This window comes from Stegodyphus dumicola, chromosome X1 (genome assembly GCF_044657685.1).
Source record: "Stegodyphus dumicola isolate Sdum_Otavi_A_Nest chromosome X1, ASM4465768v1".
In the NCBI taxonomy this organism is placed as follows: Eukaryota; Metazoa; Arthropoda; class Arachnida; order Araneae; family Eresidae; genus Stegodyphus; species Stegodyphus dumicola.
In genome coordinates, this window is record NC_140780.1 from 111,025,343 (window position 1) to 111,169,521 (window position 144,179).

At 33.5% G+C, this 144,179-nt stretch overlaps 2 protein-coding genes across 8 annotated transcripts in view; one reads left to right on the plus strand and one right to left on the minus strand.

The window, feature by feature from the left end:
* Window positions 1-4,657: 4,657 nt before the first annotated feature.
* Window positions 4,658-119,747, minus strand: Gpo1 (glycerophosphate oxidase 1). 6 transcript variants are annotated; one of them, XM_035374914.2, is made up of 17 exons: window positions 119,629-119,747; window positions 118,828-118,926; window positions 109,593-109,755; window positions 89,162-89,286; window positions 88,973-89,070; window positions 79,568-79,731; window positions 77,537-77,698; window positions 72,599-72,743; window positions 61,459-61,544; window positions 52,862-52,969; window positions 52,558-52,692; window positions 43,230-43,408; window positions 43,014-43,145; window positions 36,376-36,534; window positions 27,195-27,380; window positions 18,926-19,024; window positions 4,658-5,629 (listed from the first exon to the last, which is right to left on the minus strand). In XM_035374914.2, exons 2-17 carry the CDS (start codon window positions 118,921-118,923, stop codon window positions 5,516-5,518), a joined length of 2,151 nt encoding a protein of 716 aa, XP_035230805.1. In that variant the 5' UTR covers window positions 118,924-118,926; window positions 119,629-119,747; the 3' UTR covers window positions 4,658-5,515. The 6 variants fall into 6 exon arrangements, with proteins under 6 accessions (XP_035230805.1, XP_085663934.1, XP_035230804.1 ...); XM_085807808.1 differs by having other exon boundaries at window positions 119,482-119,714; XM_035374913.2 differs by having other exon boundaries at window positions 119,498-119,713.
* A 24,266-nt stretch (window positions 119,748-144,013) lies between these two features.
* LOC146993239 (uncharacterized) overlaps window positions 144,014-144,179 on the plus strand; it is a 1,346-nt gene continuing 1,180 nt past the window's right edge. Inside the window, exon 1 of one of the 2 annotated variants that reach the window (XM_085808000.1) lies at window positions 144,014-144,113. Coding sequence is in view for 1 of the 2 variants with exons in the window: in XM_085808001.1 (XP_085664127.1) it covers window positions 144,087-144,113 (27 nt within the window). In the remaining variant the exon portion in view is untranslated. The remainder of the gene's footprint in view (window positions 144,114-144,179) is intronic. The other variant, XM_085808001.1, reaches the window with a different exon arrangement.

Genomic DNA, 144,179 nt, shown 5'->3' on the forward strand with positions numbered 1-144,179 from the left:
CCATTCTATAATTTTTTTTCCCTTAGATCTGTCGTAATGATAAGGCTTCTGCCTAACTGGCTGGGAATCTCAATCTATCTCATGGTTCGCGTATTTCCGAACCCTACCCACTTTTCGAATTTTTGACGTGACGGAAATATATAATTTAACTTGGCAAACAGAAGACGGCGTACCCCACTTTTGACTACTACGGCGCGCTTTTGAAAGAATTGCTTTGCTGATTGTGTGTTTAAGTGCTAATTGCGAGATTTTCGTAATTTAAATTATTATGAGTGGAAATTTACGCAAAATCTTTAGTGAATGGTTATTGTTTATCGGCATACTGTAAGAGGAGAAGAACACTTCATTGCTGATGTGTACATTAATAGTATGAAAAATCTGGAACGTGATACTCAGCAATACATGTGATGCACTCATCGCAAAATTCAGCGACGCCAGTAAAACAAACGAGATTGTTCGAAAAACGTATCCAGATCTCAAGTCACTGTACAACAAATTGTATGTGTGCCAATACAGAAATTTAAATAAAAAAAACACTCATAGAAAACTTCAGATCAAGGAATAAGAATTGTAGGGCATCTGTGTGATTAAAAACTACGAAGCATTCTGCAGATTTTTGAGACAAAATAAAGGTTAACAAACAGATTAATGCATTTTAATGCTACTTTTAGTGATATATTTCAAAATTATTACAATAACTTGTGCAGTTGTTTGATTGCTTAAAAAAGCAATAAAATTCATCTATAAAGATATATAAGGAACTTAATAATTATCGAAATACTTCATTACTTTTATGAAAAATTGAAATGTACTAAATTACTTAACATTAAATATCTTCGTAACTATAGTATTATGTTCCGTTTGATGAAAGCTTAACTTCTTTATTCATTTGTTATATATAAAATATTTTCTGATTTATTTAACATAATTATCAGGATACCTAAATATGTTAAGAATTTTCATACATGCATGTGCAGTGTGATCTCATATTTGTGTAGTGAATTTTGATTTCCATGAACGAAAAAGAAATACAATCTCAAAATAAGTACTTTTGGTTTTCCAATTCCTGTATTTAGCTTTAAAAACAAAATTCATTTCAAGTATGTGCCTGTGCACTTTTGACGATGTAAATATTGAAATGTGTGTACCGTAAAAAATATCCAGATAGCTCTTGAAATTTTGGTTAGTCGAGCATATAAAAAAATTAAATGCTGTAAAAAAAAGTAAGTGAATGGAAGAATAAACTACTAGTCTAAAATCACATAAACAGTTCATCTTATTTGTATCAACTTGCCTATCAAAAGCCAATATTTAATATTATGCAAGATTTTGAAAAAAAAGTGTAGGCTACTTGATCTTTGGAATATGATAACGGGTGATTTTTGCAATGGTTCTTATGTGGATTAAGATTCCAAATTGCGACATTAAATATGAACAATAGTAATCTGAAAATTTGAAGAAGTAATTTTATATCCAACAATCGCTGTCAAATAACTTCCATGTTTTAAGTAATTCAAATACAAGTAACCCTCGTATAACACGGTAGATAGGTTCTGAGAAAATGCCGTGTTGTACGAGACCCAGAAGCAGTATAAAAAGGGGGGTTACGTTTCGAAAACCTATTAAAAACAAATATTTTTTTAATTATACATAAGCAACTTAATTTTTATTAAAAATATATATGTATGTACAACACAAAATAAAAAATATTATATATTTTAATTTAAAGCAACTTAAGTTTAATAAATTTCTTCGTTGTCACTACTCAGTATAATTGACAGACAGAGTTTTTCCCGTGGAATGAGATCACTTTGGATACCCTTTCTATCGAAATCTTTGTCAATTTCTTCTTCCTCTAATAAATCTTGAATGTCTTCAATAGCCATGTTCACAAAACCTTTGCTTCCAACTGATTTAGCAAGTTCTAATATGCCACCAATTTCATTTTCTGACAATTCACGCACGTTTTCTAGTTCAACTGAAGAGGGCCATATGTTCTAACATGCATTTAACATTGATGCTTTCAGTTCTTTCGTCGACAAAGATACGAAGTTGCTTCAGTTCTTAATTGAAAATGTCTTCCAAGCCTCCATTACATTAATTGATTTCGTCTAAAATCTACTGCAATGCTCTTCTTATGTAATATGTTTTAAAGGTATAAATAATATCTTGATCCAATGGTTGGAGTAACGAAGTAGTGTTAGGTGGTAGGAAACAGTATTTTGAGATTGGGATGATTCAAATCTTGTTTGTGACATGGAGCATTATCTAACAGTAATAGAGACTTGAAGCTCAAATTTTTCTGCCTTAAATAACGTTCAGCATCTGGCACAAAATAATTTTAAAACCAATCTTTAAATATATCCCTATCTACCCAAGCTCTCAGATTTGCTTTCCAATACACCGCTAAGGTGTTTTCATTTATGCCTTTAAGTACATGAGGCTTTAAAGATCTATAAACTAACAAGGGTTTTGTCATAAAGTCCAAAGTCATACTGCAGAAAAATACAAAGATAGCGTTAGACAATTTTTAGACACCTTTAAATCAGGATGCAAGTCGTTTTTTTTTTTTTTTTTTTCCGATATAATGGTTCTACTGGGCATTTTTGTTCCATCCAAGCCTAGTTTTGTCGGCATCGAAAATTTGAAATGCAGTGCATCCTTGGTCTTCTGAAATATTCTGAAATTTTTCAGGAAACGTCCTAGCAGCTTCATAATCAGCTGATGCAGATTCTCCTTGAATTCTTATGCTATGAATTGCAAAACGCTTTTTGAAATTTTCGAACCAACTTTTACTTACCAGCAAATCTGGATTGGCAGAGGGTTCTCCATGTTCTTTGAGGTGCTTGAAAATTTTGAGTGCTTTTTGTTTAATGATATTACCAACCGACGAAATTCTTTTTTGATAACTATCATGAATCCAAATGCTGAGTACCTTTTCCATCTTCTCAATTATTGGCGCCCCCTCGGGGGGGGGGGCGAACTGCACGTTTAGCAGATGTCGAAGATCCTTCAGCAACTGCACTTTTTATTTCTTTCCCATTTTTCTTAATAGTCTGGATTGTTTCTTCATTCCAATTAAAACGTTTTACAATGTGAGATATCTTTTCTCCTTTTAAAAGACGGTCCAAGATTTGTATCTGTACTTCTAAAGAAATGAATTTCCTCTTAAACGTTGTTTTTTTTTTATATTTCACAGAAAGGCAGGCCTCAAACCACTATATTTGGTAGCACAAGAATGGGGTACAGTGGCAAATGTCGTACAATTAAGAAAAAATATCACCACACACGATGCCATCTGAGCACTGATTATGAGAAGACATAGCAAAAGAGACAGCAGAACTTGAAATATACACGGATGGCTCAAAGAATAAGGACGGTATAGATAGTGCCTTTCTGCAGGAAGATTGGGAATTATATTTTTCAATGATCAACCAGAATAAGAAAACGTAATTCTATCTTTCAGACAAAATCATTTGCAATTCTCAAAGTAATAAAATGGGTTCTGAATCAAAAACTTTAGAACAGTTAAACGCACAAATAGCATGTCTAATATTGAAGCTATTAGTGATATTGAATTGAAGAAACTAGTATTAAAGCTAAAAATGAACTGGTATATTCTATCACAGAACTTCTCAGTAGCATGGTCAATCAACCTGTAATGGATCAATGCCCGCCAAGAGCATGAGGGAAATGAAAGGGCGGACACATACGAAAAGTTAGCAACATAAATGTTCCCGGTTTTGAGACATATTCCCAATGCAGAGTCAACACTGAAGAGAAAACTCTAAATTAATGCTAATAACAGCTGGCAAGGCAATGGGATAAATAGACAACAAAGTGCATCACCCATGACTACTTATCAGTACTCTAGTCAGCCCTAATATTATGCTCTATGCTGACCCAGCTGTATTCTGAACACTGTTCTACATCGATCTATCTACATAAGTTCGGCCTTAGGGACTCGGCCATGGTCTCCTGTGGTAAAGTACATCAATTTGAGGTATTGCTTACACAAATACACCATAACACAGGTCAGGCATCTCTCAGAATCCTCTGAAAGTAATCTTCAGACTTGGAGAGCTATACTAGAGGAAAATGAAAAATGTCTAAAGAAAGCTCTCAAGGTAACTTCATATATTAACACTACTGCTGATAACATTTAGGCCTTCAGCACAGTACATTACTCCCAACTATGAACTGTCTATTACTTAGTCTCCCATAACTTTTAATCTGTAACGTGCATATTTTCTTCATGTTGTCTAAATGTAATCTTGTAAATAATATGCAAATATTTACGTGAATTATTATTCTGATACTTGCATATATTCTGTGAAAAGTTCCTATGATATCTGACCCAGAATGTGCTTTTATGAAACTTTTGTAAATAATCCTATAACTGACGCAATGCGATTCTTACGCTTATGATATACTATTCATTTATAGCAATACAGGACAGCAATGTGTTTCCTTTCCTTGCATGCCCATGTTATTCAACAAGCATTTCTTTAAATTATGTTGCCTTCCCAGCCCTCCCAGTCTTGGCTGTGGCACACAAGAGGGCACACAATAATAGTCTAAGTATAATATCAGGCCTGTTGTCTTCATGGGGGTGCAGAGACAGAGACAGAAACAGCTGGTATAAATAAGCAGAGCACAGATTTAAAAAAAATTTATTTAGTTTAACTTTACATAAGACAAAATTATTGAACATATGACTAGGCACACTGAAAAATTAAATTGTAAAGTACAGTATCTTACTGCACATATATTTTGGAGAAACATTTTCCCCCCATGGTGAGATGCAAATATTAGAGAACTGCATTTTATACCAAGTTAAAGAATAAGAATTTTTCAACACCATGGGCCCAGAAAAGTTAGTCTCACTACATTTAATTTCAGATTAAAAATTTCAGCATGGCAATCTTTCATAAAATAGACTAGAAAATTTAAGTAAGAATGCATATTTATACACAAAAGCAAGGCAATATAAACAATTTAAGTATTATAATATAAATAAAACAATATCAAATATAATGCAACAATAAATATAAATAAAAGATATCAATAACTGAAAATAACAGATAACAATCCAAAATAAAGAACATTTAAAACATGCATGGTGGACAATATCACAAACCTTGGAATATAAAAATTTCTTTGAAGGGCAGATTAGATACTTCATGATAAATATGTTTCAATATTTAATTGCATACAGAAAGATTCTGCTCTACAGATGTTTGATTCAAATCATGAAATTCAATATACATAATTTTACACGTCTTTTTTCTAGGAGGAGGAATCGGTTTTCCAAGATTCCTTCTACTAGGAAAAATACCTAAATTGAAGGGGATATTGAAATAAATAGAAACATAGTTTTCAAATTTTTGTAACACAATAAACATTAAACAATAAAAAAGTCCTGAGTTTAATAAGCAGGAAATGACAGGGGAAAGTCAAACTGACTTTAAGACTTCTCTCTTCACTAATGCTGAACTTGATTCTGCTGTAGTTATTATACACCACCTCCACTCCGATCAACAGATGATACACTGCGATCATACTGGATATCAACAGCAGCAGCAAGTCTGCTTTGAGATATGGCTCCAGTTTTGATGGCACTCATCAACTAATAAATGATCAATGATTAATAAAACCACAAGCATAATGATGACACATAAAATAAAATTTTATAATTTCAGTTAAAGAAGGGGGGAGGTTAACACTGTAAGGAGCATTCTAAAGCCAAATTAATTCTCACATATTAAAAATTAAGTACAGTAGAATTCCGACAGTCCAAACGCTAAGGCTGCTATTACACATCTGTTTGCTTCGGAAGAACAACTGCTTGAAACAATTTTTCTGCTTTGTCACAAGAGCCAATCACCACAGATCACTTTGGGGTTAACATGTAAAGGGGAAACTGGTTCTCCATTACAAACACGCTGATAGCTGATTGGTTGAAAACGAAAAAACTTGCAATTTTTTTGAAAGGAAGGAAAAAATATCGCGTCTTTCTTTCAATAGTAAACCAAGCAAAAAAATTGTCAGAACAGTGGTCTTTTGGAAATTTATTAACATCTCACGCATTCTAATTTTTACATTAAAGTTAGATTGTTTGCACAAAAGTAACTACCAAATCATACCAATGAGAATGAATATAAACATTTCTACCAATTATAACTATAAGAATCAAAAGACCATTAAAAAAAATTAGATTTCGTAACTTTTACAAAACTGATTTTTTGAACTTAAAAATTTCATAACATGAAGAACACTTTTCTTATTTAAAAACCTTCTTGTAATTGGAAATATTAGTTTACATCCAATGGTTTCAAACACAAAAGGCTGCATAAAAATCTGTATGGAAAGACAGAGAAAATACAGCTAATATAGTGATGCCCCCCCAAATAATAGTAAGTGCCTTACGAGCAGAGTAGTAAGCGAAGGTAACTGTGTGGCCAAAATATGCCATTAATCTAATAAAACGTGACACAATAGGAGAATTAACTTGTTTCTTTCTCTGATGTGCCGTCATCTCCATTTTTTGATCATGTGACACAGACGCCATCAGACTGAATCAGGGTATAATAATAATAATATTTATTCTTAGCCTGCCTCGCCTCTCATTGGGCACTACAGGTCATTCGTTATTAATTAATTAAAAAGCAAATTACATTTATAAATACAATTTGATGTTGGTTTTTCCAACTTACATTCAATAGTTATATTAGTGAAAACAAGTTTGAATAGGAATTTGAATATATATATGAAAAAGTGAGTTATTTACATAGTTATATAAGGCATGCTCCCTTTTACATATCATCAGGTTTTAACCTGGTATGACTTGTATGATGGTCGTGGTGTCATTGACAAAGCTGACAATCTGCCTTACTTCCTGGAGACCGTAGAAATCCGTTAGGTAACCTCTGAGACCTTTATTTTGGAGGAGGGCGGTGTTGGGTGGAGATCTAAGCGACTTGGTGGGTGGGTATGAAGTGATGTAATGGACGGCATCTGCTGTGCTGGCAGGTGATCCACAACTGCACTTGACGTGTAAATGTAGAAACCTCTCTAAATATTGGGGGAACCTTCCATGATTGGAAAGGGCCTGAACCGTGTAGTGGTTCGAGTAAACTCTTGACAGTCTGACGATCGGGAAGATTGCAAAGGTGTATCTTCCGGTGTCCCCTTGTTCCCATCTTTCTTGCCATTGTGACATGAAAGGGTCATGAATCAGGGTATGACGCAGACACAATCAGACTGAATCAAAGGTTAGAATTCTAACCTCCATGGATTGAATGATGTGGTTGACAATTTTTCGCTTGTAGCAACAAGGATTTTTATCTTGAATCAGATGTTTAAAAAAAGATGACTTTATTTTTAATTACTTTTCCTTTAATATTTTAATTGAATAATCTATTTAATCTGTATTTTCAGTTGATACAATTATTTTTAACTGCCCACCTAATTATTTAATATTATTTTAAATGATTCTATTATGTATTTCAATAATAATAAAATTTTAATTAATGGATTTTGTACAATTATGCAAGTTCTAAATAGCAGGTACTTAACTTTCAACAACTGAGCTGCTAGCCACCCATCTTACAAGATCACCTGGACTTTGAAACGAAAATATTTTATCACCTGCAGCAGAAAACGACCATGGCGTCACCGTGAAATGTACCTGCGAAGCACACAGACAATACCTCCTAACAGAATAGTTATTACTTTAGAAATATTAATAATCATTTATCAAATTATTTAAGTGCGAAAAGAATTAATTGTAAAACGAAAATTTTTTCTGCAAAATAGGGGCAGGTGAAAATCGTATGCAAACCACACTACAGAATAAGAAATTCAAGTATAAATAATGGCAAAAATTAATTCTCAAAAAGCAAATTTATGCTTCATACTTCACTACCATTTCAAGTAAAATGAATTATGCCTGCACCCAGAGCGTTTGGTTCACCGATACTGGCTTGGATTCGAAAGTCATCTGAGGCGAACGAAGGTGGTTTACATTATGTCTACGTGGGCTTACCTCCTTCTCCCATTCATATTCTTTGGTTTGGATTTTGTGCACCTAATTCCAGGCTAGTTAAGCTACTTGCTCTTACTACAAATAGCCATGCTATTGTTGCTGTATTGCTGCAGTTCCAGAATGCCCAGTACTGTCTTTACTGTAGGTCGCATGGAACTGTGGACTGCTCTTTTTTTCTTTTGTTAAGTTACGTTACTTTATTGTTCAGTTACCAAATGTTCTGTTTGTTGCTGTAAAGTCTTGATCTCTATATTATTTCATTTCTAGGCATAAGCATATGACTGATGAGTCTCAAAATTTTTATGAGACATTTATTCTAACTTTAAATAAAAGATATGTATTTGAAATTGACATTATTTGATTTGACACTGAACTCTTGCAGCCTTTTGAGCACATTTCACATTTATCATAAAAATTTCACTTCGTGCATAAAATCATTTATGAATGTAAGTACTATTGATATGAATTCCATATATTTTTCTAACTTAGAAGTTAATATTTTTTAACTCTAGTGAGAGTTAATCTAAAAAAGACCAGATTTTCAAATAGGTATTATTTTAATTAAATAATTGTGCTATACAATTCTTCCAACATGTGTAACATTATAAATACTTAATAAGAAAATGAGCTTCTTTCCATACACACATTTTCTCTTTTATTTGGCTCTATTCTTATTTCTTTGGGGAAGGGGGGAGAGATACAGTACAAGTGTTTGGTACCACTAGATATATGTCTCATTTCTCATACAATGATCAAAATACAAATGCACTTTTACTAAAAGCCAGCTAGTAAAGAGATTAAGTACTTATTAGAGCAAGTAACATGAAAAATGTCACCGCTGGGATACAAACTCTGTGCCATTCGGACATGCTTCCAATTACAGCAAGAAGGGACATGTGAAGGGGGAAGGAAAAACCCTTACAAGCTAAATATATTCAAATACAGGTATTAAAACAAGAATTCTTCATTAAACAAACTAGCTCAATTCTTGTTACAAATAGCCTGCATTCTTTGTTTCAGTTTAAGTAAAATTTTAAAATAATTCATATATGGTATGGATTTTATCCAGACTAGTTTTCAATGAAATTATTAGAATAATTTTATGTGCAAAGAAGAAATGAAGAAATACGTGATATTTTCTACAAGAAAAACTTCTTCACAAGCCAAACAGTAACAGTGAAATATAAAGTGATATAAGAAAACATCATATTTCAAATCACCTGAGTAAAAAAAACATGAAAAAATAAATGGAATTTTTTCTGAATAATACTCCGAATGAGGTAAGCCAGGGTAAGCCAGAGGTAACTTTAACCAGTTTCACAAAAACTGCACATCAAATACAATGAAGCATATCTATCATTAACACATTATTTATACTAAAATCTTCTGTTCTCGACAACTGTGTTCTACACTTAAGCATAGGATGAAATCAGAGTGACTCCATTTTCTAGAGATTTAGGCTCAGAAATATTATAACTCAAAAATAAAAAGGTTTGAATAACTGAGCACGTGAATGTGATAAATCATTTTTCGCTGACTTTTATAAATCCGCAGACAGGTAGCAAAATTATAATCCACTTCACTCGAACTTTCACTTCTTGAAGAACTGTTTCCATTACAAAGATTTTTTTAAAAAAAAATATGTGAATTTACAGTATTTGATAAGGAATACTTATATATTCAATTAATTTTAGCATATTTTTTTATTTACAGTACTGAAGATAATAGATTATTTTTTGGATAATGCCACTATTTTGATTCAACCATTATTTCTTTGGTATGTTTGAACTAACCAATTAAACATACAGTTACATTGTACACAGTGCCGGCACCACAGCATTTGCAATATGTGCAGCTGCACTGAGCAGCAGAATTTAGGGGTGGCAAAATTTACTACTGGAGTTACTGGTGGTAGAATCTAGAAATAGCAGTGATTGCACTGGGATTTTAAACACCTAGTACCGACACTGCTTGGACAGTAAGGTCCAAAATGCTGACATCTAATAACAGGAATGATTTATTATCTGGACATCACACAGATTTCTTTTTCTTTTTATCACACACAATGTAGAAACGGTGAATACAATACTTAAGAAAATGTTAGGATACCATAAATCTATTTTTCTATTGATTATTTGAGATTTTGTTTTTGCTGAGTACCATCATTATTCACAACAGTATTGACTCATTCTCCATACCATCTCATTTTTAAACACCTGCTCATTATCAAACGAATCACATTTCCATTCTGCCCTACAGTGGTCGTATATGTATGCATGAGGGGGACAATTTTTCTACTCTATACAAGATAAGCGGATGTTTCACCATCTTACATTAGTTCGGAGTGAAATGTTACAATACTGGTACGGCAAAATTCTGTATTCTTGCAGAAATTTTATCACTGTTTCCTCTAATGCAGCCAAATTCCACAAGTGCATATTTTACAATTCCGTTTAAAGCAAAAAATATCAGATTTAAAATCAGATTAATTAAATTATTACTATCAGATATAAAAATTTGATTATAAAAACCATTGGAATACAACATAAAGAACTCGTACAAATAATGGCACGTTGCTTGACTGAGAGGTGCCTATGAGCAGGGTTGTCTGAATAATTATGTGTATGATTATCAGAGTTTGGTACATTCTGAAAATTCTGCAACTTCTACTAAGGTGGTTGCAACAATACATAAATCATAAGCAATGTACCTGTTACATTGCTTATGATTTATCATCATATTTTGCTTACATTCTGCAAGTTTAAATTAAAATGCTTTCCCTTGAAGTACCTAATTCATTAGCTAGTTAAAATGCACTATAAGTTTTCTTAAGAGGTTATGGTGCCAAGTCCAGGAATTTTAACAATAAAAGGGGGTACTGATATTTAAGCTTAAGACATTTTGTGTGTAATACACTTTGCCTGTCCTGGTGTTCTCCGCGAAATTTTTTCAAGTTCTCTGCGAAAGGATATTTTTTCAAAGAACTCTTAAGAAAAACGATTATGGTACTGTTCACAAAAGATAAAATTCTACCCTCATAAATTTAGGTAAGGCAGAAATGGAAAAAGAAGGAGCATTTGATGCGTATTTTGATGAGATCGTCAAGCCAGGGACTGTTCCCGATGATGCTTTAGTGGAAATCTGCATGCTTCAGTCAAAATAAATGTCAGTTGGCCAAATTTGAAGGCAATAGAGCAGTGCATGGAATCTTTAACCAGATGCTAGATTCAAGATTTTGTGACGATGCATCCATATATAGAAAACAAACAGCAACATGGCTGAAACTACATGAGTTGTTTGAACAGAATAAGCAAGCTCAATATGCCAGCAGTTGCAGTTCTCATCACTCATGCATGATCCTAAAGATACAATGGCTATGCACATAGCAAAATTAGGCCATCTTGTACTACTGATGTGCGACTTATCTATTGAATCCAATGAATATGACATTATGAGCAAGCTTTTAGAAACAGTATCAATTGATTTTGAGCCACTAAAAATGGTTTCATGTTGACAACCAGAAAAGCAGCAAACATTAACTGAACTAAAGAAACTTCTAGTTTCAGAACAGCAAAGAATATCACTATAATCTTCTAGAGAAAACAAACTGATTGCGTTGATAGCCAATTGGTAGCTATCTTCAGAAAAGTCAAACATTTAATTCAGGAGAAAACAGTGCATGAAAATCAGAGAAAACCGTATATAAACAAGGAAAGCAACACAAAGCATTTCAAGAGTAGAAAAAAAAATTACACATGATAAAGAACTGCAAACTTCACAGAATCTATATACTAATGCTGTGTGCACCACGGAAAATCAAGCAATGATGAAGTTTTTTATGTAAGTGTTTGACTGCAGAAACAGATGATACATGGGTCATAGCTACTGGAGCTAAGCAACATCACTAACAGAAAAGACTGGTTCAAGACATTTACAAAGCATGACTATCCCAAACAAGTTTGAGTTGCAAATAAGCTCAGTGATGAAAGCATATGGATACCATATAACTGCGAATATGCTTCTGTATAATACCTGGAATAACAGCATCATGGAAAATTGTAGTCTATGCTTCATGGAATCTGTTTTCAGTATGTCAAACTTTAGATCATGGTTCAGAATTCAGTATGTCAAAAGATAAATGTGAATTTGTCAAGTCCAAAGATGTTGTTGCTGTTGGAATATATGATGGAAATTTATTTAAATTGTTATCAAAATATAGTTGTGGACAAAATTAACAGAATTTGCACATTATGTCAAATTTCTGAAAAACTATTGGAGAGATTTTAATGAAATTTGGCATGAATATTCATTTGTAACAGAGAAAGAAATGTACCATTTAAAAGTCCTTTTATGTATATACGATTATCAGTAAAGCTCATAGTGCAGGAATGTCCAAAATCCATGCTCTGATATCAAACTGAAAATGAGTCTAATATGAAGTATAGTCCCCTCTCATAGCCAGACAGGTCATGCAGCATGACAGCATACTGGACAGGAGACAGCTGAGAAGTCTTTGTGGCAGTCGATCCCACTCTTGCAACAAGGCAGTTTTCAGCTCTGGGATGGTTCTTGGAGGGGAATGGCAAGATGAAATTGCCCTCCTAAGAGCATCCTAGATATGCTCTATAGGGTTAAGGTCAGGAAATATGGCTGGCCAATCCATGTGGCAAATATCCTCATTTTCCAGGTAATCACTGGCCAGCTGAGTGCTGTGTGGATTAGGACAACAATGCTTGATGACAGGAGCTCAGGTCCAACTGCAACTCTGGGAAGTTGAATGTAGGGTTCTAATATCGCCTCTCTATACCTCATAGCATTCAGGAAGCCACTGTCAAACATATTCAGGGGTGTGTAGCTGTTAAACATAACACCAGCTTTAACCATTACACCTTCTCCATCGTAATGATTCTTTTCCCTGATGAGGGTGGAATGATATTGTGTTTCAAGCTTTCTTCTGTTACAAAAATGTCAAGAATAAGTGTCTAGGCTGAATCTTGATTCAATTGTAAAAAGCACGGTGCTCCACTAAAGTCTGGTCCAAAGTGCATGTTGTCTGCCACCATGCTAAATGCAGTCTCATGCATGCTGCAGTAAGCAGAACACAAATATCAGATCTTCTGGCCTTTGGACAACTGTATACCATGAAATTCGGGTTCTAGTAGCAGCATACAGCTCATGTGAGAGCTGTGAAGCTGTAGCAGTCCTGTGTCGCTGAGCTGAAAGTACCAAATAGCGTTCCTCGTTCCTTGTTGTGGATTTTACGTGACCTCGTTCAAGTCTTCTCAATATGAATGCAGTGTCCTCAAATTGTGATATTGTTCCTACAAACTGAGATGGTACTGGGCATTACACTGAGGTCTGTAGACACCTACAACTTTTGACTGGCCTCCGACCAACTTACCGAAAATTCTCCATCTCATTCCGTCATCCATACATTTGCAGCTACACATTTTACATTATACCTCATAAACATTACCTAACTCTTGCGAGAGACATGGCAAATGTTGTGATACAGCACCAGCATACACATAACTGAAAATACCTCATGCACTTAAATCCCCTCAATAACCACAGCTCCACAGTCATGCTCATGTACAAGTACACTTATGTATTCAACTTTGAATACATGCATAATTCTTTCCCAGCATAATTAGTATCTTTCGTTGAATACTTTTTGTAAAAATAGATATAATATGCAAATTCATTTAATTGTGCACATAAGTTAGTATTGCTTAAGACCAATACTGTGATTAATACTATTGTGGTGTTCCCTGCTGAAGCCTAACTAAATGAAGTGAACTCTCTGGCATGAGAGGCTGACATTTGAATAAGCAACATGTGAAAGGCTGCTCCATTCTCAAGGAAACAAACTCGATTCTGATAGGAAATTTTGTCAAGCATGTGTAAATCATCAACACTGTGCAAAAAATTTTGACAAGAAAATATACATTGAAGTTTGTGGACCTACGGAAGACAGGAATCTATGGGTGGTTCTCGCTACTTTGTTTTATTTGTTTGCCATTCCAGATGAGTATTCTAAACACAGAAAAGCACATTTTCTAAAACATAAGTCATGAAATTGGAGCTAAATTTGAAAAAAACTGTGTTATCATCATGAATCAAACAAAATCAATTAAAGTAGGTTTTAGTGATGGAAAAAATCAAAAGTATCAAAACAAAGCTTTCAAGCTTATCAAAACAAGCTTTCAACTTCTTAAAAAAAAAAGAAGGGGCAGAATTTCATTATAGTACTCCTTATAAACCAGAGCAAAACGGATCAGCTGAACAAACCTATAGAATACTAGTAGATTTAGCAAGAACGATTTTGTTTCTGTAAGATCTACCCAAGTCACTATGGTCTGAAATGATGAATGCAGTTGTGTGCACATTGAATTACTGTGCTGAAACATCAGTGGCTGAGGGAAGATTACCCTATGAATTATTCTGCGGAAAAAAGACTAAGATTTCATCATCTGAGAATTAATAGTACAGAGTATTTTGTATGTGCACCTATATAGAAAATAAAGAAGTGGGATTCAAGAGGTCATAAAAGTAACTTAGTTGAATATTTAGATGATACTTATATTTATCGTATATGGTTCAATGGCACTAGAAGGGCAGAAAGGACTAGAGATGCTGTGCTTTCTCCTGAATTAATCTTAACATCTAAGTTAGAGAAATCAGACCAACAACTATGTCTCAGCAACAATGCACTGAAGAATCCTGGTCAACAGACAACATTGTGGGTAAGTTTGAACCAGACTACAGAAGTCAACACAGAGTATTTTCAAGGATTGAGAAACTGGAGGCAAATAAAACCACCTGAATATTTGAATAAATGCTGTATTGTAAAGCCCTAAGAACTACAAAATTATTATCAAGCAAAGAAATTAGAGAATGTGAATGAGTGGCAGGGTGCAATGGAAGATGAACTACAATCTTTATCAGAGAAACAGATTTGGTACCTGACAAAATTAAAGATGGAAGAAAAGCCATTGGAAATAAATGGGTATATAAAGTGAAGTATCATGCACATGGAAGCATTAGTAAGTTCAAAGCTCGTATTGTAGTAAAAGATTTTTCTCAAAAGGAAGGTGTTGATTACTGTGAATCACTTAGCACAGTGGCTCACTTTCAAATATAAGACCAGAGTGAACATAAGAAACTTAAATTAAAACATAAGACTAATAAGTGTTGCTGCAAATGAAGGTCTAGAATTATCATACACCGAAGAGCCATTACATTATGACCACCCAATTAATAACATGCATGATCACCCTTAACCCTCAAAACTGCCAGCTCCCGGCATGGCACTGACTCCACAAGGTGCTGATATGTAGTCTGAGGTATATGGTACTACGTTCTCACCAACTGGTCCAGCAATTCCTGCATATTGTGTATGTGTGTGGGGGGGTAGCATGGCAGCACGAATTCGGTTTTCCAGGTGAGACCACAAATGCTCCATTGGATTAATGTTAGGTGAATTTGGAGGCCAAGACATGATTTGAAAATCACTGGAATGTTTCTCAAACTATTCCTTGGCGATTCAACCCTTATGACATGGAGCATTATCCTGTTGGTAGATACTATCCTCTGCTAGAAATCCTGTTGTCATGAATGGGTGAAACTGGTTAGCAACAACGTTCAAGTAGCACACAGATGTCAGGGTTTGTTTTATGGGGATTATGGAACAAACATTGCCCACACCATAATACCCCTGCCACCGGCTATTCTCTGTCTAACTGTGTATCTGGGAGCCAGGGTTTCGACTGCATATCAACAGCCCATTAAATGCACTGTTTCTGATATTGATGTTCCCCAGTCACCGAGGCATAACAATTTGACCATTATTGAAAAATGATAAATTAGCTGCTTTTTCCATTATGTTGCTAATTGTGCTATGTTTGGAAAGACAATGCATAGCTGCTTTATATACTTCAACATCAGCCGCGCGCGCAGTGGTTTTGTTCCTGGCCAAACCCATTATTATAGATGAAGAATGGTTATAATAATATATATCTTCGGTGTAATTTGATGTTGAATCTGCATTCTTGTGCGGGGTATTAAGTAAATTTATATGCAACAACCAGAAAGCTACGATGAAAAGTCAGGTAGAGTACACTAACTGATCAAAAACCTCTATGGACTAGAGCAATCACCTAGATGATGGAATAACAGATTCAAGTAATTTCTAGAATGGTAGTATGGTTTTAATAAGAGCAAGACTGACCCATGCTTATTTTACTAGGACAATAAGCAGAAATTGCTATTAGCACTATATGTTGATGATGGACTTCTTGATATTACTTATTCTGTTGGAATTACAGGGAATTTAAAGCAATATATAAAGAAGCAGAATACTTTATTGGCCTAGAAATAAAAAGGCTAAAAAATGCAATATCTTTATCATATCACAAAATAATGCCAAGACTGTTACAGAAATTTCATGACATATACTAATCCTACCTGTCCAACAACAGAAAATAGCCATTTTATGAAAAATGCTGCAATAACTGTTTCTGCGAATGTTTCAGAAAGCGAGTTGCACCCCTTCGTAAAAATTTTCTGTCAAATAATATTTTGATGAAACTGACTTGCAACATATCAGGCATTTAGCTGCATCACGTGATGTAGCGGTGTTTTCACGAGGCAATTTTAGTTTGATAATAAATTGTAAACATGTCTCAACAGCTGCAAGTAGCATCTAAACTGGAAATGCATGCAGTGATTTTTTTTGTGTGAATGAAAAGGTATATTGCTTTGAAATTTATCGGCAATTGTATGAAGTCTATGGTGAAAATGTACTGTCATGTCAAGATATCGTGAAGTGGTGTGACATGCTTGAGAATGGACTTACAGATATTGATGACACTGAGCACGAGGCAAGACCATCAACTGCCACAAATTCTGAAATTGCTGCTTGCATGAATGACTGCATTACAGCCCTCCTTATAGCCCAGACCTTGCACAGTGTGACTTCCATGTTTATGATCCCATGAAAGCAGAACTTTCAGAGTGACAATACCAATCGTATGACGAGGTGAAAGCTGCAACCCAAGAATGATTATTGGGCGTTGGATGAGATTTCTTTGCAGAAAGCATCGAAAAAACTTGTACCATGGCTCAATAAATACTTTAATAATGAAGGTAATTACATTAAAAGTAGATTTTGAATGGAACTAAAGATACAAATAAAGTTATTGTAAAATTTCTATCCTATTTTGTTTCCTTAAGCAGTGCAACTAATCTTTTGACTGACCTTCGTATATCACATTTTGTACATCACATTTGGTATATGATGACAAAAGATGACAAATTCACCCACCTCAGCATTATGGATATAAAAATTCTATATTGAAGGATGGCTTTTTTATTCATTACACAAGAAAATTTCAGCCAGCTTTTAATGCATCCAATTTTGATTTGGATGTATCTTCAAAGAAAACGAATCAAGGTACAAAGTGAGAGAATAGTTTTTTAATTATAATCAGGAAAATACTATTTATTCATGACATTTTGAGAAACTAAAATTTCAAGGCTAAACTTGTAACTCTCAGAGGGTTAAAGCAAACAAACCTTTCATTAATGATGTACATACCAACAGATGGCACTGTAAGAGAGCTGCTCTTAGAGGGTTCAATGAAACTGAGAAAGCACTGTGAAATGTAATAGCAATCTGTTATGATTCCCACCATGCAGCTCGGTGTATATAATAAGACAATTAGTTCCTATAATAAACTAAAGATAGTAAAACGTGTGACATTTTGATGCATCAGACAAAAGAGAACATATCACCAGCTATCATAAGGCATGTAACCACGCTGACCTAAATGCAAACTTTAGAACAACTGCCCAGGTTTGTGGTGAGGCGATAAACCTTTGTGGGTGCCAGCAGTTTCCATTCCTCTATTAGGACAGTTTTCAATTGTTGGAATTGAGAATGGTTGGAGGAGGTAAAAGTGCAGAGACAGCCTGCCAGAAGGCATGCTAAAGATTTTCAAAGGAAATGATATAGGAGTTACTTATTTTATTTGCATTAATATAGGTGTCTCAAATTTTGAAAACACAATAAATCTGTAAAATGAGAATAAAAAATCAAAATTCTTTTGTTTTGCTTCCGCCTATTTACATTCCTATTTTGTACTTATATGCGATATCTGACATATGCCAACTTCCACTTTTTCAGCAAGCAGTTACTCTGCTGGTAAAGTTCACAACAACCCTTTATTCAGACATCTTTGTTTAATTCGCCAATGGTTCACTGAATTTCTGTTTTTAGCTCGGGGCCTGTTTATCACATAAACATTTGACTTGACATAACCCCACAGGAAGACACTACAAAGTGTGGTGACCAGAAGTGGTTTGCAAAGTCCTTTTAACTTTGACTTTGTCAGTCTTTTGTCCTTTTGATAAAAGACTTTGTAAGCCACTTTTAGTCACCACACCCACAAAACTTTCATTAAAAATGTTCTGTTAATTCTTGGCATTAATGGTAAGACCCCCTACTGAAACAATTATTTGTAGTATTCATTTCATACAGAGCAGACCCAAGAATCACATGAAATTTATGAAATATACATCATGGTTTTGTAATGAGTTTTCATGACTACAGTACATAGCTCTTTTGTGAACTGTTCCAGGGCACTTAAAAGCAACAAATGATCAATTAATCAGAGAAATAGTAGGTGATGGAAGTGATAAAAATAATGTTGACAATCTTTAAACAAAAGAAAAGAAATGCTGCACTATTGAAAACCTGAGTTTTCTAAGACATTTAATGTTTAGTTTATTATTTTCCAATTTTTTACCCCTTCTAATTTTTTTTTTTTTTACTAAGGATGGGGATATATAGAGAGAGTCACACAAAAAGAAACTTACCAATAGATATTCTGCCAGTTCAACTTGGCCATTCTTGTTCAGATCCACTTCATTAAGCATATCATGCAAAGTTTCATCATCCACTTTCTCTCCTTGTGCCTACAAAATGAAAGAATAGAGTTTTAAGCAATTAAAACCAATTTTAAATTTCTATGTAAAGAGCACAGCAGTGTTATTTAATTGAATTATGATAACAGTAATGTGATTAAACAATCTACTGTTGGTCATATATAAAAAAAAAAAAAAAAAAAAAAAATGGTAACAACAAATTTAAAAAGGAAGTGGTAGTTTGAAGGTGCATTTTTCAACATTTATAGCAGCTTGTAATGCAGAATTTAAATACTTCAAATATGTAAATTTAATAAACACTCTGAACAATAAATTTGAGTATTTGAGTTTGTAATTTATCAGTCACCACCATCCATTTCAGCCACTACAAAATTTGAACTTTAAAGTACCACAGTTCTGTCGCTTATTTCTAGATGTATATCAAAATATTACAAATATACATAATATTATACATTATACAGAATATTGTCTTATAGAAGAAAAAGGGAAAACTGAATAAAACAAATTTTTGTATATTTTCTGTCTCATAAAGAAGGCATCACAGGAATAAATTTCAGCATGAAGAAATAAGATAAAAATTTCAAAATTACCTGAATTTAAAAAAGGTTTTTTTATCCATGAATTTCAAATTGAGTGTTGACTTTTTTTTTAGCAAAAAGGAGCATCAGCTCAGATGGGCTATTTTATGTTTAAAGAAATTAAATAATGAAGAGTTTGCATGAATGTATGTATGTTCCTCGCACTGTGAAAAAATGACAATACCTAGACCCATCAAATTTTGAACAATGTAATCCTCCACCCGAACATGGGCACCTGGAAGCCCGAATTTTGAATTCGCTTCATCGTCTGTTTCACATTTTGTATATCTTTAATGAATTTTTGATTAACAAACTCAATGATTTCAAAGCAAGCAATAGCAACACTGTACGGTTAAAAACATTTTTATCTCTAGCACACGAGACTGTCTAGTGGAAATTTTAAACATATGCTCTTATGATGAATATTTTGTGATACTGCTGTTGAACTGAATTTTATGTGGTTTAAATGCGAGGACCATGATATTTTAGAAATAAAAGTAGCAGGCAAAATGTTAAAAAGTGCCCCTGTGGATGTAATGTGAAATCTGTAAGCCTTCAGATTTTTTTTTTTTTTTTGTTTTTTGTTACAGATATTTAAATTTGATGATCAATTTTTATAAATATCACTTTGTATTTTAACTATACTACTAGCTCAGTGTAAATTCAGAAAGCCTTAATTATTATTCCTTATTTTGTCATTAAATTGGGGAGATAATAATTTTCCCTCGTCTAGTGCAGAATTTGCCTTAAAATTCAAATTTGTACTTCTGTGAATACGAAGCACTGAATCTCCTTTCTCCCCCCTATGCTTTGTTATGTTTGGTGCAAATTCTGCAGTTTTGGTGCTTTCTGTAGGAATCTGATGCAGTACACACTCCTTGCCATAAGCACACTTGTTCTGCCAATCCCAGGCTTGTTCTCAAAAGTCAAGCTGAAACAAGAATTACTAGAACTTGACAACATATATGGGATGTAAAGAATATGGTAAGAAAAGTATATAGGTATTTCCCAAAGGTACACCAGCTTTTAAGAAGTGGCTTGCTTCACTTTGCCCAGTTTCTGACAGCGCATCGATACATCATGACCTATCTATACCATTCTGGACACCTTGAAAACAACCGGTGTTCATGCAGGGCAACCTGGTACCTAGATCACAATGTGCTCAGTTGCAGAGACACTGCAGAACACCATGTTCATCAACCAGCAATAAAGAACATAAAAACATGGGCAGAAAATAGTTTTAAAAATTATTACTCTCTGAAATACCAAAGCGATTAAATTAGCATCCCATGTAGCACATCAAGAGTGTATGAATAACAAAGAGCTAACTTCTGCCATAAAGTACTGCCAGCATTACATCTTACACATAACTTGTAGAATTGTTAGGTTTATTTTGGAGCTGGATATGTGAAAAATGAGCAATGTCCTAACAGCGTTCTAAGTCCATCTGATTGCTAGCTGGACGTGATTTCAATTACACTACAGGGGCACATGGTAAGAAAAAGGTGAGTGAGAGGTTATTGGCGCAAAACCAAAGATGATTAAAACATGCCAAACACAGGATGGGATGATTACAATTGATGAAATTAAAATACAATAAATAAAAGCAAGTGAACAAATGTACCAAACCAGAGGATGAAGTCATATAAAACAAGGTAAAAGCACACATTACAATCCAAGACACAATATTCAAAACAAATTATATTAGGTGATAAAAGTCAGTCTCTTTTAAATAATAAAATAATTTACAATTGACCTCTCTTCCGATTAAATGGTCGAGAGGTAAGTCACAGCTATTAAAATATTTCTGAGGAAGACTATTAAAAAACGGACACTATTAAAATATCACGAACAGATACACAAATATTACAATTTAAATAAATAGGCTCATTTTCAGCTTTCAGAAGATACTTATGTGTCACTCTAGTCTGACTAATTCTGAGGCAAGTCAAAAGAACTTCCTCCTTACGATTTCCAGCAAAATCCCAATGCTCAATTCTAGGCTTTACATTTCTCAACTTGTTGTGAAGCTGAACATCCCAAATTTGCTGCCATTTTTTTTTGGATCTTCCCCTTGATGACACAGCAGATGTCTCTAAAAGGGATAAGGCAACTAACTGGACAGTTCAACAGCAGATTTTGCCACGATATCTGCAAGCTCGTTTCCCTTTATTCTTATATGCCCGGGAACCGAGCAGTACAGGATTTCATATCCTCAAATCGTTAAGTTTATATGAATTTTAAGAACATCCACTACCACAGGATTCTGAGTGTTGGGAAAAGCTTCCAACGATTTAAGAGCACTATACGAGTCTGTATAAACTACGAACTTTTTGTGGCAGAGCTTTGAGATGTAGAAAAGACCATAATATATTGCAGTTAGTTCAGATGTTAGGACTGAGAAAGCATGGTGCAGGCATCTGCCCTCTATGCAATATTCAAATACAAAAGCCATCCCAACATGATCATTTGACTTGGATCCATCTATATATATCGGATAATAACTGCTATATTTGTGCCTGTGATCAGTGAAGAGTTGTCTGTAAATAATCTCATTAGTGCTTGCCTTCACGTGATGCTTGAAAACACCAAGAAGCTGAATCCGTGCATTTTCCCAAGGTGGGATTTCAAAATTCTGCACTGCTTGGGGGCGAATATCAGAGAGGGAAAGTTCCTCAATGACAGGGCGAACTCTTAAAGGAAAGGCAGGAACACAGGATGGACGTGTTTCAAATAAAGTTTTACACACATTATCAAGTAAGCACACCTTATTAGGATGTTCAGGTTGCGATAGAATATTGAAATATTGCAAAAAGAACAATTGTTCATGCCTCAGATAAAGTGATGGTTCATTACAGTCAACATACAGTCTCTGGACAGAAGTCCTGAAAGCTCCTGAACAAATCCGCAGAGCTTGATGGTGAACAGGATCTAATTTTAACAATACTGATGACCGAGCAGATCCGTAAACAATTGAGCCATAGTCCAGTCTAGGGCGGACAAGCGCTGTATAAATGCAAAGCATAGAGCAACGCTCTGCACCCCAGGAGGTGTTCGTCAACACTTTTAAAATATTTAGTGTTTTTAAAAACTTCTTTTTCAGGTTTAAAACATGAGAAAGAAAACTCAATTTTCGGTCGAACGTCACTCCTAAAAATTTTACTTCAGGCAGAACTGAAATAATTGTACCATTCAAATATAACTCAGGCTCAGGATGGAAACCTCGCTTCCTACAAAAGTGCACGCACACAGTTTTCCGTTTTGAAAATGCAAATCCCTGTTTGTCTGACCATTCTTGGATCTTATTCAGAGCCATCTGCTATTGCCTCTCTACGTATGTCATATCTGCCCCTCGACAGCTCATCTGTAGATCAGCAACATATAGAGATCCCAAGATGGAGGGAGGAAGTTCTTTTAATACAGAGTTTATTTTTTAAATGAACAGGATAACACTAAGCACACAGCCTTGAGGCACACCCGCTTTCTGTTCAAAAACATCTGAAAAAACAGAGCCAATCCTAACTTGAAAAGTCCTAGTGTTCAGGAATTCCTGAATGAAAATTGGTAGGTTGCCACTCTCGTGAAGATCCCAAAGTATACCGTATCTCCATGCCTTATCATAAGTTTCTCAATGTCAAAGAATATTGAGACAAGGTGATTTCCTCTTAAAAAAGTTTTTCGAATGGATGTCTCTAGGATGAGCATGTTATCTACGGTCATTCTCCCCTTTCGAAAACCGCTTTGATAAGGCGATATAATACTATTCTTTTCCAAGAAGTAGACTAGGCGGCTGTATACCATCTTTTCAAACAGTTTGCATACACAACTGGTAAGGGCAATTGGCTGATAGTTTGAGGGATTCCTTGGGCCTTTCCCTGGTTTAACAATAGGAATCACAACAGCTCTCCTCCATGCGCTGGGAAAAGTAAGCTCCTTCCACACCCTATTGTAAAGAGTAGTAAGCTCCTTCCACACCCTATTGTAAAGAGTGAGAAGGGCAGTCAGTGACTTATAGGACAGATGCTTCAGCATTTCATAATATATGCCATCCAGACCCAGACAAGACCTATGAGTCTGTAACAAAGCTCTCTTTAAGTCTAGCACAGTAAAATCTCTATTATAAAGCTCAAAGTTCAAAGTTGGAAGAGTTGAAAGCGATGGGAATTTCTCTCAGAGTGCTGCTTGATAGAAAGAAATGCAGGTGAGTAATTTCTGCTGGAAGAAATGGCAGCAAATGTCTCACCAATAGTATTCGCAATTTCTTCTATGAAGCTAATCACTCGGCCATCTTTTCCCAGAAAGGAAAGTAGGAAAGTGAGTGGTCTTTATATATTCCACATGCTTTTTTAACTGTTTACCAAACCCGTTTACTAGGCATAGAGGATGTTATGGATGACACATACGAAATCCAGGAATGCCTCTGGCTCTGCCTTCTTACTTTTTGTGCATTTGCTTTGGCTTTTTTAAATGCTATAAGGTTCTGCAGAGTAGGTTATCTACGAAAAATTCCCCATGCTTTTTTCTGTTTTTTCCGTGCTTTATGACACTCACGATTCCACCATGGTTTCATATATTTTAGTATTTTTCCTGATGTTCTGAGAATCGAAAGCATAGCTGCCTCAATATTACGAGAGAGTTCAGATGCCCAGACTTTATATTCTTTAGCAGATCAGGCAATTTGAAGGTCAGGATCATGTGTTTTGTGTCAATCAACTGATTCTTGATCCGCTTAGCAGCACAAACCTTTTGGTCACCTAACTCCGAAACGAACTCTTCTTCTGAAACGAACATAAGGTCAATTTCCGAGATCATGCCTTTACAGAAGTTGAATGTTTTGTGAGCTGACACAGTTATAGGTACTCGTCCAAGTTTGGTTTGACGCAAAAGTGAAGCAGACTGAATGGCCGAAATGGTATCAATAAGCAGGTATCCAGAACGGAGATGCTTTATGTTCCTTGGCTCACCTATGCATGAATGAATATGCTTGCTTACCAGAAAAAGAGACATCTTTTGCAACTCTCCAGAGGCATTTGAAACAACAACAAAGCGTGGACAATCAGTAGTTTCTTTGGCATTTGCATCGGTATGAATTTTCTTGCAAATAGATTTCTCAATTGTTTCTATATCTTGGTTTGTTTCATTTGAGTCAGGTGTTTTTAAGATGAAAAGTGAAGCCATGATTCAAAGAGAAAAATTTCGGGTCCAACGGCCCCGCCCACCATGGAGCCCAACAAGGGAACACAGATTCCTGTGTTAGGGCTAGCCAGACCTCTACGCAAACTGAAGCCCCACAGTCAGCTTTCCTGAAAGCAGGAACTCCCGAGAGCTTATCCCCAACCCACTGACCACAAGGACTAGTGACCAGCCGATTGACACCCGTGAAGATGACTAAGGTGCCTCCTGTTTAGCTGAAGCAGAGGCCAAAGCAGTGTGTCGCCCCTCAACTACCAGGACCATCCTTTCTAGCGATATGGATCTCCACGCACGGCAAACACGTGGGCAGTTTTCTTGCCACTTGAAAACTAGAGACAAGGGCTGTTCCAGTATCTTGTGACGAACCCCAAACTCCAAAGAGAGAAACCACAAGGTAGAAGGGAAGGAAAACAGCTCCAGCCAAGAGGAGAGGGACAGAAAAGAGGATAGATCACTGTGGCTCCAGGATCATGACACCCGTCTCACCAAGAAGATGATCCCCTGAAGGGCTAGGGTACCTCGGGTTTGCCACACCCATACTCACAAGAGTGAGCCTCTGAGGAAGGTAAGAAAGGTGAAAATCCGTACCAATTTCTCCCACTTGAAGGTGACAGGGAAGAAAATATTCCCTTTCAGAAATATTCATAGAAAGTACGTGGAAATCAGCAGCAATATTTCACATATTTCACTATTAAATAAAAGGTAATTTGAAATGACCTGAACAGAGCATTAATTATAAAGGAACTCCAATTTTTGATTTAAAGGATGTCTAAGAAGCTAGAAATTTATGAGAAAAATATTTCAGGAATAATCTGTAAATTGAAAAGAAATAATACATAGGTTTAATATTAATTACACAATAAACTTTGATCTTAATTTTTGTAATCATTAACTGAATAAATTAGAATTACCATAAATTTTTTTCTAATGTAATTAATGAAAATTTGTGAAAATATTTCATTGAAATTAAACTGTTCTGGGAAAACTACATCATTGAATTTTGTTCAGAATGAAATGTCATTTAAAAATGTATTCTTTTCACATACTTTGGACTTTGGAATATTTTAGAAAAAGAAAATATATACATTTATACGTATATTTATGACATAATTACACAATGTTTACCTCTGATCATGCCAAAACCCATTGATCCTAATGGCAAGTCACTGAATGGTTTTGATCTCCATGAGGGGTGTGCCACTGTTTCAAGGAGGTACATGGGAAAAACCAGTTAGGGCCTTTCCTTTTACTTCCTGCCCTCATGAAATATATGATTGAAAACTAAGTACTTTCTTAGTTCTTGGCATAGATCAGATAACCTAAGTGACAATACTTTTTTCCTCCTAAACACATACATGTTTTGCTCTCATTTTTCTTGAAATTATGGTAGGAATGCAAATTTTATGATTTATCATAAGCTAATGTTATGGCTAACAAAGCTTACTAAAAATATTAATCTCTAAAGCCAAACTGTACTATTTATCATTTAAAATAAGCAGAACTTTACACAAGTTGTATAAAAAAATTCGGATTATATTACACGGATGCCAATGCCTGCATAGTACTTCTTCAAAGCAATAATTCTTTTCTAATTTATTTTAACACCACTGCTATATTTAAAACAAATTTATCATTGAAAACTACTAAATTAGTATAAAAAAATCTATGTAACATAGGGGAGAAAATATGGATTTAATTAATTGCCTAAAGAAATAGCTAGTACTATTTCATTTAATTGCTGTAAGTGATTACCACGCACATTGACTTCATGCCAAGCAAAGCTTTTCTGAACGTATCTAAGATTTAATTTCATATTTGCCAATTATAAGCTTCCAAACTTTTATTGATATTCTTTACATCACACCATTTTGCATTAATCAGTACAACAAAAGTTTTTCAATTCACCATTTATTATTAAATTTTCATGGGAAAAAGGAAATAAGTAGAGAAATAAGGCCATCCTTTAAAGCTTATTTCATAATGTGAAGGCTCTTGTATAAATTTAAGCTAAAAAATCTAATGCATAAATACAGTGGTGCCTGAAATGCCATCTATAAAAATGGTTCGTAACATTATCTGAAGAATTTATATAAAAATGTAATGAATGACTGAATGACTAATATTTGAATACTTCAGAATAAAAATATTTCTACAATATATTGCACAGGTTTAGCATAATCCTGTCAAAAAATAAGTATATTATGCAAATTTAGTTAATGTGCAAACTATGTTTTTTTTTTTTTTTTAATATGGTAGGCAAAAAGCAGCTGAGATTACAAGGCAAAATTAAGATTTTACATGAAAAATGTAGGCAAAATTTTCACAACGATAAAAGCTTAACAAATCTGAATTTAATTTTAAAATATTTCAGATATTTTTCCCAGAATAAGCTTGTTCACTACCTGATTATACTTTCGAAAAGAGCTTACCTTCAAATTTTGTCTTAGGTCATTTAGAGTAATATATCCCTTTTTGTCTTTATCAAGTGTCTGAAATTTGTTTGTATAGGCTTTAATTTCATCTTTTGAAAAATTGACAGGTGATACTCTTGATCTGCGATTCACATCTTGTCCCATTTCTGTATGCAGAAATTCTATAGCTTTTTCATATTCTTCCTTAGGAACAAAGAAATTTACTATTAATTTTATATATCAAAATGGTTTGGGAAAAGTTCGGGAAGTTTCTTAGGTATTACTCATAAAAAAATAGTTAACAGAAAATTATTACATCAGGCAAACACAAAATCCAATCAAGTTTTAAAAAATTCAAGCCTAAATAACTTGAAATAAAGCATCTGATTTGTGCTGAAAACCTAAATGGAAATTTCTACACATATTTTACATCAGAAAATCATTTGCAAAACACAGTTAATATACATATAAACCACACACCATTCTTTTAGCAGCAAATCATTACATTTTTAATTCTCTGCACTCGATTTGAGTGACTCATATGGTACACAAACAATTCCAGCACTATATTAGCTACAAGTGTACAAATATAATTTTGCAATAAAACAAGATATTTATTCCTTAGCTACATTATATAAAACAAGTTTATATCTTCAACAAAATGAAAATTTTGTGTTTTGTAATTTGTCATGGTAATATACACTCACGTTTGTGAAAATTGCAACACCAAGAAGGAATCGTCATAATTGAATGCAATTTAATACACAGTTGATTAAATGTTCAAAGCAAACAAACAAGATATCAGAATCAGTATTTTGTGTGGCCAGCACGCGCCGCAATAAGTGCTGCTACACGACGTGGCATGGAGTCAAACAAAGTTTGAATGTCTGACTGAGGAAGAGCATTCCATATTGTTTGTACGCGTACCCAAAGTTCGTCTGCAGACGCAACAGGACGAGGATCACGAGCAAGACGCTGACCAATGACATCCCACACATGTTCAATTGGCGACATATCCGGGGAACACGCTTGCCAAGGAAGAAGCTGTACCTGCTGCGCTGCAAAGAATGATTTAACACTCCGAGCAGTATGAGGGCGGGCATTGTCCTGTTGAAATACAGCACCTGGCAAGCTTTGAAGGAAGGGAACAGCTTCGGGCTGTAGAACTTCACGGATATACCGGTTGCTGTTCAGATTGCCCACAATTCGTAGCAATTGAGATCGTCTATGATATGCTATGGCACCCCAGACCATAACTCCGGGTGTTCGTCCACTGTGGCGTTCGATAATGCACTCCGGAAGGTGGCGTTCACCGGCATAGCGTCTGACACGAATGCGGCCATCATGGTACCACAAATTAAAGCGGGATTCGTCAGAAAACACGACATGCTGCCAATCAGCACACCAGTCTCTATGCTAATTGGCCCATTGTAGCCGCAGGCGGCGATGGTCGTGCGTTAGGGGGATCCTGTATAAAGGAGTCCGTGCGCGCAGTCCACACTGCAGCAGACGTCTACGAATTGATGAAGCACACAATGAAACACCTGTAGCTATTGACCACAGTGCTGCCAATTGTCTAGAGGAAGCTGTACGGTCCGTCCGCGCCATGCGGACCAGGTGTCTATCATCGCGAGCTGACGTCACATTTCGGGGTCCACTCCCGGATTTCCAAGTTGTCCGACACTCGTCCGTCCACTGCTTCCAAACGCGCATCACTGTGCTGCTGTTACGCTGCACACGAGAGGCTACTGCACGATACGACAATCCAGCTTCACGAAGGCCGATGATTCTCCCTCGTTCAAACTCTGTAAGTTGTTCAAATCTCGCTCTCTTTCGTCGACGAGGCATAAGTACAGATTGAGTTAACGTTTACCACTAGCAGATAACCACCGATAACCATACATGCCTCGCTACAGCCGTCTATTTATTCAGATCCATTAGCCGTTCAGAGGGCGCTGCTCAGCATACGCATGCGCTACGGATTTGCAATTCTAATCATTTGCATATCATGCGCTACTTTGCATTTCCTGAAAATTTCAGCTCACTCGCGTAAGTCCTTCATGGTGTTGCAATTTTCACAAACGTGAGTGTATTTTTGGAAAAAATCACATATAAGAAAGAATGCAGGGTTTCCAGGGGCAACTATCACAAAAATCATCAGTTTCACATTTTTTTCCTGTCTCTTAGATGTTACAACAAAAGTGTTCAAGTAAGCAAAACAGGTGGGTCACCATGCTAGCAAAAGTGGATTTAAAGTTCATACTTTAAATGTTGCATTATTGGCGCCAATGGTATGCAAAGAGTTAAAAAATGTACAAATTATAAAAATAGGACAACATGACAAAGTAAACTAAGATTAGCATCAAAAAACTCTTTTTTGTTACATTTCTGCAGAATAAATATATTCACACTGCACTTCTCAGTTACATTTATAACAAACAACTTAATAACTAAGCATAATATACTCTTGATTTGATAAAAATGGACTCGCTTAAAACAATTGGGATCAAGTGTTTGAAATTTGTGTAGGATTTAATTTTATCCTTTGATAAACTGAAAGTTGAGACCAAGATGTAAAATGGAAATAATATCTTGCCCCATTTTTGCCTTCCCAAACCTCTTTTTATTAATATTAAAACAAAAAAGCATATCCTTCCTATTACAGGAAAACGTGCCTACAATTTTCCCTAGGAAGATATGTGCATAACCTTGATACTTCCAGATAGAAAGCATACTTTCATCATCAGCTCATTTCACCTATTGCAAATTTGTTCTAAATATAAGACTGTCTCTTAAATCAGTTATTTCAATGAACAAAACTTGAAATAGAATGACAAAGCTTAAAACATTTTACTGATAACAATTACTCAGAAAATAACAATACTGTTAAAGAGTTAAGAACAACACATTTAAAGAATCAAACAAAACATTTCTTTTATTTATAGGTACAATCACAGTATTTTATAGGTTTTTAAAAGCATTTTGATCAAAAGTGGATGAATGAATTGAAAAAAAGCTATAGTTTTGGTAAATCATGGTACAGTACTTAAATTTATACTTTGTATTCAATTTCCAGCTGATTTTACCCTTGTAACCAACAACAAAATGTATGGAATTATCACAGGTTATCATCACTGCAAAAGAGCATTTGATGCTACTCTGCTCAAACACTTAAGACCAATAACATAGAGGAACCCATGGTACTATGCCACCCAACCAGTGTAGTGGTTAGCATTGCTGACTGCTGTGCTGAAGGGCCCGGGTTCGAATCCTAGAGAAGGCATGGATGTTTGTAAATGTATAGTGTTCGTGCGGCATGGAGGCACTCTAAATTTGCGGCAAGCCAAAATTCCTCTTGAGAGGTTGGTGGTAGGGGACCCTCGGACCCATCTCCCTGAGGTGCTCTCCATCAAAATTGGGGGTGGAACTGAGCTAAGTGTCAATGTCACCTGTATGATGCCAATGACAGGTGTAATCTTGTGCTCCTTACCACGAGGAATTTCGTGGGCTTGTGCTGACTATAGGTCGGACAAGTGAGCATTAGTCAACAATAACAATGGTTCTATAACCATTAAACAGTATTAGTGTTTGAAAGAAACATTTTATTAAAAAATATTGAAGTTAAATACTATTATTAAAAATATACAATAGTATGACAAGGTTCTCATACGCCTTATTAAATTCAAATTTTTAAGGTTTAACTACAGCATATTCAAAATAATTATTTTGAACATCTCTCTAAATGCTTATTCACATATTTTTCTTCATATTAATTAAAAAGCACATATTTAACAGCATTTTAGTTCTCTGAAGTTTAAACACCTGCTCATAGCTTTAAATATTTTATATGACAGTTATGAATAAAAATATATTATATCTTTTAAATAACCTAAGAGTTGTTTTATGTTCCCCCTTTTCTAATTTCTGTTTTCTTTTACACTACTTTTATAGCAATCCTTTTCCTATTTACCAAGAATTAATTTAAATTTCTGCTAGCATCTAAAATGAATGTATTCATATAATTTTAGCAAGCTTACCTAAAAAATTTCACAGTCTTAAACTGGAAGACACAATTTTCAACAATGAATGTAATTCATGTATTTATATTGTTATAAAAACAGAAAAACTCGCAGTTCATGAATCAAACATGAAAGTGAAGTGGTCACGTGTGTCTCAGTTTTTATGCGTAGAGTAAAAATTGCCATCTAATAAATCTTAAGTTGATCAAATGAAGTCACACAATACTTAGACAACAAGCAATGATCACACATACCCCATCAAATATGAATAATGGCAAATGGACGGCCAAACATAATACCACCTCCTCTCAACATACTCATGTCATTATAGTGCACTTTTTTATACAGGGTGTCACAGAAAAGTGAGACAATGTTACATGGCATTTGCGAAGTTGAAAGAAAAAGTGTTGCAGGAATTATTGCAGCACATCATTTCATTAGGAGATATGTAACAGCTAAGTCCTGTTATGTCATTTCCTGCTGGTAAAATTAAAGGATATTCATAATTTCATTACTTAAACTTGGTGATATTTCCTCTGAAGACTGAAAAATCTAAAAGCCCGTCTGTATTTTGTTAAGAGATCCATATGAAATTACTGTGTATGAGAAGTCCTTGAACACTACACAAAATTCTGCAGTGCAAATTTAGTCAGCTTTTGCTGACATTATGCATCTTTGAACCTATCAGGCAACCCAAAATTAAATGATGTAGAGTTGCTTGAACTGACAACAAAGGCTTTAAATTTGCTCACTTATTATGGGCATAACTGCATATGCCATCCCCGAGTACATACTACCATTTGCTTCATTCAATAAAACAAAATAATATGCATTACGTCTTTCATCATGTGTGAATATTTCATTAACTCCATGGGAGTTCTTATGTTTGCTCCCCAGCTAGCTGTGTCTTAACAACTTGACTGTCTTTACAGACAGACATTAATGTCTTTCCCAGAACTTCTAATTTTGCCTTTAGTTTCAATTTATCCCTTGTCTGCATAGTTTTATTACACAACAGGTGACATCGATATTCAGAGCAGTTTAATCACAATGTACTTCAGTATGTATATTACTCTTACTCTATACTACAGGCAGCTATCTTATGCATTTTCTTATGTTACTTAGCTGACAGAGACATTATGAGAATTTGAAATAACACATTTCTTGAATAAAGAGGAGCACCAAAACCATTCCAGTTGCATTTTGTTTACCTCTTAATTTCCCATATTACATTGTTGCATTTTTAGAAACCTGCAAATGACGGATGACAGCTGGTACTCCCACGGCTTTCTAGACTAAAAGAGGATAGAAAACAGTTTATATATTGTATTCAAATTCACCAAAGTAATAGAGAACTTTTGTTGTTGCATTCAAGAACAATGTGCATGGCATCAAAAAGTAGATTATCCTTCGAGCGTGAGGTGGACTGATTATTGGTCACTGACTATAACACATACTCTTTTAATGTTACAAAAAAGCATGCAATGCAAATTAAGTGCTAAAGAAAAACTAGAAACACTAATTGGAATAAAAGCAAGCAGAAAGAGCAGCCTTATAGTTTTGAAAGTCTCTTAGAACTGTGAAAATAAATTTTCAAATGTGAAAAGAAGGTTCTGGAAAGAGGAGAGATGAAGCTTTTTTAAAAAAATAGTTTTCATTATAAACCGATAGAGCAGTTTTACTTTTTACAAAGAATATATAAGAAGAAAACTATTTAAAGATAAAACAGGGAACCTAATTTCGGAAGTTTTTTGGAAGCCACAATAAAATCATTCACATATCATTTCAACAGAGCTGTAGGGACAAGCATTTTAACGTAACGAAGATTTCCTTATAAATTGGGAAAAGTTTTAAATTTAAAATGGCTTAATCCATTTCGCTAGGATACTTTACAGGATGATTTTTTGTTTTAATACCTGCTCATGTTTTGATAAAGAGATCAATCAATAAATTTTATCATTTAGACTACTTGAACTAGTTTAAATGAAAATCAACTGGAAAAATGACACAAAACAATGAAAATTGTGTGTTTAGTTTGAAAAGAATGACATTGAAGTTACTTGAACAAATTGCAACAGCACTGCAAACAAATATTCTAGGAATATAATGTTCATATGGAGATTTAGCATTATGGGTTAAGATAATTCACGTACTCTTAAATGGACTTCGAATAGAATGGTTGATGGATAGTATGGTGATAAATGTTAAGTTAAATAATATAAAATCAATAATTTTATACTTATTAAATTAGTAAATTTTCAATGAGTATTTCATACAGTGTTTTCAAAATGCTAAGCAAGTTTGGATTGGATATTTCTGAATCCATAATATGTCATAACGTTCATGTATTATTTGAAAAATTTCTTAAACAGTGAAGAATACTTTGTAAACATTGCAATTGCAGGCATTGTGTTCAAGCATGCTTAAGCATCTGCAGTACAACTAGAATTTTAGTACATACAGCAGTTGCCCTACAGATGTTTTCTAAGTTAGAATAGAAGCTAAATTTGAATAAAAATAATGTGAGCATATGCTTGAAAAAAATTAAGTTCATACAATCCATTATCTCAATAGTCTCTACTTATCTAGTTTCTAGTAATTATCTCCAGTGCTTGTTGTCAGTGATATATAGTGGAAAGTATCAACAGCAACTTTTCAAAGAAGCTTGGTAACTTAGTTTAATTCAAAATTAGAGTTAAGTCATCAAGTATTAATGATCCATTAAATTAAGACATTTTAGGGGATAGGCACAGAATGGAGAAATACAGGAAGTAATTCCCACATGAAACAGAAATTTATTTATTCACAAAAATGTGATGTGATAAAAAATGCAGCCCGCAAGATAAGTGTGCACATCCTGCTTGATACCTTTAACTAACTAAAGTTCCAAAATTTATGTCTAATCTTCAAATTAAGGTTATGTGTCATTATTCTTTGGGAAAATTTTTAATGATTTGCTCTTATAACGTGATGAAACCAAACATTCTACAAAATATACAGCAGAATGAGGAGGGGGGAATGGAAATTTACACCAGAAGCACCTTGTAACAAACAGAAGTCCCAAATCTGCAATAATATTTATCTTCATATCATGAGAACAATTTAGAAACAGACATGTCATGTGCACTTTTTTTACACACTATATTTCCTGATTTATTCTGAACTCATTAACCTGATTATCATAAAGTTAGAAAATGTAAACTAGTCTAGAACAATAAAAAAATGCATTACCATAATTTATAGCATGCAACTCCACCTAGAAATTTTTACTCAAGTCACAAACAGCTGTTATCATGAACAGCAAGTACATCATGTTAGATATAGTTTAATATACAGAGGGTGTTCACAGATTTTTGTAACAGTTTTGCAAAGGTTGATAGATAAACAAACCTTAGAATTTTATTTTTTAATATGTTCAATCTGAGAGCCCTTTTGTTGAACTGTCATACTACAGCTTAATTTCCGAGATAAAAGTCCTTTTCTTAAAACATCAAGATTGATTTTATTTTACTCCTCCTTCACAATCTTATACAGTTCATCCAATGTTTTGGGATGCCGCTTATAAGGAGCTTGTTTTAGAAGTCTAAATGCACAGTAATCCATAGGAGACATAATAGGGAACTTGGGTGAGAAGCATTTAAAGGAAATGTTTCAATTCCGGTTTCATTTCTCCTTTTTCCAAAAAATAGAGCAGTAGATTTTGAGGTATGGCCTTTGAGTCTTATCCTGACGGAACTTTACACAGTGAAGATTGGATAAAGAGATGGAATTTCTTCTTTAAAACTGGGTGCTAAAACATATTTCTGATAGTAATTCGAATTAATTTTGACATTATTTTCTACTTTCGTTATTTTAAGTTTTCCATCATAAGAGAATCCAGAAATAACCATAAAACCTTTAGAAAAACTTTCCCCTTTTTTCTCTGAACCAACATATTAAGGCTTTTTCTCCTCTTTTCCGGTAGTAAATCGATCTTTTTCTGTTGCAATCAGATAAGTTTATCCAAACCTCATTATTTGTAATTATATATTTCTATTTTCAGCTGCCAAATAATTTTCACACAGCAATCTGCATGTAGTCTTACACTGAGAAACATGTTTCGGCCTTAGGAGATGAACATCATGTTTTCTGTTTTGATTAGCTTTAAATCAGATCTTACAATTTTGTTCACAGTTCCTACAAACATATTTAAAGATTTTGCAATAGCTTTTTTTTGGGGCTGGAATTTCCTTTAAAATACAAGATGCGACTTTAGATTTAATAAGAGCTGTATGTACCTTTGGTGGGTATGCATTTTTTGCTTTTTTGCACTCAGATGTAAACTTTGACATTTCTTTCCTTTCATATTAATTATGTCACTTATTTTATGCATAGAAACATTTAAATCATGCTTTTCACATCTTTTTTTAATAACTGAATAAGAGTATTTTTCTTCGGACAACACAAAAATATAGCCTTCGGTTCATTTTTTTATTTTTCTGTGACATTTTAAGGAAAATAATATTTTAAATGCTGCAGATGATAATTAAACCTTATTCCAATTTGATGCCAGTCACATTTGTATTTTAAAATTAAAACTTTAATTCATTCATTAAAAATCAAAATTGTTACAAAAATGTGTGAACACCCTCTGTATATGATAATGAATTTATTTCATATTTATTATGAGTTACTATAGTTTAAAGAACATAAGTTATGCAGTTAATAATTAGAAATTGAAATTAATTTTGTTTGACAAACCTCTTACTCATAAAAGTTTTACTTCTGTATTTATTTTGAACATTGATAGATTATTTTAAATGGTATTAAGATATTAAATACCTGTTAAGATTCCATTACATATTTTCAGCTTATTAGAATCTTTCACAAGTACTGCCATATATTGAAATTACAGTCTATGCTTAGTTATACAATAGGGCACAAAATTAAGGACCTATATAGAAAATCTAATATTACAGGTAAACCACAGGCACCCTGCATAGGTAAATCTTACTATACATATACATGACCTTAATCATGCATATTTTCCTTATTTACAAATTATAAATAATTGAGCTAACTGAATCAAATTAATGCACAACTATTTCATACCATTTTCAAACAATATTTATGAAATTGTGTATTAATTTAGAGTACTACTGTAAAACTGGCAAGAAATAATTCAAATACAATATTTGCACCTTTTGTTTGCTCTTGTTCCATTTAAGAATATCTGCCATAATAGAGATTATGGATGGTAAAGCTTCTTCAGTGGCTTGCACATTCAGAAATGACAAACGCAAGCGACGGGCAATGACATCTACCGCTGTACATGCATATTCATATATAGCATAACGTACCTGAAAATAAATTCTGATGAGAATTCCACAACTTTTTTTAAATAAAATCTACTTCATAAAAATTGTAACACAGCACATAAAGTTAAACTTATGAAATACACTGAAGAGCCAAAACATTATGACCACCTTTGGCTAGCAAAACAGCTGCAATTTGGCTTGGCACAGATGCCACAAGTTCTTGGAAGATGACTGGAGATGTTGTACCAAATATCTAAGCAATGGTAATCCAAAGTCAAGATATTGCAACATGGTGGTGTTTGAGCTCTGAGCTGCCTTTCCATGACATCCCAAATGTATTATAACAGGTAAGATCCAGCAAGTTAGGTGGCCAAGACATTAATTGGAATTAATCCTCATACTCCTTGAACCACTTCAACACAATTTGGGCCTTGTGACAAGAGGCGCTGTCCTGCTGGAAGATTCCACTTCCAGCTGGAAAGACAGATGCCATGTAAGGTTGCAACTGATCTGCAGTTTTCATGATATGTTCTACCACAAACAAGCGTCCCAAAGCCGACCATGAGAACATCCCCCAAAGCATAATACTGCTACCACCAATCTGTGTATGACCTGATGTACAGGGAGGAGCAACAGTTCGCATGGAGGACAGCATACCCTGACACCACCATCACCGTGATCAATGAGAAATCATGATTCATCCGACCAGGCAACTGTCTTCTACCTGTCCATGGTCCAGTCTCAATGTTCCCGGGCCCACTGTAGACAATGATGCTTGGTCAACAGAGTAACATGAGTGGAACATCTGCTGCACACTTGCATATCCAACAGTGTCTGCTAAACTGTGTGTTCTGAAACACTTGCACTTGGACCTTGCATAGTGTTGGGCTGTCAGCTTAGCCACTGTCTGGCACCAGTTTTGCAGTACTAAGCAGGAGAGCCTCCAATGTCCTTTTTCTTTGATGATGCGTCGACGTCCAACACCTTGGTGTCTACTGTTGGTTTCACTGTCATTTATCCACTTTGCATACATACTAACAATCGCAGATCGTAACAACCTACCAGTTGTGCAGTTTTGGATATCCTCATTTCAAGTCTTTGGCCTATTACAATCTGCCATCGATCAAATGTGCTAAAATCAGTAGCCTTTCCCATCACTTGCAAAAGTAAGTGAAAGAATGATTCCTTACCCTCTCCAACAGCAGTTAAATACCATTCCCCCTTAATCATGTGCCATCCATGTTATCCAGACAAGGTCTTCGAAAAATGTGGGGATGGTCATAAGTTTGGCTCCTCAGTGTATAAAGCAAATAGAAACACCACTCCCTGACGAAAAAAAAAAAAAAGGAAAAAAAGAAAATCTTAAAAGATTCAGACTTTAACGAAGCACTGGAGAGTTTGTTAAGTTTTTTTATGGTTTCGTCAGTGATAAATTTGATATTTAAGTGTAGTGCTACACTATGCAGAACATTTTCTGTATTTATTCCTCAGCCATCTAAAAACTCTTCCAAGACAGGTGGATTCTCTACTGATGACCCTTCTTCAGAATCTGAATCATCCAAATCTGTGGTTCAATAATAACTGCTTGAAATTCTTGGTTAGAAAAAAGTCCTAGGATGGCATATAATTTTGTCAACACTAGAATTATCAGTTAGCTCGTTCTCAGAGGAACAAGTCTACAAAATATCTGCAAACAATTCTTATTCATATCCTGTTCTATCATGAGAAGGAAGGAACTATTCAGGAATTTACTGTAAACAAAAATCATGTTGTCACCATAAAACCTGCCTATCAATAATTCACAGAAAACAAGTTCTAACATCTTATCCGTTATGCTTTATTAACAATTTGCACAGTATGAGTTAAGTCATCTGCCATGCTTTACTAATAATCTACACAAAATGTATTAAGATGTGTACAATTACAATTTCTGGGGAGAGAAAATAAAAGCATTCTGGCCATGGCAACATACTGCTTTCAAATAGCCGAGTTTGCTGAATAAAATTGAAAGATAAATACATACATTTTGCCGAATGGCAACAGTCTGGCAGGTTGGAGACCAAAATGCTTTATTTCAGACAGTGTTGCCACTTCTAGTTTTGAAACTGCTGAGTTTGTCGATTACAAATTCATTAAATTTATACAAAATATGAAATAAATAAAAAAAATTCAAAATTCAAGTTGTGAGGTGCACATGTTCGAGTGAAGGTCAAAGTGTATTAAAAATTTGGTTGCACTAGATGCTTTGTTTTACACAATGCAAGGAACATACATACACAAACAAATTCTTCATTAATTAATTAAAAAGAATGTAATACATGGAAATAGCATTTGGTGTCATCAAATTGAAATGCATATTATCAAAAAATTTCTGGATTCATTGATAACAATGCATGGAAGTGTGACCTTCAATCAGATGAGGTCTGACCTTTCATACATTCATGACATTCCTTTCAAAATACTGTAACAAAAATGTGACTTTTGTTACAGTAAAGTCACATTTTTATTACAGTATGTTGAAGTATGGCTGTAAGATCAAGATCTAAATTCAATAAGCTTCTTTTTTGACTCAAGTAGTCATATTCTTGTTCAAAACATCTGTTTTGAAAGACTGGGAGAAGAACAAATAGGAAACTTTCATTCTAGCATAGCTATTGTTCCTTGTTATTTACTATGCTGAAACGTGATTACTCCATTAACAAGTGACATGATTGGGACTTTGTATTCATCCAAAATGCTAATTCACTCTCAGTATGGTAGTCACAGAAAGAAGATGGAAATGTCATATGAGTAAAATTAAAGGACACTTCTCAAATCATTTACAGAATTAGACTATAAAGGACCACATGAATCATGGAAATTCTGAAGTGGCTAAAATAAGAAACATAACTAAACATTCATAGACAGCCTATGAGATGAGCTTATGAGATGAACACCATGTCCATCTTCTTCCATTGATTCAAATGAATTAAAGGATTGAATTGAATTAGTTCCATGAAAAATATAGGATGATCTTTACATTTTAGGATGTTTGTTCCCTGGGCTTTCTCATGAGGAATTTCTATGTACTTATAAGGCTGTGTTATACTTTTTTGCTTTTGCTTTTTTTCGTTTTTGCTTATTACCTCCACAGTAGCAAAATCATTTGCACTGCCAAATACCATTCAAATTCTGAACCTTCATTGGCACTTATGTATTATCCATTGACCGCCAAGCTGTGGTCTATAGCTTCAATTTCCTAACATCTTCATTCCATGTAACCTCTACTAATTCTCAAAAAGCCACAGTTTGTTTTTATTAAAAAGGATATAAATTAAATGCTACTGTTGTACGTTTTTCTTGTATTTTAAAAATAAAATTTGAGTCCTGCCTGCTACAGAATGTGAAGCAATGGATTATTTTCAAAGTTTTGGAAGTTTACCATAAATAAAGTATGCATTAATGGACATGATATGGTAAACTGAATATGACCACTGAAACAGTAACAGATTGGAGCAGTTATCTGTGACAAGTTTGTGCTCAGGGTTCTAAACTAGTGGTCGCCAACCGTTGGTCCATTAAAACTTTTCGATGGTGCGCTGAAAAATTGGGACAGTTATATTTATGAAGATTCAGTTTTAAAAATAACGAGTAACAAAACCTATTATGGAATATGGATTATACTTTTTTTAATTTTAGCCGCTACTTTTAGTGAAATTCCTTTTGAATTTAGCGACATTTTAGCTACTTTTGCAGGTGTATCTAGCGACATTTGAAAATGAGAATCGGCAGCCATGGATATGCTGCTGTTATCAATAACAGCATGAACCGGAATTCTCTTTCCTTTTGAATCAAAAACATATGCTATTGTAGTCATTACTAACACAGTTTTTCTCCGTGTCAATTAGAAAACTTGATGGATTTTTATGAGAACCGTCTACATTCTTGTTTATAACTGCATCACTGGAAGTTTCCTTTTTTGTTTTGCCTAACTGTTGATCGATTGCGCCATTGCTGAGTAAGCGATGATTATTATGTATACAATAATCAAAAATTCACGGCATAACAATATCAGTTAACTGATATTGCTTTGCATTTGCCGGTTTGTTTTTGCTTTTTGCAAAGCTCCTTTTCAGCAATATGGAAGAAGGTAAGATTTTTATACATTCATATAATTTTTCAATATGAATGAAATACGTGTAGTTCGCTGATTAGTATTATATAAATATTCAATTATGCATACATATGTGAAGAAATTAAAATATAGTATGAAATCCGTATTCTGTCTCAAATTACATAATCTTTCATCGCCTTATAACATTGCTGTGGCTGCAAAGTTGTTGTTGGTTCAACCTTTTTTTTTTAGTTGTTGATTGATCTTTTTTTCCTTAAAAAAATGCATATTAGTGGTCCGCCAAATATAAAATTATATATATAGTGGTCCGTGAAGTTCTAAGGGTTGACGACTGCTGTTCTAACCAGAACTTCTGCTGAAATTGGAAGAGCTAATAAAATAATAGAAATCTGCAAAAAATAAATAAATAAATAAATAAATATCCTGCCAGTTGCGCAGATCAGATGCGCTGTAGAGACAATTGTTCATTCATTGGCAACCAAAATGTAAAATTTTGCAAAATGGAAAATGCAAAATTACTACATTTAGTAATTTTGCATAAAAAGAATGGACCAAATACTGATTACAGTCAAAAGTCGTTAATCTGGACTCGTCGGGACTTCGGCGATTCCAGATTATCGATTTTTCCGGATTATAGATCATCAGTTTAAATCGGGTAAGATGGCATGCAGAAATTATAAAATTAAAAATATGAAACCATAATTTCTGAAATAAAGAACAATTATGATCTAAAGGGTATCAAAATTTACAAAAAAAAGCTTAATATTTATTTGTTTACTTTATTAAACATTTCTTTCAATGTTTGTTTAAGTTGCTTCGTTTTTTATGTGATAATACATTCTCTTTAATTCTATAAACAGACATAATTTCTTGTTCAGTTACAAAGTTCCGCTGTTCAAGTCCTATAATTGCTGTGTCTACCGACTAATTTGTCAATCGAAATTTTTTCGTTTTCAATAACCTCTCTGTCACATTCTTCACTATCGGAAGCGAATTATAATGACGAGGGATTTGATTTAAATCATATCAAAGACGGAGTACATCAAGATGAAATACTACATTTAGTAAGGTATTATAAGCCAAATAAAATAAAAACATCTGCCCTGAAGATAAGGATGTAGTGCTGACAGATCAACTTCCAATTCATTGCGTGCCGCGGCATTAAAGATAAACAAAGTTTAGATAAACAAATGTTAAAGTTTAGATAAACAAAGGATATGCCTTTATCCATTTTTTGCAGCAATTCCACTTTTTGTTTAATGGAAACATACTTTCGCTTTGTAGATCCTTTACATATTAGTAAATATATATCAGAAATTCTATTTGACATAATTGAAAGTTCAAGCTTACTTTCATAAAATTGCTCTAACAGTCTGCAAAAAAATAATAAGTCGGATCCAATTCGAAGATTAAGGAACAACACAATCTGCAACATTAACTGAAATAGATAATTAGATAATTTTAGCTTAGCTTATACCGTCCGTTATACATTAAAAGCACATTCGTAAACATATTTTGAGCACGCGCACACGCATATTCGCAGCCGTAAAGGTCTTACGCACATGCGTCAACGCGAAGCATGCGCAGAAAGTTTGTAGCTTTGAGGTCCGAATTAACGACTTTTGACTGTATTTATTAAAAAATATGCATCAGTTACTTCAAAATTCTGCAGGAATGATTGTTAAAACTTTGGTGGGATCCCTACCAACTTCCACAGTTGAAGGCTAATTTGCAAGTACTTCATTTTTTACATTAATGTCGGTTTTATTTTCCCTTGGAAACTGTAAGGTGGAAATTATTTTTGAAAGGCAGATAAACTTCAAATGATTTAAAGAAATGACTATTTTCTGTGTTGAGTTAGAGAAACTTTTCTTCACAGTAAAATGCATTATATTAAACAAAATTTTAAGGAAAATTGAGTTATCTGAAACATAGACTTAGTGAGAAGTTTTATTATACATTCACACATCTCTTCTCAGAACCTTAGCTGTATAGTGTTTTCATTGTCTCTTACACTTCTTACATAATTGCGCGGTGCTCACAGAACCAGCCGATACACAGCAATTCAAAAGAGTTTTTAAATTCACTACTGGCGAGCTCTTTTCTGACACAGTAAAGTATTTCACTCTCAAGACTTAGACCCACGTTCTGTACTCAAAAGAACCATCGTGAGTTTGTTAGATCACACTTCTTTCTGATTCGACCTGTAGATGCCACCATGAGCTAAAGCATTTGACCAATAGTGAGTAGTAAATCAACAACCGCTTTGCAGCCACAGCTATACAATAAGGCAATGAAAGATTATGTAATTTGAGACAGAATTTGGATTTCATACTATATTTTAATTTCTTCACATACGTATGCTTGAATCCACACAATACCTCAAAATAAGGAAGTCTAAACATACCTCAGCTTCAATATAGGGATACTCTTCATGAAGACGACGACCTATTATTGGCCATCTTTTACCAGTCAAAGAAGCTTGTTTGGCTACAGCAAATGCACGATCCCCATATGTATTTGCTAAATGCTGTGCTACCTGTAAGGAGTCAAAAAAATTAATTTTGTTATAAATTAAGGAAAGGAATGTTTTTAGCATTCCCATCAAAAAATTAAATTTTACCTCACTTTCAAGACCATAATCTTGAACAAGCCTGATATACATATTAGGTGTCCAACCACTTGCACCCTCCAATAAAAGACCATCAGTTGCACATTCATTTTTTGGGTTCAAATTACAGGTTTTTACTGCAGCATCAACAGCTTCCTTAGCCATAACCCGATAAGTAGTCCATTTCCCTCCTGTGTTATAAAAGTATAAATTAAATGATTTATTTAGATCCAGTGTTCACATTCATGAGCCAACAACAAATTTCCAAACGTATTCTGTGTACTGGAAAAAAAAATCCAGTAAAAGCTTTAAATATCTAGCATTAACTTTTACAAAGAATATGATACACTCTTAGACAAAAAAAAAAAAAAAAAAAAAAAAAAAGAGAGACGCACCATGATCCACCGAGAAGATATAAACAAATTGGACACAAATTGATATGCATACAGGTTTTGACGGAAAATGCAAAATTTTACATTTTGGTTGCCAATGAATGAACAATTGTCTCTACAGCGCATCTGATCTGCGCAACTGGCAGGATATTTAAGAGGAGAAATGATGATTCCAGGTCATAAATTCTTCACAAATTTCATTCCGTGTACTCTGGTAGACAATAACTATGCCTCGCATACGGGTGTGTGAACGATATGCTCAGATGTTAGAATTTGAGAGAGGTCATGTAGTTGGGCTCAAAGGAGCCGCTTCATCTTATTGGCGAATAGCTCAACATTTCAGAAGGAGCAATGCCACTATTAGACAATGTTGGCAGGAATGGGTGAACTATGGCCGCACACAGCGTCAAGAAGGAAGAGGTAGGCCTACAGAAACAACAGAAAATGAAGACCGAGCAATTGTCAGAGTGGCACTCATAGCCATCATTATCATCGATTGTATGTGCAACTAGTGCTTCAGTGACTGCAAGGGCCATTTATAGATGGCTCACAGAAAGAGGGCTGAGGTCACGACGCCCCTTCCACTGACTACCATTGACCTCTGTACGACGTCAAGCCAGTTTGCAGTGGTGTCAGGCTCATTCTCACTGGAATGTCACTGACTGGAGTAGAATAGTCTTCAGTGATGAGTCCCACTTTGAACTGAGCCCCGATGACCAGTGAAGGCTAGTCTAGAGATGCCACGGACAGTGGCGTGATACCAACCTGTCTTCTGGTAAACAGGCCGACAACCAGGAGTGATGGTCTGGGGTGCCATTTCATTTCATAGTAGGACCCCTTTGGTTGTCATCCATCACAACCATACAGAACAGCGGTACGTCGACGAAGTTCTAAGGCCTGTTGTGTTGCCCTTCATGTCATGCCACCCTGGGCTTACATTTCAGCAAGATAATGCCCGCCCCCACACTGCACATGTATATACTGCTTGCTAAACATTACCTTAGCCAGCAAGGTCGCCAGATCTCTCTCCTATTGAGCACATTTGGAGCATTATGGGCAGGGCCGTCCAACCAGCTTGGGATGTTGGTGATCTAACGCGCCAGTTGGACAGAATTTGGCACGATATCCTTCAGGAGAACATCCGCAACTTCTATCAATCGATGCCAAGCCGAATAACTGCTTGCATAAAGGACAGAGGTGCACAAACGTGTTACTGACCTTTTTAACTTTGTAAAGCTCTATCACTTCAATAAATCATCCAGTTTTTCTCAAACTGTAATAATTTGTTTTTCTGTACATGTACATCACTTCTACCGATTTTCGTCCCATTCGGATAACTCATTTTTGGTGCTTTTTTTTTTTTTTTTTTTTTTGTCTAAGAGTGTATTTTTGCATCATCAAACAAATTTTATTTCTTTACTTAAAATATGTCTTTAATAGCTATTAGGATGTCTCACAAATATCTATGTTACTAAGGAAATGTACTTTCTTCCTTAAAATGGAAAACCTGATTTTCTAGTTTATTTTTAATATTATCTATTTATAAGAAGATTCACTATTTCATTAGGGATATTATAACAATACCTTTTTGCAATATTCTAATTTTATTGCATTAAAAATCATAAAAAAAATCTGACAGCCTGGGCACAACGTAAGTCTAACTAACACCTAATGACAGCAATTCCACATTAAGGAAAAATGAGAACAAACAAATGTTCAGAATATTTTATTTTTTACAGTAAGAAAACAATTACATTACTTAAAATTTATAAAAGAATTTAAAAAACAGTTTACATATATGTATTACTTAATTAATGACATGATTTATTATAAGCTTTAAGTAGCCTATTTAAAAGATATGGTGATTTACACATTAATTAAATATCATCCAAAATATTTGTATGAAATCATTCAAAGTTAAAATAAACTCGCATATTAAAATTGAACAGAAACAATATTTACACTAAATTTTCACAAGTCTTACATAAAGCTACAATCAGAAGGGGTGATTTTTTGTTCCCGAAAGTGATCACCCTGGTCATGCAAGTCCAATACTAGAGACTTCCTATGAAGAAGAGCACCTGCAGGCTCTTGGTACGTTATTTTAACCAAATACAGCAGATGAAAATTGTCACTTACATAGAACCATGTATTTGTTCTCAGTTCACAGATATCAAGAAAATTTTTGGCCAATCACATTCTTCTGGACAGTTAGAATTATACTGGTAGGGGGTCACAGGCTGTATTTAGACTCTGTTTTTATACCTATACATCTCCATTAAAATTTCTTTCCATACTCTCATACAGTTTCTAGTACAATATAAAGTTTGTAATACGGACTTGTCGGGACCTCGGCGATTCCGGATTAGGCGTTTTTTCGGATTATACATCATCAATTTAAATCTGGTAAGATGGCATGCAGAAATTATACAATTAAAAATATGAAACTGTAATTTATGAAATAAAGAGCAATTATGATCTAAAGGGTATCAAAATTTACAAAAAAACCTTAATATTTATTTGTTTACTTTATTAAACATTTCTTTCAATGTAAGTTGTTTAAGTTGCTTCATTTTTTGTTTAATAACTTTCTCTATAATTCTATAAACAGACATAAGTTCTTGTTCAGTTACGAAGTTCCACTGTTCAAGTCCTGTAATTGCTGTGTCAAGAATACCGACTAACTTGTCAATCAAAATTTTTTTGTTTTCAATAAACTCTTTGTCACTTTCTTCACTATCAAAAGCGGTATTTTCTGGATCTAGAACCATACAACAAATTTCGCCATCCGTAAATTGATTCATGATTGGGGCATTGCCGTTCGCAATGAAAAACTTCTGTTATATCATCTTCATTTATTACCGCTTCTCCATATTTCTTTACAAAATCCAATAACTGGAAAATTTCACCTTTAGTTTGCGATGTCCGAAAACCTTCAAAGTCACAGCTATCATCTTCATTGTCCTCACCATGAAATATGGTAGCTGGCCATAAAATGTGCCAAGCATTTTTTAACGTATCTGGAGACACATCCTCCCAACATGCATGTGCATGCATAAACACACATGCGTAAATGCATTATGCTCATGTGTAAAGCATGCAAAAAAACGTTTCTGGCTTTGAGGTCCGGATTATAGATCATTCCGGATAATGGACGTCCGGATTACGGACTTTGTACTGTATTCTCATTTAAGATGTTTTAATTATTCACTGGTGTGCTGGAAAAAGAATGGTATTTATTTCTATCACGCTTGAAACAGTATGTTACTTTTTTTCACTGGTGTGCTGGAAAAAAAATGGTATTTATTTCTATCACGCTTGAAATAGTATGTTACTTTGCATATTAAGGGCTTAAATTTAACTGGAGCCCAGCTGAATTACTTTTCAGTTTTTGAGTGAAACTATAATTCAGCTGGAGTCCTAAATAAGATGTGGTCCAATACTTTACTATTTATCATTAATATAACAATTTATTAAATTTTTATAGTTATCTCTATATTTTATTGAATATTAATTTTAATTATTTAATTATTTTAATTATCAATTATTTTATTGGTTATGTCACTTGTTCATTTTTGTTTCAATTTTCTGACAGCCATCCACAGAGCTAAAACACTTCTAATGTCAGAAATTAAGCCATTACAGTGGTTTTTTAAAAATCAAACAGAGTACTCATAAGCACTTTTTTTTAGAAAAAAAAAAGCACTCCTTTCACTAACACTAAATATAACATTAAACTTAGCTAGGAACAGAACATTCTCACAGCACTGTTCTCAGTTTTTTTAAAAAAAAAAATACAGTTTAATATTTTTTAATAAGAAAACAGGATATCAGGTTTTTTGTACGCTAGGCTCCCAATTTAGCATGCTCTGTCTAATAACAGGAAACTCAACATACTGCATAAACCCAAATGACAAGTTTCTACTTAGTTACTGTACAGTGTCTCAATTCTCTCATTATAGAAGAGATTGATGATAAGGCATATTCACAAGAAGTGGGCATCATACAGATTTTAATTTATCATCATCAGAATGGGTAAATACTATGAAGTGACTGAATTCATAAAGCCAGGTAGCCTGAAAGTCTTACTGAAATTGCATTTTCACTGTTAGACTATATACTGAACATACTGGAGATACAGCATTTTAGAAATAAGAATTTCTTCATCAAGGTCATCTGAATAGCTTGGGGAATGAAGAAAGGTGGAAATTAAAACTAACAGTCAACACATGTTCCAATTTTTCCTTTTGATCTAACCTAACAACAACAGAAACATAAATCACTGTTAACTTAATGCATGTGTTAAACATTTAAAAGAACTTCAAGTGATTATTAATTTTAATTAATGATAGACATTGCTATACCACAGCTAACAATGCAGCAAAGGAACTCACTTGGGACTTCAAATGTCCGTTGAACGGTTCCGTTGTTATATTTGCTAGAAATTCAACACAGTCAATATCCTATGTCAAATCAACACAGAATTGTTCAGGTAGATGGATATTTGAAAATAATATGGTGTCAATTCAACACCTACAGTGAGATCTCAAATACCATGATGTATCACTGAAGGGTCCAGAATGTATGTCTCATCTTTCAGACAATCTGCATTCCTTCATATATATGCACCGGAAACACAAAAGCAAATTATTAAACAATCAAAATAAAGTACTTGAGAATTATATGCACATAGTGGTGAGATTATTTCACACATAAGATTTGAATGTACTGAATACATGACACATGTCCATGAAAGAATCCTTTCCAAAAGACTCTGCAAAAGCAGTTAGCTTTGTATATTTGTAGAACATATAAGGTAAATTATGGAAAGTCTATTCTAGGAGCCTGTTACATCACTTGGAATCAAATTCAGGATACAAAGACCAGTGCTCCAAGGATTTAGTTGCACAACTTTTAGTCTAAACCAGAAAGGAATGAATTTTTTCATCACGATAATAAGCTTATGAACACATCAAGATTGGAACTTGGTTAAAAGAACTCTCTGCAGATTTTACTACATTGGAACAATATTCTTGACAGCCTTTGAATGGAATTGATGCTGAAAATTACTACTGTAAAATATCACAGCTAAGTCTCCTCAAGTTTTAAAAATCTCCATCCAGAAAATTTATGGAATTATGAATACTACTACAGCAAGCAGATCAGCAGTATCTCTGAAATATTTTCATATAATAATAATATGCAGGTACCTATAATTGCCTTGTATATAGCTATAATTACTTATATATTAGACCTGTGTGTTATTAAGACATACATCCCATATATTTTTTTTAGTCAATGTTAACTTACTATCCAAATATGCACCTAGTGGAACAGTTGATAGAATTGTGAATATTCAGTTTTAATAGTCATAAAAACAGACATTTAAAAATGAAATAAAAGTAAGTCACCATATACATTCAAGTAAGGTTTGCCCTTTGATTTTAAGGAAGAATTATTAGGGAAAGAATATTGATCCATGTAATCTTTACACCACTAATTTTGTTAAGGAAATAAATAACATACAAGTTCAGGAAATTGGTGGATGGACTACTTTCTTGCTGTGAATTAAGCAAAAATACATTGGCATTTTTAACAAGAGGAAGTGTGTCTCAGGATATTAACTGAGAAGGTTTTGAACGTAATGAGCATCCTAAATGCAATGGAACGAAATGAAGATAATTTACTACTAAGAAACACTTCTGTTTTTGTTCACTAAAGCAAAAAAGACTGTGAAACTAACAACTCATTATGGAAGGTGAATGACAGGAAATCAGGAACTGTTGTCCTTATAATAGAGTGTGAAAACCTCTGTGGCAATGTAAAGCCTAAAATCTGGTTCAAGTAAAGTGTTAACAATTATTATTATGAAAATGTTGCTGAATGCATGTTTGAAGAAAGCATCTTAAAGCTTTGTAGGCATGTACATATGAATTTTGAATTTTCTGCATAAAGCATTTAATTACATTAATTTTTATTGTCATTTTCACACATGCTTTGCTTTTCATGCATTGTCATGAGAGCTACTAAAATCTCTCAAGCTAGAATTCACAAATCTAATGACCTGCACAATGTCTGCACCAGAAAATTTCCATAGAAATTTTTTGATAAAAAGTGTGGGCATTATATGAGTGCACATGATATTCAATTTAAAAGATAAAGAAATGCTGCTTTCCACATGGTTAACAGATGGACTTAGTTTAGAAAAGATAAAATCAGAGATGAAATCATTTATATTTAATTAACAGAGGAAAACTCCATCAGGCAAACATGATTCAACACATATTAACACACATTAATAACTTACTATTTCAGAAAACTAACCCTTTTTTCTGGCCAAATACTGCAGTGTACAAACACTCAGGAATTTTCAAGTTATATTACAATTTTGTTTTAAAATGTGACTGTATTACTTATACTTAGGATTTTAAAATGAAATCAGATTTTGAAAATGGGGGGAAAATAGAAAATATGACAATGGATATTGTTGAAATGAGCTTGTTATTTTGTTGAAGAATAAAATTAATATAATATTTATATGTTGTTGGTTTAGACAGGCTTCCTTAAGTTCACATAGTTGAAAGTATCATTTTGTTACTTCACAAGTTCAGTTCTGAACATGTTCTGGGATCATTCTCTGCGAATCATTCATGAAATAATTACAACTACATACAAGAATATAACTCTTTAACTAGAAAAGATACACACTAATTAAAAACTGAAGGAGGGAACCCTTAGATGTGTCAATTTTAAATAAAATTCTATCAATTTCAAGGGTGATCAGATGTAAGTCTACTTCTTCAGGTTAGGTTACTCAAATATGGCAAAGCACATAAGGGTTATCTGCCTAAGGAGAGAGCTACCTTCATGGAGGACTTTCTAAAGGAACTGCCTCGCATTCCCATTACACTCGGAAAATACTACAAAAACGAACCTTGCAACCAGCCCGTATGCCTGAGGTCAAACTCCAGCATTCAGCAGTCTTAATCACTCAGCCACTAGTGAAGCCATGCCCCTTGTTCAGAATTAAAAATTTTTTGGAGAGGTTTGCAAAGTGATAACCACTATATACTAGAACTTCAAATGAAATACGCATTAATAAAACAAAACTCAATTACACACAATGCTAGTTCGAGGGCCTATAGAAAATTTTTTACTACTAAATGAAGAAAAAAAGCTTTCTCATTTTCTTTCAATGGATTGAAAAAACTGGTATATACCATTTCTTTTACACAGTTTAGAATTTTAATAGTTGGCCAACTGCACATTTATTTACTTTTCTAACAGCATAAGGCTCTCTGCCAACTGTCTCATTTGGTAAAATACAGGGCTAAGCATAGGTGAAAAAGTAGTTACCTAGAGTATCAACCAAGTTGTTCCCAAAGGGAACAGCTAAATAAAAGCATATTTTCCTTCAAATTATTAATATGCTTAATTTTAAGCATATTAATAACTGTGCCAAATGTACTGAATTGCTAAGGCAATGGTCTCAATCTGGCAGCTTGTGGGCTACCCTCAAAGTAATTTTATATGGCTTACAAATACGTTTACACTATTTTCATTACCATTAAAAATGAATGTAAATAACAAGAAAATCTAATTAATTTATACCGTGATATACATCCTATTCAAAGATCTAAAGATTGATCTGATAAACTTTTATTCGTTCTTTTCAAAAATAAATCAGAACTAAGAATAACTGCTTTGTTTTGAAATACATTTACACCTGAAGAGCACTTTTTTCACAGCTGAAAATTAAGAACCCAATCAACCGATAAGCATCTACCATTCATGAATCCAAACACCATTAAGTGGCAAGCTACAGTAAGAAATACAGAATTTTATAATTATTTACATACAAATTTAGTTATATCTGTGTGCCCAAAAAAATCCAATAAATAAGAAAAATACACTAGGCTATCATTACTTATTTTGAGGTTTTGTTCCACTTGGGAAGTTTCTATAATTAAATTATTAATAATTTAAATTATAGTAAGTTATTTCATGACTAATTAAATATATTAGAATTATTTGAAATGAATGTTAGGCTTAAATATTAATACTTACTTGTCACTAAACTTGATTTATAAAGTGTGACCAACAAAATAAAAATCTCTTGCAAGATTTGTAATTTTTTGTAAAATATTTTTAAATTTGTACTTTTTGTTATCATTATTGTTTATGCAGGGTTTGATAAATACTTAGTAAGCAAGATTTAAAATCAAGTTAAAATATTTTTTTTTTATTTTTTTTTATTTTAATGATAATTTTTTATTTTTTTTTCCTCAAAGAAATTCTGCATCATCAGCTGTTTTCAGATCATGCATTTTGGCCTCTATGTAATTTGAGATGGAGACCACTGGCCTAGGGTACCAAAATTGGAGCCAGGCTGGCAAAAATACATCATAAAATCTTATTGTTCAAATGGCCAGCATGCTGAAGATACACAATTTTTAAAGCATATGGATTCACAAGTATCTAAGATTACAGATCTGTGTACTTTTATCATCTACAGTCCTTTTGTTTTCAAAAGTTAAAATGTAGGTATAATACACTCAAGTCATTTCTATTAAATAAATAAACATACAGAAGTGATAACTTGCTTAAACTTTCATAAGATACCATTAAGCTGAAAATCCCTAATACTTCTGTGATATTGTAAAGTGCTTATGGTTATTGCAAAAGAAATCAAAGTATGAAAGATGCTTAGTATCAGAATAAAGCAACTACAAAAACAAAACAAAACAAAAATCTATATGGATACCTGCAAATGAATTTGGATACCTGAAACTGAACAGAAAGTTTTAAAAAGGATTTTAAAATCAGCAATTTATAAACAAAAACTTCTTATTCTTCGTGTCTTTTTCCTACAGTAAATACTGTTAGGGTATCTGTAAAATATAATCCATAACAAGAGACTTTAAATAATTTTTAAATCATTATTTTACCTGCAATTGTTATAAGATTTGAATCACTGACATGCAAAACATGATTTCGAGCTAGAGACTCTGTAGAATCTTTGTTAGGATTCAAAACTAAAGGACGAATTCCACTCCAAGCTGACATGACATCACCCCGACGAACTAAATGAAAAATAAGTAATTAAATTAATACAATAGATGCACATCACAGAAACTGCTTTTTAAACAATTTCACACTTTCAATAAGAACACTCAACAGGAAAGAAGACAGATGTACCCACGTATAAAAGATGCTTAGCTTTGGATTACTATTGAAAGAGAGATTACGTACCTGTAATTTCAGGACTTAAGTAATTCTTAACTTCATTCAGAATGAACTGAATTTCATCTTCTGTTGGTCTTGGATGATGAGTCACTTGACAAGGCCTATCAGTTGTGCCTGAGGAAGTTAAAAGTCAATATTTTAATTTAGAAATGATACACTTTTGAAAAAATACATATTTTCAAACTACAAATTAAAATGAAAGAAACAGTAATAATAACAAATTTTCTTCCATCAAAAATGAGATTTCTAAAAAAGGCAATAAAGATATTTAGACTTATTTACTAAATACATAGAAACTGTATAAGAAAATTGAGCAAAGAAATAAATGGAACTGAAACATTAATCAAACCCATTTCAGAAGTAAAAATAAAGCTGTCATAGCTATAATGAAAGTCCTTTCGGCAGACATAGACATTATATCGTTTTCAGTGTTTGCAGCTTGTTATGGATTAGTCAAAGATAGAAGAAGAATTTTGAAAACTCTCTTTCATTGTAGCTTATACAGCTATTACATATCCTTAGGTTTATCTTTCAATACATTACTAAGGGCTCTAGGCATTGGCTTCCTCAAAATATTTCCATTTTGTCCTTATAATGGTTTTTATTCTAAAATCTATTAAAAACAATCATTAATTTTTAGTTCAAAGGACATAAATGTTAATGTTTGATCATTCTTTTTATAGGAAAAAAATTGTACTGCATTAGTTAAATAATTAAAAATTTAGAAAACCTGAATCAAGACATATTCAGTGAGAAATTTTTTTTTTTTTTTTTAAGAAAGAAATCTGATTAAAATAAACCGGAAACAGTGGAAATTTAAGCACACAAATGCACTATGTCCTTGGTAACAACCCATCTGCATTTTATATTTGTGGTAGCATATGTATTAGCTTCTGATATTATTATAACCTTTCATGAAAATAATGTTTTTAAATCCTTGCATTCTTTAGTGCAAAAATCATATTATATATATATATATACACATCAAAGAGACATTACATTATGACCACCCTGTTAATAACATATAGGACTACCTTTAGCTCTAAAAACTGCCAGCAACCAGTGTGGCATTGACTAAACAAGGTGCTGATATGTAGTTTGAGGTATCTGGTACCAAGTGCTCACTAACTGGTCCTGCAATTCCCGCAAATTGCGAGGGGGTAGCGTGGCAGCACAAAATTGGTTTTCCAGATGGGACCACAGATTGGATGTCAGGTGAATTTGGAGGCCAAGATACATCATTAAAGTCACTAGAATGTTCCTTGAACCACTCCCTGATGATTTGACCTTTATGACATGGTGCATTAGCCTATTGGTAAACACCATCCTCCACTGGAAATACCGTTGTCACGAATGGGTGAACATGGTCTGCAATGATGTTCAAGTAATGCACAGATGTCGGATTGTTCTATGGTGATTATGAGACCTAATGTGCTCCATGAAAACATTGTCCACACCATAATACCCCTGCCATTGGCTAGTCTCTGTTCAGCTGTGCATTTCAAAGCCAGGGTTTCGTTTGGAAATCGGCGTATGACAAGCCCATCGATGTGATGGACCAGAAAACGTGATTCGTTGGAACATGCAACTTTCTTCCATTCTTATAATGTCCAGTTCTGATGTTTCTTGGCCCACTGCAGACGCAGCTGGTGATGATGTGCCATCAGTGCAGGGACATGCTTCAATCTCCTGCTGCGTAGACCCATACACAGCAATGTACGTTGCACAGTGTGTTGAGAAACACTGTCTAGGTCACCACTGTTGTAGCTGGTGGCGATTTCAGCTCTTGTAGCTCTTCGGTCACAGTGACAATGTGTAGCTTTTCGGCTCTGCTCTGGAATCAATGCTGGCTGGCGACTTGTCACTTCACCATCCATACACTGCTTTTGATTTGTTCTCACAACAACTGCACGTCAACAGCCCACTTAACATACTGTTTCTGATATTGATGTTCCCAGTCACTGAGCCATAATGATTTGACTTTTATAGAAGTCTGATAAATCAACTGCTTTTCCCATTATGTCGATAACTGTGCTATGTTTGGAAAGACAACATGTAGCAGCTTCATATACTATAACAGCAGCTATGCATACAGAGTGTTTTTGTTCCTGGGCAAGCTCACTGTTATAGATGGACGGTGGTCATAATGGTAATGACTCTTCAGTGTATAGATACATATATGAGTTTATGTCTTCTTTCCTCTCATTTTGTAAAAAATATTTTACAGTAGCAGCAGTCAGTTCAGTTTAATTTAATCTTCAGGTACAAGTATCAGAATTAAAAAAATCTGAACATGATTACAACATAGACTGCTGTTTCTTCTTTGAAAGGGTATGATAAAAATATGAGTGAATTAGAAAAATCAAAATTTCATACATAAACTGCTCTAATAAAATGTATGGCATTGAAAAATAAAATCGTAATTAATTTCATAATACTGAAAATGCTTTAATTCTTAAGTATACTATAACTTTATATATATTAGAAACTAAAATGAAATAAACAATAAATGAAGTAAGAAAGAATAAAAGACAAAATTAGGAGAAATTTGGTATGTGATTAAAATCAAGATATCAATTAAATAAAAAAAGATATATCTAAATATTGTCTGACTGCTTTATAAAATAATTCTTAGTTATGTTTAAGCTAAATATGTTTAGATATTAAAACACTTTAATATTTTAAGCTTTTATGCTATATAGATCAATTTGCATTATTTATCCTACTATTATAATGTAATTTAAAATGTTATGAGTTTGATGCAGATAATTAACTGAAAGAGGTTAAACTGAATATGTATGAAGGAGCTTATTTCTTGAAAAAGCTGTATTTAAGATTTTATTACTGCCATACTTAATCTTTTAGTTTAGCAAAAGTATTATCCAAAGGGTTTACAAAAAGAATTCTATATTCCTGATTTTGAATAAAATATATATACATGCACTGAAGCTATTAAATACCTGAGTACAATAAGTATAGAAATTATAGCATAAAAGAATAATAAAACACTTCTAACTAGAAACCGAAAATAAGAATTTATGGAAGTACTATATAGTTAGGTATCAAATACACAGGTCCAAAAATCAGAGGTTCAAAAGAAAAATTCTCTATCAAATTCATTCAAGATCCCCCCCCCCAAAAATGGGTAATCTCCATATAATCTAAAATAATCTTCAAGACTTAAGCACCATGCTTTCAAAAAGCATGGCAGCCAAAACACTCCCATAAGCCCATTATTAGGTTAGGAAACATTTAAGACAAACATTATGTGCATTTAGTTTTCACAAAAATATTAAATGCATTTCAAACAGCTATAAATTAAACAATTATCATATGCAATATGTATACTTTTCCTTACTATAAAGAAAATACAGGGTGTGTCAGTACAGCGGTGACAAACTTTCAGGACAGATAGAGTACAAACAGATCAGTTAAAACTTTTAGGAGAAACAGAGTACACCTAGACGATGGGAAATCACATAGCAATGCATGGTCGGAAAAGCTTTCCTGGCGCAGTGGTGACGACACAAAATGCAAAAAAGGAAGGACACAAACAGCGAGACAAAACATGTTTTATTATGTTTAGTACAGCAGAAACCTACAAATAAGAACAAAAACAAATAACGATCGTCATTAAAGAAGGTGTTCAAAATTACGACCCCGGGCCATGATGCAGGTCTTACTTCTCTGGTGCATAGAAGATGCATGACGCACGGTTCCTGCATCATGGTCATGGTCGTAATTTCGAATACCTTCTTTGATGATGATAATTGTCTTTCTATGCCGTCTTTTCTTTGTTCTGTTGTACTCCGAATAATAAACATGTTTTCTCACCCTGTTCATGTCCTTTCTTTCTTGACTTTTGGGTCGTCACTACCACACCAGAAAAGCGTTTCTAACCATGCATTCCTATATGATTTCCCATCATCTAGGTGCACTCTATCTCTCTTGAAAGTTTGTCACTGCTGTACTGATACACCCTGTATACAAATGTGAATTTAATTAAAATTACAAAATTACTTCCAATATTCTCTTCTTCTCTGTCATATTTTTTAACTTCTAAATTTCCTTAATTTTTTGTCAATGCATACAAAAATATAATCTTGCATTGCCTAGTAGAATGTCTGCTCTTTTTTATATTCTATTTGTTATTTTACCTTATGTCTGTTCTTCAATGCCATCCTCCAAAATCTAGATTTTCTTTTATCAGTACTTTGGTAAGAGAAAAAATTCAAAAGCCATATGTAAATTTTTGAGTTTTGGTTAATAAGTAAACAGCTAACTGGATTAAAGAAAAAATAGCAGAAACTGTGATATTCTTAAAATGCACAGTTCCATTTAAGTTATTATCAAAACGTTTATTCTAATGACAATTATATAGCAACAAAATAAAATGCATATACATCAAAATAAAACTTGTATACTTTTTAAATGAAGATCTTAAATTTAATTTTACATTGATGTTCTAAATTATTTCTATGGATAAAAAAAAAATATTTCATGAAGTAAAGCGAAAGTTTATTTTTTCCTGAAATAAGGAAAAAAGCAAACCTTTATACTACTGTCCAAGCCAGTTTGACTAAAATTGTTTATGTAAAGAAAATAATGAGATGATGTCAGCCAAAGGCATGGCATGTGCCCTGCATCAAGAACATTTGCCTGCTAAATCCCAAAATTAGAGTTTGATTTAAGTGTTTATCCCATTAAAATACTTTGTGTGTGTGTATTTTTGGCATCACATGGAAGAATTTCTGAGTTAAATAGCTGCTGGGCATTTAGAAGAAAGGCAAACAAGTATGGAAACGGAAAGATGGTCTGAATGCTTCAACACAGATTTTTGTCTACTGGAAGCAATTTAAAAACAGAAGCCAAGACACAAAAGGGAAACAACAGCTCTTCAACTGGATTTAGGATTTCTCAAGTTACGCTAAGCACACTAGGGTTACCTGCCAGAGAGAAGGAATGCCTTTGTGGAGGACTTTTTATGGAAGATCAGCTTGTATTCACATTTTCACATAAAAGAATCCACGAAAATATCCATTCAACAGGATTTGAACACAGATTGAACTAGTAATATTTAGCAGCCTTATTAGTTCTGGTACTGGGTGGGGTAACTGCTTCTCAAGATTGATTTCAATCTGCGACTGACTGCTGCAGTAAGAACGTGTCTGACAAACTGAGCTTAGATTTTATAGCCAGCTCTAGGACTTTAGTATTAACATCATCCACCTCAGTTGATACTAAGAGCATCAGGGCTAGTCTCTACAAAAAATGGCCTGCACTCTTTTTAGTAATAAGATGAGATCAATTTAAAACCTAATTCTAAATTAAGTTTACAGGCAGAAAAGAGAAATATTAAATATTCTCATTATCATTAAATGAACATGCTCCCCAACACATTTTCATTTGCAGATCTACATGCACCAGGGTTATCAATATGAAATGCTACATCCCCAGGTATTGCATTTTTCAGGCATTATGGATATCTTTCTTTTTTAGGCACGAAATCTCTCATATTTAACTAATACTAAGCTTTTGGGAATCTTGAAAAAGTTGTTGAACAGCAAAATTCTTCTTTTGGAGATCTCAGTACTTTGAAGATCAAATTGGTTAAGAGAAGAACTCACGGCATTTAATTCCAATTAAGTATCCTACTCAGAGCATGAAATTGTGCTGTGATATCTATTCACAAGCTGAGAAAGATTATAGTAGTATTTCTTGTACCAGTCCTCTGCTACCCAGACACTATAGTGGTTACTGATGCTGACTGCAATCTGATGGACCCAGGTTAAAATTCTGAAGAAGGTTTGGATGTTTGTAAATGTATAGTGTTGCTGCAGTAAGGCACACTTAAAATACATAGTGAATCAAACATCCTTTGAGTGGGTGGTGCAGTGATACAAGAAGTACTACAGTCAAAAGTTTCCATAATCCGGAATGATCTATAATCCGGCCCTCAAAGCTACAAACTTTCTGCGCACGCGTAAACGCTATGCGTTTACGCATACGCGTTTAATGTATAACAGACGATATAAGCTAAGCTAAAATGATCTAATTATTTATTTCAGTTAATGTTGCATATTGCGTTGTTCCTTAATCTTCTAATTGTATTTTTGCAGACTGTTAGAACAATTTTATAAAAGTAAGCTTGAACTTTCGATTATGTCAAAAAGAATTTCCGATTCTGGAGCTTCCAAAGGATCTACAAAGCGAAAGCATGTTTCGATGTCCATCAAACAAAAAGTGGAATTGCTGCAAAAAATGGGTAAAGGCATATCCTTTGCTTCTCTAACCATTCCGAAATCTGTTTATCAATTTCACGCTGCTCTGCGAGGGGGGAATGTCGCGGCGCGCAATGAACTGAAGTTGATCTGTCAGCACTATCCTTATCTTCAGGGCAGATGTTTTTATTTTATTTGGCTTATAATTCCTTACTAAATGTAGTATTTCATCTCGATGTACTCTGTCTTTGATATGATTTAAATCAAATTCCTCATCATTATAAATATCACGAATACACATAAATAGTTTTTTGGTTGCAATTTTCTAATTTTGACTATGCGTAACGTACGCTTTACGCATGTGCACGTTGAAAGAAATGTTTAATAAAGTAAACAAATAAATATTAAACTTTTTTCTGTAAATTTTGAACCCTTTAGATCATAATTGCTCTTTATTTCATAAATTAAGGTTTCATATTTTTAATTTTATAATTTCTGCACGCCATCTTACCAGATTTAAACTGATGATCTATAATCCGGAATCGCCGAAGTTCCGACGAGCCCGGATTTAAGACTTTTGACTGTATAATGTAAGAATAATAAATTTGTGAAAAGACGTTGGCAGACATTTCCTTTATCTTTAGGGAAAAAGCAAAAAGTAAGCAAAGTCACTAAAATCATACACATACACAACAAAATGTAGAGCTTAGTAATTCCAAAACTGCTCCATGTCCCCTCCCCAAAAAAGGGGGAGAATGAAATAAATGGCTATAAAAATGCACATCATATAAAAATAACATAAGAAATAAATATTGTTTATAGAGCAAAAATTACACACAACACTAACACAGTAATAAAATAACTGAAAGTAATGCAGGAAGAGGTCATCTTAACTCTAAATGTAAGTTATACTGCACAGTAATTATTTGATTATGGCAAAGGCCGCGAGAGCTACCTGCCTAAAAGGAGGGATACATTCATGGAAGGATTTCTCATAGAAACTGGCTCGCATCAACACTGCACATGAAAATACCAAAAAAGTGCTCTTGCAGACGGCTCATTCCTCAGGATTCAAACCCAACCAGCTCTGCAGCTTTATCTACTCAGCCACTGGCAGGTTAAAAAACAGTGTAGAACAGAGCTTAATACTACCTTTAACTAAACATTTTATGGGAGAAAGGAAAAGGGGCAAAAATTTAACACCTACAGTGACTTGAAATAGTCCTATATTTAATGTAAGAGTTAGATAGAAATTTGTTTATATATTCACGTAGTAACACTCATTCACGCAACACCTCATAATAGGCATCAGCCAAGAAAAATGAAGTTAGAAAGATACGAGGTGCAAATCTGAGAGCTGTTTAAGTACACATTTATTAAGTATAACATAACCTTTACTGACTACTGTATGAAGTGAACATACAAATATTACAAGAACTGGTGTACTAATTTGTTCTAATAGACTAAACTATCATTGTAATCTCTATTACTTTTTCTTTTATAATTCTATAAAATTTAACTGTTATGCAATATTGAATATTTCAGGTTTTGAGAAATTTTTGAAGCGGATTTTGTAAAATGAAAATAAAGTTATTTATTGCAGAAAAGTTAATGGTATCTTAAAATACCATTAATTATTTAAGAATGTTATGAATATTATTATATAATTATCATATAAGACTTTCCATGCCACTTAAAAAAGAAGGTAAAAATCAAATTAAAATGACATCACGAAAAATATATTTTATTTCATTGAAAATACCAAGTTCCAGTCAGAAATACAGAACAAATAAACAGCCTCAAAGAGAAAAAAATCAGGAATGCAATTTTTTTTTCCTTTTCTTTTATTTCTTTCTTTTCTTTTCCAATTTTTAGGACAATTAGAGAAGAGTACTATAAGAAACCCAATGAAACCTGTAAATGCGAGTTTTCGACAAACATTTCATGAACAAGTTCTAAAGATCTAGAAATACAAAAATACTTTCCTGATTAAGAAAAATTACAGGCAATAAAGATGATAAAAAAATAACTATAATTTGATAAATAAAATTGAAATTACTTTTAACAGGAATTTAATATTTTATTTAGCAAATTATATGAATTCGTAAGTTAATTAGATAATTTATTACAAGTAAGAATATTATTCAATATTCCTGCTACATTCATTTCCATGATTCAGTATCTATGCCAATTTAAGGATCCTTTCCCTCTAATTTTACACTAGCATATTTTTCTCTTTGTTCCTCCTTCATTTTTTACAGCCCAAGGAAGTGAATAAAATAGCAAGATAGAATAGAACAAACTGAAATCACAGTAATTATATTCATAACCTGCAGCCATAAAAGGAAACAAATGGAAATAAAAAGGGAAACTAGAAAATACCTGCAATTGTCATTTTTTGCCATGGCAAGAAAAATATAACTCTCCCATCACTTGTTGCAGGATCTAATAATCCCATACTTTCAGGGCTGTAGAATAAGAATAACATAAAGGAAATATTAATGAAACAAAACTTTCAAGTATTACCTCTAGATTTAAAGAAATGGTTAATGTAAATTTTACAAGCATATTTCAGGAATTCCTTGCAAAATATGTTGAATTATATCTATACAGTACAGTTAAATGCTTCAAATACTGGTACTAAAACTACATCTTGCAGAATATGCATAATTTTATGTGATGTGCATCTATAGACTATAGAATGGTTTATTTCCCTGCAGAGATTTACAAGATATATTTATGTATCTAATTAATAAATTAGTTAAATAAACACATTTCTGACAAAGCATATAATACTTGGATACACTTATTATTGCACAGCATGTAGTACAATGATGCGATTAAATGCAAACACAGCATGCAGTACTTGCTACACTTATTTCAGTAAAGCTTTTCATGCAAGATTCAAGATGAACCAAGAATAAAATTGAAAAAAGTAATTACTTTTATTAATTACTTGAAAAATTTTGCTTACTATGAACACTTTCCCTGAAAAATTAATATATATATATATATGTGTGTGTGTGTATTTTGCCAGACCTACAAATACACATGAATCAGCAGAAAGGGAAAAAAAGACTTTTAAATATTTTTAAATTTTTAGTCAAATTAAAATGAACATTTTAAGAAACTTTCTTTCATACATATAATCTGCACAGCTTACAAATCCTGCACATTCTTACAATAAAATGTTTCATAAACTTTCATTTCAGGTGAGAAAATTTCTTGATAAACTAATTACATTCTCTGAAAAATTATTACAAAATGAATCCAGACTTCTAAATTTAAATATTTTTTTTTTTTTTTTTTTTTTTTTTTTTTTTTGAGGGAGGAGAAAACCCGATACGACACAAAAGCTGCAGGATATCCGTTCAAGGAATGTGACAAGGTGTGGTTAAAGACGCTTTCCTAAACTACAGTAACCTTGGGATGGTTCTTACACAGGCCTCAACAAGCTGAACGACGCATAGTTTGGATTCGTAAGTCATCAAATTCTAAGCCTAAACTCGCTCATTACAACAGGCTAACCATTTACTAGAGCCACAGTACACAGCCCCAATAGTAGTGTACATATAATGTAAATAGTATACTAAGACCATGCTCATATTTGTATATACATTTGCAAATTTATCCATTTATTTATGGGTTTAGAATCTGATTTGTTTTATGTCATTTATTACAATTATTGTTCAAGTATTGCATTGGTTTGCCCTTAGTTGTAAGTATGACTTCCAGTCCAGGAACTGTGCTGCCCAGCACAAGCAGTCCTTGCGAAGGAGCTAATGTCACGAATTTTGTAGATAAATAGAAAATTTTAATAAAATGACATATTTATGTACAATATTCGTAACAGCACAAATATGACTGCCCCACCAAAGTACACAGTAACAGAAAAATTCAAATTCTGAATGCAGAATTTTAAGTTGCTTAGATTACTGAATTTTCTGCGTATAACATATGAGCACTGTATTTCATATGGTAAGAGTGTGTAACTATTTTGAAGCAGTATAATATACACAGACGTTATTCTAGGAACATGCCAATAAATATCACTACTCCAAGAAAAAATTTATCAGGTCTCTAAAAAATAATGTTTTCAGGCTACAACTTTTTTTTTAGGGTGGGGAAAAACTGAAAGCCAAGTTTTGAGGAATCAGGATCCAAGATCAGTTATTTAACTGATGAAGATACAATGTTGCAAGATAACTAAAGAAATTTTTGTAAGATTTCTTGGATATATTTGAGTCTATTGCACATGCATAAAAAAGTTGACGGGAGAGAAAACAAATTTTTTATACCACAAATTTGCAAGGAGAATAGATGACTTAACAACCAGCATTGAAATTTCTCGAAAGAGCTGAAATCCTCAAATGTAAATTACCAAAATTGTGAATTTACATATGAATATTCAAAATCTTAAAGGAACTACTAGACTCATGTCCACTGAAAGGTATATATGCAGAAAACGTTTTTAAGCTAAAACACACTTTTGTAAATTTCCTCTAGATAAGAAACTTCTCTGAATTTCAATAGGAATCCCAGCCGTATATTATACATTAGTGAATTTAATGTCGAAATTGGTGTCTAGTGAAGTTATTACATGACACTTTGTCACTCACAATGAACCAATCTTATGCAAAGACAAACAATATGGAAAAATTGTGTCTACTGTCAATTTTATACGGGTCAGTGGGCTGAATCACTCTCAATATCAAATTTTTCTTTCGAAGCTTCGATCATTCAATGGTGATATAGTTTTTGTCAATTATATTCCCAGGTATAAATTGATAAAATTTACTGAATATAGTTTATGGAATTTATGGTCCAAAATTTTTATTGAAATATTTTAAAAGCTATCATTTGTTTCACTTTTTGGTAACATGCAATGTCATGAACAACTATTATAAAGGGTTGTAGAAACATTAGGTATTTTTGGAAGCAGGCAAGATGAAAAATGAGCAACTCCTTCGCCGGGAATCAAACCATGGACCTCTGGAATACACGCCTAACGTGCAGACCACTACACCACAAAGGCACACTAAGGCGGAGGGCGAAGCACCTTATATACCCCCTTTTAAAGGGTGACTGGGGCTTTTAAGCGACCTAATTGCCAAATCCTGACTGTGGAGAATCATACACCACCACTCTTGTAGCTCGGGCACCACTGTAGAGGCATTAGGTATTTTTGGAAGCAGGCAAGATGAAAAATGAGCAATGCCTTTATCGGGAATCAAACCACAGACCTCTGGAATACATGTCCAGTGTGCAGGCCACTACACCATGAAGGGATGCTAAGGCGGCGGGAGAAATACCTTATAGGGTGAAAACCATAAAAAACAAAGCAATATCGCTTTGGACAGAGAAAATCTTGCCCAAATTCTATACAACTGCTATATTAATCATACAGGCAGACATTGATGACCTAGAGAAAAAAAGCAATGCCAAACTAGACCTCTCATTAATTCAGCATTTTGGACAATAACAGACAATAAGCTAATAATAACTTTAGGGTCTATTTCTAAAGTTTTAGCTTTTATTACATTTATTGTGGAAAATGAAAAATTTTAAATGCCTAATTTTATTATCTATTTCTTACACACTGAAGGGACAAAAATACTGGTATACCTGCCTAATATTATGCAAGGCCCTGGAGAGCATGCAGAAGTGCCACAACATGATATGGCATGGACTCGATTAAGCCTGAAAGTGTGCTGGAGGTAATTCCCACCATGAATCCTGCAGGGCAATCCACAAACCCATAAGAATGCAGGGTGGTGGAGATCTCATCTGAACAGCACATTGAAAGGCATCCCAGATATGCTCAATAATGTTCATGTCTAGGGATTTAGGTGGGCAGTGGACATGTCTTAAGTCAGAAGAGTATTCCTGGAGCCACTTGTTAGCAACTCATGATGTGTGGACAATGCACAATGGACATGAATAGGTACAGGTGATTGCACAGAATGCTTACGTATCTGTGACCTGACAGTCATATCTAGACATATCAAAAGTCCCATATCACACCAAGTGCACATGCCCCTTACTGTGACAAAGCCTCCACCAGTCCTCTGCTGACATGTACAGTCCATGGATTCATGAGGTTGTCTCTTTACCCATACATGTCCATCTGCCTGATACAATTGGAAACAAGACTGATCAGATCAGGCAACGTGTTTCCAGTCATCTATGGCCCAATGGTAGTGTTGTCAGGCACTGGTGAGGCATAACACTTTGTGTCGTGCAGTCAACAATGCTACACAAGAGGACCTCTGGCTCCGAAAGCCCATATCAATGATGGTCCATTGAACAGCTTGTACAGTGGCACTTTTTGATGCCCAGCACTGAAATCTGCAGCAATTTGAAGAAGAATTTCATGTCTGTCACGTTTAATGAATCTCGACAGTCATCCTTTGCCCCGTTCTTTCATGACCTTTCTCTGGCAGCAGCGATGTCAGAGATTTGATGTTTTACCGCATTCCTGATATTTGCAGTAGAATCATGAAACGCTCATATATGAAAATGCAAATTTCATCACTACCTTGGAGTTGCTATGTCCTACCTCTCGTGTGCCGACTATAACACCACATTCAAACTCACTTAAACCTTGATAAATTGCCACTGTAGCAGCAGTAATCAATCTAACAATTTTGCCAGACACCTGTTTGTTTTCTTATATAGACACTGCCAACCACTGCACTTTACTGTGATTGGTTCCATATCTCTGTTATTTGCATATGCATACCTATACCAGTTTGGATCTTAAGTATACTTCTATTAATCTAATTTAAGGTCATAACTTACATAGAAATGCTTAAATGGCCCTTTGGAATGGAAAACCCTGGCCTGGAACAATTTCAGATTGTTCATATATTAAATATCAGTTATATGTGTATACACATAAGGGTTTTCTCATTTTTATGCATGTTAGTCTGTGTGCATATATACACACACATGTATACGCTTAAATAGAAATAGTCATGATGTAAATAAAAAAAACCAACTAAAATATTGAGTACCAGAGCTAGGCAAGGGGGAGACAAGTGAGGCATTTATCTCAGGGAAACAATTAGAAAGGATTCCAAATTAGTTATGGAAATTTTGAAGTTCATTTAACATGTTGCTTGCCATGTCACCCATAGGCCACAGGATCAGAGTGATGCTCGAGTACTTAAGAGGTAAGTTAAGAATTTTGAAAGATATTTCACAAGGTATAATAAGACTATTAAGCTGTTATGAAAGTAATATGTTGGCATGGTTTATTACAAAAATCATTCACAATGTAATGTTACAAATCATTCTATGATCAGTCCAAATGAAGTCTTTAGTAGCTTAATTTCCAAGCATGCCTAATGCTTTGTCCAGAAGCACTTTTCTGAATGGCAATATTATGTTGATTATATTGAATATACTGATTATACTACAATATTATGCTGCCTACATTATAAAAATAAATGTGCTATATATAAGATATATAGGCATGCTTACAGACATTACACAGATATGCTTATCTTCTGCCATGATAAGAAAATATTGGTGTGTGGTACAGCAGCACACGTGGCCTGATACAGGTTTTCTTATAACAATGAGTGGCAATTAGTGTGGTTAAAAAAAAGAATATGCATGGCAATCAACATGCTAAAATGAAATTATGACTATCAACATTTAAATGTGAATACATGACGAAATACCAAGAGAATTATGTGTTATTAACCATCCAGTTAAACTGAGAAGAGAAGAATTTATAACATTAAATTTATTCCAAAAAATGCTAACTACCGTATAAAACAATATTATATACATATATTGCTTTCTAACAACAAAATGTCTTTTGGGAACTAATGTACTGAAGATATTTTATGCTTTTTTTTCTACACTAACACACTGAGATGCATAAACAAAACTAACTGAGAAAGCATCATACTGCCAACATCCATAATTCTCTATTCTGCTTTATTTTGAATTATGACTCAAAGCTCTTACTTTGCTATAATAAGCCAGAGTTCACTAACTGAATATAGATGGCAATGCAAATGTCTAAAGTTAATCTAAGCAAGCTTAAAGCATTAAAGGCCTATTAAAATAGCTTTGGAAGATTAAACAAAGCTGTTTGAAAATGAAATGTACCAGTATTATCAGTCTTTGGCTGCACATTTTTTGTGCAACATTTGCCATTGAGCAAGATGCGTGGTTCAAGGTTTTGCTTTATTTCATTCATATTTAATTCATGCCAGAACTGTGTGTTTGGTTTCTTATAGGGTTATTTCTGGAGAAGTTACACACATTGCTGGATTTGATTAAATGAATCAGTACATTTAGATAAAAAAATATGCCGCTTCTTTGTCAAATCATTCTTTTATCTCTTACTATGTCATCCTTTGTGAAGGCTGGAGTAAATATACAAGGTAAGATATGATTTCTCTCCCTTTTCTTTAAGATGTTCTGTTCTTTGTAATGAAATAATAAAATTAATTGCTGAAATTAAAATAGGTCATTTTAAAATGTTCAACTTTTTTTGTGGAAGACAAACTGCTTTGGCTATAAAAATATTATCTGACAGTGATTCTAATGCTTTATTTAGAGTTAGTTGGTATATATTGTGTTAACTGGTTTATTTGAGCTTGGCATTCTGCTGGAGCTCAAATAAGCCTTGAAATAAAAATTAATTTGAAGGATGAAAGTTGTGCAAAATATTAAAGTCTGGTTACTTGATTAGTCCATTCTAATAAAGCATGCAAGGCTATCTCCTTTTGAGAAAGATATTCTTACGGAACTGTCTTGTATTCAAGCTACACATGGAAGTGAAAACTGTACACGACCTACCCATTTGATAGGAATCGTACCATAACAAATTTCCAGATTTCCTCACTAAGCCAGTTGTAGACATTAAATTTAATAAAAAAATTAACAGCATAGAATTATTATGCAATAGGATGCTAAAGAAACATTTTGATGTCAGTAATACCTCTTAAATAGAATGTAACAAGTTTTACATTACCTGTTGGAAGGAATTATTTGTCCACCTGTGTTAAAAGTTAAGAAATGTAATGAAGATTGGTGTTAAAAGTAATAAATGTAATGAAGCTAAAAAATTCATTGCACATAACAGATTTTAAACCAGTGACGGAAACAAGTTACAATAATTTTAGGAACCTAAATGGTTTCAGCAGAAAATCATGTATAGTTTACATCTACATAGAATTATTAAAGCAAATAAGAGCTATTGTGAATTTTGAGTTTTAATAAATTAATTGTGGCAGGAATTTATTGCAGAATGTAACAAACCCACAACTTGTATTAAAGTATGGGATTTTCCATTATATAATAATGTGCTAAATAATTTTCTACTGCGAGATGTATGTGTCGTGTGTTACTGCCTATTAGCCATCATTAAATTAAATGTTACACTATTCTGATCTTTTATAAGTTTCAAAGTACCATACATATGCAGTGAGCATCAAGAACAAATGCTGTTAAAGAGCTATTATCTACAAATAACCAAAGCACATCAGTTATTAAAATATATGGCATTAAATGATAAATTATTGCAGTGGGACGAAAACAATAGCATTTTGAAGTATATCAGTTTTAAATTTTTATGAATGTTATCTGTGTGGAATTTATACAACCAGAAACAGAATAAAGCCTTACAATAAAAATCTATAACTGTCTAAAAGGCCGCATGCTTAAACAGAAAATTATGTTTTTCTTTACAGCAGATGAGAGAAAATATTTCCAGAAAAATTATTGAGGAATGTAAAATATTTACCTTTAGAGCTAACTATATCAATAAAATTTGAATAAAAAGGAAAAAGAAAGGTTAATAAATTATCCAGATTATCCAGAATCAATTAATAAGTAGCTGAATTTTACAGACAAATATTTTTTTTACTGTAGAAATTTCAGAAGTGTTAGATGTATATCCTAGTCTTGCAACTGAAATGAATATACAAAAGTAAATGAAATACGTTACAATATTAATTTTCAACTTGGTGAGAAACTAATGTCATTGGATTTATGTAGTTTAAAAGCAACATCACTTAAATACCTGAATGCTTGGACTTAAGTAGTTTAAAAGGAAAAGCTTATAACATAGCACTTATAAATAATGCAGAAACTTAGCATGAAATATCTAATTTTATAAACCATGCTATTTCAATAATTCTGGCTATTAAAAGAGCTCCAAGGTGAAAGACTCTTAAAATACACAAATTTAATTTAGTTCAATTATGTCTGACTATGGAAGCAGCATTAAGAATATCTTTAACGTTGCCAGTACTGTTGATAGTTGTGAAAGACACTTCAGCAAATTTGAAATAAAAAATACATATCTTCACTTGGTCAACAAACAAACAAACAAACAAACAAAACACCTTTCAAACATTATTATTCTGTCTATAGAGTATGATTTAAGTTGTCAAATACTTTTTGAAAAACCCTTTTATGATAACTCACTTGCCAGTCTGATAGGGTCAAAAGAACTGATTTAATTTTGACACAAATTACAACTCTGTACTCTTGCATTATTGTTTACATTATTTCAAGGGTACATGATATTAATCAAAAAGGAAATTTTTCAAGTTTTTTGCTTAAAAACCGCAATTTAATAAATATATAATACAGTCAAAAGTCTTTAATCTGGACATCCATAATCCAGAATGATCTATAATCCAGACCTCAAAGCAACAAACTTTCTGCGCATGTGCATATGCGTTTATGCATGCGCATAATACGCTTACGCATGCACGTTAAATGTATAATGGACGGTATAAGCTAAGCTAAAATTATCTATTTCAGTTAATGTTGCAGATTGCGTTGTTCCTTAATCTTCTAATTGGATCCTGCTTATTATTTTTTGCAGACTGTTAGAGCAATTTTATAAAAGTAAGTTTGAACTTTCGATTATGTCAAAATGAATTTCCGATTCTGGAGCTGCCAAAGGATCTACAAAGCGAAAGCATGTTTCAATGTCCATTAAACAAAAAGTGGAATTGCTGCAAAAAATGGACAAAGGCACATCTTTTGTTTCTCTAACCATTCCAAAATCTCTTTATCAATTTAACGCTGCTCTGTGGAGGGGGGGGGAACGTCATGGTGCTAAATGAACTGAAAAATGATCTGTCAGCACTATCCTTATCTTCAGGGCAGATGTTTTTATTTTATTCATCTTATAATTCCTTACTAAATGTAGTATTTCATCTCAATGTATTCCGTCTTTGATATGATTTAAATCAAATTCCTCGTCATTATAAATATCATGAATACACATCAAATAGTTTCCTGGTTGCAATTTTGTAATTTCGACTATGTGTAATGTATGCTTTACGCATGCGCGTGTTGAAAGAAATGTTTAATAAAGTAAACAAATAACTATTAAGCTTTTTTTTTTTGTAAATTTTGATACCCTTTAGATCATAATTGCTCTTTATTTCATAAATTATGGTTTCATATTTTTAATTTTATAATTTCTGCATGCCATCTTATCAGATTTAAATTGATGATGTATAATCCGGGAAAACCGATCATCCGGAATCGCCGAAGTCCCGACGAGTCCGGATTAAAGACTTTTGACAGTATATAGTTTTTTGAATACACAATTAAATACCGTTTTAATTATGATTAAATATTATTGTAAGAGTTATGGTATTATGATATGAAATAGTTATCATTGAGGAATAAAAATGTGTAAAGATATAGTTAACTTTTATTGCCTTAGTATATCTGTACATAAAATATTCCATCCTTTTTTATCTATTTATTTATTATAATTATTTCATTTATTAAACAGCCAGTTATCTTTTTGCTTCAGGTGAAACATATGAAGGCATGGTTCTGTCAAGCGCACAACTCTGTGCTCACCTATTTCCTTCAAAGACCACAAAGGATGCTTTCAAGGAATGTATCCGGGAAAGCCTGATTAGCAACCCTCTGAAATGATTTCTCTATCCGTTTCCCCCAAAACAAGACCAGCATGAAAAACAACAAGACATGAAAATTTCAAAATCAAATTTGATACTTCAATACAATCATAACCACCTTAGCAGAAGTCGCCAAATTTTCAAAATGTGGCCAACTCTGGCAAACATGCACATTATTGTTTTTCAGGCAACTATGCTTATAATAGTTTTTCAGTTAAATAACATCGACATTTCCATACGAAAACCTTTTGTTGCATTCCAATGCCTTTTATAGGCTAATCATGATATTTTTTCCTTTAAACTCAATTTTAAAATAAGTGCTTGCGGAATTTGTCAGCAATGGAAGAAACAAGTAACATTTCTGCAGAAAATGCAGTATTTTGCCACAAAACCACTAAAGGGTATAATGATGTCATGAGTTTGGTATATAGCCAATGCACAATGCTGAAAGGGTACAATTCCCCAACTTTTTTTAAGCAAAAAGAGGCTGAGATATATATGAACAGTGGAAAAAAAATTATATAAGGATATTGCATAAAACGTAAGCATTTTACTTTTATCATATAATTCTTATTTAATAGTTAAAACTGTAATTTAAAATTGAAAAATTGTATTTTTTTTTAATATGTCGATAACCCAGGTATGATAATATTGACAGTTTGGCAGTCTTTTTTAAAAAATCATGAACGTCACCATATTGGAGTTATGGTGATGTGCCATAACTCCAATATGGTGATAAGTAGTTGCGTTACTATGTGCATACTTAAATTTTTACTTATTTGCTTCCATTATGCATTTTACATATAGCTTTATTCATAATTATTGGAAGAATATTTTACATGTGAACATTAAAAAACTATTTTAATATTATTGCACAGTAAATTATGTCTTATTACAAATAAATTGTTTGTAAATAATTCTAAAACGTTTTTAGGAAATAAATCGGTTAACATTACGAAAATTCCTCCATCTTCTGCAATTCTCGATCCAACTCATGCGTATCTCAGCATTTTATTAAAAAAAATTATTTGTTGATGCACCAAAGAAAACATTTTTTCCCCCAATTATGTCATTCTGAACACTGAAACAAATGACAGTTGTTTAACGCTGGATGAAAACTTTACTATCATATTCTACGTTCTTGATTTCCTTACTTATTCCTCATGTGTGCATCATGGACTTTTGCAAATACTTTGGTATAGCTATTATAATTTGCTGTAACTGAGAACACTCTAAACAAAATTTGTGAAATCAAGGTCATGCATACTCCCTTTTTGAGATGTTTCAGTTTTTGTATATTCAAAAATTTCTTTTAAATAGTAAGAAGTAAATATATGCATGTACAATTTTATCCTAAATTAGAGTTACCCAAATCATCTCTCATAAATTTACTATTTATTTTGATCACATATGTTTCTTAAAATTTCATCAGAAATAATTGTATATGGTAAATTTTATACAGGAATTAATAAAACAGAGCACCTTTTCATGTTGAAGCTGATAGTGCATGCGCTTTCTGACCTTTGAAATTAAAATGTATAGGAAGCTTAATACTTTGCAGGCAATAATAGAAAATTAATTAATAAACTACGGAAAAAGAATATTACCTGTAATAATCAGGTAACACAATGTGAACACCAGCACTTGGCTGGCATATCATTGGACACTTTTGATCATCCATTCTGCGAATAGAATCAGTGAATGGTCCAGTTGCATTAATAACACATTTGGCACGAATATCCCACTCTTTTCCTAAATTATATAAATGCATAATGAAAAAAGTACTTTTATGGATTACCACACAGAAATTATAAAAATTTAGATTTATAAAAAAATTAAGTTTGAAATTTTAATTTATAATGGATTCTGTAGAACTTTCCAGAGTCATCTAGCACTCCCCCTTTTTTTAAGTATTCACAATAGTCTGTTCTAAACAGACTAAACAGTGGAATTTAAATATGCAGGATTAACATCTCCATGTATTTGTCAATTAATAATAAAATTTATCTTTTAACAAATGTTTAGACATGTAGTTTAATGAAGTATCAATTGTTAATATAAGAACAGTATACAATTACTACTATATAGTAAACCTCTAACTTCACACAACTTTAACTATCATTAAAACATTTCTCTTTTACCAGCTTTCAGTTTATGGAGATTCCATCAGCTACTTATTGATTCAAGCATCTTAACACTTCAAAATTTAAATATTAATTCTTATGAAACCAGGTTTCAGAATTAATTTACTGAGGAAAATTTTCACATCTGACTTTGGTAAATTAATCAACTAAAACAAAAATTAGTTTTACTTTTTGTTATGCAAAATGAATTGTTACTATATGAAATGAAAATGCTACCTATTTCAAGACAGAATTTTAAGGCAGGGGAAAAAGATCTGTATTATTTTATCCTTTTTCTTCTAAATGTTTACAGTATGGTGTAATAGCTAACACAGCTTGGAGACCCAAATTCCAGTATAGTGGTTATTTATTTAGTTTTTGCTTTATATTAATTAATTTGTATAGCTATTCCTATTTAAAAAAAATTCTATAGTTATTTTTTACTTTTACAACCTAAATGCTCTTTAAATAGTGATATGCAAATTTAGATTTTAAAACTCTAAAACTTGTTTTCTGTTTTCAGTTCAGAATATGTTTTAGTTTTTAAGGTGCAAAAACTAGGATATCATAATCATGATTTTGCAACCACATAGTTCTGTTCAATCAACTTCACTTTAAGAATTTTAAACATTAATGCTTTCCACAACCACAATACAAGCTTTCTTATTTCACAGTTCTATTAAAGTAAACCAGTTTTGTTATTTTTAGCCCAAAGAGGCATTATACAAGGGCTATTAGTCTCAAAACGGAATTTTGCATCAGTTCGCCACTTCACTTTTCAAATTGTTGCTACCAAATATTATCACCCTGTATTATATTTAAAGAAATTAAATAATGGAGAATTTGCATGATTGTATGTATTTTTCTCACATAGGGAAAAAAGCAACGGGACCTAGAGTCATCAAACGTAGTCCTCCACCTGAATAGGGCCACCTGGAAGACCAAATTTTGAATTTGTTTTACAAGCTATTTCATACTTTGTAAAAACCTTTATTGAATTTTTGATTTAAAAATGCGATGATTTCAAAGTGAGGAGTGGCAACACTATGGAATAAAACATTTTTACCTCTAGCATGCAAGCTGTTTTTAAATATTTTTAGACCAAAGGGCATTAGCCCAAATACTCTCGAAATGTGCATGTGTGTGTAAATGAGAAAATCACAAAAGCTTTCAGGTTTATTTATTTATTTATTTTTCCCAAATAATATAAAAGAATTACATCCAACTGTTATTAGAGGTAATTCAGGATTGACAGAAATAATTAGTAAATTTAATGTTTAAATATTTACAGACTACTAGTTTAAATACTTACAGAATTTGTCATGTGCTATGTTTCTTCACAATTCTTTAATTTTAAATGCAGTATAGAACACAGAAATATAGAGACAATGGTTTAGTTCTTATCAAGGTCTTGATTCCATATTTGATATAAAAATTGTTCAAACAGTTTGCATCATGGTATAACTCACACAATAAATTTTACAATTCTTATTGATAAATTATGGCATTTAAGATAGTTCAATAAGTTTACATTAAAAAGCTAATGAAAAAAATTCCACATTCCAGAAATCCAGGATTAAAATATTTTCCGATTTTTGATTTAAAAAAATCAGATTTTTTATTTTTAATACAAGTTTGACATAAACAATTTAAATACAAAATGCTGTGGCATTTTCAAGGTACATGCATGATCTCTCTAAATGCCTTGATTAATAACAAAGACATCACCTTTCCAAAATATTGTATAGCTAAGTACAGTTTACAATAAACATAGAGTGAAACCTAGCAGTTCTAATTTTATTAAAGTTCTCTGAACACCGGAATAAATTTCATATTTCATGTTCCAAAACAATCAGCGTAACTCAGCAACACTAGAAACAAGAGCACCCAAAAACCTATACTGAAAATAACTGAAAAATAGTTCTAAGTAGCTCTCAGTAAATGCTCTAAACCTGCACAGCTAAAGCAGACTAATATGAATTTCAAATAATAAGCATAATATACTTCTTGATTATATATATCCTAAAAAAAATCTAGACTTCTCTTTCTACTAAAGAAGTTATCTATATTTGGAACATTTGAGGATTTTTCTGAAGTTCTGAAATCCTCCATTTCTTTACAGCTATCTCCAAGAAAATAAAATTTCTTACAGTACTCTCGAAATGTGCATGTGTGTGTATACATGATGATGATAGTTATGCATGACAGGATGATGATAGTTATGCATGTAACTTCAAGGTTTGGTTTATTGAGATTACGGCAAAGCACACTAGGGCTATCTGCCTAAGGGGAGGGATGCCTTTATGAAGGACTTTGTAAGGGAAACTGGCTCGTATACACGTTACACATGGGGAAAACCATGAAAACTCCCATGCAGCCCGCCCGTTCGTGGGATTCGAACCTCGGACCGAACTAAGAGTGTTCAGCGACTGTACCGTTCCGCTGCTGGTGGGCCTAATACTTACTTCAAATGTAATTGAAAGAGAAAATCTGAACAGATTAATACACTACTAACTAATAGTCCATTCTAGCCTAGCAGTTTTCATAATCATTATTTCCTTGCATCCATTTCCAATCTGTAATAAGGATTAAGCACATTTTCTTGAAGATATAGGTTCATCATGATGAGTTGGAATTCTTATTTAGTGGTCATTTCTGATTATCTTAACTTTCATGATACCTTTGAACAGTCCAAATGATTTCAAACCATTCCAAAACAGTAGTTTTAAAAGAATGGATCAGAAACCAGCAGTGGATCAGATTTTTGTTACAGAAAGGGGGAAACCTGTTCTCTGTAATTGCCATAGATGAAAAGCTTCTTCTTAATGTGTGTCTGTCCACTATGTCTACAAAAGTCCTCATGCAGTTTTTATTTTCACAATCACTGGTCATAAACATATACTTCAAATTACAAAAATGCTTTAAGTAAGGAAAATATTCATGTTGTGGCATTTCTAAATTAAAAAAAATAATCTTAACCTTTCATAAAGCTCCTGGCCCTATAGTTAGATTTAGTAAAATTTTACACTTATTCTATTAAATAAAATGCAAAATATTTGACTAGTCCATGACAAAAATTTACGATATTAAAACTTTGATTTCATTTTCATGGGTAAAACACAAACTGAAACATTACATTTACATTTGTATATAGCTAAAAATTAAATATCAGCTTAGAGAAAGGTTTTTGGTGTTCAGAGATTAAACAAAGAGCATTTTATGCAAATTGTTGCGAAATATTTTAGTCAATACAGTTTCCCCCCCCCCAAAAAAAAAAGAGAGAGAGAGACCTTATTCTTAGAATCTTGTAGAATTCTTATTCTAGAAAATAGTAGTAGGCTTCAATACAGGCAAGTAGCTAATTCAAAACATTATTTGCATAAATTATAAGTGATGAATAGTTTTAGGCCAACAAATTTTTTTTTTTTTGTATGATAATTTGATGAATAATTATTTAACAGTATTATCCTACAGTAATAAACTGCATGTGATTTAACACAGTTTAGCATTTTAAACTATTTGCGTGAAAACAATTTCAGTATGCTAATTATAATAAAATTATAAATTAAAAAATGTTACATATTGGTAAGTTCTAAAGGGAAATTTTCTTCTTTTAAATGTCTTTAAAGGGGAAAATATTTAACCAAAAATATTCTAATTTAATTGATCTCTCAAGCAAAGAGCTGACAAATATCTCAAAATTTTAAAATTAAATCTCTGTCAGTTTTTGTTGTAGGGGAGTCAAACTTTTTATATACTATTTTTTAGAACAAATACAAATTTTTGTTAAGTCTAACTACAGGAACCAGAGGATTGTATAAAATATTCAATTTATTAATTTTCCCCAAAAAGATGTTTTAATTTAAAAGTGATTAGATGAATATTTACATCATTTAATATATCTCTGTAACAAGAAGTACATGTTTGCAACTAGCATTTGTGAAACTAAAGGCTTTTTGAAGACTCATAGACATAGTTCTGAAGTTTCTACTCATTGAAAACATTTTACAGATGAACTGTTACACAAAATTAATGATATCATTTAGTTCAATTACACTGAAAGATTTAATATGGAAATAAAAGAGTTAATTTAAGAACTGATTAAAGACTACCATCTTTTTTTTTTTTTTTTTTTTTTTTTTTTTTTTTTTTTATACAGAGTGTGAATAGCTCTATTACAGCAATGGTGACCTCAGTTATTTGGAGGTTATCTAAAACTGCATGAAATTATAGTTTCAAAAAATTCTTAGAAAACAGAATTTTCCATTTCTAACTCTTAAGTGGTTGAGAATTATCCAAAGTTTAGGAATTATAATTATATATTAAGCTCCAATCAAATTATTTACACACACATAGACGCACGCACGCATGCACACACACACACACACACAAAAAAAAAAATAAAAAAAAAAAAAAACTAACCAGTTAGCATATCCTTAACTTTAGCACCATTCACTTTTTCAACACCTTGAGGATCTTTAATTTTGATTAGATCTGTAACCGCTACATGATTAGCAACATTAGCTCCTAGTCTAGCAGCTGTTAATATAATAGCCAGATTCATTCTAGCATCATTGTGTTGACCTAAAAATAAAAACATTATTAACAAAATGAATTATGCAAATTAAATCAATTTTAAAGTAAAGAAAAAACAAATCAAAGATAACTGTTTCTAACCCCATACAATAAGTTTAAAAGAATTTCCCAATTTCTTCACTCACACCTCTATATAAATTACATTTTACATATCAAAATTTCAATTACTATAATCATTTAAAACTATATATATTTCATTTATGCCTCATATGAAAATGGAAAAATAGCCTTTTCATAACGAAAAGCCTTACTAGACTTCTTATTCGGCTAAAATAAAACCCAACAATATTGCTTTTGAAAGGAATGCATTGATTCCCCCTTTTCTGATATCTGAGTTTTAAAGAAAGGTTTATTGAAACATAACTCCTTTTAACTCGACAAAACAGTAACAAAAACTTTAAGAAGAAATCAAGTTAAACGCTGATATATATCTCCACATATAAATGAAGGAGGAGGAACTGTTCCATATTTAATTTATAAGGACTTATCATCTGTCTCCATGCATGTTCTTGAGGTGTACCTCACAGTCCGAAGGTCTATGATTGAAATTCTGGCAATAGCATAGCTGATGTTTCATGTTTCTTGCTTAAAAAAAAAAAAAAAATCTGCCAAACTGCTCACCAATGGCACTGACTAAAATGTAGTGGATGACAATTCCTCATATTTTCCTTCATATTTTAGCCCTACGCAGAAAGGCTTCATGTTTCAAAATATTCTTAAATTAAATGAAAAATTACTAAAATTCTCTACAATCCAACAGCCTTTCTTAAATCAGATACGTTTTTTATTTTCAAGTATGAATTTTACAAAGTTCAGGAAACATTTGTGAAAAATTATACAAAACTTTTATTGTATTTGGTAATGGAGCTTTTGAGGCATGTGCATATGAATAAAGGTAATGACTTACTTTTAATGAGTGATAAAAATAATTACACAGATTTTTATCACATATAATTTACTACAGAATATTTACACAGTTCAGTCAGATTAATGTGACCATCACCTACCTTTGATGTCATAGTGAAATAACCACAGAAGGTAGGTGGCAGCACATTGCAGTGGACTTTATAAAAAGGGTGTCCGAGAGAATTGGAAAACATTGCAATTGTTGGCGTAATGCAGAAATCTGACGTAATGCAGAAATCTTTATCTGATGTCCAAAATGACATGAGCCCTGGCTTTCAGCCCAATGGTGGAAGCATTTCCAAAACGGCTAATTCTGTAAACTGTTCGCATGCCGCTGAGGTTAAAGCATTAAAGTCTGGGAATGTTTTCATGGCATTCTCTGGGTGCACTCATCATTGTGGAAGATGCAATGGATCAACAAAAATACACATGTCCTTGTGGACCATGTCCACCCACCCCTGCATGCAAATTGTTTTTCCTCAGAATGATGGCATCTACCAGCAGGACAATGTGAAGTGTCATACAGCTCGCAGTGGCTCAACATCCCAGGGAACACCTTCAAGAACCAAACTGACTCCCTTCCTGCATGTCTTGCAGAGGTCCACTCTGCAAAAGGTGGTTATTCTGGCTTTTCACAGGTGGGTACATTAATGTGACTGGACTATGTATATTGTACATAAAATGTCTCATTTATTTGCAAATTTACATATACAGGATGCTTGAAAAGGGAGGCTGAAAGCAAGGCCATCACCAGAGTCAGTAAAACCATTGTGACCACACCAGCAGCACAATTTATGATTAGCAGAGGCTGCAATGGGCAGAAGAAAGCCTAGTGCCAACACTAGCTGATGACTTAAAAAATGTGTAGAAACGAGAACTGTAGAAACATCACAACTCATACTAAATGATAAACACTAATAAATAAAACACTGAGTTTTAAGTTTAACTTACCATCATAATAGACTAAAGCTCCACACAGCTTATCTTTTTTTAGCATTGGAAAAAGTTCCAGTGCTCTCTCCCTAGATAAAAAGTAACTAGATTTTACCTGTTGCCTGCCAGCAACAAAATCATATGCTTTTATACCAATCCAGTAATACGGTACTTGCCACCACCTAAGAATAGAGAAAATAATATTTTTATGTATGTGTTTTAAAATAAAGCAAACAGAAAGTACAAGGATGTATATATTTCAAAAAGTACTTGAATCTTGATTTCTAGAGAAAGCTCTTTAGAGTAAATAAAATTCCCAGGTGGTATGAATGTACCACATTTCTTATAAAAATCAGTTAAGAGTTTGGATACTCTTCTATTAATGTCACCATCTAATTTTCTAATGCCAAGTCCAGTGAATTTTGCAGATGTAGAAGCTACCGTTACAATTTATTTTTCCTTTCTTTTAATAAAAATAACAGCATTTTACAGCACATTTTTTTGGGGGGGAATATAATTAGTTATACACTCGTGCTCAAAAAATAAGCAACAGATGCTAAAAGAAAAGGTATCAATGTAGAAAGGGGAATTAAAACATACAATTTACGCATATGAGGCAGAGGTTACATTGCTGAATTCGTAGGCAAACAAACATATGACGCAAGTCTGTGTTCACACCACAATGCCTAAAAGGAGGTACACCAGACCTTACGCATCAGTTTACCAACAGCGATAATTCCATGTAATCCAGAAGATAGCCAAAGCAGAAAGCATGAGCCAAAGATACCACCTGCATGATGAAATGCATTGGATGGCTGTCAAGATGTTGCAAGCTGTGCAAGAAAATTCATTGTTACGAGACAGCTGAATGTGCATCATAGTGTCATCAGTAGACTGTGAAAACATTACCAAAGGATCAAAACCACTGTACAAGATATGGGTTTGAATGCCAGAGGATTACTGCAATAGCAGATGATTGCTTCCTGTTGCTATGTGCAAGATACCACAGCAAGCAGTCACACCTCTCTGCTGCTACCCGTCAAACTGTATTGCATCGACTGCATGAAGGTGGACTGTACCCCTGACAGCCTGTAATTTGTGTTCTTTTATCCCCATCAGATGTCAGAGCGAGGTTGAATTCAGCCCATCAACACTGCAGTCAGTTACCAGAGCAGTAGGGACACTTTCTTTATGGATGAATCTTGATTTAACATTCAGAACGATTCTGAAAGGGCAATGTTATGGTGAGAATTGGGGACACGTTGTGGAGCACTAAACATTATTCATTGAAAGAGACTATCATAGAAGAGGCTTACTCGTATGGGCTGGGAACAGCTGCACAACCTCTATGTCATTCCTAATGGTTCCATCACAGATGTCTGATATAGCAATGAAATTCCACACCTTCTTGTGTGTTCTTTTATCTCCATACATTCATGTTCTTAAGCTCCATACATTCATGACTTAACTTCTCAAGTTCTTCAAATTTTAATTTCAAGGTTTCAAACATAGCTTTAATGTACAAATTTTATCAGTTTCTTCCGAACTGACATTTTCTATAATTTGATTGTACAATCCAGTGAAAGCACAAAGAACGACTGTGCGTTATCCATTTTAAATAATTTCAAACAAGAACAAAAGTACCTCTCTATCACATCAATTGATCACCACTTGTCAAAAATTCAATAAAATCTACCCAATTTTAATATTTTTTTCCTTTTACTTACACATCTAAATAATATTTCCAAGCAATTTACACTTTTAAGAACAGCGATAAGCTGTTTAAAATAAAAACCGTTTTCTTTTCTTAATACAAATAATGTTGTTCCTAAAAGTATATAAATCCTCACCTGAGACACAAAAATTTAAACAGCATCCATGGAGTTGCAAACATGTATATCAATTTCTGACTTGAACTATTCTTAACTTGTAGCGTTAACAAAGAGCAACACGACTGATTCAATAATATTAAACATTAATAATTTTATGATCGAGTAACACAAGCAGAATGACAGTCAGGAAGTCTGGGTCGATACACTAACTTCAAAATGAGTAAGAAAAGACAATATTCTCTCTAAAATTATTTTTAAAACTGTTAACAAAGCTGACTGGTAAAATCAAATGCAAGTGAAAAAAGTATTGCATACTAAGTGATGAGATTAGCAACAACTCTAGAATGCTAAGATAATGGTGAGCTGAAAGTGAAACTATTCACAAAATTGTATGGGTACCTTTCATTCAAATTCGAATACCTCTACAAAAGCTCTAGTTGCAATTAAAATCCCTCTCCAAAATTAAAAATATGACATATCATATTTTATGGGCTCTAACAGCAAAGTATGTGTTTCCAAGTTTATTTATTTGGCCATGAAACTGTAAACAGAAAATTAAAATATGCATTATTATTTGAATACCCTTGGCTGGCTTATTGTAAAATTAAAGATGAAGTATACTGTAAATACTGCATAATAATATGCTAAGGGATATGCAAGCCAATTAAACAATTGAGATTTTGGACAATTAAAGAAGGAGACTTTTCACAACTGGAGAAAAGTGTAATGAAAAATTTCGTGACCACCAAGGAAAAAATACCATAAGCTTTCCTTACTATCAGCTGAGACTTTAAGAAACGTTATTCTTGGTCACAAATAATCCACAGTGGATGCCACTGATATCACCAGTGCTCATCAAGCTGAAGAAAATCAAAGAAAGTTTATTCTTATAATAAAAACAGTGATCTGTGGAGAATGGATTTCTATTATGAATTTGCTGCAATTCTGAGAAAATGAATGTAAATGGCATGGAGGTAGAAAGAGGTGACACTTTCCTCTCATTATGGCTGACACAGTGCTGCCGAACTTTTGTAAGCTGAAGAGGGTGTGGTACTTTTGTTTACATCCAGAGCATGTTACCTTGACAGTGGTATGGTAGTACAAGCCCCAAAACTTTCACACAAAATAAACATTCATTGTTGGATGGGTAATAGTAATTTGTATACTCTAGAGATATTTCCGCACAAATCACATCTTAGTTATCTTTTTAAATCTTGCAACAGTGATTTTGATTGTGAATTTTTTTTATAAAATTCTAAGTTACTGGATTACAAGAATAGATTTTAGCAAAATGTTATGTGTAAAGAATGATAAATACCTCGAGGTACCTTTGAAATATCAAAGTATTGCAAAAATATAACACACTTTAAAGCTCAATTTCCTTATAACTGAATATTTTTTGATGCCCTTGATAACACATTTGCTACTTTTATTGTGTTTCAAATATCAGATGTTTTTTTTAAATACATTTTTTGTCATCCAAAAAATACTGAAATATGCACTCTAAAATTTTTTTGTCGGAGAAGAATAATAGTTGCTCACTTTAAATTCACTTACATTTATTTAATTGAAAAATAATCGGTTTGGGTTTATATATCTGGAAATATACAATAAAATTACCTCAAAATCCTGAACCCTTTCTTAAAATTAATAAATATATAGGCAGATACGCTAATAATGTAATATAAATTTTGATAATGAATGTATCCAAAACCATATTTTAAGTCAGTTTGCAACTTGATGGATATATCTAATACGTAGTGTATTCGGAAACTAAGTACCGTTTCATTCTAGCGCCGTCGCAGCGCTGTGGTAGGCATCCCGCGCATGCGCACTAGTCTTTCTCATTCACTGACTTTCAATTGTCGCCATTTTGTTTGCTCTATGCTGTGTTTTCAGTTTGCTGTGCACATTCAAAATGTTTAAGAAAATTAGTTCTCCCGTTGACTGTGAGATTTGGGCCATGATTAAATTTTTGAACGCGAGGAATGTTAAACCGGTCGAAATTTATCGTCAAGTGACAGAAGTTTACGATGAATACACGATAAGTGATAGAATGGTGAGAAAGTGGGTAAAAATGTTTAATGCAGGTCGAACAAATGTCCATGCCGAGGCTTGGAGTGGTTGGCCTTCTGTTGTCACCGATGATTTGGTAAGGAAAGTTGATGAAGCAATTCATGAGAACAGACGCTTCACAATGACAACTCTTTCAGAGGCATTACCACAAATTTCACGTACTGTTTTGTTCGAAATTGTGTCTGACCGCTTGAATTATCGCAAACTGTGTTCCCGATGGGTTCCAAAAATGCTCACTGATGTTCACAAAACAAAGCGACTTGGTAGTGCCCTGACATTTCTCACGCGGTACAGTGATGAGGGAGAAAACTTTTTAAACCAAATTGTGACAGGTGGTGAAACTTGGGTGTGTCATTTCACACCAGAATCGAAACAACAATCGATGGAGTGGAGACACGCTCATTCTCCGAAAAAACAAAAGTTCAAAGTGACAACGTCATCACAAAAAATCATGTGCACTGTCTTCTGGAATAGGAAAAGCGTTTTGCTTACTGAATTTCTTCCCAGAGTTGAAACCATTAATGCGGCACGATATTGTGAGACTTTAACAAAACTAAGGCGTGCCATTCAAAATAAACGAAGAGGAATGCTCAGTAAAGGAATTGTGTTGCTCCATGACAATGCTCGGCCCCATACTGCTGGTGTCACTCAATCGTTAATTCGACAGTTTCATTGGGAGCAGTTCGATCACCCGCCGTACAGCCTGGACTTGGCGCCGTCCGACTATCACTTGTTCCTGCACATGAAGTGCGAGCTTGGTGGCAAGCGCTTTGGATCTGACGATGACACGAAAAATGCTGTGGAGTCGTGGTTATCGAAACTGGCGGGAAGTTTCTTTGATGATGGTATACAGAAACTGGTCACCCGCTATGACAAGTGTTTGACCATTGGCGGAAACTATGTTGAAAAATAGTTTAAGACATGTATTTTCATATAAAAATAAAATTGGATTCGAAAAAATTGTTTTACTATTTTTGTTTTTCAAAACGGTACTTAGTTTCCGAATACGCCTCGTAATATAAAGTTGTGCATCTTAAAATATTTGTAATTCAGCATATAGGTCAGATTAAGTTTTTTAAATGGGGCAAAGCATGCAAGGGCTATTTGCCTAACAGGAGATATGCCTTTGTGGAGAACTTTTGAAGGAAAACTGACTTCTTCAGTGCAAATTAAAAATTATGCATATAATTTTCATTATATTTATAATATATATTTCTTATGTAAATATTCTGCTATATGTGAAACTATTGAACATTACTTGAAAAATATACTGAATGCATGCATAAAAAATAGATTTTCACATGCAAAAAAATGGAAAATGTTAAATACATATGAGTATTTATGCATATCCTTGTAAAAACCATCATTTTCCTTTAACTAAATATGAAAATGTTTATGAAATTATTTATGTATTTGGAAATTATTATGTATTTGGAAATGAAGGATTTATTTATTCACAAACTTCTGTGAATGGCTACTGCAACCTCAGAAGTTGTCATGCCTGGCACTGTTGGCAGTGTGTCAATGTGGCTGGCACTGTTAGAAGCATATATGATAACCAATTAAAAGAAGTAACCATAAAATAAACAAACAAAAATAAATTTTGCAAATTTTTCTAGCCGAGCTTTAGAACTGGCATTTTGTTCTAAATTGATTTTTAAAACTGCTATAATGCCTCCTTGTTTCTTTGCTTTAACATAACCGTAGCTACCTCAATACCAATATATTTATGAATACAGTACCTGCTCAAGTCAAACTTTTCAATGATGCAGGCAACTGACATTCATTCAGTGCCAAGAAAAATACTGTCACAATTAGTTTGCCCTGATTTTAACTTTCAAGTTTCACAGTGAAAAAGCAATTTTTGAAGTTTTGTTAATATTATAAGCCTTTCCTTTCACAATAATGGCATGTGAAAAATGACATCATCGTTAAATTCTGAGTACATTTCACAAAGAGACCACAAATTTAATGGCCATTTAATTATTACTTTTTATGTACATCTATATCAGACATTACTTTTACGATCTCTCATCGTATATGATATTCAAAGGGTATTTACAAAGGAAGTAATACCTCCACAGAGGACTTCTATAGAAAATTAGATTTTATTTACTTTAAACATGGAAAAACTAGAAATAACCCATATAGAGGAAACCCGCTGAGGTCTTAAGAACAGAATTAGGATATAAGGCATTTCTCCCGCCTTCTTAGCGAGCCTTCGTGGTGTAGTGGCCTGCACATTCAGTGCGTAATTGAGAGGTCCGCGGTTCGATTCCCAGTGAAGGTGTTGCTAACTTTTCATCTCTTCTACTTCCAAAAATTACCTAATGTCTCTACACTGGCACCCCAAAACTTTTGAATGGATCATGTCGTTAGAGGGCGGAAAATTTACGTTGACCCCTTCGACCTTTCAAGTTCCTCAGATGGCAACGAATCCAATGGAAGGATTTGGATTTATTGTGAAAACAATGCGTACAGCGATGAAGCCAGACACAACATTTGCATTTTACCTTATATCCAGTGAATCAGCTGCAGAAAATTACAATCGCTAATACAGCCTTAAAAGGTCAAGCTCTCAGCTGGTACAAAGGAACTGGTAAGTTCTTGTTGGGGGATCCAGGTTCAGACATGTATAATTGTGAAAACTTCCAAGTCTGTGTTGCTAAAAGTTGTGAAAGACCGGGCGAAGCTAGATTTGGAATTGTTTAGCAAATATCAAATCAGTTTCGATGATTTGACAGAGTTCATTCTACAGAAAATTCAAGTATTCAATCTATTGTACGGGAAGAGGACAGATAATGAACTTATCAAGGTGATTTTACTCTGTCTACTATCATCAGCTTAATATTTTCTTGAAGTCCACAACCCACAAACATTATAAAACCTCTTCCAGCTTGCGGTGAAGTTTCAAAACAGAAGAAATGTGGAGAATGCACGTGCAAATCAGTTTCTACAATATTCAAGGTTTACTCCGCAGAAGAAACCACAAATTCAGCAGACGGAAAAGCAGAATTTAAACGAACAGCGGTGATCAAGAAGGGGGCATTGTCACCGAGTGGGAAGAAAAGTCACTCAGAAATCCACTTAAACCCAGGGGTGATGTAAAACCTAGCCTTGTCAGAGACAGATATTCTTTTGAATAGCATGCCAACCACTGCCCTCCTGAACACCACAGCTCAGCGTTAATTTCTTTCACGAGGTTTCTTTAAGAAAAATTTTTGTCGTTATAGGCTGTTTAAAACCACGGGATAACAAGTAATTGCTGCCCAAGGCAGGCAGTGCATATGTTTGGGGAAAATTGCACTGCATGTAGAAATTAAAAACGAGGTGTTAAAAGTAAATTTTTTAGTGGTTAAAGATTTGCTAACATCCATAATATTAGGGGTTGATTTCTTATGTGCAGCTAGCACGAATCTTAATTTCCAGAATTCTACGTTGCAGGCACACATGGACCCTGTGGAAGAACAGGAAGAGTCTATGCCACAAATAAGCCCGAACTAAAAAGGGCTGTTGGATGATGATTCTCCTCATCAAGGATTTGGCAATTGTACCAGTTCCTAAAAACCCCAGTCGCCCTTTAAAAGGGGGAGTATATAAGATATATCTCCCGCCTTCTTAGCGAGCCTTCATGGTGTAGTGGTCTGCACGCTCAGCGTGTAATTGAGAGGTCCGCAGTTCGATTCCCGGCAGAGGTGATGCTAATTTTTCATCTATTCTGCTTCCAAAAATTACCTAATGTCTCTGCAAGGAATAAAGCAAAAACTTTCATGACTAGTTAACAAAACCACTGGTTAGTTATTACGTTTGAGGACTCTGAGCTAGGTGGTTTTAACAGCTAAATTGATAGCGATTTCAAATCACGAATTCAAAAAGCATTACATCAGTTTACTATTTATAAATGAAACAAATTCATATTTCTTTTTGGTCCCAAAACACACCTTTACATGCATTCTTTTGAATAAAACTGCAGAGCACTAAAAGCTCTGGTGACTTTATTCTTGAATAATAAACAGAAATTCTCATCATATGTGTATCATTAAACTAAATTACATGCAAATATTTTCATCATAAGCATTCAAACTGTGCAATGAAATTAATGAGCTTATTTTAATTCAAAGTTTCACTAATAAAAGCTAATAGTTAAACGTATAAAATTTAGTGAAATACTGATAAATAACACTCTAGCTTGGCACAAAAAAGAAAGATTGCTAAATTATCTGGTCACATCTACATATATTAAAACAGCATGCCATGAAATGGATACGTTGGATTTGTGTACTAAGAATTACGAAAAAAAACTAGGCTATGTGCCTCCAGCCAAGAAAAGTTGTTTCAATTAAAAAAAAAATGGTTACTGTAAAACAAAATTTCCTAATTACAGTCTTCTACTTTAAAATTTTAAAAAGACATTTCTATCTTCTGGATAGGAGAATGACTTCATATTATAGGAGTTATGATGGTTACTGTAAATCTCTGACATCAGAGCATCACCTTTTCTCAAAAACCATGGACTAGTAGTATTTACAATTGAGTAGTATAAGCAAAATTCCTATTTTTACATAAAGGCTTGTTAAAAATCAATTAGTAGTATTTTTTATCATTAATTTTAATTTATAGTAGGTTTTCCAATTATTACCACAGTTTTTCAGAACTCAGTAAGCTACACAACCAGGAAGTGCATGAAGATAAAATAAATAAATCTCACCCTTCAGGTTCTAGCTTAGAACTTGAAAGATAACATACTGCTCTTCTTCTAATGCAAAATATACAGACAAAAAACTACACAGATGATTACAATCTGTATGTTGCAAAACTCACCAGCCATTTCATTTAAAAAAAAAAATATTTTTGCATTATATTTAAATAACTGTTGAAATCATCAATTCAGCACAAAAAAAGTCAAACTTGAAGTGAAAATGTCCATTTCATTGTACTCAGATCCTTAACAAAATTCAAACATTATTCCCATAATTGATTTTGTAAGGCCTAATTACTGAAAGCAAAGATGAAATTACACATAAAAACAATCAAGCTTAATAATGAAGCCACTCCAAATCTCCAATGCATATAAACTCAACCACATAACTTGAAAATGAATTTTTAATATGACATTTTCCATATTAAAAATAATTGATTTTTTTAACTTGTGTTTCCTTTCCGAGTATAAAACTATGAAGTATCTATACGAATATACAGTGCACTGTTCTAATATTAAAGATAAATGAGAGATTTCATGAAAAATAGATTGGTAACAACATTTTCCACTGGAAGAGGATTTATTTTTATAAATGCATACAGCAACATATGAACTCAAACATTAAAAAAGAAACTTAAACTTCATAAACACTTGACAGTTTGAAGTTTCAGACAGTCTATGAGAAAATATTCTCATTTAAACTGGCATTATGAAGGAACTATTTAACTCTGAGTTATGCAGTTGTATTCCAACCATTTTAATTGTATTGCAAACTGAAATTAAACATACCACACTTTAAACTGATATTTTACCTACCTATAAATTGGCAGCATAATTGGTAGAGGATATGAAAGATGTGGTGCAATTGCTAAAAGATTGGCTCTCTCATGAAGTGCTTCTTTCACCATTCGATACTGAAAAATAATTAAAAAGAAATCCAAAAACAGTGAAACCACATTTTCTTATCTTTGTTGGCTTTTTTCTCAGAATAAAGGAAAACCATACTTGCTCAAGATCTAACTGCAAAATAGCTTTCTGCAAATAACGAACACCACCATGAATCAGCTTAGTACTACGACTACTTGTTCCAGAAGAAAAATCATCTAATTCAACAAGAGCAGTTTTTAAACCTGAAAAATAAGAAAATTTAATATAGAATGTCCTTAAAAGGAGAAAAAAATCAATAAAGAAAAAGGAAGATGCATAAAAGAAAAACTTGTAAAAACATTTTTTAAATATGTCAATGCAAACAGCAAAAAAAAAAAAATTACATGATATGACATGTCTGAAGAGATATGATGATTTTACGAGATTTAGAAAGGGGATTTCAAGACTAAGCATACAAATAGACATGTCCAGTCATGACCCAAAATCCATTAACTGAAAAATTAGGGCATGCATACTTTCCCACAAATCATGAAAGTTGGCACAGAACTCCCCCCCCCAAACCTGCAGCATTCATTCCCAAGTTTAAGGAAACATATCTCTTTCTATTTATCTGGATAATCAATAGATACAAGCTATGGATATAGCATAGAATTTTGGAGCCCTTTGAAAAGGAAACATGCTTTTTTTTGTCCTCAGGATTGCATATTTTGAAAATACTCTACTGCATGCTGTTCCATAGAAGGTAAGTTCCAAATTTTAATATTTTTCAAAATGCAAGGGGGGGAATCATAGCTGTTAACTTCTTTCTTTAAAAAATAAATAAATTTTCTTATCAGGAATTAAATCAGGTTACGAGAAACCAAGATAAAGATCTTATGAGAGTGTTTGAGATTATGCTTTTCCATTGTTAGCATTTCATTGTCATCAAACAACTGTGATTTATCACAGTTGTTTGATGACAATATGTTTGTCAAAAATGGTCGATGGGAAAAATATGCAAGTACCAAAATCAGATAGCTATTAAATCACAGTTGTTTGATGACAATATGTTTGTCAAAAATGGTCGATGGGAAAAATATGCAAGTACCAAAATCAGATAGCTATTTTGTGGCACAATACACCTCATACAGGGACAAATAGCTTGCAAAAAAGCTTTAAAACTAACTTCGCTGTACTACAGCAACAGATGACCTTGAACTACTGAACTCACTAATGCCCAAATGAATAAGGTGTTGAACACTAGCTGTCTGACTAAATTTAAAATCCCAGTGAAAAGGCTGGCTGTTTATGTCATAAGCATTTCTACATGTGTAACATAAATACGAGTCAGTTTCCCTTAAAAAGGCTTCCATGAAAGCATCTCTTCTAAATGACAGACCATCACTGTGTGCTTTGCCGTATTCAGTTAAACAAAAATAACAGCAATCTTGAAATATTCAAAAGTTAGTAAGTGCCTTTATTCTGGAAATAATGCACTGAAGTGACTGCATTCTTTATTTATATTAATGAAGTAATGAAATTACTATTGGCATTTATTACTTTGAGCTGTATAATAATTACTTAACTCTTCATTTCCAAAACCCTTAGATGGAAAAAAAAAAAAAAAAAAAAAAAAAAAGCCTTCTGGAAGATTGAAGAACATAACAATACATTTTAAACAACAGGTTAATGTAATGCAGAGTTGAAATACATTTCATGACTGAATAAAAACTACAATACTTGAAGTGTTCACGAGTAACATCAATTCTATTTTTTAAATCTTTTGAAAATTGCTTATATATGTATTCCATACAGGATATATAGTTTTCGGATGATTTAATTAGCCAATATATATTATAAGGATCTCTTCAAACAAGTAAACAGATAAACAGATAACTGAAGAAAATTCAAGAATCCTAGCAAATATGATCAGAAAATGAAGCAAAATTACAATGAACCTATTATTTGATTATGGCAAAGCATATTAGGGCCTATGGAAAAGAATGCTTTCATGGTGAACTTTTTAAGGTTAATTTGACCCATATCTATATTGCACATTACGAAAACTATGAAACATCATACAAGGTATAGAACTCAGGTGGTTGAATTACTAATGTTTTAACGGCTAACAAAATTTTTAAAAAACTTATACAAAGTTAACAAATGTGCTAAGAAATTTATAAAATTTCCAATCACACAAGACTTCCATGCACAATTATTTTAAATCATACACAATTACTTTATTTATGTAGGCATAGGACAAACTGTGAGCTATCTGAATTATTTGAAACTCATCATTCTGCACTTCGAGCCAGTTTTAAAAACATGAATCTAAATATTTTATAATTTAATGGATTGTAATATTTATAAGACAGTATTCTTGTAGCACATACTGACAAAGACTGCACGACAATACCACCCCCATAAACATTAATTCAATAAAATTGAACCATATAAATATCTCTCTTTTTAAAAATTTATTAGAGTTTTGGTATTTCTTCTTGTTCAAGCTAGAATAAATATTAATCAATCCTACTTGATTTAATCAATAAAATTATATTGTAAAACAGTGCTCAGAAGTTAATAAAAAAATGGACTGCAGATGTATTATCAGTTTGAATACATTACTTTCATTAGATTGCTGTACTCATGGATTTAAGCAACTAATATTCTTAACATACTTTTCAGTCTGTATCATAATGAAATATTTCCATTAATTGATCACAAGAACTGCAAACTAAAATCTAGATTAATCAAATTCACTCCATTCAAATAAAATTAGAATTGAAAATATTCCATTGTATATTAACATATGCCATTTGCTTTTCAGAAATAACATAATAGCTGCAACATATATTTTTAAAATTAAACAATTAGATTACATTTCTATCAATAACATAGTTTTTTTTTACATTAGCTTGTATCCCAAAAATTTCATTGCCACTAAAAGATCTGAGATACCAAAATTTTTTTAAGTTGCCTTTTACTCTCCAATATCTGAAAACTAAAAAATCAAAACATACCTAAAGTTTTTCATATTATATTATATTTCATATTCATACTTAAATGCTTACAGTTTTAAATGATTGTAAAAGACTTTTAAAAAAGTATACTATGTTACTGGAAAAAAATGGGTACTTATCAGTTATACAATGGGAATCGCATAGTTTTGGCAACAATTGTTTGGTACCATGAAACAAAACATCAAAAGTTAAGTACCACAAATCAAAATAAACAACAAAGTTATTGAGAAAACTTAAACTTACTTCAAAAGAAGTGCATTCTACAAGAAAGACAAATTCTGAAAAAAAAAATTGCTCATAGAACTTCTATTTTCTATTCGCTATTGTGTATATTGTCTTTCCCTTTTGTATAGCTGTACGCAATAGCAAATTTCTATTCGCTATTGTGTACAGCTGTACAAAAGGGAAAAACAATGCTGGAGAGTTATTACCAGAACATTGGATTATTTTTTTTAATAATTCAAACATAAGCTACAAAAAATTTAACACATATAATTACATCTAGTGCCACCACAATGGAATTGTGTGGCAATTATTTACAGAAGAAAAGGAATAGTACTTTCTAAATACCAACAACTTTATTTTCAACAGTCAAAAGGATTGCTATGCTTTTGGCATACGTTTGACTTTAAATGTAAGAATCCAGTCAATGCAAGCATGCATCATGCCAGTGGATTATATACATCAGATTTAATCATCATCAAAAGGATTGCCATGCTTTTGGCATATGTTCAAGTTTAAATGCAAGAAGCCAGTCCATGCAAGCATGCATTATGCCAGTAGATTTATAAGCTTCATATTTAACCATCATTTTGCTGAAAATTATCCACCTGCAGCTAAAGTGTAAATTTCGGTCATAAGATTTTTTTCACTACTTATGTATTAATGCAACCATGTCACAATTTGGCGATTTTTTTACAGCTAAAAAGGTAGAAATTACTTATGAGGTGCAAGTTAGTGGTTTTCATGCATTTTTAAAGAAATATTCCCAAACTATCGATATTTATAGTAAGTCAGTAAGCATTATCAACATATGAAAAGAAAACATACTGTACCAATTTAAAATACAAATTTTAATTATTAAACGAGGATTATGGGATACATTAAGAAAACAAAACGCATTCATATTCAGATCTTTCTGTAATTTTGTGCCATATTCTTCTCTCGAAGTATACAGCGAACGGTTTTCTCTTAAAAAAAATCAGAGAACTGCGGAGACAGCTTCATGCAAACCTCGACAACAGCAGCTATCTCACAGTTTCTACCACGGCTGGCGAATTCCACCTCATGTTTTAAAATTAAGTTTAAGGCAAAAAATATGATTTGTTTATAAAAATCAGTGAAAACTTGGAATGATGGAAAAAAAAAAAAAAAGAATGCAGACAAAAATGACAGTGCTGTTTGACTGAAGAATTGTACAGTCAAAAGTCGTTAATCGGGACTCGTCGGGACTTCGGCGATTCTGGATTATCGATTTTTCCGGATTATAGATCATCAGTTTAAATCTCGTAAGATGGCATGCAGAAATTCTAAAATTAAAAATATGAAACCGTAATTTATGAAATAAAGAACAATTATGATCTAAAGGGTATCAAAATTTACAAAAAAAAAGCTTAATATTTATTTGTTTACTTTATTAAACATTTCTTTCAATGCAAGTTGTTTAAGTTGCTTTGTTTTATGTGATAATACTTTCTCTTTAATTCTATAAACAGACATAATTTCTTGTTCAGTTACAAAGTTCCGCTGTTCAAGTCCCGTTAATTGCTTTGCCGAGAATACCGACTAACTTGTCAATCGAAATTTTTTTGTTTTCACTAACCTCTCTGTCACATTCTTCATGTCTTTATCCATTTTTTGCAGCAATTCCACTTTTTGTTTGTTGGACATCGAAACATACTTTTGTAGATCTTTGGAAGTTCCAGCATCGGAAATTCTATTTGACATAATCGAAAGTTCAAGTTTACTTTTATAACATTGCTCTTACAGTCTGCAAAAAATAATAAGCGGGATCCAATTCAAAGATTGAGGAACAACGCAATCATTAACATTAACTGAAATAGATAATTAGAGCTTACACTGTCCGTTATACATTAAACGTGCAGGCGAAAACGTATTCTGCACTTGCGCACACGTATATGCGCAGTAGTCAAGGTCTTATGCGCACGCGTAAAACGCCTGTGCGCATGTGCCAACGCAGCACATGCACAGAAAGTTTTTAGCTTTGAGGTCTGGATTATGGGTGTCCGAATTAACGACTTTTGACTGTATTGAGCATGATTACCAGAAGAATGGTTATACACATGGCTGCCAGAGTTTGGCACATTCTGAAAATTTGTGAACTTCTACTATGGTGGTTGCATTAATACCTAAATACCTTTTTTTCATTTAAAATTTTAATTTCTTGTTCCTTACAAAATGATTATTTTTATTATTATTTATGAAAAAAATGCCTATGAGCCATAAAATTAGAAAATTTTTTCTCGCCAATTAGCAAAATCACCAATGTAAATTACAGACATTTGTAGTCCTGCAGATAATGGATGATTAGAGGAATGACTTATTGCAAAATATTACTTATTGCACAAATATTTTTTACTTCATACTTTATGTTTTAATTTGGTATTTGTCCCTAAAATCAATCAATACATTTCCTTCGAAGTGATTTTTCTATTTCTTGTGAAATAAGAATAGAATCTAAACAATTATTTCCTTTAGCAATCTTATACCAAACTACTTTAATCTCAAAGTTTTAGTGCAGTTTCTTCCACTGAATGTAAATCTTACAAGCAAATATTTTGAAATTGAGAAGATAGGAAATATATAAGATAATACAGTACAAAGTCCGTAATCCGGACGTCCATTATCCGGAATGATCAATAATCCAGACCTCAAAGCCACAAATTTTACACATGCGTGTAGAGAATGTGCATACATTATGTGCGTATACTTTAAGCATGCGCACGCTGAAAGAAATAAATATTAAGCTTTTTTTTGTAAAATTTTATACCCTTTAGATCATAATTGCTTTTTATTTCAAAAATTATGGATTCATATTTTTAATAGTATAATTTCTGCATGCCATCTTACCAGATTTAAATTGATGATCTATAATCCAGAAAACCCCCTAATCTGGAATCGCCAAGTCCCGACGAGTCCGGATTACAGACTTTGTACTGTATATAAGAAAAAGATATAAGATAATATCAAGAAAATCTGCAAGATGAAAAGTAGATGCAAGATTTGTCTGAAGACACACATGCATTAAAAAAGTAAAAATCTTAAAGGTTTCAGATTTAAAATTACGTCCAAAGGGGTGTTTTTTTAATGTTTCGTGTGTTGCCTTTTATTTATTTGCACTTAAATCATAAAATTCAGTTCAATAGTAATGTCGCAAAATAATTTTAAAATGAGCATATCTTTAGAATTTCCGATACACAGTTCTGCACCCTAGAGATAAAAAGGTTCCCCCCCCCATAGAGTGTTGCCATTGCTCGCTCTGTTAATCAAAAATTCGTTAAAGATTTACAAAATATGAAATCGATGATAAAACAAATTCCAAATTTCAATTTTGGTCTTCCACATGCCCATATTTGTAGGAGGATTACATCATTTAAAATTCGATGGCTCTATGTACCGTTGTTTTATCACAATGCGAGAAATATACATACATTTATGTAGATTTTTCATTATTTAATCTCTTCAAATATAATACAGGACTCTAACATTTGGTGGCAGCAGTTTGAAGAGTGAAACTGACATTTATAGTGATTCAACACAAAATCACAAAACGAAAACACTAGTCCTTCAGGGACAAAGCCCTTTTGGACTAAAAAAAACCTAATGAAAATGGTGTTGATGCTTGCTAAAACCAAACAATTATTATGTATATGGTTGCCCGATAAGTATTACCAAAATGTCACAGATGTTTTGTCACCAAAAAATGATTATCAAGAATATGTGGCCCAGCATAATTATAAATACAGCACAAAATCTGAAATTTGGAACCACCAGGCCTTTACAGAAGCTGGATTCTGGAAATTTCCAGATTTTTAGATTTTAAATTTAGAAGTTGACATGTAGAAATTATAAAATTAAAAATATGAAATAACTGTTTATGAAATAATGAAGCATTTATGACCTTAAGAAAATCAAAATTTACGAAAAAAAATGCTTAATTTTTTTTGTTTTATTAAACATTTCTTTTGGTGTAAATTGTTTAAACTGTTTTGTTTTAATACTTTCTTTAATTTAAGAGATAGACAGAATTTTATGTTTAGTTACAAAGTTCCATTGTTCATGTGCTATCATTGCCATGTCAAGAATACCTACTTGACTATTAATCGACATCCTTTCATTCCCAAAAGCCTCCTTGTCACTTTCTCCACTATTGATGGCAGTTCTTTCTGGATTTAGAACCAAACTACAGATTTCCATCTGTTAGTTGATTGCTGATTGGACCATCATGCTTGCAATGAAGAACTTCTGTTATTATTATCTCCATTTATTGTCACTTCTCCACATTTCTTCACAAACTCCATTAAATGAAAAATTTCGCCTTCTATAGCATTCAAAAGCTATGCCCCCCAAAAAAAGAACATTGTTTTACCTAATTTTGAAACTGCACTTTTCTAAACATGAATAGTACTGCCATTTTCCTCTCACCAAGACCACTATACAAGGCAAGTTCCAAACATGTTTTTGCTTTGCATATACTGCTACAGCTCCACAATTAGAAACTTCTTTTGATATATATAAGTATAAGGTAATTTTGATTGGATAGCAATAATAGCTTTCAAAAAATAATAAGCTGGAACAAATTAAAAAGTTAACGAAGTGCACTGTTTCCTATATTAATTCAATTTAAGTTCCTTAAAATCTAATTCTTCTTCTCAATCTCATGGCTTTGCAAACAAAAGAAAACCAGTATAGGCAACATCTCACTCCAAATGTCCTGGGGCTTTACTTACTGTTTAGGGCAGAAAGAAAAATGTTAACTCCACCTCTACTCACACAAGGGACAAAAGCATGGTCATGACTAATTTAATGTATTGTCATTGACCATGGTGTAATTCCCCAGCCAGCAAATGTCTGAAAGTGGGCATACAGGTACCTCAGTGAGTCAGGAAAAAAAAATTCTTTTACTGACATCTAGGATTATAGGTTATTATATCTTAGAAATAGTACTGCCATTTTCCTCTCACCAAGACCACTATAGAAGGCAAGTTCCAAACATATTCTCAGTTCCTAAAATATGTAATTTTTTTTTTTTTTTTTTTTTTTTAATTTTTAAAGAACTCTCAGAAGAATTGGCCTGTATTCCAAAGGTCCTTTTATTAGATCATTCTGTATATTGGACACTTGGATTTTGTACTGTGTACACTGCGAAAAAAAAAGGGGGCAGTTCTATATCTCCCGTTCTACTGTCCCAATTGACAAAATACAAATTGCGTTTTTTGTCTTTCGAAGGCGCGACTTAGGATATATATTAGATTTATGTATAGCATTGTTCTAACATAGGTATTTTGGCACAAAATCGGACTTTTCTGAAACAGCATACCAATTTTTTTCCATATTTCAAGTCTACAACTCAAATTATGCCTAGCTATCAATTTTTTAAAATTCGGTGTGAAAGTTACAGAGAAATTCAAAAATTTATCTTGGCATAATTTTATCCATTTGCACCATGAATAATTCACTTGGCGAACTTCTTAATAAATGGCAACTAATTTTCCTTTCCCTTCCATTATGCCGGGGCGGAAAAAAAGGCACCTCGTTCTTGCCTTTTTCATTGCACATGAGTGGAAAAAATGTCACATCGTTCCTACTTTCAAATAATTTTAGCAAAGTGTCTAAACCATATTTTGATGTTTTATCACTTTCAACAAATATGCCAAATTTCAAAATGCGCCAATACATAAATTCACATATATCCTCAGAAATTTTGAATAAAAAACTGCAATTTTTTGCAGGCATGCTTAGGAATACGTCTACTTTAAGATGATGGTAAAAATTTCATAGATTATTATTCAAAATTTTTTTAAAAAAACTTGTAAAAATTATTTAAAAATACAAAGTTAAAAAATATATCATAAAAAATGGGTGAATTTTATTTGGAATGAACATGAATTTCGAAATGTGAAAGGAAGAATCAAATAAGTGTAAAAAAAAAAAAAAAACAGAGATTAATAAATATATACCAAACTCAACATTGTAGAGCTAAAATTTTGAGAGCCAATTTTTTTTAAAAACTACCCATGCGATTTTTATGAAACTTAGTAGTTTGTCGTAATTTGAGTTGTAGAATTGAAATACGGAAAAAAAATTGGTATGTTATTTCTGAAAAAGTCAGATTTTGTGTCAAAACACCTATATTAGAACATTGCTATATATAAATCTAATACATATCCTAAGTCGCACTTTTGAGACATGAAAAACACAATTTGAATTTCATCCATCGGGCCAGTAGAACAGGAGTATAGAACTGTCCCCCTTTTTTTTTGCGCAGTGTACCTGGATTTCGCATTGATTTTCTACCGTATATTTCAAGGACAAAAGTTAGTTTTGTGTTTTACTTATTTTGCTTAGTTGATTGCATTTTATATCCTACAGTACAAAGTCCGAAATCCGGACTCGTCGGGACTTTGGCGATTCCGGATTTGGGATTTTTCTGGATATTAGATCATCAGTTTAAATTTTGTAAGATGGCATGCATGTAGAAGTTATAAAATTAAAAATATGAAATTGTGATTTATGAAATAATGAAGTATTTATGATCTAAAGGGTATCAAAATTTACAAAATAAAAGGCTTAATATTTATGTGTTTACCTTATTAAACATTTCTTTCAATGTAAGTTGTTTAAGTTGCTTCGTGTTTGGTACTAAATACTTTCTCTTTAATTCTGTAGACAGACATAATCTCTTGTTCTGTTACATTGTTGAAGTCCTGTAACTGCTGTTTCAAGAATTCCGACTAACTTGTCAATCAAAATCTTTTCATTTTCAGTAACTTCTCTGTTACTTTCTTCACTAACGGTAGCGGTATTTTCTGGATCTAGAACCATACTACAGATTTCGCCATTCATTAATTGATTGATGATTGAGAAGCATTGTCATCACAATGAAAAACTTCTTTTATATCACCTTCATTTATTACCGCTTCTCCACATTTCTTTACAAAATCAGTTAATTGGAAAATTTAACCTTTGTTTTGTGATATTCGAAAATCTTTAAAATTCGTGGCTATCATCATCAAATTTAACTATCCTTAACAATACATATTTGGCTATGCATCCTGAGCTTTTCGACTAATGACAAGTTGTTCCGTTATCTTGCTTTTATCACACGCTGAGACAATTAAGCTGAATTGTATTAGTTTAGTTTTATCAAAGTTCTGAATAAATAAATCCTGCGATTCGGTGCAGCTATACGAGCCCTGGTGCTGGTTTTGGGCTTATGTGAGTAACAAATCAGTTATTCTTAATGAAGTGCCAAAATTCTGCCTGTTTGTATACGAAAACACAGACAATAGATTACTTAATAAAAACCAACAATTTGGTTAATATGATCAAGGAATTATAGAAAGAACTTTTTAAAACTGAAGTAAAATCACTAAACAAAAGACAAAATTGCCAAATAAGGTCAAAATAAATTATACATTTGATAAATGAGAGAATATGTTGTCAGACACCTTGGTTTCTTTCAAGTCATTCATTTGAAATTAGGCAATTTGAATAACTAACTCAATTTCAAGGCAATCGCATTCAAGTCTATCTTCTTCAAAAGCAAAATGACTACCATATATTTTGTTTTCACCTTTGTATGAAAAAAATTACAAAAATAAAAATCTCCACCATAGTAAGTTTGCTTTTTAGCTTAATTTTAAATCTTACTCTGGTACTCTTCTAATCTGATGAACAAAGGAATTTGTTTTCCAAGTTTTACAAAGATCTCCTTGAGTGACCAGCTTAATGAAGCTATAACTTGCCAGTGGATTTCTGAAGCAAACCAAAGTAAATCAAGAGATAAACTTTGTGAAGATCATTATGATGAACTTGGTGAATTTCCACCAAATGCTTAAATAGGGGATGCCCTTTGATTAATAAGATTGGAAGCAAAGCACCGATCAAATGCTTCCCAGAAACATTATGAACATAAATGAACTTTTGCATAACACTTGCAGACATTCCGCTCTTAATGTTTCTATCCTAATTAAAAATGTTGTGAAAGTACATATTTATATGATTCTAGCTATATTTAAATTCATTACATTTCATAGCTAGTTCGAAGGATATCTTTTCTCATCGTTTAATATTATCAAAATAGCCATGGCCTACAGTGGCTGAGCAGTAAAGATGCTGAACACTGGTAGTTGTGTCTGAGGTTTGAATCCCATAAATGGGCTGGCTGCATGGCATTTTTATGGTTTTTCCCATGTGTAATGTGTATACGAACCAGTTTCCTTTAGAAAATCTTTCACAAAGGCACCCCTCCCTTTATGCAGATAGCCCTTGAATGCTTTGCCATAATCAAGTAAATCAAAATCAAAATAGCCATGGACAAATGTGATGAAACTGAATAATGTATACTGTATGTATTAAAAAAATATCAAGAAATAAATTAGTAGAATGATTTAACAATCCATTTGGCCAGGCTGCATGTATGCATCCAGGAATGTTTTTACTGACACTTCTAAATAATCACACATACATGCATTTGTGTCCACACAGAGTTGGGAGAAAAATACACTGATGGAAAAACAAATCCCAACACCCCCCCCCAAAAAAATAAATAAATATAACGAAATTCCGGCAATACATTTGTTTAAATAACATATTTAATTGTTTAAATTTCAAGACCACAGCTTTATGCAAAAGCGAGAATCGCCACTTCAAATGTGAAATGTTGGTACATTAATATCTGGTTTAACCACTAGAATTTAAAATGGAAGCAGGCAAATGTGCATGCATTCTGTTATAGAGGTGTGGAATGTCAGTTTGTGGAATGGAATTTAGTGCCTATCGCACTTGGTAAGTCCATACAGTTAATGCTGGTTGTGAGTGATGCTGAAGTTGTCATCTAATGATGTTGTTGTGTATTATTTGTTTCTTAATTACAAGCTTTAAGTTGATTGCTTACTTAATTCAGTTTGGTCAGTAATCGAAGTTAATTTTGCTTTAGTTGTTTAAAGTTGGTTGTAAATTTTAAACCGTAACTTTGGTAAACCTTAAAATTTAAGTTGGCAGCTTTAAAAGTTTTTTTAAGTGAAGCTGGTTAAGTTTAATTTAGGGACTTAAAGTTTTTATTTGTTTTTTGTACTTGTTTGTTTTTGACCCTTAAGGTTGTTTGACTTTATTAATTTTTGTTGTTGTTGCTGCACTTTTGGTGTGTTAATTTTAATTTTATTAAAGTAGCTTAACTTTTACCCACTTTCTATTAAAGTTTTCTTGAATTCATATTTTCTGACTGGTGGTAATGTCAATCAATTGTAAAAGAAACTCAATCTTGAAAATGCTTACACATCTTTATTTCTTCTGAAGAAAGAATTTTATTATGTGTGTATTTAATTGAACTTAATTGTCAAATAATACAGTTAAAAGTCTTTAATCTAGACTCGTCGGGACTTCGGCGATTCTGGATTATCAATTTTTCTGGGTTATAGATCATCAGTTTAAATCTGGTAAGATGGCATGCAGAAATTATAAAATTAAAAATATGAAACCGTAATTTATGAAATAAAGAACAATTATGATCTAAAGGGTATCAAAATTTATGAAAAAAAGCTTAATATTTATTTGTTTACTTTATTAAACATTTCTTTCAATGTAAGTTGTTTAAGTTGCTTTGTTTTTTATGTGATAATACATTCTCTTTAATTCTATAAACAGACATAATTTCTTGTTCAGTTACAAAGTTCCGCTGTTCAAGTCCTATAATTGCTGTGTCTACCGACTAATTTGTCAATCGAAATTTTTTCGTTTTCAATAACCTCTCTGTCACATTCTTCACTATCGGAAGCGAATTATAATGACGAGGGATTTGATTTAAATCATATCAAAGACGGAGTACATCAAGATGAAATACTACATTTAGTAAGGTATTATAAGCCAAATAAAATAAAAACATCTGCCCTGAAGATAAGGATGTAGTGCTGACAGATCAACTTCCAATTCATTGCGTGCCGCGGCATTAAAGATAAACAAAGTTTAGATAAACGAACGTTAAAGTTTAGATAAACAAAGGATATGCCTTTATCCATTTTTTGTAGCAATTCCACTTTTTGTTTAATGAACTTCGAAACATACTTTTGCTTTGTAGATCCTTTACATATTAACAAATATATATCAGAAATTCTATATGACATAATCGAAAGTTCAAGCTTACTTTTATAAAATTGCTCTAATAGTCTGCAAAAAATAATAAGCTGGATCCAATTCGAAGATTAAGGAACAACGCAATCTGCAACATTAACTGAAATAAATAATTAGATAATTTTAGCTTAGCTTATACCATCCGTTATACATTAAACGCACTATATGTGATGATTACCATATTCTATTCTACACCCCTTTGCTCAGGGATCTCTAGCAGAGAACTGGGGGGGATTACTTGCGAGGGTGAAAGTTTGTATGTTAGGTTTCTCGCTGTATTGGATTTGGCTAGTAGAGGCTAGAGCGTTTCGTCATCCTGTCGCAGTGGCCTTGGAGGCTACACTGCTGGACAGCAATGTGTGCCAACAACTGGTTGCCGGAGAAGGTCTTTCCCCTGAAAAAATCACCGCTTCTTTCTTTTCGGCTGCCGTGCTCAGCGACTTTACATCACCGCTCTTTGCTAATTATTCAAGATTTCGCTAATGGGGAAAAGTGGTTGTTGCATAGTTGGAGGGGAGACAAAGCTGTGAGCGTGAGATCGAGGCAATAAACTTGAGAACCTGCAAGCAAAAGAATTGCTGAGAAAGATCCTGCCGGACAGAAAAGGAGCTATGAATTGGCCAGAGCTGGAGGAGGACCTCGACTAACTGAAGAACTTTCCACTCACCTCTACCATTTTCTCACCTAGCTTGATGGGAGCATGTGTAGCCAAAATAGATCTTTCTGATGATTTCTGGTGGACGAGCCATCCAGGGGTGACATCAGTGCTTCACGACCTCTACCACCAAATTTAATTTTGTTTATTCCTTTTACAGAATAGCGTGTCATAGCTTCTTCGTTCATGTGGAAAATAAAAATAATTTCCTGGTGTATTCCTCCAGTGAAAAACATCTACTGCAGTTAACCTGTTCTCAGTAACTTGGGCATGTTACCTAAAATTAATTGTTAAGCAAAATATTCACTCCCGGTGTAAACCGGTTTTCTGTGTTATCCTTCTTGAATAATCCTTTTTCAGTATTAAAAGATGACTTTGCTGTTATATTACTTATCCTTATTTTTACCATTTTCAGTTGCATGAAAGTTCATATAGTGTTTATTGCAAATTAAAGGAGCAGGGCCCACCGCTGTTGGTTGTGTTAATTAATTATAAAGGTATGTTCCTGTTTATTTGTTTATTTCATTCATAATGTTAACATAGTCGATCAACTACCACCTAATGTTGTAAGTGTAATTCTATCATGCTACTAACAATAAACATTAGTTAATTTTCCTTAATTATGCTTGTTGTTTTAATTTTAATTAATGTTTTAACAATGGACTAGCTAAATTTTAAGATGGGTTATTTCTCACTCCACAATGCAAACCCTTAGATATTTGACATTACTGAATTGTTGAATTGTTTATGTTAACTCTGATATATGCACATTTGATTGTGGATTGTAATTTACACAGAAATGATGTCATATTACACTATCATGAAATTTCTCCTTGAAGAAAGTTATAATGTGTATTGAAGAAAAATACACTAGTTGTTCTTGAATATTATTTACACAGTGATGATGACATATTGCACTAATGTAAATGAATATTGTTCTATACTTAATATAGAACAATGTCCCATACATGCTTAATTGGAGATAGATCTGATGATTTGGCAGGCCAAGGCAACATATTGACACACTGTAGAGCCTGTTGGGTTACAACAGTGGTATGAAGGCAAACGTTATCCTGTTGGAAAATAGTTCCTTGGATGCTGTTCATGAATAGCAGGAGAATAGGTTAAATCAGCAACGTACAAATTTACAATCAGAATGTGTGGGATAACCTCGAGAGTGCTCCTGCTGTCATATAAAATTGCTTCCCACACCACAACTCCAGGTGTACGTCCAGTGTGTCTACAGGGCAGATAGGCTGGTAGCAGCTGCTCACCTGGCCTCCTTCTAACCAACACACGGCCATCATTAGCACCAAGGCAGAACTGGCTTGGAATACAGGTAGGCAGAAAACACACGGATCTGCATTCCATCCTCCTATGAGCTCTAGAGTCACACTACTGACATTGCAAATGGCAGTGGTTTGGAATCAGTGGAATGCACGCTACAGGGCATTTGGCTTGAAGTTGTCCTTCAAACATCTGATTTGTAACAGTTCACTGTGTCAACATGGTGCCAACTGTAGCTGGAATTTCTGCTCCAGACAGAGTATGATGGGACACCGCAATACATCCAACATGGCAGTCTTCCCTCTCAGTAGCACCATGTGGCCACCTGGAACCCAGTCTTCTTGAGCGAGTGTTTTCCCATGACCACCACTGGCAACAATTATGCACAGTGGATACATTCCTGCCAAGTCTTTGTGCAATATCACAGAAAGAAAATCCAGTCTTGTAGCCCTATTACACAACCTCATTCATACTCACTGAGCTGTTCAATAAAGCTTCTTTATCTTCTTAACCTTTTCCCGGGGGCTGAGACATATGTATCCCATACTAAGGATACAGCAACTGGGGGCTCGGGACAGTTTGTCATCAGTGGCAGGGGTAGGAATTCTAGTGCTTGAGGCTTGATGACTTTTTTATAAAACCCCTCAGAGTACGTTCTTTTGTGGCATTCCGCTAATGAATTGGGGAAAATTGTCCTGTTCTGAAACCACATGGCTTGTTTGCAAATTTGGTATCTTCCAGGAAATATTGAGATAAGAAAATAAAAAGAATAATTTGTTACTTCGATTCTCATGTGTTTGTGTTTTCAGGATTTTTCCTTGTACAAATACGATTACTATTTCTTTCAGTTGATACATATTTTTTTTAGCTTTAAATAATGGTTAAACGTAAAAGATACCTAATGAAAGATGAAATTTCGGATATCGGATGGATATTCAGTGGTGGGATGAGTTGGATGAAACATTTGAAGACAGCGATTCTGATTGCTGTGATGAAAGTTTTTGTGATGGCAGAGAAAAAGGATTTTCTCCTTCTACGGATCTATGAAATCATATGGAAGACAAATTTCAAAGTTCAATAACAGACTCAAGAAATGACTCGAAATGCCTGGTTGTTCGTCTGATCAGATTGGTTTATCACTTTCAAGTGTAAATTATGAAGCATAATTTATATGGAAAACACTATGCGATGATTTTGCAACTGCAGAAGATGTAATAGTTCATGATTTTATGGGAATATCAGGACTAAAACATGGATTGCATTATTCAATTATGGCAAAGCACACGAGGACTAGCTGCCTAAAGGAGAGGGATGCCTTCGTGGAGGACTTTCTAAAGGTAACTGGCTCGCATACACATTACACATGGGGAAAACCATGAAAACTCCCATGCAGCCAGCCTGTTTGCGGGATTCGAACCTAGGACCGAACTACCAGAGTTCAGCGTCTTTACCGCTCGGCCTGGACTAAAACATTAATTATATGATAGGAATGAACTTGATTATTGTAAACTTTTTTTCAATAGCGAACTGATAAATAAAATTGTACAGGAAACAAATCGTTATGCTGTTCAAAACAAAAAAAAAGTGTACCAGAAATTTCTCCCGAGAGAAAAAGATCACATCATGCTGATTGGAAAGATGTTACAGCATCTGAAATGCTTTCGTTTCTACCACTGACATTGCTATGTGGACACATAGAAAAGGATTCAATCAGTGATTATTGGAGCACTAATGAATTGATCGAGATTGCATTTTTCCAAAAAAATCATGTCTCTTGACCACTTTAAAAAAATATTACGCTTTCTTCATTTTGCAAATAATGAAACACCACCATCGAAGACAAATTCTGATTACAACCGCTTGTGGAAACTTAAGAGAAATATTTGAAATACTTTTTTTCAATTTTAAATCAGTTTACGATCCCCCCAAAAATCTGGCAGTTGATGAAGTGATCGTGGCTTTTAAAGGTCGTGTATATTTCCGTCAGTATATCCCTAAAAAAACATAAACGCTGGGGATTAAAAATTTATAAACTGTATGACGAAAATGCCTATACATATGACATGAAAGTTTATATAGGGAAAAATAAAGACGAAAGATTTGAAGATCGAAGTGCATTGGAATCTGCTGTTCTACATTTAACAAAACATGTAAAAGGGATAGGCATTCCCTCTTTATGGATAATTTCTTTTCTACTCTGCAACTTTTTCTAGAACTAAGAAATAATTATAAGATAAATTGCTGCAGAACAGTGCAGATTCGACAAAAAGATTTACCCACAGATTTGACAGCCAGAAAAGCAGGTGATTTGGATCTGAAATATTCAAATGGTCTCACTGTTGCATGCTGGAAAGATAAAACAGAAATTCATGTTTTAAGCTCTATGCATGAACGAGTCAGTGAACTGCTTCTAGTTATAAATAATTGCGAAAGAACTCCAAAACTTGCACTCATTTGTGATTATAACAAAAATATGGGATATGTCGACCTCAGTGACAGAATCGCCATTTCCTACGGATTTTCGCGAAAGTCTCAGAAATGAACAAAAAAAACTCTTTCTCCATTTTTTGAACATTGCCGTTTTAAACACATATATATTATTCAAAGAGAGAAACAAGATTGATCACAGAAGTTTTTGCATGAATTTAATTAATCAAATTTTTCGATAGGAATAATTTGCCTATGATCGTTTCTCCAACCACTCAATCGTTTCATTGGCCAGTGAAATCTGATTTGAGGAGACTGTGTGTTGTATGCAGCAAGAATCATAAAGAAGTGAGAACTTGGGTTGCATGTAAAATCTATAATGTTGGCCTATGTCTCAGAGACTGTGACGAAAACTATCATAAGTAATACAGTCAAAAGTCTTTAATCCGGACTCGTTGGGACTTTGGAGAGTCCGGATTATCGGTTTCTCCAGATTATAGATCACCAATTTAAATCTGGTAAGATGGCAAGCAGAAACTATAAAATTAAAAATATGAAACTATAATTTATGAAATAAAGAGCAATTATGATGTAAATGGTATCAAAATTTACAAAAAAAAAAGTTTAATATTTATATGTTTCCTTTATTAAACATTTCTTTTAACGCGTGCTTGCGTAAAGCATTCATTACGCATAGACAAAATTAGAAAATTGCAACCAGAAAACTATTTGATGTGTATTCGTGATATTTATAATGACAAGGAATTTGATTTAAATCATATCAAGACGGAGTACATCGAGATGAAATACTACATTTAGTAAGGAATTATAAGCCAAATAAACTAAAAACATCTGCCCTGAAGATAAGGATAGTGCTGACAGATCAACTTCCAGTTCATTGCGTGCCGCGACGACGTGTTTTGGAGGGAATCAAACAAGATATCGGAATACTAACCACGTGTATAGAAATTCCGATGCGTACCACATTTTAGTCCCCTGAATTTAATCCTCAGTGCAAATCTTCATTAATATTCATAAACTCAATACGAATCTTCATTTCCAGTTTCATTACTCCCAAAGAAAGTTACAGTAAATAGCTTGAGATCTGAAAATTTCACATAACAGTTTGATACCTCAAAGGTGAATTTAGCATTCTGAAAATGTATATCATAAAAAATTGAAGAAATATGTCACCATTCGACAAAGATGTTTATTTTTTTTAAATTTCAGTGTGTTCCCGTATATGTAATTTTGCATTAAAAAAAATAAAGCAGCAATATAAATTATCGAACAACTGTTCCCCTTCTGCTTGTTCTAAGATAAAAGCAATATCTAATGTCTCTAAATGATAAAATTAAATTTTTGTTACTGAATACATTAAAACTCAACAAGGGTTTTATTTTCTAAAGCTCCTGGGTTTGCATCTGCATTTCTTTCCTGAACCAAAAACTATGAAGTGGTTAAAAAATTAAACATCTTATATCCCTGATGTAAAGGCAGATCAATTCTGGGACCGCTATTTGGAAAGCCACATGGAAGAAAAATAAATTTAAAAAAAAAAAAAAAAATGACTCGTACATTGTAAATTTTTGTTAGTGCAGGTGTTGTTCAATAATAATTTAGTGCAGTACAAACGCAGTGACCAATTTCTATTTCTTCAGAAATGAATATTAGCAGAGGTGTAAATAACACTCATTTGGAATTTAATAACACATTTAATAACACTCATTTGGGAATCCGGAAATACTTTTTAAATGAAACTTGTAATAAATAAACTCTATTTAATTTGCTCTTCAATATCAGAATAATAATACTATTAAAAACAAAAATGTATATATCGTTTGAAGGAAATGTTTGAATATTTTAAATCACTGAATTTTTGTTACGATGCCAAGTGAATATATTTAACTCTCATTGCTTTGTTTATTTTTTAGTTCATAATCTACATTCAAGTTTAAAAAAGTATTTTAATCATAAAATGGAACACGTTTTTAGAGCAAAATTTTCTATGTGTAACATACATTTCATCTGAAGATAAAATATTATTTTTTTCCTTGGGAAAACTGCATTCACCTACCTGCAGTGTGAAATCGATTCGAGTACATCCCACATTCTAACGCCCAGAGCATTGGAACTGGATTGAAAGAGAATCCTGATCGTTTCCCTGCCTACAGACAAAAGAGCACTAATCACCTAATTGTTAAGACTGGATTCGACAATTTTCTCCCTTTCCATAACAGCTGAGCCAAGAACCCCCAGTGAAGGTACACAACTGTTTTTCGAGCCCATGGGGAAAAGTTAAAGGCATTCTTGACTAACATCAACTCACTATGTCAAATCTCAGTGATAAATAATGCTCAAGAACTTTACAGGACGTATTTAAAGCAAACTTGATTTGCATATTCATAGTGGTGCTACTAGCGCAAAACTTACGTGCTAAGTACAAAATTTGAATAGACATCATCTTTCAGATATATAAACATGCCTACCAAATTTCGTTTATCTAGCACAACTCCTTCTTGGTACTGAGATTTTTCTTTCTATCAGTATATATTTCAGGTATAAAACATCAACGGAATTTTTAAATAATCAATAAAATATTTTTTTCATGGCAGTTTTGCAAACTCTGGAATTTCTGGACCCAAAGTCTTTTTTTTTTTTTTTTTGGTAATAAAAATGCACATTGACATTATAAGACTTCAAAACATAAATCTTTATTATCTGCAAAGAAATTAATAAAAGATAAAATGATGATTGAAGATTATTCAAATCTTGCTACATGGGTTAAAACTAAACAAGACTTTACCTCGTGAAACAGAATCCAAGGCTACACCCGATCCTGTAGCACCTCCACCAATTACTAAAATATCATATTCAGGAGTAGTCTGCAATTCATTCAGCTGCTCACTTCGGCTTGGTAATCGATGTTTCATTTTTGAAGGAGTAATTTCATCAGCAATGACAACATGCTAGTAAATATATGCAAGTTACTGTAAATGTGGATGCCAATATCATCTACGTACAATATACAGTACAAAGTCCGTAATCTGGACTCGTCGGGACTTCGGCGATTCCGGATTAGGGATTTTTCCGGATTATAGATCATCAATTTAAATCTGGTAAGATGGCATGCAGAAATTATACAATTAAAAATATGAAACTGTAATTTATGAAATAAAGAGCAATTATGATAGGGTATCAAATTTTACAAAAAAAAAGAAGCTTAATATTTATTTGTTTACTTTATTAAACATTTCTTTCAATGCGCTCATGCATAAAGTTTGTGGCTTTGAGGTCCAGATTATAGATCATTCCGGATAATGGGCGTCCGGATTACAGACTTTGTACTGTACAAGTTTTACATAAATTTCAGTCTCCTAAAATTAACTATTTCACTAACATCTATAAAAAAGTTACATAAATAAATTTTTGATTACTAAATAAAACTTCACACTTTAAAATAAATTTGTTCATGCATCACTTGAACAGAAAATATTTTATAATGTATAACAAAAGATGATCTGCAATTCTTTGATACTGAATTCATTATGCATACATATGGAGCATATGAAAGAAACAAGATAAACATTTAATAATTGAAAAAAAATCAAATGATATTTCACTGCCAACTACAAAGTGAATATGTAACTTTTGAAATACACATAGAAATGAATATAAATTAATATACAGTAAGTTTTTCATTTTCAATCTTCATAGTTAGCAAACAAGTCTGTACATGAATATAATGAATATTGATGAGGTTCACATTAATATTCAATGATTTAAAAGTTTATATACAGAAGCATTTTTGTTTTTTGTTCCTCTTTCAAAATATATCTGTATAGAATTTATTGTGTTTAACAGAGTAATTGGAAATAATTTATAATACAGATTAACGCAAAACCTGATGATTTTAAAATTTGAATCCAATATTTCATATAAAAATACCAGTCAGCATCATTAACAAATTATTAAAGCTCCTTGGACTTCAGTATGAAACAAAATAAACACTAATGCTCAAAATGGCAATGAAAATCTTATCAAAATCTCCAATAAAATTTACCCAAGTGCATTTTGTTAGCTTTTAGTCAGTTAACTTGCGATTTCCAAGATTTAATTAAAAAATTAGATATGAACATACACCTGACATTGCTTGGTAGGAACGTAAGGACGTGACATTGCTTAACAATGAAGTTCTATATATTTTGATTACAATACCATTTATGATTACATTGTTTCTTCACAAAGTATTCAGTCACTTTTAAAATCCTTCTTACTAGTGAAAATAATAGTTGTACTTCTTTAGCTGTCTAAAAGAATGATTTCAAAATCTGTTTTGCACAAAATAACCTATTTTAAATTAAATGTTTGTCTGATAAATCGGAATGGGTTTACAGACCTTTTTTTTGATCACGACAAAATATGCGATGGTTGTCAGCCTAAAAAAAAGAATGTCTTATGGAGTTTTTTTTTTTTTTTTTTTTTTTTTTTTTCTTTCAGAAAACTGGGTCATATTTACATTACACATGGGAAAAAAAACCATGAAAACTCACATGCAGCCAGACCACTCTCCAAAATGTGAACCTGAATCAAATTATCAGTGTTCAAAAAATTATTTACTGCTTCGCCATTATTAGACTTATAAAGTTGAATAATACAAGATAAACTCCTATATCAGAAATGAAATTAAATCAAGTGTTTCATAATATACAATTATTCTACCAAAATTTTATGGCACAAGAGTCAGTCATAAATACAGAACATAAAATGTTAAAATGATTAGTGTAGAGAGAAGACTACCCCTTGTATTATCGCGAAGTTGTTTCATTTATCGCCAAGTGGTGGTTTATTTATAGTAGCCTGAGTAGTTGAATGTTATCGAAACCCTATTATGACATGATCGACTGCATGATTGCGGTAAATTTGTAAGGGCTTGTCATGTGTGTTGGTTAGGAATTACATTGCTTGTTTTCTGGTTTAGATGGTAAAACGACTGAATGTGGTAAGATTAATTTGAAGTTTCTGCACGATTTGGAAAAAAAGGGGAAAACAGCATTACTTGACTGGTGTGTAACTGAAGGTTTACTTAGTAGCCATTATTAAGTGTCCTATTTGTAAGAAGGAAATGTGTATGGTCAGACAATACGGCACTATGGATATTTTTTACTCTTATTTTGTAAATTTATGCGGCGATGCCAGTAGACAGATTCTAGTTCAGATAATTTTAGGAAGTTTTTAGATGCTGTTAAGAAATTTTGTTTGGCTGAAGACGTGTTAATTGGTAAATAAGGTAGGCCCACCAGCGGCCGAGCGGTAAAGTCGCTGAACGCTGGTAGTTCGGTCCGAGGTTCGAATCCCGCGAACGAGCTGGCTGCATGGGTGTTTTCGTGGTTTTCCCCATGTGTAATGAGAATACAAGCCAGTTTCCCTTAGAAAGTCCTCCACGAAGGCATCCCTCCCCTTAGGCAGATAGTCCTCGAGGCTTTGCCGTAATTAAATAACCTAACCTAACCTGGTAAATAAGGTAAGTGGATATTTCCTTTGTGTAGTGCAAAAATGAAATCCTTTTTTTATATTATTTCATCATTTGATTTAAAACGTAGTTTATAAAGATTATATATATATATATATATATTGGCTGCTCCTCTGACTTTTAAGTTAATATAGTTTGTTGTGTACATGGACAAAGTCATGCCAAAGGGAGTGTGCAATGCCTTGTTTGTGCAATTCTCTGATGTTTTTCAAGTTAAAATATGTCAATGTGTACATGAATAAAGTCAAGGGAGTGCGCAATGGCAAGTTTGTGCAATTCTGGGAAATTTTTTTTAAGTGAAAATAGGTCGATGTGTACTTAGATACTGAGTTTGTAAAATTCTTTGTCTTGTTATTTTGGCTTTGTGTAGCAGCGATTTTTTCGCAAAAATCACCACTACACAAACCAAAATAACAAGTCAAAGAATTGCACAAACTCGGATTCCATGTACCGCTAAAAATCGACAATTTTCGCCAAGGGGTACCTCCAAATATACTTTTACCGTTAAAATTTATTTGAATACTTAATATGGCTCATATTTTATTCAGATCATAAACTTAATGATTAACATGAATTATAATAAATAAGCCACACTGTCATCATTTTTCGGAATTATTAATGGTACTTTTCCGTTTTGCCGGCGCGAACGATAAAAAGTCGCCAATAATGATACATCTGATGCCAAATGGAATATCTTTGCTGGTAACCTATTATGCTTCATTTTCAAAACAAGTCGCAGCCATTTCTTATCAGATCGATTGTTTCTTTCGATACTGCATACAATTACATAGATTTTTTACAAAATTGTTAAATTTTAGGCCCCAAGACCATTCCTGATAATTAAGTCAATTAGGATGTAATCACACCACTCACCCTAAAGCAAAAATATAGAAAAGGCAAAGTCAAGAGTTAAATTCTTTAATTCGGTTGATCTTTGGATTATGGTAACTTGGCGATTTTTTGGCGACCAACTCTGCTACAGCAACCCTCTATTTTTTTTCGCCGCCATTTTGTCTTCATGAAGTAAAGACATGTTTCTTTTCTTTTTATTTACTGAACGCACTTTCCAACAATCTAATAGTCGAATCACACTTATGCTAGAAATTTTATGTAACAAAACTGCTTAATCATGACAAATATTAACTGCAAAATTGGGAAAAAGTGCACAATCGCAAACTCCTTGCGCATTTTTCAGAACAGCACATACACGTAAACCATTTACACGTCGACTTATTTTTACTTAAAAAAGCATCCCAGAATTGCACAAAAATTGCACACACACTCTTAACTTTATCCATCTACACTGCTATTTTCTCATAAATTACAAAAATTTGCATGAAAATGCAAAAAAATTCTGTGACTCTTTGAACTCGGTAAAAAGCACATATATGAAATTACCTGATCGCGAAAAAGTATATACCCTTTCCAAGGATGAACATTTCCACGTATAAAATAAATAAAATATCCAAAAACTTTTACCTCTAAATTATCTATTATATTATAAACATCACCAATGAATTCATACCGCAAACATTACAAATGGTTACAAATACTTAGTGTCAAATATTTAAATTATTTACATGCACGTTTACTTCAACTGAAACGTATACAGTCAAAAGTCATTAATCCGGACTCGTCGGGACTTCGGCGATTCCGGCTTATCGATTTTTCCGGATTATAGATCATCAGTTTAAATCTCGTAAGATGGCATGCGGAAATTCTAAAATTAAAAATATGAAACCGTAATTTATGAAATAAAGAACAATTATGATCTAAAGGGTATCAAAATTTACATTAAAAAAAAAAAAAGCTTTATACTTATTTGTTTACTTTATTAAACATTTCTTTCATTGCGCGCATGCGTAAAGCATACATTACGCATAGTTGAAGCGCATGCATAAAGCATACATTACGCATAGTCGAAATTAGAAAATTGCAACCAGAAAACTATTTGATGTGTATTCGTGATATTTATGACGAGGAATTTGATTTAAATCATATCAAAGACGGAGGACATCGAGATGAAATACTACATTTAGTAAGGAATTATAAGCCAAATAAAATAAAAACATCTGCCTTGAAGATAAGGATAGTGCTGACAGATCAACTTCCAGTTCAAAATTTACAAAAAAAAAAAAAATAAATAAATAAAAAAAGCTTAATATTTATTTGTTTACTTTATTAAACATTTCTTTCAATGTAAGTTGTTTAAGTTGCTTCGTTTTATGTGATAATACTTTCTCTTTAATTCTATAAACAGACATAATTTTTTGTTCAGTTACAAAGTTCAGCTGTTCAAGTCCCGTAATTGATGTGCCAAGAATACCGACTAACTTGTCAATCGAAATTTTTTCGTTTTCACTAACCTCTCTGTCACCTTCTTCATGTCTTTATCCATCTTTTGCAGCAATTCCACTTTTTGTTTGACGGACGTTGAAACATACTTTCATTTTGCAGATCCTTTGGAAGCTCCAGCATCGGAAATTCTATTTGACATAATCGAAAGTTCAAGTTTACTTTTATAAAATTGCTCATACAGTCTGCAAAATATAATAAGCCGCATCCAATTTGAAGATTAAGGAACAACGCAATCATCAACATTAATTGAAATAGATAATTAGATAATTTTAGCTTATACCGTCCGTTATACATTAAACGCGCACACGAAAACGTATTCTGCACTTGCACACACACATATGCGCAGTCGCAAAGGTCTTAAGCGCACGCGTAAACGCCTATGCACATGTGTCAACGCGGCGCATGTGCAGACAGTTTTTATCTTTGAAGTCCGGATTATAGATCATTCCGGATTATAGGTGTCCGAATTAACGACTTTTGACTGTACCAAATTCCTACAAACATAAAATTCACAAAATAACTATCATTTAATTAAAATATCACTAAACCATGTACACATCGACTTATTTTTACTTAAAAAAACATCCCAGAATTGTACAAAAATGGCATTGCGCACACTGTTTACTATATCCATGTACACTGCTTTTTTCTCATAAATTAGAAAAATTTCACGAAAATGCATGACAATTTTCTGAATCTTTAAACCCGGTAAAAAGAACATATATGAAATTACCTAATATCAAAAAAGTATATACCCTTTCCAAATATGAACATTTCCACGTATAAAATAAATAAAATATCCAAAAACTTTTACCTCTAAATTATCTATTATATTATAAACGTCACCAACGAATTCATACCGCAAACATTACAAATGGTTACAAATACTTAGTGTCAAATATTTAAATTATTTCCATGCACGTTTACTTCAACTGAAACGTATACCAAATTCCTACAAACATAAAATTCACAAAATAACTATCATTTAATTAAAATATTACTAAACCATGTACACCACGTCGACTTCTTTTTACTTAAAAAAACATCCCAGAATTGCACAAAAATGGCATTGCGCACACTTTTCACTATATCCATGTACACTGCTTTTTTCTCATAAATTAGAAAAATTTCACGAAAATGCATGAAAATTTTGTGAATCTTTAAATCCGGTAAAAAGAACATATATGAAATTACCTGATCGCGTAAAAGTATATACCCTTTCCAAAGATGAACATTTCCACGTATAAAATAAATAAAATATCAAAAAACTTTTACCTTTAAATTATCTATTATATTATAAACGTCACCAACGAATTCATACCTCAAACATTACAAATGGTTACAAATACTTAGTGTCAAATATTTAAATTATTTCCATGCATGTTTACTTCCACTGAAACGTATACCAAATTCCTAAAAACATATAATTCACAAAATAACTATCATTTAATTAAAATATAATTAAATTCAAAAACACTACTTAAATATAAATAAGCACATACATTAAATTAATAAAAATTAGCTTACATTCCTAATTACTTTAAACTAAATCATTGCTAATAACAATTTTCCAATAACACCATATCACTTTATTTACTCCTTACATTTAGAACAATGCATAAAAATAATATCCTCAAATAATTAAAAATACTAACTTACCTAATCTTCTTCAGAATCTTGATTACGTGGCCGATAAACTTTTTCCTCCGCTAAATAAAAAGCAAGCGTATGTGTGCCTGTTTCAGGATCTTTAAAATCATATTTATAGTTCACAGCAAGGTACCAGGTAAAATAAATAACTTAATAAAACCTCTTTACTTCTATTTCGCACAACCTTAAAAAAACACTTATTACTACCCCTTTCAATCCCACTAAATACCCATTTCGAATTCACTTTAGTTAGGGCCATGGGATCCAAAAATTAACCAACACTGTTTCACACAACACAGAATAAAGCTAAATACAAAATTTCCAGATTTTTTCCAGATTTCCCCCCTTTTTCCGATTTAAGAACTGTAATTCATCCATTAATGTCAAATGACATATCTCATGATCTCTCATTTCCCTCACACAAAATAATGCGTAATCGGAACTGAGTACTTCTCACATTATTACCAAAGTCCTAGGTAGTAACCTTTATCGCCTCCAAAATGTCACCAAACTACCAGTTACCATATTCCAAAGATCAGCCTTCAATTCTAATGAGAATGCACTAACGAAGTAAAGCACTGCGGTTTTACACAATTTCTGAGTAAGCTATTCGTACGAATTGAAATAATTCTTGTATTTAAACTTGTATTCCAAATTAAGATTTAACCTGAAATTAATGTAGATAATTACTGAGAGAATTAGATTTTTGTAGCATAGTTTACATGAGATGAGATCACTTGGGGTCACGTGATACGAACTGGCGAATCAGGCTATTGAACCACGACAGCATAATAAATTCTTAAATTAATGTCTTTTTACAAATTGTCTTTATTTATTGGGTTTTTACACAATTTTAAACCATATTAAAATGTTTATGCCTTCAAAATAAAAAATTCTTAGAACGAACATTTGTTATGTGTAGTATACTGCATGCTGTCGTCAACAAAGTTTGCTTGGCGAGATTTGCGCCGGCAAAACGGAAAAGTACATTATTAACTTATTAGAAAAGTAAAACACAAAATAATCAAATAAAGGAAGAATGTACTGTATGAATGCAATTTTCTGGGAGCATTTATATGATACAGTAATGAAAATATAAAGCTGGGCTACATAAATACATTAATATAAACCAATATTAAATCCATATCTGAAGCTATTAAATATTTCAAACTTCTGAAAGATATGCTCAGATAAAAATAATGAAAAGGGATTTTTATTTCTGCATTATGAATTTACAAATATACTTTAATTATCAAGTGACTCAGTTCTCAAAACTTAAGTTATAATAAAGTATCAGAAATTTCATGTAATTTGGAAAACCAAGCTTATCAAAAACAAGAAGGATTTTTCAACTCTTAACGAAAGTAAATTTGGTTAATCTTCGGATTATGGTAACTTGGCGATTTTTTGACGAACATTTGGCGATCAACCCTGTTAGTTTTTTTTTTTTTTTTTTTTTTTGGACGCCATTTTGTTTTCTCGAAGTAAAGGCATTTTTTTTTTAAACTCAATATTTTTTTCCAACAATCTGCTAGCCGAATTATGCTTATGCTAGAACTTTTATGGAACAAAAGTGCTTAATCATGAAGATTAGGTGCGAAATTGGGAGAAAGTACAAAATCGCCCACTGCTTGCCGCATTTTTAAGAACTGCACATACACGGTATCATCCATGTACACGTCGACCTATTTTCACTTAAAAAAAAATCCCAGAATTGCACAAAAATGGCATTGCGCACACTCTTGACTTTATCCATGTACACTGCTAAAGTCCTAGCTCGTAACCTTTATCGCCTTACCAAAATGTCGCCAAACTACCTGTTACCATATTCCAAAGATTAGTCGTAAATTTGTAGATTTAAAATGTGAAAATAAAACTCCCTGTTCTTTATTCTTAACCAAGTTTTTCTTTCAAATGTTTGAAATGTTTAAGCTTAAAAGATAGTTTTAATTATGAAGTCCTTGGAATTTTTTACGATGAATGTCTATATTATTACACAAAAAAGTTTCTTTTATTATTTCACAAGTATTACAAAATTCCATATGTTCTTTAAAAGTCTGTTCTTGCATACAATACAACATCTGAGAACAGATTTGTGCTGGAGAAATTACTTTTTAAAATTTATTCTAAACTAAAAACTCAGTCGCACCAACAGCCCTAATGGGACAAGGCCTGCAGTGCCCAGAAATCTGCTTTCTTGACAATGGGCCCCGGGATGCGTAAGCATATGCCCTGAACAAGTGGTCAGTTTGTCACAGGACCCTCAGTGTTTAGTCCCCAAGCAAACTTGGTACTCATTTTATCGACACAAGGGATGAAAGGCTGAGTTGACCTTGCCCAGCCCGAGATTCGAACCCCGGACCTGTGGTGCTGCTGCACGATGCACTAGCCACTGCGCCACAGGGCCTAAAAATTTATTCTTGTTACCTAAAAAATGCGATGAAATACATTTCAATTAAAAAGCATGTGCATAACTAAAAAAAAAAGTCAATTCACTAACCTTTTGTTGAACAAAACTTCCGATTTTGTATATACCGTAAAGAGTCATAGCACCACCACATCCTCTGAGAATTAATCTTCGAAAATTCCTTGACATTTTCTAAAGGGGAAGAATAATTCAATGAAATGAAAACAAACTACAGAATTCAACACACTTTACTGAATATGAATTTCAAGACCACAGTAAAAAGCTTCAGCTGTCAGTGTTTTCTTTTCATTTTCAACCAATATAAAAACATACTATTCAGCTATGGTAAAATCTTAAACAAAACACCATTATTAAATACATTTAAAATGCTAAATAATTTTACAACGGAAAAATGCAAAATAAAACACAGTTTTGATTGTATCACTAAAAACACCATTCATGTTGACGCTGATAATATTTTATAGCTTTCTGGCATTACTCATATAACTATTATATTTATTTAAATATTGCTCTGGAATATTCTACAGCATATTTAAAAGACATGTACTACTCTTTTCCTAAATTGTGAAATTCTGCATGGTCGACATGTATGTCTCATATCCAAACATATCATAAAGCATAATATCAAATGTTATCAACTAGTTTTTACAACACTACGAAATAACTTCAGAAGTCAAACTTTAAAATAATTTACGATAGTAAGAAATGAAAAATCAAAATGCGCACTTTCCTAATAACACACCTCAACCGAAAAGCCGAATACCAAAATTTCGTCTGCTCTTATCAAAGAAAGATGAAGTAAAGAAGCTTTAATAGCTTAATATCGTCAAAAATATATATATTAGAAAAATATCATGCTTAAAGGCACATTACTTCAGTTCTTCAGAACGTTTTAATGAAACTTTAAATTTGAACCTCTTATTTATTTTTATTATTATGCCCTTCCGCTAATAAAATATCACGCATGGTGTTGCCATATTACACAAAATGAATATGTTAATCGTTAAATATGAGTGTATTTTAAAATGTTGGCACAAGATAGCGCCACAAGTGCTGAAATCAGAGTTTAACACTTTATATAAATCCGAGGTAAAGGGAAAAGTGTGCAATACAAAATAAACTGAAAAAGCCTATGGGCCCAATTCATGGCACTGCAAAGGACAGCTGGTAATTACACTGTTGTGTGGGTTCAGTGAAGTGCATGACGCAACCAAAACAGACTAGCTCACGGCCCAAACATTTATTTCTAACTCATAAGACAGCAGCGATGCGCCATTTTACGCAGTTACATTACATTCTCTTCTACTCTCGTTCACTGAGGTTCTCAGGTATAAGAGTACTGATACTCTCGAAATCTGATGCTACATCCCTCCCCACTTATTTAGAGATTTAATCTCTGAGGAGTTTGAGGATGCGCGAAGATCGTCTAAATCCTGGCTGGGGTTGCTGCAACTCTTTATCAGGATTCACTGGAATGACTGGATCAGTTTTCCTTGGAATTGACGATGTTTCAAGTCCGGCTGAAGTTTGCACAGCTTCACTTCTTTGTTCGATGTCCTTGTCTGGAGCCTGTAGCATCACGTTGCCATCTGAAGTAGCAGCCATACGAGGTTCATAGATTACAGGTGCAGACGGAACCTCGCTCCCTACCAATCTGATCTGATCGACGTGCAGGCGCAGTAAAGTTCCTTGAACGTCAATGGTATAATGCAGCGTTCCATCCTTACTTGTCACTCTGCCAATTTTCCATCGGAAATTTGCCGATCTATAATCCCTAATGGCAACCTTTTCTCCGATCTCAAAATTTCTGTCTTTGAAACCATAAGTATTCCTTCGGATGCGTTCTTCCACTCTTCGTCTAAGATTTGGAACAACTAAATCAATTCGAGCTCTAATTTCTCTTTTTAAGAATAACATTGCTGGACTTAACAAGGTTGTCAAGTTCGATGACTTTCTATAATTCATGAGGAATAGGGCAAGTTTTGCTTAATATTTCCTGAATAACCTTGAATTGCACGTAATGCTTGTTTAACGGTGTAAACGTACCGCTCTGCTTGCCCGTTACTTGCTGGTTTAAATGGAGCACACGTTTCGCGTTTATTTCCATTATTCCTTATAAAAGTTTCAAATTCCCCCGATGTGAACTGAGGACCATTGTCACTCACTACTACTAAAGGCAGTCTGTAGCTTGCAAAACAGTCTCTCAAACATTCAATTGTCTGAAAGGAATTTGTTGACTTTAAGGTATACACTTCTAGCCATTTTGAATGTGTGTCAATGATAATCAAGAACATTCGTTCAAAAATGGGGCCTGCAAAATCTACAGGAATGCTTTCCCAAGGCGCACTTGGATATTCTCAATGATGGACCCTTGCCCTTACTGGATCTGATTTGAACTTAATATAATCGACACAGTTTCTTGAAACTTCTTCAATATCATCATCAATTCCCTTCCAAAAGACGTAGGACCTGGCGATTGCCTTCATTTTAACGATTCCTAAATGTTCTTGGTGTAACTCTTCGAGAATTTTAACTCGGAGGTTTTTCGGAACAACTACCTTCTGACCACTCATTATACAGTCATCTTGTAAGGTGTACTCTGCTTCCCTACCTTTCAAACTTTCTCCAGACTTTAATTTCAGACAAAGACTATTTAATTCTTCACCAGCTCGCGTTTCCCGAGCTATCTCCCTAGCTGTTACCGGAAGAGTTCCAATTTGGGAGAGTTGAAATATTTCAACATCATCCTTAATGCTTAAATCTTCGGACTTAAAAGGCAGGCGTGACAGGAAGTCAGCATTACCGTGTTCCTTGGTATTTCGATACACAATATCAAACTGATATACCTGCAATATCAGTGCATAATGTAAAAGTCGAGTGGCTGTGAGGATAGAAAGTCCTCTTTTCGATTTGAAAATAGCCACTAAAGGTTTATGATCTGTCACCAGAGAAAATCATCTCCCCTTTAGATATAGATAAAACATTTTGACAGCCCAAACAATTGACAGCGCTTCTTTATCGATTTGGGCGTATTTCCGCTCTGTGTTAATCAGTGTCCTCGATGCAAATGCTATAGGCCTTTCTGTTCCATCAGACAAAACATGCGAGAACACTGCCCCAAGACCTACCAGAGATGCATTAGTAGCTAGCATTAACGGTAATGTGGGATCGTAATGCATTAAAACTCTATCTGAACAAATTTCCTTTTTTATTTTTTCAAAAGCGATTTGGCAGTTTTTTGACCAACTCTATTTAACATCTTTTTTTGTTAAATTATTTAAGGGATGTGCCAAAGTTGCCAAATTAGGGCAAAATTTGGCATAAAAATTTACTAATCCCAAAAAGCTTTTGATGTCATGGACGCCTTTCGGCGTAGGGGCATTAGCAATTGCCGAAATCTTTTCATCCGTTTTATTCAATCCATCGGCATCAATTTTATGCCCTAAAAATTTAATCTCATTTTGAAAAAAAATTACTTTTAGTTAAGTTTAATTTTAGGCCGCGCTCTTTGCATTTTTTGAAAAATATTTCCAACGCTTTTAAATGAGACTGATCATCCGGTCCTGTCACTCGAGCATCATCCATAAAAATTTTAATTCCTTCGATCTCCTGAAATAATCCCTCAACATAGCGCTGCTAAATAGCTGGGGCAGCATTTAATCCATACATTAAGCGTTTACAAATATACAACCCCTTATGAGTGTTTATTGTTAATAATCGTTGGCTCTCCGGATGCACCTTCATTTGTAGATAATCATGACTGAAATAAAGTTTCGAAAAATTTTTACCTCCATTAAGGCATGAAAATATTTCTTCGAGTTTTGGTAATGGATGTTAATGGATGGCACTTCCAAATTAAGATTCAGAGTCACAGAATAATCAGCACATAGCCTAATGGAACCATCAGATTTAACAATTGGCACAACTTGTGTTGCCCATTCTGAAGTCTCATCCCTCTCAATGATACCTTCTTTCTCAAGCCGATCAATTTCTGATTCAACTCTATTTTTTAATGCGAAAGGTACCGGTCGTGACCTACAAAATATTGGTTGAGTATCAGGTTTCAAATTTAGTTTTACTTCGTGATTGTTAATTTCACCTAATTTACCGTCAAAAATTTCCTTATACTCCTCAAGCAATTTTTTTAAATTCAATTCATTAGAAGTTTTCAATGTTTTGATGGCATTCCAATCGAGATTGATTTTATACAGCCATTCTCGGCCGAAGATTGTGTCCAAATTTTCCTTCACAATGTACAAAGTCAAAACTAATTTTTGACCTTGGTATTGAACTTTAGCAGGAACATATCCTAAAGGTACCAATCACATCTGTAAGTTTTAAAAACTAAATTTGTAGGCTGAATCTTTTTATTGGAAATTTTTCTAGACTTATTTATAGACATTACCGAAACTGTTCTCTCAGTATCAATTTCCATGCTAACTGGTTTGTTTTCAGTTTTAACTTGAACCATTATTGGCGGTCTTTTCGGCTCTTCCTCTCTTAAGATGTGCTTTCTGGAGCTAAATCCATAGATGGGGACCTCATTTTTCGAATCATAATCATTATTTGCCTCAACTTTCTTTTGTTTAACCTGTCGGTTTTTCCTAGACAAATAATACACCCTTTCGATATGCCCAATTTTTTTTACAAAAGCGGCATTCTCTTGTTGCAAATCTACAGTTGTTTTTATTGTGATTTGCTCCTAAGAAACGTGAACAAGTTAAATTTTTACCTTTACTATTCTTAGCAACAAAGTTTTGTTTCCACAGTTTGGACTCATTTTTCTTGGTTTTAAGTACTTTAAGTTCTACGGAATTTCCTATAATCTCATTTGCACCCTTAACCGCCTTTTACATCGCCAAGGCTATCTTTAATGTTTTCTCTAAATCGATATCATCTTCCTGAAATAATCGATCTAGGATATTACGATCTCATAGACCGCTAACGAAAACATCCCTTAACACTGTATTTAGCATATCCTCTTTATATTCACAAGGAATCGCTAGCGAGCATAATTCAGTGACATAACTACAATTGATTCCCCCTCATGCTGTTTTCTATTAATAAACATGTGCCGACTAGGTATTATTAAAGCTTTAGAATTTAAATGATCCTTAAGAACCTTTTTTAATTCGATAAAATTTTTATCTGAAGGATTATCCGGAGAGAGTAAATTTTTCAACAAATTATATATTTTCGCATTCAAGCTTGAGATCGGAACTTTCCCGCGTTTTGCCTCTGGAACATTTTGAATGTCCAAAAAAAGCCTCAAATCGTTCCATGAACGAATGAAAATTTTCTACCGTTTCATCAAATTTATCAAAAGAAACAGAAAATCTTGTTTATGTTCCGATTTCTCTTGCAATGTGACCATTAAAGCTTCATTCTGCTTTATTAATTCTTCAATTAACTTCTCCATCCTTTCAAAATAAAAATCAAATAACTTTCCTACCTTTTGCAGTTTTCGGGGAATCCCCTAATCCAAGTTTCGGTTTTGCTACTACTTACGCATGTAACCGAGTGCGCCGAGTCGGGAACGATTTTCTTCTCATCCCATCCTCGTCGCCAACTGTTGTGTCTAGCGGTGTGGGTTCAGTGAAGTGCAGGACGCAACCAAAACAGACTAGTTCACGGCACAAACATTTATTTCTAACTAACTCATAAGACAGCAGCAATGCGCCATTTTACGCAGTTACATTACATTCTCCTCTACTCTCGTTCACAGAGGTTCTCAGGTATAAGAGTACTGATACTCTCGAAATCAGATGCTACATACATATAACGAATCACATGGTGTTTTGACATCGTTAAATGTGCTATCGCTATCCTTATCAACTCGCTCTTTAAATCTGATTCTAAATGGTCGATTGTTAATTTTAAGGACAGGTTTGAAGATTGTTAATTTTAAGGACAGGTTTTAAGGACAGGTCAGAAAAGTAATAAACTTCTTTATTTTTAGCCAAAATGTCGTTATCCCAAAAGGGCTCGTTTTGGCATTTTGCGTCTTTTATGTTATAGAGAATTATTTAATGTGAAATTAATTAATGCTCTCGTCTAATAATTTGCGTTTTGAGGTACAATGATGACCTTCGAGGTATGTGGCAGATCCTCTTCAGGACCCCTTCAGTGTATTCTTCTAGAAATATGTAATTTAAACTAGTAAGCTGGGATTGTAATAAAATAAATCTTTGATAGGTTATGGATTTCGATTTCAAAATACGTACAGCTAATGAAAAAGCTAATGTCAAAGATTTATTCGAATATGAAGATTGTAAAGTTGGAAGAGGAACATATGGTCATGTTTACAAGGCAAGACGAAAGGATGGATTTGATCCTAAATACTATGGCTTGAAACAAATAGAAGGTACAGGGATATCGATGTCTGCTTGCAAAGAAATCGCACTGCTTAGGGAATTAAAAAATCCAAATGTGATAAGCCTTCAAAGGGTTTTTTCAAAGGGTCTTTCTGATACGGATAGAAAAGTTTGGCTGCTTTTTGATTATGCCGAACATGACTTGTGGCATATACTTAAATTTCACAGGGCTGCTAAAGCCAACAAAAAGCCAGTATTAGTGCCAAAAGGTATGGTGAAATCTCTTTTATACCAGATGGTGGATGGTATCTAGACGCCAAAATACTAAAGATTACATTCAAATTCTATGAAAAATGTGATTCCTCCACTCATAAAGTTATTAAAAACATAGGGGAGTACGACTATCTAATCGAACAGCCGCATAAACGGCCCAGAACTATACATCATAATGTTAGATGGTAGTTCTTGTATATATTTTATTATTTTCAATTATTTAATCTAGATTTTGTTTCATCTTTATCATCATTTTCATCTTACTATGGACTTTGCCCGGTACCAAGGCTGCTGACTTTATCATCATTAAATTCGTATATCACGTGACAGTCTACTTCCCTATGAGTATTAAGATACAAGGAGGTTGTAAATTAAATAGTGGCAACTTAACCTTGAAACTCGCAGAAGGGGGGGCATGCACAAATAGGATATGGGAGCGGTGAGGTGGCGCTGTTGTCTATGTGTAGAGCGCAAAAAACAGTCGATCTGCTTAGAAGGGTAGTTGTTGTGTGGCGTTAAAGTGAAGAGTTTCGTTTCCATAACTCTAAAGCATGTTTTCAAACGGTGATCAGCGATCAAGGCTGAAAATCAAGGTTGCCCGTGGCAAAAATGCAACAGAATGCTATTGAGGATTAGTGGAAGCCTGTGGCACAAATGCCTTACCGTATAGGACAGTAGCACGATGGGTTCAAGCATTTCGTTCGGGTCTGAATGAGACTGCGGATTTGCAATGCACAGGTCGGCCTTCCATTCCTCAAGAGCAGATTGACATTCTGAGTGGTCTCCTTACCATAGACCGCCGATGGACTGTCCGAGAATTATTCTTAGAGTTTGGTCTGAGTCATCAAACGGTGTGGCGCATAATGAAGAAATCTCTCAACATGAGAAAAATTGCTTCCCGCTGGGTTCCACATCGACTAACCGGAAGTGTAGAAATGGCACCGGTATGCACTGGCTGTCACTCTCTTGGAGAGATACGGCAATGAAGGAGACGCATTTCTGCAGCGTATTGTCGCCATTGATGAGAAATGAGCACAAGCCTGTGAGCCTGAATTAAAGTGTCAATGAAATGAATGGCGTCACCAATGTTCGCCACGTCTACAGAAATTTCGACAGAAACCCAGTCGGGTGAAGGTTATGCTGATTATGGCATACGACTGGGAACAGTGTGATTCTTACACATAAGGACAAACTGTCAAATAAGATTTCTATTGCCGATTTCTACAGCACCATCTGCGTCCAGCTATGCGGCGCAAACGTCCACGTTTATTGCACAACAATCTCCCTATCGTATTTCATGACAACGCTCGTTGCCATGTCGCAAACAATGTCACTCTCCTTTTGCGACGGTGGGAGTTGGAACTCCTGGAACACCCTCCCTACTCACCCGACATGAGTCCTTGTGACTGCGATCTGTTTCCGAAGTTGAAGGAACCCCTCCGAGGTCACTGATTTCATGACGTTTCATCTGTACTCCACGCAGTAGGGCGCTTGCATCAACAATCAACACCTTGTCACTGGTCTACAACGACTTCCCGACATTTGGCAAAAGGTTATAAGCTTTGCTGGTGATTACATAGAAGGAATGTAATGCAATTGTAATTGTAAGTTCATTAAAAATTGATTTATACCTATGTTGCCATTAGTTAATTTACAGCCCTCGTAGGTACTTTAGCTTCAGACGAAAGCACAAAAATTTCTGGGATTTGTATATATTATTTTCCATTTTTACTGTACGATACTGTGTCAAATCTACGATAATGTGTAAAAGATATGCTATTGCGAAAAGATATGCCAAAGTTATTAGCTGCTATTATTGCTTATCCAAACAAAAAATTCATCTGTGGCTGATATATGGCGTCACGCCTGATCAACTTCTTCACTACTGAAGTCTTTGCACTTTTATTACAAGTGCACAGGATTTTTCCATTTTCATTAAATTTAATGAACTTTTACAGGTTCTTAGGGGATTGATAAACATGTAGTGGTAAAGGCTTTCTGGTCGAACACCACTTAACGAATGATGATCTCTGATGATCTGATCTCTGCGTCGATTCACTTTCTGTGATGATTCACTTTTCAAACTGTTGCCACCGACTCTTATAGCCCTGTATTATATTTAAAGAAATTAAATAATGAAGCATCTACATAAATATATATATGTTTCTCGCACTAAACAACGCTTCCTAGAGCCATCAAATTTTGAATAACGTAATCCTCCAGCGAATATGGGCATCTGGAATTGGTTTTATTATCTGTTTCACACTTTGTCAGACATTAAAGAATTTTTTATTCAGAAAATCAACTATTTCAAAGCGAGGAATGGAAACACTGTAAGGAAAAAAAGAAAAAAAAATTATCTCCTGCGCGTTAGACTGTGCAACACAAATTCTAAAGATATGCTCATTTTAAAATTATTTTGCATTATTGCTGTTGAACTGAAATTTATGGTTTAAGTGCGAAGAACATGACATTTAATAAATAAGGGTAACACACAAAACGTTCAAAAAAAGTCATTTTCGGCGTAATGTACAGATTTTCTTTGATTTTTTTTTAAATTTATATTTTTTTTCACCCTGATTTATCATGAATTCTTTAGTAGGTGACAGCAGTTACCATACAAATATTTTAAATAGGTTCAAGCTGTTCGTTTATTCGCATATTTGAAAGTTCGAAAAATAAAGCTAGTCAAATAATAAGAAAAATTACAAAACGGTTCATGTCGCAAAGTGTTGCTTCAAAATTCGGGAGTTCCTTTTAAGTTCCTTATATTTTGATAATTATCTATATAAATCGCTGGATTTTACACTTAATTGATGTAAAAACAATTAAATTAATTGCCTCTACTACTTATTAAATAACGTATTTTTAAAGAAATTTGGCAGCTTGTGTTCGAAAAGATCAGCCGTGTTTCGTTTTTGACGAATTGCTATAAATATTTTATTTAAGACTTTATAAAGTCTTAAATAAAAAGAAAGCTTTTTTATGATGTTTTAATTAACTAGTAGAACTTTAAGCTAGCATATAGCACTACTGGGAAGCCTAGCAAAGCAAATGAAAACAGAAAACAAAGCATTAAATAAATATTTACAGGTGCAAAACACGTATTTTTACATATATTATCAATATTTTATTCAATTACATGCTTCTTCTAACTTAATACTCTTTGCTTTATAAGCAAACAGCAAACGTAAAAATATTTTCCGAATACGTATCCCGATCTGCTGCTACGGATAATCCTTTAGCAGGGGAAAAGTATCACGCTGTCCTCCTAGAAGAAGTACGTCACCGGATGACAATCATAACGTGGTCTACCATAATAAGCTATTTCTTCGGTTTTTGGCGTTAAGGCTGTTCTCCGAACAATATCCCTATATAGAATTCTAGTTCTCAATTCGACAAATTTAAATTATAGAATATTATAAAATTTTCTATATTACTTTTAAATACTTAATTTCTATGAGCAACTTATAGTAGTGTGAAACAGCAGGTTCAACCACAGGAGGCGATGCTCCCTGCAAACCCGAAGGCGGATTGCACAGGCGGAGCGCCGAGCAAGGCCGCACGCGGAGGCACAGCAGATAAGAAGGAGTGTTTCAGGATTCTTCATTTAACTGATAAGATTACGTCACACTTTGATAAGAAATTATCTTTGATTGAATTTCCTAAGTTTTTTGTGAATCAGTTTTTAGCCTTTATATTTTTCTTCGTGTTCAAGCTATTTTAGGACGAATACAATGCTTATTTCCTTAACGGTCCTTATTTTCGAATTTAATGATTGATTCAGGAGGCTTTAATTTCAGATGTAAATTTTTTTTTTATGTTTCCATATGTTTCCTTATTATATACTACATACTCAGAATTTTAAATTTTTTCTTAAAATACCAGATTTACTTTTCCTAATCTTAACTACGCTACTCATTTTTATTATTTATTTCATTTCCCATAGAATTTTTTCATGTCTTTTAAACAGTACTTTTAACTCATTTGTTATATTTTACGAACTTAATTATTCAGATCTGCATCTTTATTTATTATATTATTCAATTTTCAATGTAATTTTAACTTCTTTCGCGGTTTTTAACGCTTGTGGTCTTCAACATATTCTGCATTTTAACTTATTTCTTATATTTTCTGATCATATAGTTGACCTTTACTTAATTTTAGATGTAAAGGTTTTAGCTTGTGTTGTACATTTTAAACGTCAAAATTTTTAATGTACTCTAATATTTAACTAATTTATATTTTTGCACTATACGCATGACTTTTATTTAATTTCTTTCATACATTTTAACTTTCATAATTTCGAATATAGTTTTAATTTTAACACAATTCCTATATTTTCAGATCATATACATGACTTTTATATAATTTTAGATATAAATTTTAACTTCTTTTCTACTTTTTAAAGTTTTAAATTTCCAACATACTCTGAATTTTAACTAACTTATGATATCTATAGACTATGTACATGACCTTTAGTTAATTTTAATTATTTTCATACGTTTTTAACGTTCGTGATTTCAAACATGTTCTTAAGTTTAGCTTAATTAATCTATTTTCTGGCCTTATATGGGCTGTATTGAATTTTAGATGCTATTTTTAACTTGTTTCGTACATTTCAAACCTTCGTAATTTTTAAAGTACTCTAATTTTGAACTTGTTTATTACGTTTTCCTACCATATACATGAAATTTAATTAATTTTAGATGTAATTTTAATACTTTTCTGACACTTTTTTCCCTCCCAGTTTCCAACATACTTAATGATAATACATACTTAATAATAATATTAACGCTTTTTTTATAATTTTCGATTGTAATCACGCATTTCATTTTACTATTTCAGCTAAATTTACATATTTAACTTTCTTAAACATAGAGATAGTTTTCAGTTAAGCATTTTATTTTACAACCGATAACTGTTATTCATATCCAATGCGATGAATAGCCCTTATTTAGTCTATGTTTTATGCTACTATTTTGATTTGCCAATTCTACAATTTATTATCCTGCAGTATTCTTACCATGACTAATTCGACTATTTTACGCCATTATTAACTTCATTCAAATTTTCAAACTTTAATATTTCTTGCATATTCTGGTATTTCCTTATATTTTTACATCATTTTTATCTGAATGCATGCTCTTCAGTGTTACCAATGTTCAGTTTTGAACCTCGATTGCTATGAAGCTAACTTGATAGATTCCGAATTTTTAGAATGAATTCAGTATTTTCATGCATAATTTTAGAAACATATTCGCTGTTTCGTGTACTCATACAGAAATCTTCCTTATTATTTTGAACGCTTAATACCTTTTAATTCAGTATTTTTTGCTAATTGACTACACCTTAAATCATATTAAATGTCCTGACTATGCAAATTTGAACTTTATCACCTGTTTCCTGCACTAAGTACGGATATTTCTGCCTTCATGAAGAACTTTCATCTGAAATTAACGATTATTTACGTTACATACACAAAGAAATTCCTAAGATGAACATTTCCAGTATCGAATCAGAGGTGAATTACCATCGATTTTCCTATTGGTTACCATTTCATCTCTTGAAATTCTGTTTTATTGATATACTTTTATTTCTAGCGCATAATGTTAACACATTTTTTTTTAACTTAGTTCAGTTTTGACTTAATTCACTAGAGAAGTTCATATATAGTCTATTTTTTAATTTCTTATACTAGGATTTTCTTTCAGGAATGTCAGTTTTCAAGAACTGTAATTTAACTAATGTTGCTAACTATTAAAATATTACCTTTTAAAACAGAGAAAATCTAAAAGCTATCCAAATCATTCACTTTTTCATGCAGTATTTCTTCAGTGCGGAATAACTATCTTAGAACTATTTTCGTAATTTTAAGAACTAAATACAAAATAAGCATGCTCCACTATAGAATATTTACTGTTTTATCCAAAATGAGGATAGAACCTTTACCAAATTTAAGTTTTTTTTTTTTTACCCAGAATTCCAACAATTTTCAGAAAAAGTGCTATAGAAAGCAACTTATTTACCTAAAAATGAGTCTTAACATATTCTTATTGGCTTCAGATTTACTATCAGTAGGAAAAAACCTAAAGTTCACTTTATCTAGCCTTGTCACTATACACATAAAAACCACGAATCATTGTGTAGTACAATCCGCACTTTAGATACATTTAAAACTGATTTAACTAAATTTAATTAAATTTTAATTATGAATTTTAAAATATAAGCATATTTATGCTACATATTATTAGATTAGTCAAAACATTATTGAGAAAAATGAAATTAAATATCCAAGACTCACATATCCACTAAGAACAATAGGAATAGTAAAACGTTATCCATATTTCCATGAAATGTGAAATCTTGTAAAGGATTAGTATAAAACATGAGTAACAAATTATTTCCTATAAGCAGTATACGGTTAAAAAGAGTATTCTTATGATACATTATTAACCCTTAAAAAGTAAGAGCAAGGTAATGAAAAAATGTTTTTAGGAATTTCATTTCATTTTATAAATCTACCCTTTAATGTGAAAGAGAAAATTCAATGAAATTTCCATTTTTTCCTATGAAGGCTTGGCCATTTCTCCTAACAGACAAAAACCGGAATACTTTACTTTTCCATACATTTAGATTTACACTTACTTTCATCGAAAAAAAAAAATGATTTTACTTAAGAGTGTCTTTTCTCTTTGCAAATAGTGTTTAGAGTCATAATAGAAATTAAATCTTCTTTCTAGAGCAGGATTTATTTGTATCTCTAGAAGGGGAATTGGAAACATTTTCATGTTTTTAGAAAAACTAATGTAGTATCTAGTTGTTATTATCGTAGAAAGTGTTTTATTCAAAAATTTCAGAGTGGTAAAATATGATTCTGAAATGACGTTTTCCGAAAATAATAAATATATTTCTCAATTATACAAATTAAAATAGTCAAAACTAGAAGTCTTTTACATAATGTGAGTATAAAAGGCAACTGAAATATCTGTTGCAGACTTATAAAATTTAACTCGGACGTGAAAATCGTTGTGCGTGTGATTAAAAAATGTCAAAATTTGGTTTGAAACTGAACCACTGATTGATAAATATAGATGTGATCGTGACTGTTTTAAGGTCTTTAAGTAGAAGATATCCTACTTTTTAAGTAAAAGCATTTTCTTTCCCAACACTCAATTCTAGGCTTTCCACTTCTCAGCTTGTTGTCAACCTGAACGTTTCAAATTTTCTGCCACTTCTTCCGGATCTTTTCTTTGATCACATAACAGATATCTCTGAAAAGAATGAGGCGACTGGACGGTTCAACAGCAGATTTCGCAGTGACATCCGCCAGCTCATTTCCCTTTATTCCTGCATGTCCGGGAACCCAGCAGTACAGGATTTCATATCCACGACTCGTCAAGTTTACATGTATTTTCGGGACATCCACTATTACAGAATTTTGAGTATCGGAAAAAGCTTCTAACGCTTTTAGCGCACTATACGAGTCTGTATACAATATGAATTTCTTGTGGCACAGCTTCGAGATGTACAAAAGACCATAATAGATTGCAGTTAGTTCAGATGTTAAGACTGAGAAACCGTTGTGCAAACGTCTGCCCTCTTTGTGATCTTGAAATACAAACGCCATCCGAACATGATCATTTGACTTGGAACCAACTGTATATATCGGATAATAACTGCTATATTTGTGCCTGTGCTCAGCGAAGAGTTGTCTGTAAATAATCTCGTTAGTGCTTGCCTTCACGTGATGCTTGAAAACATCAAGAAGCTGAATCCGTGCATTTTCTCAAGGTGATATTTCAAAATTCTGCACTGCTTGGGGGCGAATATCAGAGAGGGAAAGTTCCTCAATGACAGGCCGAACTCTTAAAGGAAAGGTAGGCACACAGGATGGACGTGTTTCAAATAAAGTTTTACACACATTATCAAGTAAACACAGCTTATTAGGATGTTCAGGTTGAGATAGAATATTAAAATATTGCAAAAAGAACAATTGCTCATGCCTCAAATAAAGTGACGGTTCGTTATAGTCAATATACAGTCTCTGGACAGAAGTCGTGAAAGCTCCTGAACAAATCCGCAGAGCTTGATGGTGAACAGGATCTAATTTTAACAATACTGATGACCGTGCGGATCCGTAAACAATTGATCCATAGTCCAGTCTAGGGCGGACAAGCGCTCTGTAAATGCGAAGCATAGAGCAACGCTCTGCACCCCAGAAGGTGTTCGCCAGCACTTTTAACATATTTAGAGTTTTTAAATACTTCTTTCTCAGGTTTAAAACATGAGAAAGGAAAGTCAATTTTCGGTCGAACGTCACTCCTAAAAATTTTGCTTCAGGCGCAACTGGAATAATTGTACCCTTCAGATATAACTCAGGCTCAGGATGGAGACCTCGCTTCATACAAAAGTGCACGCACAAAGTTTTCTGTTTCGAAAATGTAAACCCCTGTTTGTCTGACCGTTCTTGGATCTTATTCAGAGCCATCTGTAATTGCCTCTCTATGTATCTGATGTCTGCCCCTCGACAGCTAATCTGTAGATCATCAACATAAAGAGATCCCAAGATGGTAGGAGGAAGTTCTTTTATTACAGAGTTTATTTTTAAACAGAACAGGGTTACACTAAGCACACAGCCTTGAGGCACACCCTCTTCCTGTTCAAAAACATCCGACAAAACAGAGTCAATCTTTGCTTGAAAAGTTCTAGTGTTCAAGAAATTCTGAATGAAAATTGGTAGGTTGCCGCGCAAGCCACTCTCGTGAAGATCCCGAAGTATACCGTATCTCCATGCCTTATCATAAGCTTTCTCAATGTCGAAGAATACCGAGACAAGGTGACTTCTTCTTACAAAAGCTTTTCGAATGGATGTCTCTAAGAGAAGCATGTTATCTACGGTTGTTCTTCCCTTTCGAAAACCACTTTGATAAAACGATATAATATTATTCTTTTCCTAGAAGTAGACAAGGAGGCTGTTGACCATTTTTTCAAACAGCTTTGGCAACTCGTAAGGGCAGTTGGCCGATAGTTGGAGGGATACCTTGGATCTTTCCCTGGCTTAGCAATAGTAATTACAACAGTTCTACTCCATGCACTTGGGAAAATACGCTCCTTAAACACTCTATTGTAAAGAGTGAGGAGGGCAGTCAGTGACTTAAAGGACAGATGCTTCAGCATTTCGTAATTCACGCCATCTAGACCCGGAGAAGACCTATGTGTCTGTAACAAATCTCTCTTTAGCTCTAGCACAGTAAAATCTCTATTATAAGGCTCAAAGTTGGAAGAGTTGAAAGCGATGGGATTTTTCTGAGAACGTTGCTTGATAGAAAGAAATGCAGGTGAGTAATTTCTGCTGGAAGAAACGGCAGCAAATTTCTCACCAATGGTATTCGCAATTTCTTCTATAGAGCTAATCACTCGGCCATCTTTTTCCAAAAAGGAAAGTGAGTTGTCTTTATATATTCCGCATGCTTTTCTGACTCTCTTCCAAACGCGCTTACTAAGCGTAGAAGATGTTATTGATGACATATATGAAATCCAGGAATCCCTCTGGCTCTGCTTTCTTACTTTTCGTGCATTTGCTTTGGCTCTTTTAAATGCCATAAGGTTTCGCAGAGTAGGGTATCTACGAAAAATACCCCATGCTTTTTCTGTTTTTTAAGTCCCTCATGACAGTTACGATTCCACCATGGTTTCGAATATTTTATTATTTTTCCTGACGTTCGAGGAATCGAGAGCATAGCTGCCTGAGTAATAGCAATTGTAACTGCTTCCTCTGCATCATCGATAAGCACATCTTCTACCATTTTCTGTGTGAGCTCTGCAGAGGAAGAGAAGAGTTCCCGGTCTGCCCTATCCACTATGAACCGAGGGAGTCTCGACATGGGGTTTGCTCCTCTTCGTGCAAGAGATAAAAGAAGGGGATAATGATCGCTGTTGTACTTCCAACACTAAAATTGCAAAATGGCAATAGAGATGGTGAACAGATGGCTAGATCAAGAGCGTGGAATGTCCTTGTAGGTTCATAGAAGTAAGTGTCCTGCCCATTGTTCAGGAGACAAAGGCAATGGTCTTCAATTACCTGCTCAATTTGTCTTCCTCGTGAATTGCTGTCTTTGCTTCCCCACAACAGACTATGGCCGTTAAAATCACCCATTATGATAAAAGGCTCAGGCAGCTGAGCCACAAGGTCATTTAAATCCCGCTGATCAATGTGTTCATTAGGAGGCAAATAAAGAGAAACGACTGAAACTACAATATGAAAATTTTTCTTGTACAGCGACAACTTGGAGGTATGTTGTCAAAGGAAAGGAACTTGACGGATATTCCAGTGAGGTGAGGAGACATACACCTCCACTGGCACGCTCACCAGCAAGGTTATCCTTCCTAACGAGAGAAAACCTCCGAAGTTTTGCATGTTGATCTGGTTTCAGATTTGTCTCTTGTATTGTCGAGCACACAGGATGATAAGCATTGATCATAGCTTTGATATCAAGGAAATTTCGGTGGAAAACGCGACAGTTCCATGAGACGAGTGTGGCCATTATGATTGATGTTTGTTCTTTCTGTGTTGCTTTTTAGTTTTCCGCGGAAGCAGATGTTCGGGAAGTTTCAATCCCTCCTCCACTTCCATACTATCTGAATCTAGAGATTCAGAAATCATTCCATCTACAGAACTATTGCTGGGACTTCTATTTTTGATTACTATTTTTCGAGGCACAGTTTTGGGTTTGCTCTAAATTGCTATTTCTTTATTTTGTATGACATGTGTTGGTTTTCCTTTTCTCGCTTGCAGGCTGCTGGGATTTATTTGGTGGAGTCTGTGTACTTATTGAAGTTTTGGTGGCTATAGTACGTGTTGATTTGACGACACTGACATATGATTTGTTTGATTGAGACTTTATGCTTTGAACTAGTCTTCTGGCTTCGGCATATGAAATGTTCCTAGAAACTTTTATGGTCTAAACTTCCTTTTCTGATTTCCATTTCGGACAGGAACGAGAAAAATGCTGGATGATCACACTTGAAATTTATACACAATGCGGCAGCTGTGCAATTATCACTATCATGACCAACTGACGAGCATCGAGCGCACGTCAGGTTGCCACGACAGGACATCTTGGAATGGCCGTAACGCTGGCATTGGAAGCATCGCATAGGGTTTGGAATGTATAGTCGTACAGGACAATTAAGGTATCCAGCCTTAATATTCTTAGGCAGATCAGTCGATTTGAAGGTCAGGATCACGTGTTTCGTGTTAATCAATTGACCTTCCTTACGCATCTTGATCCTCCTGGCAGCACTGACATTTTGATCGGCTAGCTCGGAAACGAACTCTTCTTCAGAAACAGACAGAGGGTCGACTTCCGAGATTACACCTCTACAAATGTTAAGTGTTTTATGTGCTGATGCTGTTATATCAATTTGTCCTAGCTTGGTTAGTCGTAGGAGGGAGGCAGACTGTACAGCCGAAATTGTATCGATAAGCAAATCTCCAGATCGGAGACGCGTTATGTTTCTTGGCTCACGAATGGAGATATGAACATACTTCTGAATTACAAATGGAGATAGCTTTTGAATTTCGCCAGAAGGACTTGAGACTACAACGAAACGGGGGCAATTGTTAGTGTCATTTGCATTTGCATCGGTACGTACTTTTTTAGCAGTAGGTTTTTCAGAATTGGTGCTTGTAGTGGCGGGACTGACTTCAAAGTCTTTGATTAAAAATATGTGTGAATTAGCCATATTTGAAAGAGAATTGATTCGGGTCCGACAGCCCCGCCCACTACGGAGCCCAACAAGGAAACACAGATTCCTGTGTTAAGGCTAGCCGGACCTAAACGCAAACTGAAGCCCCACAGTCGGCTTTCCCGAAAGCAGGTGCTTCCGAGAGCTTATCCCAAGCCACTGACACAAGGACTAGTAACCAGCCGATTGACACCCGTGAGGACGACTAAGGTGCCTCCCGTTTAGCTGAAGCAGAGACCAAAGCAGTGTGTTGGGGACAGTACCTCGCCCCTCAACTAATAGGACCCTCCTTTCCAGCGACAAGGGTCTCCACGCACGGCAAACACGTGGGCAGTTTTCCCGTCACTCGAAAACTAGAGACAAGGTCTGTTCCAGTCTTTCGTGAAGAGCCCCAAACTCCGAAGAGAGAAACCACAAGGGAGAAGGGAAGGGAAAAAGTTCCAGCGAAGTCGAGAGGAGACGGAAAAGAGGATAGATCACTGAGGCTCCAGGATAGTGACACCCGTCTCACCAAGAAGATGATCCCCTGAAGGGCTAGGGTACCTCGGGAATACCACACCCGTACTCACAAAAGTGAGCCCCTGAGGGGCAATTATAAGAAAATGGAACAATTATTTGTGTGTAATTTTGTATTGAAAACGACTTATTCCTCATTAAATAGTTATTAGTAAGAAATATTTAACTGATATAATGAGTATTTTATGAAGAGTTTTCTGTATTCGAGATGGATGAACGTTAAAATATTCGAAAATATACCCGGAGATTTCGGTAAAGTGTCTCTTACTGTTTCTTCCTTTGGTTCATTCTGTTAACTATATGTATATTGATGATATATGTTGTGTAAAAGTATCGTAGTGTATCACAAGATTTCGTTCATAAGAAGATAAATTGGTAAATAAACTATTGAAAACTGACATTCATGAAAGAAAATCCTAGTATAAGAAATTAAAAAATAGACTATATATGAACTTCTTTAGTGAATTAAGTCAAAACTGAACTAAGTTAAAAAAATGTGTTAACATTATGCGCTAGAAATAAAAGTATATCAATAAAACAGAATTTCAAGAGATGAAATGGTAACCAATAGGTAAAATCGATGGTAATTCACCTCTGATTCGATACTGGAAATGTTCATCTTAGGAATTTCTTTTGTATATGTAACGTAAATAATCGTTAATTTCAGATGAAAGTTCTTCATGAAGGCAGAAATATCCGTACTTAGTGCAGGAAACTGGTGATAAAGTTCAAATTTGCATAGTCGGGACATTTAATATGATTTAAGGTGTAGTCAATTAGCAAAAAATACTGAATTAAAAGGTATTAAGCGTTCAAAATAATAAGGAAGATTTCTGTATGAGTACACGAAACAGCGAATACGTTTCTAAAATTATGCATGAAAATACTGAATTCATTCTAAAAATTCGGAATCTATCAAGTTAGCTTCATAGCAATCGAGGTTCAAAACTGAACATTGGTAACACTGAAGAGCATGCATTCAGATAAAAATGATGTAAAAATATAAGGAAATACCAGAATATGCAAGAAATATTAAAGTTTGAAAATTTGAATGAAGTTAATAATGGCGTAAAATAGTCGAATTAGTCATGGTAAGAATACTGCAGGATGATAAATTGTAGAATTGGCAAATCAAAATAGTAGCATAAAACATAGACTAAATAAGGGCTATTCATCGCATTGGATATGAATAACAGTTATCGGTTGTAAAATAAAATGCTTAACTGAAAACTATTCCTATGTTTAAGAAAGTTAAATATGTAAATTTAGCTGAAATAGTAAAATGAAATGCGTGATTACAATCGAAAATTATAAAAAAAAAAGCGTTTATTTTATTATTAAGTATGTATTATCATTAAGTATGTTGGAAACTGGGAGGGAAAAAAGTGTCAGAAAAGTATTAAAATTTCATCTAAAATTAATTAAATTTCATGTATATGGTAGGAAAACGTAATAAACAAGTTCAAAATCAGAGTATTTTAAAAATTACGAAGGTTTGAAATGTACGAAACAAGTTAAAATTGCATCTAAAATTCAATACAGCCCATATAAGGCCAGAAAATAGAGGAATTAAGCTAAACTTAAGAACATGTTTGAAATTACGAAGGTTAAAAACGTATGAAATTAGTTAAAAATTAACTAAAGTTCATGTACATAGTCTATAAATATCATAAGTTAGTCAAAATCGTAAAAACAACCTTGTATTTAGTGTAAGTATATTGAAACACTCAATCGGTTTCGAGGGCAGCTAAAGGTCCCTCCTCATCAGGAGAAAGAAATTCCTAGAAAGAAGAAAAATAAAGTGGAAGGAGTCTCAGAAATACGTGGTCCTTATCAGCACTGCACGTGGTGATAACCGGATTTTTAATCAGATTTACACTTGCCGCCTACTTTTACTGAGCCAGGCTATCTGATCAAACATGTAACACAAAGGAGAAGAAAAATTAGCGAAGTTAAAAATAGGGAGCGAGGGGCAACTGCACCTTCACGCTCAAAATCTGAACTTCAAATTATGGAAAGCAACCACTGAACGGATTTTTATACACTCTGGTAGTAACAAACGCGAGGAGGTAACGCCATCTATCGGCAAAAATAACTGAATTAAGATAGTAGAATTTTAAATGTATTAGGAAGGACTGGATTAGACTTCAAATCATTTGAATGATTTGAAGTCCAATCCAGTCCTTAGCCTGGCTCAGTAGGCTAAGTAGGCGGCCAGTGTAACTCTGATTAAAAATCCGGTTATAACCACGTGCAGTTGCTGATAAGGATCACGTGTTTCTGAGACTCCTTCCCCTTTATTTTTCTTCTTTATAGGCATTTCTTTCTCCTGATGAGGAGGGACCTTTAGCTGCCCTCGAAATCGATTGAGTGTTTCAATATACTTACGCTAAATACAAGGTTGTTTTTACGATTTTGATTGTCACATTAGCGTGTTTCTCTTCTAATCATAAGTTAGTTAAAATTCAGAGTATGTTGGAAATTTAAAACGTTAAAAAGTAGAAAAGAAGTTAAAATTTACATCTAAAATTATATAAAAGTCAGGTATATGATCTGAAAATATAGGAATTGTGTTAAAATTAAGACTATATTCGAAATTATGAAGGTTAAAATGTATGAAAGGAATTAAATAAAAGTCATGCGTATAGTGCAAAAATATAAATTAGTTAAATATTAGAGTACATTAAAAATTTTGACGTTTAAAATGTACAACACAAGTTAAAACCTTTACATCTAAAATTAAGTAAAGGTCAACTATATGATCAGAAAATATAAGAAATAAGTTAAAATGCAGAATATGTTGAAAACCACAAATGTTAAAAACCACGAAAGAAGTTTAAAATTACATTGAAAATTGAATAATATAATAAATAAAGATGCAGATCTGAATAAGTTCGTAAAATATAACAAATGAGTTAAAAGTACTGGTTAAAAGACATGAAAAAAGTCTATGGGAAATGAAATAAATAATAAAAATGAGTAACGTAGTTAAGATTAGGGAAAGTAAATCTGGTATTTTAAGAAAAAATTTAAAATTCTGAGTATGTAGTATATAATAAGGAAACAAAAAAAAAAAAAAAAAAAAAAAAAAAAAATTACATCTGAAATTAAAGCCTCCTGAATCAATCATTAAATTCGAAAATAAGGACCGTTGGGGAAATAAGCATTGTATACGTCCTAAAATAGCTGGAACACGAAGAAAAATATAAAGGCTAAAAACTGATTCACAAAAAACTTAGGAAATTCAATCAAAGATAATCTCTTATCAAAGTGTGACGTCATTTTTCAGTTAAATGAAGAATCTTGAAACACTCCTTCTTATCTGCTGTGCCTCCGCGTGCGGCCTTGCTCGGCGCTCTGCCTGTGCAATACGCCTGCGGGCTTGCAAGGGGCACCGCCTCCCGTCGGTGAACCGGCTATTTCCTACTACTAGTTCTGGTATTATATTGTCACAAATAACATTAAACAAATTTAAAAAAAAATCTTTGCGCTCTGAAATTGATTTAGAATCATCAATACTCTAATAATAATAAAAAAAAGTTTCCTTTTTCGTGGCCTGCGATTCTGCTCTTCAAGTGCCAAGATGTTATAGAAGTTGCTTCTTTTTCTATGTCAAAAAGTTCATAACGGAAACCCGCAATAAATTTTCCAAAGATTTTAACAAATCAGTTCCTTTAAATAGGTTGCATTGAGTTGATGTAGGGATTTGCTGGTGGCGTTTATTCTCTGTAAAATTGTGTTCCAAATTATTATCATGAGTATCATTCATACCTGCATATTTGTTTAAAGAAAGATGTGGAATCCACTATAGTTGCTTTTTCCCCCCGAAAGTTTCATTGTTTTTATTCCAGATCGGATTTTATCCAAAATTAAAAAGTACCAGAAAGAAGTTTTTAGTATTATTAAATAAAGCTAAATTAAAAGAATGCTTAAATTTGGGACCATTTACTTTCATTCAAAATATCGTAGTTTTAAAATTTTAATTCATCTCCATAGTATGGTAATTTTTCAAATTGTAATAAAGCTGAAACGCCATCTAAATCGCAAACATTATTATAAAACATTATATTATTACATTATAAGTAACATTATATTTATGAAATATTATTATAAATTCTTATACTTACCAATGAGGCATAGCAATACAAATGAGGCATAGCAATAATTTTTTCCCGTAAAACCATTAACAAAGCAAACTGAAACTACACTGAAGAAGTCAATCTGAGTGCTGATGAGAGCAAGTATTGTTTAAAATATTGTTTGTTTAAAACCATTGACATGGCTCAACCAGAGTTGTCACTGAAAGATCGTCGGTCAAACAAAAGACTTAGAAACTTTTCATAGCCTCCACTTCCGAAAAGTATCTGAATCTTGTAGAGACATTAGGTATTTTTTTGGAAACAGGAAAGGTGAAAAATTAACAAAGCCTTCGCCGGGAATCGAACTGCGAACCTCTGGAATACCGGCCCAGTGTGCGAAGGCACGGCAAGAAGGTGGGAGAAATACCTTATATGCTCGACTGGGCGACTGGGGTTTTTAGGGGATCGCCAAATCCTGGATGAGGAGAATCATCATCCAACACCGTTTTAGTTCGGCCGCCACTGTAGAGACATTAGGATTTTTTGGAAGGAAGAGAGATTGAAAAATTAGCAACGCCTTCGCCGGGAATCGAACTACGGACCTCTGGAATACCGGCCTAGCGTGCAGAACCACTACAGCACGAAGGCACGCCAAGAAAGGGGGAGAGATATCTTTTTAAAGGGCGAGTGGGTTTTTTTAGGGGACACAATCGCCAAATCCTGGGTGAGGAGAAATCATAATCAACCACCCGTTTAGTTCGGGCGCCACTGTAGAGACATTAGGTATTTTTCGGAAGCAGGCAAGATGAAAAATGAGCAACCGCCTTCGCCGGGAATAGAACCGAGGACCTCTGGAATACCGGCCCAGTGTGCAGACCACCACACCACGAAGGAAAACGACCAAATAAGCACATCAATGGTGCTCATTTTCTGTAAGGCGATCCTCTCTATGGGAGCGCAAAATACTTTGGAACGACAGGTATAATCGTTTTCGGGATATTTCAATACATAATTTCTAAGAACACGAAAAAATGAGAAAGTAGAACGCGACAAAATTTAAACTCTCACACCTTTTACGATTTGTTACTTTTAACACGTTGAGCGCGGCCCCGGTCCCTGGGGACCGGCAGTGAACTTTCCATGTGGCCGGCGTCGGTCCCTGGGGACCGGCACTGGAATTTTCGTTTGGCTGGTGTCGGTCCGCGGGACCGACAGTATCAAAATTAAAAAATAAATATAGTCTCAATGAAATGTGATCAAATTTAATTTTAATGAAATGTATTGAAACATTCTAAACAAAAATACGGCTTAGCTCGCTGCCGGCTGAACGGAAAGGACAGCAAATTTGGCGCAGCGCTCAACGTGTTAAGTAATATGGACTAATGAATACACTATTTTATTGAGCTAATCGTAGTAAACAATTTCAATTGATATTTGTTCTTTAATTAGGAAAGGCTTATATTTCTAGATGACAGTGAGATAAAGAGGCCCCTGGCGGCCGCTAGGTTTGCCAGCGGCTTAAGCAGCCTCTAACAGCAGCAACTACCTGCCAGTTGTTCAGCATCATCGTTTTTGTTTTCAAACTGTTCAACAGCAGCTACCGAAGAAGAAGATGTTAAATATGAGGCAGAATGATGTACAGCAAAAGCTCTAATTCAGTAGCTCGATCATACGTTTTCTCCAATGGCTTTTGTAATTACTGTTAGAATCTTCTTTTTTTTAGTTCACCTTGATAAATTCGAAAGTGAATATTCTTTGATGGAGGTAAGGTCAGTGGACCTAAGTACTCCGGGGTTGTACCATAGTAGTAAGCGCGGGTAACCGTGCGGTCAAAGGATGCCGCCATGACGTAATAGAACAATGGGTGACTCAACGGGGGCGTGGCCTCTGCCATCTTGGATTTCCCCCGGAAGTGACGACACCGGTGCCATATTGGATCACGTGACAGCCGGAAGTGACGTAGATGGAAGGAATGACGTAGACGGAATGACATCCTCAAAGTTTCGTTTTGATTTTGTGGCAACGATTTTATGTCTCAAAGTTTTTATTTTTTGTGGCATTGAATATATATTTTTAGGTTTTGTGGCAACGAACTCTTGAACCACGTGTTTGGAATGACATCATCCATTTCTTGTTGGGGCATGTTGTTTTACAAAATGGCGTCTGCCGTATCACACCTTTGTATGCCTCCGCTAAGGTGTATGGATACTTTTCTGTGAACCAATCAGATTCTTTGAAATATGACCTCACCGTCTCTTAACCAATCACCGTTGAGATGAAATAAGAGTTCCTACCCGATATAAGGTTATCCCGAGCAACGTTCCGCATTTCTTTCCTGCCTGTCGCCCTGAGTGTACGTACCTGCTTTTGCTTCGAAAATCTTTCTTCACTGCTTCGAATGGATCAGGCACGAAACAACAAAGAAGTAAGTAACGTTTTGAAAAGTTACTGTTTTTAGATTTTTAATCTTTAAATACTTACTTTATACTTA

What these genes read in the sequence shown, in the direction of transcription:
- Gpo1 (XM_035374914.2), bottom strand. Translation starts at nt 118,923, where the DNA reads ATGTCAAGGAATTTTCGAAGATTAATTCTCAGAGGATGTGGTGGTGCT. An exon ending in CTTGGATTCTGTTTCACGAG is followed by an intron (nt 89,287 to 109,592) that starts GTAAAGTCTTGT and finishes CTTATTTTTCAG; the next exon opens with GTTTAAAAACTGCTCTTGTT. An exon ending in AACTGGCAGAATATCTATTG is followed by an intron (nt 5,630 to 18,925) that starts GTAAGTTTCTTT and finishes ATCATTTATTAG; the next exon opens with TTGATGAGTGCCATCAAAAC.